Genomic DNA, 102032 nt, shown 5'->3' on the forward strand with positions numbered 1-102032 from the left:
TATCTCTGAATCTGTCTTGACAATCCAGCTTAGCAGGCACAGACACACGAAGGCGCTCCGGATTCTGTAGGAAAGAAACATGGCTACAACCCTCCAAACCTTGTTAAATACCACCAGCTCATAAGCGGCACGCCCCCCGCCCCGACTTTTAATTGATTCTAGCTAACAACAATTAATAAGCTTTGTGGATAAAACGCAAACCCTACTAGTTTGCAAAAAGAGTGATGATATTCTAATTTGTCACTTTATTAGCCATTGCGAGAATCGAGATGCATAATTAAAGACAAACATGTGGAGAAGCTGTTCCCGCCTAAACGGACTTCAGACTTTAAAACTGACTTAGAAACGCCCAGACACCACTTTATGTCGGTCGGTTTTCAGAAACCAAATAAATGTTATTTTGAGTATTCGAATTTAAAAATGCCCTTCCAGGGCAAAATTAAAATAATGGGTCTAGCACGTTGCTTCTTCCGTCTACGGCGAGTTTAGCATTTAGGCACCAACCCCATGGAAGAGAAACTGCACATTGTCACTCAGTAGTGACATCCGCCTGTGACCCAGGAGTGCAGTTTGTCACTGAAGTGGCTGGAATCATGACAGTTAACTCTCGAGCGGGAAGAGACTTATGTTCTAGTTTGTGGATTCTTTAGAATATAATATTTATAGATAAAGAGTGTATATATACACATATATACATATGTACGTATATATATATATACACACACACATACGTATATATATAGTGACTCTTCATTTCCCATCTATTCCCTGCCAGTTGGCTGAAAAGCTAATCTTAGCACTCTTAACAAGAGGTTAAGAAAGCAGGGAATTTTTTTTTTTTAAGGAAATATATCAACTGATAGTGTGTCTGTTGTTTGATGGCTTTAAAAATGTGGACTTTCCTTACAGAAGAAATCCGAATACTATTCTGCAGGTACCTCTACACCCAGGAGGTGGATTTATCCCCGCCCCTCTCCCCAGAGGGTCGGCTGGACTCGGTGCCTCATGAAGAAGGGAAAATGGGAGTGGACAGGGCTGGCAGACGCCCCCTGCCCTGGGCGACTGAGGCGAACATTCCTGGCGACCGTGGGTACCAGGTCCCCGCGATAGGACGTGACAAAAGCCCGCGTTGGGCTACGGCATTTCTCCCAAAAGCCCATGAGCCCAGTCTAATCACAACCACCCCACCAGCCTCAGCACTGGGAACGGTCGGGCCGCAGGAACAAGGCGAGACTGAGAAACCGTCGCAAGTCGCAGGAGACCGCAAGGTCCGCTCTCCGCGACGTGGCCTCCCGGGCGGGACCCCGGACGGGAAACGCGCGTTAGTGGGAAACTGGCCAACCCCGGGTCAAGTCTGAGGTCAAGGTCAGGGCACGGCGCCCAGGCGAGCTCCCGAGGCCTGGCAAGCGCAGCACAGAAACGGAGATTAACCACCTCGGGGCACCTGAAAACGGGTGAGCGGCGGACGCGATGGCTCTGTGCTGTCTTTGCCATTGTCTGGGCACCCCAAGTCTTCCAAACTTAGAAATAAAGTGTATTTTTTAAAACTAGTAAGTACTGGTGTCTGGGCTCCCCGAGTCTTCCAGAATTAGAAATACAGTGTATTTTTTAAAACTAGTAAGTACCGGCTATGCCGGGCGTCCTCGAGGATGACACCTCGTCGGTGAAGGACACGTCATCGGTTACATCACGTTTTCCGACACTTGCGCAGCGGCCCCGTGAAGCCGGCAAGACGGGAGTCTGCGTCTCACGTCGGGGCGAGGAGCGGGGGGCTCGGGAGTGTCGCCCTGCGCCAGGCCGCGCCGCGCCCCCGGCCTCCCGCCCCGTCCTCGCCCCCCATCCTGCTGCTCCCCGCCCTGCTGCTCCCCGCCCTGCAATCCCGGTGCGGGGGATTATGTGGGCGGTGAGCCACGCGAGGTTGCTGGATTTGATGCCCCCGTCATCCCGACCCCTCCGCGCGAGGCTTTCGGCGTGGGAAATAATAACGAATGCCGTAAGAAAGAAAAAAAAAATGGAAACGGGAAAGAATAAGTCAGAGTTCCAGTATTTACTCCCAGCCGTCACCGTGAAGTCACCGCGTTCCCGCTGCCAAGAAAAAGTCCCTCGCACCCTTGAAGGCTGAGCTCGCGGACCGCCCTGTGAGCCCCGCTCCCCCCGGCTCCCTTCCCCCCCCCCACCCAGCCCTCCGCCCATGTGGAGCCTCTGCCGCTCCCCTCTGCGCTAAAGCAGCGATTTCCACTGTTCTTTGGGCGGCTTTGTTTTGGGGGGGCATAAATATGAGAAATACGCATTCGTCGTTCTTCTGTGTATAAAATGATCTCCCTTCTCTCCTTTTCTTACAATCTCTTTTTCTACCCAAATTGAGTCCTCAAACATACCCTTTTTTTTTTTTCCTGGCCAAATGGCTCAACGTGGGTGGCCATGCTCAATGAAGCTAAAAGTCCCAAACTCAAACATCTACAGAGACTGGTGAAGGAGCAGAAACGATCCGGCAAAGTCGGCCCAAGTCCAGAAAAGTCGAGTGGCCTTGTGTGTCTCTTCTTTCTTTACTTTCGATAGACCCACAGCACCCGGTAATTTTCTAACATAAGAAAAATGGGGCCTGGCAGTGAACGGTAACTGACATTCGGCCTCGGTGTTTGAGGAGGAATGACGGGGATGACCAAAGTCCTGGTCCGGTTAGGCGGCCAGAACTAGTTGGCTGCTTCCGATCATCGTTGCCTCGTGGGAGTTCGAGGACAGCACGGCTGGACAGCCTTTTCCTCTTTTCCTGTGAAGCTGGAACGTTGAATTGTTATAGGAAACCGGTTTTTAAACTCGGGCTTGCATTTGTGAAAATCCCGTGCCGAATGAGGGAGATGTAAGTGGCCCCGTCTGGCCCACGTACGCCAACCGCGGACTCTGTCTGAATAATGTGTCAAGACTGGTATCAAAATAAAACGCCGCACTGAGAGATTTTGAGAAAAGATTTATGCAGGACCAACCTGAGGCTGATCTCTAATTCCACCGCCAAAAGGCCTTCTTTTGAATTAAAAAGGTGTTCTCTATTCAAAACGCAAATATCCCTCAGGAAACGCACATTAAGTTGTTACTGAAGTATTTAGTGCGCATAATAACATTAGATTCTTTTAAACTATTGAACAGATAAGACGTGAAGATAAGAAGAAACTGAACGGAGAATATAAAATCAGAGGGGCCAGCCGCCCAGCTAAGAAAGGGCTCAACACTGTATGTTGGGGTCTGAAACTAAACTTCTACCTCGTGATTTGACTTCGATCAGTCGTCAGCCTTGACTTACATGCTGGCTCCAGGAAGGAATCACTGTTCTTTCCATAAATCTTAAAACAAACCAACAGAATGCAGACTTCCTCACTTTTGATGGAATGTGTGATCTTTGATTCGTTCAGGTGTGAGGGAGGGGCCCGGGGCACGTGGGGATGAAGTTCATATATGAAGCTCATGCAAAAGCGCACCGTACGGATCCCATCCGACAGTGAGATGCGGTATCCGGTTCCTCCTCAGACCGTCATGGAGGCCCAGTTGAAACGCATCGGTGTGAGGGCACTGTTAGCCCACGAGCGTTTCAGCAGGCACGGCCGGACTCTCCTGAGAAGCCCTCAGCTCTGTAGGTGCAGCCAGACCTTGGGGCATTTAATTTCTTCCTAAAAGGACGAAAAGAGAATTCCCAAACCAGAAATGGAGACTTGAGCAGCTTAGGGAGTGTGATCTCGGCCATGGTTTTGCCCGTGGTGAGATTTGTGAGTGGATATGACGGCGTCATTTCCTCCCCCAGAAATATTGTCCCGTGTTCTCCCTCCTTTCCCTCACCCACTGTAGGAGAGGAGGACAAACAATAATTTTCCTTCTACCCTTCTAAGTTCTTCCGGATGGTCTAATAATCCAATTGACGTGAGACAGATTAACAGGAAAAAAAAATAACCGAGCTAATTATGGGGGTTCTGTAAGAAACGGGACCCAGGTCCAGCTGAGACTGACATGCCAACTTGAGCTGAGAGACGGAGATTATGGTTCGGGCAGGAGGGCAATGCACAAGGAGACGGCATGTCTGCTGGGCCGTGCTGGGACGCAGAGAGGACTTTGATCCAAGGGGCCTTGTCGTGCTCCTGCTTGTCTGTCACACCAGTTCATACGAAACTGTGGTTACCTGTGATGCTCGGCCCCTTCCCGGAACAGGGTCTCTGGCAGTTAGGGGGCAGGTCAAAGCTTCTTCCTGTGTCTGTCGTTTCTTAAAAATAATCAGCTTAGAATAATCAATATCCCAAAAGAGGGTGGCAAGCTCTGCTCCCATCACTAGCCACATCTCTGCTGGACATCTGACTGCTCGAAAGGAATTTCGAGTCACTTTTATTTGGGTAGACTTAAGGAATGACCGAGGTGACATTTGAGCCTCTCTGAAGGGTCTTCCGTAATTCTCAGGGCACCTCGAGGTATTCAGACATTAACGTCCTTGGAATGTCCTTCTGTCCTGAATTTCCTTTGTGGAACTCCAGTCTGCCGGCGAGACAAGGGTAATCACAGTGCTGGGGACTCTCATAGCAAAGACTTTTGGAGCCGAACGAGGAGGGAGCTGACAACATTACAGCATCTTAGGAAAAGAATTACGTCACTAGAAAAAAATGTTTAAGTTTATGTACTCTTTGAATTACATGATCTGGATATTTCTCTCAAGAGAGTGTTTTTTTTAGTATTGACAGAGATTAGTTTCAACTCTGCGGCCCTTCCTCACCAATGTAGCAAGCACGATCCTAACTTCCTTAGACCACCTCTGACAAGAACACCATTTAGTTAACCGTCTGATGGTTTTATTTTTCAAGTTGAATTATATATAGCACCATCATTTAAAATCATTCTTTCTTTGCCCAGTGTTATGTTTGTGATGTTAGTCTGCGTGGTTGTGAATGTCCTGTTCGTCACTGTATATATACACAATTGCTTATGTATACAAAATGAAAATTTACATAAAACACATAAAATGTGTTCATATTAATATTCTGTTATTAATTTCATTGACTATTTCTACTCTATCTTGCTTCTAAAATACATTTAATGCAGTGTTTTTACCCATTTAATAATCAAAGCTCCATATAGTACAAGACATTCAAAATATCATATAAATATACATAACCATTTGAAATACAGCATTTTAAAAGTAGAAGTAATGTAATAGTTTTATTTATCATCACAATTTGAATATTATCTAAGGAACTGGGGGGGGAGTACTTTCTCTGAATTAAACATAAAAGCTTTTCCAAGATATACTGTTCACACCTACTGGGAACAATTGGAAATGTTAGGCTCAATAATGGGCATTAATTTTCTGTCCAATATGTGCGTTTTATTCTCTTCTCTCTGGTAGGGAACGACCTTATTTTTAAATCATTAATGTTATTGTTTATAAGGAGTTATAGCCAGTTAACTAGGAATGCTTTCGTTACGTTTGAACTATCTCTTAGCTTTTGAAGGATATCATAATTTCAACAAATAACTAAGCTTGCTTTCTATTTTTTAAGAAAATTACCCTGTAAATTCATATGTATTTCTTCAGAAATCATGGCTTCAGAAGTCACATTGACACGTGGCATTAAAATGAACTCAGTGGCATTTTTATGGCATTTTCATTTTTTTCCTTTGAGAAAGAAGTGGTGTCAGCAACATTACGGTTTACAAACATCCTACATCGCGTTATCAAGTTAAAAGGGAATGAGGAAATCGACTCCTGACCTTCAAAGAAATTCTCAACTTAAAAATCCATCATCATAAACTTGCGATGGCAAAACACGTAGACATATACTTCAGAAGAAATTTTTAATGTGATGTCGACTTCCTATCGGAGGCGGGTGGTTTGTAAACCCTTCACTGTTAATAATGGAAGCGAAATAATGTTACCTTCCCTTTCCTCTGAAAACTGGGGAACACTCTTCAGAGACAGGACTCTGAGGAGCAGGCGTGGCGTTACGCAGGAGCGAGAGAGGCTTTCTCCCGATCGGCTCACACGTTTTGTAAGTCCGAGGTCCCAAACAGAGAACGAGTCTGGTTTGGGGCCCTTGCCAGGGGTGACAGGATCTGAGTACTTTTTATTTGCCACATTTCTGTTAATTAGGTTCCGGCATCATCTTATCATCATTTGATTAAAGAGCTTCCCTTTAAAAAACAAACACCTGTCTTCTCTACTCGGCGAGCATCGGAGGACATGGTTTTTTGCTCTTTCAGACATAGGGAGCCGGGCTGGGCATGGCCCGTATTTTATCGGGCCTCTCACACCAAGGTGCTGGTGCCCCGAAAAGGTTGCTGTTCACCTGTGGTCACTTTTCGCCGAGCTTTTCTCTCTGTTCTTCTCCCTCTGGTACAAAGTGCCAGCTCGTTTCGGTCGCTCTGTTCCTTGGTTCGATTTCTTGTCGAGAATGAACCACGTTATCTCTGACAACAGGCAGCTCTTCGGACAGACTGGCCAAACACTGCAAACAAATGACCCCACGGGGGGGCTATTCCTTGTGAGGGTCGTGATCGTTCACGGTCATATGCCAATGGCTGGAGAGCAGTTCGCGCCTCGCTGACCAGTTACTGTCCACAGCTTCGCTGTCAGATCTCCTAGGATGGAGTCTCACCTGACTTCAGTGAAACTTGCTGTTTCTCCGCATTTACTGCTTTAAGCTAATAAAAATATTATGTAATAAAAATATTATGTGACATTAATATTTAAAATTAAAATCAATGATTATTCTGGCATAGTGGCAGAATCCTGCTGCTGAATGCCGCTGAATTTCTCATTAATATTAATTGGTAGTTTGTGGAGAAATGGTTTAATGACTGAGCTACACACGTATAATTCAAATATTGATTAACTGAGCCATAAATCTGTGATCATGAAAGAGTTGCTTTTAACTGTCTGCGTTCAACTTTATGGTCTTTCTTAGCATTTTCAAAATGCATCATATTTCAGTAATAGTATGCAATGTGCTTTTCTAGTAGGTTGGGTATGAGCAAATATTTTCCAATTTTTGAACAGCATATATTTGTTTTAAGTTGCCAAGAATGACATAAACTTTTCCAGTGAGATCTTTACCAAAAGGCACGATAACCCTGATATCAATATTATCATCATTAACTGTGATTTACTGTGTATATTTTAAGAACCTGGGAGCGAACTAAGAATCCGATTTTCTCTAGTAGAAGAAAATGATGCAGTAGATCCCAAATTAGTGTGATAATTAAATCTGAATTGTTTTTCTACATCATGGTAATTAACTTCTTCTGTGTTTAAACTATAAACACATATGTCATGTTTTAGCATTAGATGAACATTCGCCCACAGAACAGTAATTAAAGATCCACCATCCTAACTGGATGCGTTTGTAAATCCCAAAAAGAAAAATCGATTTTTATAAAAGAACATTTCATTTATTTGTTCATTAGCAAATATTTATTGACTGTGTAGGGCATGATACTAACTCCTGCTGAGGGGTAACATGTTCTTTAACTTCAGGGTATCTTACTAGAAGCTGGGAAATTGATAAGGTATGTACGCAGTAATCATGTCTAAATTCCACTTTTTATGGATTTTCCCACAAACTCTCTAGGTTTGTGAGAACCAGAGGGAGAGAGAGAAAATGTAAAACTCCCGCAGCGATGAAGCTGCTCTTCGGGCCTGTCGTACGTGGCTGCGCCGTCACTCAAAAACGCACGTGCCGAAGCTGAAACAGGAGAAGGCAAACTTTCGCGAACGTCAGAATCTTCGCGAGGACGGTTAGAACTCAGGCGGCGGGGCCTCGCGCTCCGGGTTTCTGATTCGGCGGGTCTAGGGCGGGGCCTGGAGAGTCACTGTTCTGGCAAGTTCCCAAGTGATGCCGATGTTCCCGATCCCGGAACCATACTCTACAAAAACCCTGGATCAGACACTCCCCAAACTGGTTAGCAGTAAAAATTACATACGGGGGATTCTCTTCCTTCCGTTTCAAACTTTTGCTTCCCTTCCTCCCTCTCTCTCTCCCTCTGTCCCTTCTTCCCGCCCTCCATTTCTCCTTCCCTTCCTCCCTCCCTTCCTCCTCCTCATTCGTAAGCGACTGAGCTGTCTATGCAAAGGATTAAAAATCAACACTTCTTAAAAGCTGTAATTTGCAGACCCAACAACGCCTCTTCCTAAGGTGTTTGTAGTCGACTCACAGAAGAGATCATAAACACATGGACGTAATTATTACTCATTCACGTGCCGAAGAGAACTTGTAAGTCCTGTGACCCTTTGTTCAGAAGAGATCAAAAGGAACCACACCCAAACGGAAGGGGGGTTCATGAAGGAGGAAGCTGATAGGTGAAGATACAGCGGCGAAGTGTGGGGAGCGCTCCAGGCAGAAGGGGTGGTAAAAGGCGTCGTCGGGGCGAAAAGCGCTAGCCGTGTTTAGAGACAAGGGGTTAACGCGCTTGGAGCGCAGCATAGGATGAACATAATGCCGCAGCGACGCTGAAAATGCAGGGACCCGTTCTCAGATGGTTTGTGGTCAAAAATCTCTTGAGAGTGTTTTTTTATTTTATTTTATTTTTTTGCCTTGAAAGCCCTTAAACTAGGTATTGAAATAGAGTGAACTTGAAACAAAAACAGCAGCTTTAGTTGCTGTATCACAAAGTATTAACAAAAGTTTTTTAAGAAAAGGAACGTGCACAGATACCATAAATATTAATACATATAAACTATATGAAAATAAAATAAGCAGTTATAATATTTATAAATCCTACGCATATGTAAGTAAACATGTATAATGTTAATGATAAAAAGAGCTAAAAAGTTATGTGAAACATTAATAAACAAAATCATTCAAACTATTTTTATTTTGTCTTGATTCCAACCTTTTACATTTTTAGGCCTGTTTAAGAATGTATCCAACATATTAGTAGAGTCATAAATATAAATATATATTTATAAATATGCACAGTATGTTCTCAAAATGTTTTACCTTAGAGGGAGTGATAGCTTTTAAAAGTTTGAGGACTACCAATTCACATTTTGGAATAATGATTCACTGAGGGTTTTGATCCAGGAAGAGACACATCAGTACATCGGGATATATCAAGAATGGTACTGAAGAAAAAAATGGTACCGATATGCTATAAAAGAGACTATTCCATAATGAACTATAAAACAGAAAGCAGGGAGACGGCAAACGAATTGTCAAGATAATTCAGGGGCCGAACAAGGAAGGCCGACGGAGAGAGGGAGGAGGAGCCGGATGTGGTGGACGCGGCAGAGGGAAGATCCACGCAACCTCAATACGTGATTCCGTGATTCGTTTCTAGAGAAAATGAGCAGCGATGAACCCGTGGCAACGATCGGGTTTTCCCCTGGGTAACTGAGTAAAGACGGAAATGCCTTAGAAGTGGAAACGCTGTGTTCCACGTTTGGTTCTGAATAGAATGTATTTCCTGCAAACTGGGGCATGGTTTGTTCAAATAAATCAATCAATTCGTTATTCATATTAATGTTTAATTTATTGAATAAATGCTTATTCAACTCCCGCCACATTTCGGAAACTCTGTAAGGTACCAAATATTCCAAACGATGCATACTTTTCAGGTGGTTGCACATGTTCGAATTTCCCGTTTGCTTTTCATCTATTTTCTGCAGTTGTGACCACCTAGATTTGCCCTTCGCATTCTAAATTGGTACAAAAGTATTGATTCCAAGGATATGATTTTATCATTATTTTCTCTGTGTTTACTTTTACATCTTTCTGGAGTTGTCATTTATCATCCCTTTACTTAAAAAAAAAAAAAAAATTCAGGCTCTGAATAGAGAGTCTGGACAAGGACCTGGAACCTAGTAGCAATTTCCAGAATAATTCTACCCAAGCTTCTTATCTAGAAAGGGGGCTTTTCGACTTCTCCCCTTTTCTTGCAAACAGTTTCATCTGGCTCCTTCTCAGCCATTTTATTTTACTTATAAATTTTACTTTCAATTTTATTTATAATTTTTGACACAACTCTTACTATATAACTCCCTCATAAATATAATTGCCGATTTTGGGTACATGACATTTTGTACCCACTCCACCTCCCATCTACCTCCCAGCCCACCCACTTGCAATTAATCTCTGTTGTTTCTCAAAGAGAAGTCATAGCAACAAGACAGTCCCTTCCACCCCCGCCCCACATGCGGAGGATGTAACTAACCTCTCGACTACCTGGGTGGATTTTGCCCCTTTCCCGTATAGAGTCTACTTCCTAATCTGTCTCGTGGACCACAGATTGATCATTATGTTGAACACAATTACCTCCCCGGTGTTGTGTGCTGTCAGGTTGGGACTATAAATCGTAAGGTCCTGACCATTGGGTGGGCAGGCTGCCGAAGTGGACTCGCTTCAGGCCTTTGAATGTTGAGCAAGGGGCAGGTAGAAGAACTAGCAGGCGAGCCCTACAAACCACCAGGTGATTCCGGCTACTGAGACTCGCTGTTGCTGCTGGTTCCCAGATGAGTCTTCAGCCTGCCCTTCGGTCCTTTGAGCTGTTTTCACGCCCTCGCAATAAACCACCTGTTACTTTGCAGCCCCCAAACTGGCAAAGGACCCAGGCAGCCAAAGGGAGGCTCTACAGATGACAAAAAGGCTGAGCTTAGTGGAGAAAGGGCAAGAGGCTTCACCCATGCTGCAGTCAGGTCAGCCACCCTGTTATCTGTTCTGTAGGATTCATCTGAAGAACATTTGAAATCATTTCATTGCTAAAAAGGTTTGACATCATTACATCCGTGATTGCTAAGGTTTCAGAATACTAAGGACAAACCGAAGAATGAGAACTATCGCGAAAACAAAACAAAACAGAAACAAAAACAAAAACAAAAACAAACATCCGGACAAAAAGAAAATGAGAAACTTGAGGCAGCTTTCAAAGTCCTGAGGCATCAGAGAGGAGAGAGACATCACATATTCCTCAAGGCAAGAAGCCTCGACGCCTAAAATTAAGGACTAAGCAGTAAAGGCAAATAATAGGAGGTTCAAGGAAAGGGCTCAGGGGGTGTGATGAGGAGAGATGGGAAGCACAGGATCATTACTTCAAAATAAGGGGGAAAACGGTACGCGTGACCAGGACTTCTGCAGAGACATCGATTTAACTGAAAATGAAAGCCAAAAATTGCACACTTGATTTCTCAGCTCTTCTGGACACTAGAGCATGGATGTGCTAAGCAGACACGCAAACAAAGAAACATGATCCAGGGCCACAAAGAGACTGGCCCGGTGGGGAATTTTTTCCTAGAGGTGGTGTTCGTGGCGCGTTAATTTCCAGGGGCAGCAGTGCCGACGTGTAGCATCAGACCCTTCATGTGCCCGCGACCTCGAACAGCGTCCTCTAGACCCAGGACAATTGTGCCCCTCACGGACATTTGGCAGTGTCTGGAAACTTTTTTTGATTGTCCCAGCTGAAGAGGGTGTTATTGGCATTTAGTGGGATGCTGCTAAACACTCTATAATCACACAGGACAGCCCGCAGGACACAAAAATTATCCAGTCCAAAACGTCAATGCAGTTGGCCCTTGAACAACCTCGATTTGGACTGTACAGATCCACTTAAACTCGGATATTTTTCAATAAATACCCGGACCATTTTCAATGTGTGGTTGGGAGGTTTTGGGTTCGGAGGGCGACTGTATGCATTGATCTATGCCATTTTGTACAGGGATTTCGGTATCCAAGGGGGACAACTTAAGTTTGGGGAGAGTCAAAAGTTACAGTTAGATTTTTGACTGGGGTGGGGGTGAGGTGTTCAAGGGCCAACTGTAGTCCCCTTGAGATATCCTGGCTTAGAATGCTTAAATAGTATTGGAATCGAATATTCTTTTAAAAGTTAAACAAAACTCAGTTGTGAAGTCATCTCTTCCTGTGCCTGTTTCAATGTTGGATTTTTAATCACTTTTACGGGCTTTTCATTGGTAGCTGATGAAGCAAATCCTGACATGATTTTTTTCTGCGTATAAAATCATATCATGCGGCTTCTGCAAGCTCACTGAGTTCCACGCTCTCCTGTCCTTTCAGAAGTTTTGATAAAAATAAGTGAATCAAAGGTTATTAATTATAAATTATATAACTCTTTGTAGATTATTCTGGATTTCTAGAAATACAATCATGCCGCCTACAAACGTTTTTTTTTTGTTCTCGCCAGTCTTTATGATTTTATTTCTTTTTCTTGATGTGTTTATTATTCTGCCTAGAACCTCCAGTGCAATGTCGAGTAGGAGTAGTAATATTCTGCTTTACTTCTGATCTCAGAAAAATTTTTTAAAAATATTTCATCAAGTGTGATGTTTGCTGTTGTTTTTTTTGTATACATTCTTACTCCAATTAAGGAATTTTCTTTATATTCTAGTTTGTTTCACTATGAATGGATGTTTGACTTTTCTGCATCTATTAAAAGTTCATATATGGAAGAGAAAATAGTCTTTTCAACAAATGAAGTTTGATCCCTAGCTAACACTGTGTACGAATATTAACTCAAAGTGGACCTTGGACCTAAGTAGGAATGCTAAAGCTATAAAACTCTTAGAAGGAAACAGAGGAATAAATCTTTGTGATCACGGGTTAGGCAATGATTTCTTAAACACCAAAATCACAAACCATAAAAGAGAAGCGTGGGAATTTGGACTTCATCAAATCAAAATCATTTGTGCTTCAGAGAACGCCATAAAGAAAATGAAGAGACAAACTACGAATTAAAGGAAGATATTTTCTATAAGTTATCTTATAAAGAATTAGTATCCAGAATATATAAAGAATTCTTATGACCTACTGTCGTTATTAACTAGGAAATGCAAAATAGAATCACAATGAGATACCACTGCATATTGAGTAGGATGGCGAGGACAAAAAAAAAAAAAAAAAAAAAAGAAGACATACAATAGCAACTGTTGACCAGGATATGGAGAAATTGGGAGTCTCAGACACTGCTGGTGGGGCAGCCGGTCTGGAAGACTGTTTGGCAGTTCCTCAAAATGTGAAACATACAGTTAGTTACCAAATGACTCAGCCATCTACTCCTAGGTACCTTCCTAAGAAATGTGAAAATATACATCCACCCAAAAACTCTCATACAAATGTTCATGACACTATTCATAATGGCTAAAAATGGAAACAATTCAAATATGCATCACCTGCTGAATGGATAAAATGTGGTTGGTATTATTATTGTTGTTGTTGTTGTTGTTGTTATTCAGCAATAAAAAGGGATGAAGTACTGAAACATGCTACCAAATGTATTAACTATCCAAACAACATGTTAAATGAAAGAAGACAAATGCAAAAAGCCAAAAACTGCAGACATGATTCCCTTAATATGAAGTGTTCAAGATCAGCAAATCGGTAGAGACGGGAAGTAAATATGTGGTTACTTAGGGAGGTGCAGAGGGGAAAACGAGGAATGATTACTAACTGGTACAAATTTTCTTTTTAGAATGATGAAAATGTCCTAAAATTAGATTATAGTAATGTTCGCGCAACTCTGCAAATAAACTGAAAGTCATTGTATGTTACACTTTAAATAAGTGACGTTTGCAGCCTGTACATTATATACCAATGTTTTTTTTAAAAAACTAACATAAATTAGTATTTTTGTCACTTAAACAGTATCTGTTTACCTGCCACCTCACTTTTTAAAATACAGCTTTGAGATATAATTCGAATAACATACAATTCACCCATTTAACGTGTACAGTTCAGAGGTTTTTAGCATATTCGGAGTTGTGCAGCCATCACGACAATCTAGATTTGGGATATTTCGTCATCCCCAACAAGCCTGTGCCTGTGAGCTGACCCTCTCCGTGCTCTCTTCCCAGTAACCCCTCCGCCCCACATCACTCATCTTTCTACTTCTATAGATTTACCTATTCTGGAGATTTCAATTTATTTCAATTGTATATTTTTAAGCTCCATAAGACATTATATTATTGTTTATAAGGTTGAGATTGATTTATATATACAACGTGCATAACTGATATTTTAATTTGGGCACAGTGAATTCAAATCATATATTAAAGAGAAATGGTATCTTTACAATACCGAGTTTTTCTGTTGAAGATTGTAACATATCTTTTCACTTACTTAAGTTTTTATGTTTCCGCAGTAGCACTTTAAAGTTTCATCTAGGTTCTGTGTACTTTTTATTGGGGGGGGGAGGGTTGGCCTTTGCTTTTTCTTATTGCCGGTCAAGCCTTCTCTTCTTCATTTACTGAAATACAGATGAGTGATTTTGTCAGAGCTTTCTTTATAGAATATACATGAAACTAGGCAAATTAAAGACAAAAGTTAAATGATTCGTGTTTCAGAAAAATACTTCACAAGATGTTCAGAGAGTTTATTCTGACCTAAATTTTAGGGGTGTGTGTGTGTGTGTGTGTGTGTGTGTGTGTGTGTGTGTGTGTGTTTTGACTCAAATTTTAAAAAACAAGGAAAGAATGGGGAAAAAAGAATATTTGTCATCTGGACTTTCCTGGGAAGGTATTTCTCATAGTATCCTTTCTCCTTACTCTACAGCTACTCTGGCTTTGGTCATTTTGTGGGACAGCCAAGTTCCTGCTTGTCTTTGGGCCTTTCCATTCACACCTTCCGCTCCGTGGACATGATTTCACCCCATGTGTCAGATTCTCCTTCAAGTCTCAGCTTAATGTCAACCCCTATCCAGACCTTCCTGGGTGACGCGGATCCCGTCTCCATTATTCTGTCACTTCGTTTCCTTCTGAGCACTCAGCACAGTCTAATGACATTTATTGACTCCTTGGTCTCAGACGCTCCAGTGCCTCCAGAGTATCCAGCCCTTAAAATGCCTTAAAAAAAAAAAAATCAGAAAAAGCGAATTTAATTTGAATTAACTTTGGCTGAACGTGTATGCCAGGCACAGTCGCTGTATGTTTTGCTAATGGTTAGGCTTTCATAGTAGGTTCACGATTCCGACATCCTTTTGATCCCTTAGAGCCGAACCTCAAATTCTAAATCTGACTGGATTTCAGACACGTCCGTCTCCTCCTCTTGCCCCGCCTCCCGCCAGCGCCCCGCCCGCCGGCTGAGCGGCGTCATCCCGGCCGAGGGCGCATGCGCGACACACGGCGCACGCGCAGTGCTCGCGCTGCGGGGCAGACGCGGCTGCAGCGGCGCTGCGGGAGGGTCGGTGTCGCTATGGCGGAGGCCAGCGGGGAAGTGGCCGCGGTGCCCGCGTCCGGGGCCGCCAGCGGTCTCAGCAATGGGGCGGGCGGCCCCCCGCCGCAGACCAGCAACCCGCTGTCGCGGAAGCTGCATAAGATTCTGGAGACGCGGCTGGACAATGACAAGGTGACCGGGGCCGCGCCGGGGGCGGCGTCCGTCCGGCACCCGGCCCTGCATCCGTCACCGCCGCGGCAGAGGGGACCCCGCACCGCGGGCAGGGCGAGGGGGAGAGGCGGGAGGTTTAAAATGGTTCCGGGGAGACTGGGCCCGGAGGCGCACGGCGGGGACCCTGTACCCCGGAGGCGTTCGGGGTCCGAGCGGGCGCGGGGCGCAGAGAGCGCAGGGCAGGACGAGGCCCGTCGCCGAGAGCCGGTGGCCACCCACGGGCTCGGGGGCCGGGAGCGGGGCCAGGCGTCCTTGGGCACGTCCACTGACAGGCGGAAGTGATATTTTATGTCATGTAACGCGAAAGGACCTGCTCATGGCCCAGATGGAACGGTGTCTACTCGATTTTGCTGTTAGCTAAGCCCTGCCTGTAATCCGTGGGCTCCGGCGGTATCTCTACAAGATAAACCGCCCTCATCCTCACCCAAGTACCTTTTGAAACTTAGGGTGGACTTGCCAGCCCCTGCCATAGCTGGTTATCTCCTGTATCACCGAGTCGCTAGGAAGACTGGTCTTGTCTGTGTTCACAAAGAAAGATGGGTGTGTGGAAGCGAGAGCTTTATGGATAAATTTGTAGGTAACTGGAAATAAGCTGTTGATAAGATTTTGTGTGTAAAAAATAATATAATGAGTAAGAAGTCCTGTCTCTGGGCCTACCGCTTATTAAATATAACCACCGAATTGGTGCGTGACAATTTGAGTGTATCCTGTCACTTCTCCAAGCTACGTTTCATCATTTCTAAACTGCGAATTCTGCAGGTCACTTTCTCAGGATTGTTGGTTCACCTGGTTCGCTGAGAGCATCCAGGTGAAGTGCTGAGACAAGTACCACGCACTTAATGTTTCTTATTAAAGATTACATTTATCATACAATTTATTATGTATTTAAAGTGTCTCATATTGACATTTAGAAAATAGCATGATCTCTTTTTAGCTATGAGAAAAATAAAGCATGGAGAGAGTGTAATTAAGTAATGTCCAATAACTAGTAATTGGTGGACTTGTAATTCACCCCAAGTCTGTGTGATTACTGACTACTTCTTTGATCCAGGCCCTAGGACATTTCAAGACTAGTGAAAAGAAATAGAAAGAAGTAGCTTTATTTTATGGTGGGTTTTTTTTTTCCTGGTACAATAAATATTTGTAGTTGTAAAATAGTGTTGCTCTCTAACAATTAAATTGAATTTAGATAGCTCTACTATTTGTCACCCCAGCCAATTTGAAAATAACATTGTAACCAAAACATAGAAGGGTTGGGGTGTTAGAATATAGAGTATGTTAGTGCAGGTCTAGGAATGTATATCGATAGGCTTTAGGGTTCTGTTGTATCGTGGGCTCGGTCCTCTGCCTCTCTCCTCTATCCATGTTCTCTTTGTAGGACAATTCTCTTACGTAATCTCATGGTTTTAAATAGCAAACGCGTTATTATTCTCACATTAGTAACCCTGTTCCTGACATCTCCACTGAGCTCCAGATTTGCACAATCAATTGTCTATGTGGCACCTCGGAGAGGATACCTGATACCATCTTAAAAACTTAACATGCTAGAACTCTGTTTCTCCAAACTGGCTCTCCCCCCATTGTTAGTAAAGAATGCCACCATTTACCCACTCAGTCAGAAAGCGTGTAAGTAATTTGTTATTCTTGTAAATTTTTTTCACTCCCACGTCCAATCCATTAGCAAATCTTACATGCTGTACCTTGGAAAACAAAGTTTTGAAACATCACCTTTTCATCCCACGGGCAGCGCTTCCATCGCGGTCCAAGCTGCCATCAGGCCTTGCTGGGGTTACCTGATTTCTTTTTTGCCCCTGTCTGCCATACGTTCTTCTCACAAAGTTGGAGTACACTTTTAAACACGTGAGGCATGTTATATTACTCCTCCGCTTAGGACCTCCAGTAGTTTCCTAGAGCGCTAGTCACACTGGCGTTTCTGCAGCGTTAGGGTCTGGTACTCCTTTCCTTTGCCCGTGGAAGGCGGTGCCCTCCGGTGCCACTTTGCCACCCCCCGGGCCTGCGCTCAGGAGTCACCGCAGAGAGGCTTTCCTCTCCAGGTTCCTTAAACTCTGCTCCCATTTGCTCAGTTCTGAGTCTGCAGGCAGCCAGAGGTACGTACTTGTTTTATAAAGCCTTCCAAAGAAAGACTCACATAAGTACATAAAGAATTTCCACCTTTTTAAAATGGATATACCATAATTTCTTTAACCAGTCCCCTTTAGATGGATGTTAAAATTATTTCCAGTCCTTGCAATTCCAAACAGCTGTGCAGTGAATAACCTTGTATACGTGCCACAATACAAAAATCAGTATAGCCTTATTGTGCTTTAGAAAGAAGCTTACTGGTCAGCAATGTGAAAGTCATTCAGTATTTTATGGGTTGTTTAATGCAAGCAAAGTATTTGAAAGCGATTTCATTAAATTTTGGCTTGAGATTAGGAAAACATTTGAAAACCAGTCCCGGTAATTCTCTTTTATCGATTGTGCAGGAGATGTTGGAAGCTCTCAAGGCACTTTCAACCTTTTTTGTTGAAAACAGTTTGCGGACTCGAAGAAATTTACGTGGAGATATCGAACGCAGAAGTTTGTCCATCAATGAAGAATTCGTAAGCATTTTCAAGGAAGTGAAGGAAGTACGTAAACCCCAACAATTTTCATAAAAAAGTAAAATAAGAACGATCAGGAGTTGATGATTGTTGAAACCGAATGATATGTACACAGGCATTCATATTAGCTCAACTTTTGGATATTTTTGAAACATTTCCACAATAAAAAGTATTTTAAGAGTTTGACATACTCTAGTTGTATTTCACAATTTATTATTTAATTGGGGGGCAATGGAAGGAAGACAGTTTAAGTTCAAACAAGACTACAAACAATGGCAAGGCCCTTGAACTACAATTTAGCAAAGCTCTGCTTTTAAGTCATTTATTAAAAGACCATAATTTCTATTATTTTACAAGTCAAACCCATTCAGTATATTATGTTAACTAAAGTAAATATTAGAAATAGTTATTGACCTAGCTGGCTGATAATAGTGCTGTTGTTATTAGATTATACGGTAAGATTTAAGGGAACAGTGAGATGAGTTTGCTTGTGTATCTGCTATTGCCAATAGTAATATTTTGAAATCGTGCTGCTTTTACTGTTTATTCAAAGCAGTTTAGTACTTAGTTTAGTAATATGAATTACATACTATTTATAGTCAAATATAGAGAGTAACATTTGAAATAGCTGGCTCTATGATTTTATAATTCAAAATACTTAATAGAGAGAAGGGGAAAATATTAGTTCTAGAAGTAGGATTTATGGTCGTATCCTTATGAGTGATTTCCTAGCTCTGGTTCATCCTCATGTTTTGTTTACAGCCCTGCTTGGCTGCTTTCCTGTGCCCCCTGATTGGCCCATCCCTTCACAAAATGGTCCGGGTTCTATCTGAAGGTCTGGGCATTGGGTTGAAAGGGTTACAGTAAGACCCCGCTGACACTTCCCTTCCCAGCATATCTTTCTGTTATATGGCACTGGGTTGAATTAGGCAAAAGAAATAACAGGGCAGTATGAAGCTAAATGTGATTTCGAGACCTGACGTCGTATTTCCATTAAGAGATTGAGTCACTCAAATCCATAGGATGTTTTTGTAAAGAGAGTAGAACCTGGAAACCCTGTAACGAGTGTTTTGTTTGTTTGTTTGTTTGTTTCATGAAATAGAGAACAGTTGACCTGAACTAAAGTAGTAGCTGTTTGGGTAGTAAAAAGGAAATAAATAAGACATATACATTAGGGTTATAAATGATAGGACATAGTGACCAGTTAGATTCATGTATATTTGGGAGGGGGCTGGAGGTAGAAATACATATAGAGAGAATGTTACTGAGAAAATTACCAGATTTGCGGCATGATCTGATAAGTGATGACTTTCAGAAAAGGAGGAGGCACTACCGTTTGTGGGGTTTTCAAATTTGATTGTTTTTATTAATTAAAAGTTACAAATACTTCCTCGTGGAAAAGTTAGATAATAAGGTCAGAAACAGAACAGTGTACTTACGGTCCTGTCCCCCAGAAATAACTATTGGCAGCAGTTTATTGTATGGCCTTCCCTGTGTTCTTCGGCACATACTTAGGTATTTTTCTAAAAAATGAGAAGGTTTATGCATTTTATGACACTTTTTTTTTACCTTCTATGGGCAGTAAATACACACACACAATGTTAACGTACACACAGATTTCCATTGCATTGTTGGAAATGTTTCATATTTTCAGTTTGTTTTAGACAACCCTGTTGATCATCCTCTTAGGTGGACTGTTTGAACTTACCTGATTGACTCCTTAGGATAAATTCTTAGTGTTAGAATTCTTGACTAAAGAGGCATTAAAATATTTAAAGCACTTGCTGTTTTTCTATTTTCATGATCTCTACAAGGAACATACTAATTTTTTTTACATTTTTTCTAACACCAGATGTTATTCTTTTTAATCACTTCCAATCTTAAATATGGAATTTTTTGTCATCTCTTGGCAAAAAAAAATTCATGGGTTGAATTAAGGATTTGGCTAAGAGAAGAGAAATTTCTTTACAATATGTTTAGTGGTATTATTTTTCTCCTTAGGAGCTTGAGAGCATAAATGAAGATGTTCAGACAATGAGCAACTGTTGTCAGGATATGACAAGTCGCCTACAGGTACTGCACCGTGGCTGGGTTCGAGCATAGTTGCTGGTACAGGGTGAGCGTTCCCACGCTGTTAGATAGGTTTACAGCATTTGTGCACATCTGCTCGTCATGCCCTGTAGGAAGTTTGAATGTAAAAACGCTTTTTTTAAAACTAAATGCGTTCATGTTTCTTTGGGTGATGTTTTATTAATGTTGTTCCGTTAACTCCAGAAGCTTTTATATTTTGATCTAGCTGGTACAGCGTTAACTGTAGAATTTTGATAAACCTTTCAGTCCTTTAATATCCCATAAGTCCAGCAGAAATGAATTCCTTAGTAGCAAGCCTTAGGAGTAAATTCAAAGTAAAGCTGTTACTCAGCTTAAATATGATTCATGCTTAGCCTAAAAAAAAAATGAAGAAAATAAATATGATTTTACTCAGTCTTTTTACTAAAGCAGTCTGTTTTCTAAAGCTCTAGTTTGGCTGTAGAGGTGGCGTTTACCCTAATTACCGGCTGTCGTGTAATTCTAGAGTCATGCATAGAAGCGGTTTCTCCTAAGAGTTAGTCATCATCCTGTCTACTGCCTTCATATTTTTACCGCTAAGATCCTCTTAGACCTATTGACAGCTACAGCGGTTCTAGAAAGAATCAATAATCTATGCATATTCCACAAAATAATGGTAGATACTTGGGTATTCTGTCTGCAGAACTAGTGAATTCCCTATTTCTAAAATTTTAGCTTTCCTAGTCTTGTCCGAATGTTTATATTCTTACTAATATATCAAATATTATTGGCATATTTATTTTCCAGTCTTTAGATCCTTGTTAATTATACAAAACTTGATGATGTAAACTTTGCTAATTATTATTGCCCTGTCACATTTTTTTTACATGCTATTTTTGTTGCTTAGTGTTTGATTTTGTTTGATAATTTTCTTTAACTTTTTTAAAATCTCCTTTTCTCATCTTTGGCTTCCATGGTTTAATGCCTTTTCTCAAACTATACAAGGTTTTCTATGTCAGACTCTCGTATTCGTTTCGTAATGTTTTACATATCGTGTTAGATTACCCAGTTTCGTCTGTTCTCAGTGCAATGCCTCTTATTTTCTATTTCTTATCCGTAATTATAGTTTGTTCTTTTTATCATACCTGTTTTTAAGTGTCAGAGATCAAAGTGGTTTTGCTCCATGTATTTCCAAAACAGTTTATTTTAAATCACGGCGTCGTCTGTCTCGTCCCTTGTATTTTCTTTGCGCCCCAGTTCCTTTTTTCCCCTATAATGGCGTAAACTTTTTTTTACATCAACTTTTTTTGAGGCATAATTTATATGTAGTAATACTGTATCTATTGGAAGCATACAAATCAATGCATTTTATAGTTTTATACACCTACGAAACGACCATCGTTAGTCAAGGCGTAGAACATTTTCTTCACTTGCAAAAGATTCCCTCCTGGCCTTTCGTAGTGAATGTTTAAGCGTGTTCGATACCACCTATGTCGCAGGTGTGCAGTTCTATGATGCGCCATCTGCACTGCATCGCGTGCTCACCACCGAAGCGAAGTAATTCAGACGGACAAGGACAAGAACCATGCGTGTCACTCGTGTGTGGGATGCGGTCATGTTTGATTCTGAGCTTCCTGGGGACTAGATCCACGGTTTCGAATGTTGTTATTCACCCATCGGCACCAACTAATTTACTTGGCTACAGTGTCGTTGGAATCTTAATAGTGCTCGCTCACACTGTCGATTCATTCGTAAAGAAAAGTTTTTCTTGGTGCCCCCCCTTTCATTATTGGATATTAAAGGACTAATTTAATTAGTTGATATTTTCTAAAATGCTTTGGATTTGGGACATTTTAGAAGTTATTATTCCGAGATTCATTTCAGATTTAAAATAACTTTTTATATGCTATGGTTTTCCTTTAATAAATTGCATTTAGAGTCACATGTTTATTTAATGAGAAATAACCATTCTTAACATTTAAGACTGGAAACTTTTAGGATAATAATCTTTACAAGTATTATTAAACAATTTTTAAATGAAGAGTAAGAAAATATGCAAAAATCCTTATTATGTAACATTGTACGTGATTGTCTTATTTGGCAATTAATAGATGATGTCATCTGTGGGATATGCCCTGAATTTAATAATGATCGAGGCTAAAAAGAAGCTAGTAAGCATTTATGATATCGCTTTTGTGAAGTACTCTTTTACAGGTATTTCTAAAATGTAAATATGTTTTAGAATTGAGATAGCACTGTATTTTTAATAAATTGTAAGAGGCAAGATAAAGGGTGGAGGTGGATCTTTAAAGCAAAATGACATTAGGAAGGATAAGCATTTGAGGAAGCTACTGGATTTAAGGGGTAATGAATTTGGAAGCTCACGGGGAGCCATGTTCCGCTCCGTTCCTTAGAAGCTCCGGCCCTGAGTTACCTGGGCTCAGGTCCGGCCGCGGGCATGGACGGCCTTGGCTGCGGGTCACAGGCGGGGGCGGGGCTCTGTCGCCCACAGGACGCGTGCGAGCGGTAGGGCGGTTTTCCCGCGGCCTGCGCTTCGCAGCAGGGTTGGGCCTCAGGAGCCCAGGACGCGCGGCCCGGGCCGGGGCCGCGGGTCGGGGCCTAACGCAGCTCCGGAAACGCGGGCTCGGGGACCCGGCGCGGCGCGGTGCGGCACGGCTGCAGCGTGGCGGCAGCCAGGATCCTCGGTGTCTCCTCCCGGCCCCCGTTGAGCAGACGGACCGCCCGCTTCGCGTTCTCGTCTGCTGCGCGCTGTCCGCTGCTGGCTGCCGTGTCCGTCATTCTGCCTCCCTTAGTGCCCCTCAGCCCGCGGGCCCCGTGTCTCCAGCAGCCTCACGGCCACCTGCTGCTCCCCTGCTGCCACGCGTTCGGGTCTTGAGAGAATCTGACCCACTAAACTCGTCTCTGTTTCGGTCCCTTTTCTACGTGTCTGCCTGGTCGTGGATGGGGCGCTCTCAGTTCTGGTTTGACGCCCGATGCGCGCAGTTCCGGCCGCGGGGAGGAGGGTCAGGAGCAGCCCGTGCGCCTAGGCAGGGCGGCCCCCAAGCGTCACCAAAGCCCTGCGGGGCGGGCCGCCTGCGTGACCTGACTGCACCACGGGCACCTGTGGCGAGCGCCGCGGCCCATTTCGCGGGCTCGTGCCCCGCAGCGTGTGCGCCCTGAGGTCGTGGCCATCGTCCTCCGCCTCCGCGCAGTGCTTCGCGGAGCGTCAGCTGCGTGGCATCCTGGTGCCTTCTCTGTCCCGGGAGCCCTAGCACTGTGCGCGCGGCGAGAGCTCCGGACGCCTTCCTCTTGGTAGAGGTGACGTGTGAGCCTCGAAGCATTATTTCAGTTACTGTTTGGGCACTTGATAAACTTCCGAGTTCTGGAGTGTGACCTCATTTGCAATAAGTCTGAACTCCAGTTAGTGGTAGTATGAGCTTTTTGAAGTATAATAGAATTGAAATGTCCTGATAGTAGATATGTTTATAATTTTAGGCAGCAAAGGAACAGACTCAAGATTTAATAGTAAAAACAACCAAGCTTCAAGCTGAAAGGTAAGTTTTTTGTTTTATCTGCTACCCTCTTCAGTAATTTGGAGATTAAATGGAAAGAAAATTATGGATAACACCAAATCAAAGTTGAAATAATAGAAAGCATGATTCAAAATTATTGTTGATTGCTTGCTATGGAATTAAAAATGATCACTTTTTAAAATGTAGGTGCTTTTTATATTTCTAGTCATTTTTCCACAATCGTAGTACTTTACAAATAAGTGTAAGAACATTTGTTGACTGAATAAATACATGAATGAAGGTGGCTACAGTATAGATTCATGTGTCGTAGAGTGTCTTACGGTCTCTTATAATTTGTTGTTGGTTTGTCTCTCTTTTCCTACGAAACTGAGCTCCTTGAGAACAGTGACAGTTTCTCATTCTCCGTATGTCTCTGGGCCTAACACATCGTAAATTGCACTAAAAATTGCTGAGTGCCTGTGGACCGCACCTCTCCTAATATCAGGAAAGGACACGGACTACAAACTGGAAAATAAGCCTTGCGTGGAGCTCGTAGCGTGGGATGCTGATTAACGTCCGCAGGGGGCAGTGTGTGTCGGAACATTGTGCTTCGATTCGCGTCTCCTCAAAGCTACTTACTCAGTTACGTTCACTGCTTTCGTAAGCCTGTGAAAGCGTTTTGGCCTGGCATGCTTTTGGGAAGTGCAAAATTTGTGACATTTTGGTATCCCAAGAGTAACAGATATGCTGTGCCAAGGGGACATTTGTGTGACTGTAGCTCAGTAAAATTCCATAGCGGAAATCCTGATGGCAGATTTTTGGAGCTGGCCGAGAGTTTGTTTTGTATTTTTCCATTTTTAAATAGTACCTTTCCTTTTTACAAGGAATTTTGTTAAACATGTAATTAACTTTAAAAATAGAATTCTGTGGGCTTATTTGGATAACATTCTCATTCGGACAGATGTATAAATGCCATGAATGTTGTTCCAGCGGAGTGTGGAGGTTGGTCACTGTGACAGTCGATGATCTAATAGGTAAAGTCCGACACAGAATTGTCTTCACAGAACTGCAGCTTAACAGTTCCCTGCATATATATGTAGCTGACAGTCAGATGTGCTTCACTGACGATTAGGAAAGGCTATGTCCACACAAGCATACTTCCGTATTTTTAATACTATTAAAATTACTGTTCATTATATATTTTATTAGCACTTGTAAAGGCCCACCGCCAGATTTTTCTGGATTCAGAAAATTAGTCTCTGGTGAATGTTTCTGTTTATTTTTGAGATAATGTGTTAAAGCGGAAAGAATGTGGGCTTTGAAGACACCTGAATTCTAACCCAAATCTTGGGTAAGAGCTCATTAGATTTCTAATTCTATTCGTTAACCTCCCACAGCCTCGCTTTCCACATCTGGTGAAAGGGAACGACACCCGTGTCCCCGGGCCGCCGTGACAGCTCGGTGGCTGCGCCGGCGCTGACCGCCGCCTGCCCTGTGGCGCGGGCCATCGCCCCGTCCTCCTCCCCTGTTGTCGCGCATAGAGCCGCGTAGCCCGTCCTGCCTCTGCGCCGACTGGCAGCCGGCGGCGCGGGCCGCTTCCTGCCTAACCGCAGCGGCTCTCCTGAGCTGTTACTCTCATTCCGTTTCTGTCTGTCTTACCATTTTATTATTTAATGGTTTTAAATTGTTATTTGTTGTGAACTACTTTAATGCAGGTTTTGAATCTGAGAGCACAAAAATATGGCACTGTGGAATTTGCACAAACACGTGTGAAAGTGTATCACGGAAGCGTAGGTGCGGGCGGGGAGCGTCAGGCCCGGTTTCTTTGTCGCCGTCTCATCCACGTGTATACAATTTAGAGAAGAAAATTGGAATGAGATCTAATTTCCACCCGACACAGCTGCTCTTAACATTTTGGTGTATTTCTTCCTAGAGCGAGTAACATGTTCGAAGTCATATTTCGCTTTATTTACTTACTATTCTGTGTGTATTTTCCTAAGTCTTCTATTTAGAAAAACTTTTTATAATGGTGACATTATAGTTTGTCTTTTGAACAAACCAATGTCTGTTTAAGCATTCTTGAATTATTGAATATTCGTATTCTTTCCATTACTAAAATTAATGATCTGATAAATGTTTTTAAGTCATTATGTACATTTTGGATTATTTCCTTAAGATATAGAATATATTCTTGAATTATAATTAATGAATCACATGGTAGAAACTTAAGAAAATATATTCTGATGTCTGTTGCCTAAATGTGTCTCCAAAAGGGTTATACAGCATCAGCAATATATGAAAATGTCTCTTATTTAAATCCTTGTCAGCAGTAGGTACATTGTCGTTAAAAACTTTGCCAATTTCATAGGTAAAAAATAGTATCACACTTTTTCTTACATTTCATCAAATATTGGTGAGTCAGCACTTTTTTCATTTGGTTTTGCCATTTATATTTCTTCACTTAAATTTTGATTATATCTTATGCCCATTTTTTTCTGTTAGCTTTTTTCTTATTATTTTGAAATTATTTAGTGGAGGTGAGCCTAGAAGGTAGAGTTAAAATATGACAGAGGTATACTTTCAGGGACGAAAAAGAAGCATCACAAGATTTATACATCATGTCCTGGGATAGTTTGAAGGAATTATTATTAAGATTACGTGGTCAGTTCATTTTAAGTATTCAGGCAGTATGTGAACACGTGCCCTGAAGAACCCATGCCTGGGTGTGTGTAGTGGTTTTTAAAACGAGTGCCCCCAGGGTTGCTCTAATATTTTTCTACAACGCCTGTTTTGTACCTTTAAAATACCTTATAGTACATATAGAAATATCTACTACTTTTATTTACTGCAGTTATTTCACAAAATATTTTTGCCGTATTTATATATTATATAACATAATATATATGGTGATTACATGAACACATCTCAAATAATCTAGAAATTATTTATAATAACCATTTATGCTTTGTCTTAACATTTATTTCACATGTTTTTCTTTAGCTATTTCAAATCCCTCAAAAGATACCATACAACTGTGATGGAAGACAAGGGCAGGGTCTCCGTCATAAGTGCTTTTTGTCGCACCCGGGCCTAGGGCCCTGACGCCTTAGAGGTCCCCACTAATGTCATGTGATTGCACAGATACTCCCAGACCAGACCATCGGGCCATGCAGCTGTAACGTTCTGCCGGAACGGTGGTGAACTGCTACCTGGGAAGAGTATATACGGTTAAACTAAGGAGTAACATGAGTTTTAGAATATGTTAGAATTTATTCCGTCACTACGTTAAGTTGTCATCTTGAGGTACTAAACCCTTGCTTTAGCAGTGTGGCCATTGGTAAACATATTTTTGGACCAAATATTTTGAATATTTAGAGCCTATGGTTCAAAGTTTTTAGTTCATGAATCAGTCTTAGATAGCCATGTTAATTGGAATGAATTTTAATGATAAAGGATTGTGATCAAAATGTGTAAAACAAAATGGAGCTATAAAGAGATTCATTTTCCTTGGTGCTGAGTGAAGACTCTAAAGATCCAGAAGAAGCTCCAAAAGATTTTAGCTGAAACAGTTAATTTGTATCACCTCAGAATTTTATGAAGTTTTATAATGACTTTGAATGATATCCTCTATATGATGATTGGAGCTTTATCCAAGAGCGTAAAACACAACCTGTTAGGTAAATTTTTATAATCAGTCATAAGATGATTGAGGACATAACACCATTTAAATCTGTGTGGGTTTAATTAGGTGTTTTGCATTTTCATTCTAGGTGAACAGATGTTACTGCCACCTGGAGGACTTCTCCTTTTAACTTTTTATATCATTCATTCAGCAGGAGCGTTTGACTCTGAATTTAAAACCTCACAACCCGGATACAAACAAAACAAAGACAGTGGATGCATTGCATTTGTCTGCACAAAGAGTGTTCGCGTTTGTCTTTGTTTACTCTTTAAATAGTGTTGGGTTGTAGAATGTTACTGCCCTGTGACTACTGGTGAAACACAACCTCATTTATCTATCTCCACACCTCAGCTCTGGAAGCCGGGAGTCGCAGGTTCTGCACAGGCGGCTTGCGTCCCTGACTGGCCGTGAGCTGGTGGCCCCACTCAGGCCATCAGGACTTTGCAGGCCACGTTCCAGGCTGGAGCGGGCCCGTCCCTCATCACTGCAACTCGTCTAAATAGGCTGCATTCAGATCATTTAACTCTAAAACTTTTTTCTTACCATAATATGCAGAAAAAGCAGAGGAGACAGACGTGGAGAAGTGACTTTATAGATTTGTGAGGCATTAGTAAATGAGTTATTCTCTCACTAGCCTAACGTTAAAAAAAGTAGGTCTGATTTTGGGGTGTTGTGTGCTTCGTGTGAAAAATTCAAAGGCTTAGGATTTGTTAGTGACTGAGAAGGAAATAGTTGAAAGTGGGCATATTTCTGTTCTGTAAGATAACATGATTACTCTTACAGGGTGAACTATTTAAGGACCTGCAAGTGGCTGAGAACTCGTAGTGACTGTGAACTTCTTTCCTTTCCCTAACGATTCCCTCCGCTCCCTGTGTTCAGGGAGCACCCGAGGCGGACCACGCCAGGCAGCCTTGCCTGCTGCGTGCCTGAGCTTCCGGTGCTCCAGGCAGAGATGAGACTTCGAGACCCTTTCACACCTTTAATTTACAGCTATGCCAATGCCTGGCGTTCTTGAATTTTGTCACTTGTTTTTCTTGCAGTCAGAGATTGGAAATACGAGCGCAGGTTGCCGACGCGTTCCTGTCCAAGTTCCAGCTGACGTCTGAAGAAATGAGTCTCCTCCGGGGCACGAGAGAAGGGCCTGTGACCGAGGTGCCTTGCTTTCGCTGCGATCGTTTAAAGCGTAGCAGTTACACACGTTATAGACGCATTTTTTTTAAGGCTTTATTTTTCCATTTAAATTCGGGAATTAAGATGCATATTTTAAATTCTTATTTCATCAAAACAATACATGTATATTTTTTCAGAAGAGTAAAGGCTTATAAGGAAGAACTACATTACACCTCTATCTCAAGTCCTTTGTCAACCATTTCTAACCTCGTTAATTGCTTGTTTTATAAATTAGCCTGGATCTACAGTTAAACAGAATATGCTTTAATTATCTAACTAGCTATCTGCCGTTGCCTCGCTGTCGTGAAGTAGGAGCTATGGTCCTTCCCCCGGACCCCTTTCCTTCACGCCTCACAGTGTAACGTCGGGGCGGAGCAGAACCAGCCACCAGCGTGGGAGGGAGGCACGTGTCCTGCAGGAGTCTGGGGACGTCACTGGCGTTTGCTGCCCGCCTAGCTGGAGGGGCTTTGCACATCCCAGATGTTTGACCTCTCCCCTCTCCTCCACTTGGCAGGCATAGTAAACGGTATCCGAGGAGGGTGATATTTTTTTTTTTTAATTTCGTTCATCAAAGAAAAATAACACATCATTGTTTTCATAGTTAGAACACCATTTGGTTATCTGGAAACCAAGACTGCAGTATATTTTTCTAAAGGAAAAAAATCTTGGGGTTCAGCCTGCATCAGCTCCCGTATACTTAATGAGCATCTTCTGTGCGTCAGCTGTGCGGTCTGCTCATCGACGGGGGCGAGAACAGGCAGATAAAAGATGCGTGGAGCGTCGTCCTCAGTGATGAGGGCGCCACGCATGTCCACGCCCTGAGCCGCGTGGCGCGCGGCCCCTGCACGGTCGTCTTTGGGCCGCCGCCCCTTTCTCAGAGGCCAGGCTCCCTGGGGCCAGCGCTTCGTGTGCCCGCCGCTCGCGTGCACTGGGCGTGTGGCGCGCACACGGCTGACACGCACGTTTCAGTGTGGAAACTTTGTTACGCTTCACATACAAACGTAGAGAAGGCTGCGATCAGTGTAGGGAGATTGAGAGCAGGTGAAAATGTGATTTTCCTTTGCGGTGACACTTCAGTGTAATGTAACTTTACCCCAAAACATGGAAATTTTATAGCTGCATTTTTAATTTTAAAGGATTTTTTCAAGGCATTGGGAAGAGTGAAGCAGATTCACAATGACGTCAAAGTTCTCTTGCGGACGAATCAGCAGACAGCGGGGTGAGTCGCCTTTCCAATTCATAGCAGCGTTGCCTCTTTAAGTTCCCAAAATTTAAAAAACAGTCTAGCTTCTTTTTGAAACTGCTTGACATTTTGTGAAACAGAAGTTTAATCTTTATCTTTGGATAAGGAGGGAATTATATCCTGATGTGTAAAACAGCAATTGGATAACTAAGTGACATTTGTTTAATCATAAAAAATTGAAAAATCAGTCCATAAAATGATAAAAAGTTAACATGCCGTAGCTAACATCCTATAATTAAATAAAATAATTAGGTGCTTAGATGTAGCTGTTGACTGAAAGTTTAAATTATAATAAATCTTTGTTTCTAGTTTAGAAATTATGGAGCAGATGGCCTTGCTTCAAGAAACAGCTTACGAAGGACTTTACCGATGGGCCCAAGGTGCGTGGTCTCGCGCGTGTGTCCGGGGCTGTGACTATCAGGGTTAGGGGTTTTTATTTCACGTGGTCCTATTCGACATATTCTTATTTTAGTTATCAAAAGTGTTTTTAAAAAGAAAATAGACTTTGCATTTGAACATATTCTTTGCGTTTGTATCATGAACATCTGCGATCAAACAGTATGTCGATTAAGGATGAGAATAAAAAAATAGAGTCAGTACTTCTAGATTATTTAATCTAGATTAGGTTATTTTAAAGTCGATTAGGCATCTCCCGTTATTTACATAACCGTGTTATAAATGAACTAGTTTTCTTGTGCCGCTGCGAGACGCTGCCACAAACTTAGCGGCCAGCGGCAGCACAGCTGCTCCCTGGCATCACACACCAGGTGCCTGGGGATCCCGGACAAGTTCGAAGCTCTGTGAATATAGCGGACGCTCATTGAGTGTTTAATGGTTAAGACTAGAATAATAACATAAAGAAAACTCAGTGTAGAGTTTTTAAAGTTTAGAATCTGAGCTTACCTGACTCTAACCAGGGCTATAATGTTAATTACTTTTCAGGGGAATGCAGAGCACTGACCCAGGAATCCTGTGACATTTCTCCGGTATTGACTCAGGCGATGGAAGCCCTGCAGGACAGACCTGTCTTATACAAGTTGGTGACGTTTTCCTAATTTTAAAAACCCTACATTTTCTGCAATGATTTACATTAACTCACAGTATTATCAAGTTCCTATACCATGGTTTGAGTGATGTGAATAACTTATTCTCACCTCATTACGTGTGCGTCAGCGCTGGCATCCGTGCGTTTGGGGTCACGTGCTCCCAAGAGCAGCCTGGCGGGGAACCGCGGTGGCCCGTGTCTGGACTACCTCTGATGTTAGGAGTTTTCCCCGACCTGTCATGACTGACTGCCTTGGAATTCTGAGTAAAACTCCTGTGGCAGGCCTGCCCTGGGGAATATGGAGATGGGAAAAAATTTTAAATGAGGATTCTATTAACAAGATTCAAGAAAAGGTCCACCGTTGACCTTGTAAGTCAGGCCAGCCCAGAGACGTGATGATGTCTTAGGGAAGAGCCTATGCATTAGCTTCTTTACAGGTTTTTATCATTCTGTGTTTTATTTTATTTCTCATATAAAATAGGAGGAAATGCTTTTTAATGCCTGGAACAGTATGAAAATTGGGGAGCTGTAGTTGGGGAGGCAGGAGACAGGGGCTTCTGCATGGCCTCACCCCTGCCCTGCGCCCGGCCTGTCCCACGCCACGCGGGCTTCCAGAGGCGCCCTCGCTCCGCTCTCTGCCTGGGCCGCAGGCAGCCTGTCGTGAGCTTCTAGACCCCAGACAGCGGTGTGGAAGCCGCATCCCGGAGCTGGTGCCCTTGGAGCTGGTGGCCGAGCACCCCCCGTCATCAACAGAGTCTCCGGTGCTGGACACAGCAGCAGTCACACGTAGCCTCAGAGGCCACGTGGGAGGCACCGTGCGCCTCCAGCATTCCGCGGTAGGGGCAGGGTGGGCGTCAGGGGGAGCTGCCTCTGGGAAGGACGCGAAGTGAGTTCTGGAGGGTTAACAGGCGTTTTCCGAGGAGAAGGGGCTGCGAGCACATCCCAGGCTGAGGGGCCCAGGCTGAGCATCCCAGGCTGAGGGGCAGGGCAGCTGCAAGCCGTGGTCCAGGAGGGACGTGTGCCTTGAGCAGCTAATTGCGACTCTGGCCCTGGCTGTGCCGTTTGTGGCAACCACCAGATGGCACTGTGTGAACTTTTTCAGTTGTGTGTAGTAATGGCTTTTCCGTATGTATCAGGTACAAGAAAATGTCAGATATTGAAGCCTTTGTAGAAAGTCAACATACTCAACTTTTGTTAGGTAGTATACAGCTGGGACGCTAATGCATCTTTCTGATAAACTCAGTATAGATTAAAAGAAATTTAAGTGAAAATGAAAAAATTGATGTCCTTAATAATATCAATTATTCAAAAATGTAGTAATACATGCAATACTGACTTTTTCATTCATCATGTATTTCTTGTTATATTAGGATTTTATGCTGTTTTATCTTTTCTACCAGAATTTTACTATAGTTAGATATAAAAAACAATCTAACATATGTTATACAGATTAGATTCCACTGTCAGGCTTGAGGATTGTCCCCATTTAAAATGCCAGCGGTTTCTAACATACAGGGTGGTCACAGCGAACAGTCCTGGAAACAGAAGGCACGTTGCTTCTGGTTACTGTGGTTAGTTGGGTCCTAAGAGTAAGCATCAGTTTTATATATTTAAAAAGTTAGAAGTTTGTGAATTTTGTGCCATGATAAGTAGTCATTGGATCAAAAGTCATTTCATAGAATTGGCAGTCATTTAAAAGAATGTGTTTTTTACACTCAACATTTTTAATTTAAGGGAAAAAATGGAAGTAAGCATTTTGGTTCTAATTTGTTTTTTAAAAGTAGAAAGTGAATGCAGGGCAGCCGTGCAGGTGAGCAGAGCTCGTGTTTTCGCCTTGCCATGTTGCTGGTGGGCCGCTGCAGGCAGTATGAAGACCGTTCCCATTCCCCTGAGAACACACAGAATTAGGAGCAGGTGACTGGCGAGCAGTCCTTTTAAACCAACGCAGGTTTTTTATTAAGTCAGTAGCATTTATTAAAGGAAGCAGTATAGCCTAGGAAATTCTTTGGAAACTTTTGAGAAGTTTTATAGGTAATGAAATAATTCTTAATATCTATTAGAATATTGTTTAGGGAGTTAAAAGTTAATGGGTGTAGAATCTGCTGACATTGGGCTGTTAAATTATATTTTGTTGTCCTGTGTACTTTTTTAAAAGAGAGCTTTGGGTTGGGCGAGGGGTGTGAGGGATGGCAGCCTTGATGGGGCTCGTGTTGATTTTAATCACAGAAGTGGGTGCTGCGGACCCCTCGAACCACTCTGCAGCTTCACCCCAAGTTGTCTGACCCCCGGTTCAAAGCTTCCCAACTCCAAAAATTCTCCCACCTTAGAAAGCCTCCCCCCCCTTTCGACCACAGCTGATGGCACGTAATGCATGTAAAAGGAATGTATTTGCTCTGTATGCGTAGGTGGTCAGTAAATTTAAGAAACAGATGTGTCTAATATTGGAGTCAAAATAAGCTTTTAAATATGGATAGTATGTTTGGGACAAATTTCGGTGGTAAATTGTGATCGTATGTGTAGAGGACAGGTTTCCAGTGTAGAAGGGAAGTCCTCATGTTTTGGATCACAGTGGTCCTCAGCCTGTTGGGCCTGGGACCTGGGGCCTGGCGTGAGCCGAGACGTCGGGCCTGACCCTGCTGGGCCCCGACGCCCGCCTCGCCTTCTGCTCTGACCAAATCCACTGCTTTATTTTTTTAATTCTTTTTATTGCCACTGCCCCTGTGATTGAGCCCAGATCCCAGCGTTCTTTCTTATGAGCAGTGAAAATAAGTACGTTTAGGTTGATGTTTCATTGTGATCTTATTCATTAGCATTTCTGGTTGTCGTTTGAAAACGGTGTTGCTTGAGAGAGTTGTGTCAAGACGCGTCCGCCGTCTGGCTGGCCGCGGAAGTCGCAGGGCTGGCCGGGTGCCCGGTCAGGAGGCGGCGCGACACCCCGCCCACGGCGCGTGTCTGGCAGGTACACCCTGGACGAGTTCGGGACGGCCCGGCGGAGCACGGTGGTGCGCGGCTTCATCGATGCGCTCACGCGCGGCGGCCCCGGCGGCACGGGCGCGCCCAGGCCCATCGAGATGCACTCGCACGACCCGCTGAGGTACGGCGGGGCCCGGCGCCGGGCACGGGACGCTCCCTGGAAGGGGCTCTACTGACGCTCAGTTTTCCATCAGATACGTGGGCGACATGTTGGCGTGGCTCCATCAGGCGACGGCTTCTGAGAAGGAGCACCTGGAGGCTCTGCTGAAGCAGGTGACCGCGCAAGGTGGGTGTCCGGCTGGCGTGTGGCGCCTGAGCCGGGGACTGACGCCCGCACCGTGCTCTCCGCAGAGACGGGCTTGTCACCTCCGAGGTGCAGGGCAGCCAGGAAGGCCCCCTCTCCGAGCCCCCCGTCCTGCTGCTGATGCACTGTGTCCTCGTCACCTTCATCCTGTCACACAGCTGCTCACACCGTTCCCCTGGGCCCCGCGACCGTCCGCGTCCAGCCTGGGCGCCTTCGCCTTCAGGGCACGTCTGGGCGCCTTGGCCCGCGCTGTCTCAGGCCACCCCGGCCTCAGCACTCGAAGGGCAAAGGCCGTGTCATCGTCACGTAATGTGTGCAGAAACAGGCCGAGTGACTTAAGGTCGTTAAGCCGCAGATTCCCCCACTCCTGCTCCCCAAGCCCCTTTTTCATTCTCATGTGACTTTATAAAGCGTTTTGAATAATTACCCATGCACTGAATGTACTTTGGCCTTAATCGCAAGGAAGAAAAGAGACTTTATGAGTCACCGGTGTCTCTTGCTGCCAAGATTCCGAGTCTCCTTTGCTGTGACTGCGTTAAGACCAGAGTTGTGGAAGGGGCTAGTGGGGAGTCGACGGGAAGCGGGGAGCAGCGCCGAGGGCGGCGGCGCGTGGCCTGCAGGGGCGGCCGCCTCGCTTCCAACTCTGCTGTTGGAGCCGCGCAAAGTCGCACTTTTTAAAGTTCTTTTATCCTCATTACTCAGTTTCAGAGAGTATTTCTCAGAAGATGTTTCAGTAAAGTATATGAGAGACAGCTGGAAGACGAGGGAAGAAATTAGTTTGAACTTAGGTGGAATTGGTTATTCCGTGGGAATGCCTCAATTTCCCCAAGCCTCATTTTCACCGTCTGGTTATAAGCAGTAAATGTCAAGTACCCGGTACCAAACTTGATACGTAGTCAGCATGTAGGAAATGTCTGTTTTCCTTTAGATTCCAAGGTGTGGTATCCATCTTTATACCCTTGGCTTACCTGTTCACCATCACTGCCTAGAATAAGATGTAGAACAAATGCTACATCTTTACATCACTTTCTTCGATTATTAATATGTTTTAGTCTTTTTTTTTTTGCTGTGACTCATATATTTCCTTTTTTTTTTTTTTACCAAAAAATAACATTCATTTTATAAATCAGCAGTCCAATGAAATAACAGGACTCTAGACTCAGATATTAACATAGATAAAAGATGTCAAAAATAAAATTTTATTAAGGTTATTTTAAAATTTATTAGCGCTATTTCTCATATGTATTACTGTGTGTTAGTTTTTTGAAGGTATGTGAAGCAAAGTGTAATATGGGAAAAAATTTTTCAGGTATGTTATAATTAATTGCAGGTGTTGAAGAAAATATTCAGGAAGTCGTCGGGCATATCACTGAGGGTGTGTGCAGGCCTCTGAAGGTAAAACCTTTTGTTTTTGTGTATGTTATGTAGTATCTGGTCAAATTACTACCTAATTATGAGTTTAAAGGCACTGATACCAGCTCGAATTAAAGTTGTAATGTTGTCATATTAAAACAGTAATGTTCCTACAGGATAAGAAGAGACTTATAAAATAATCATTGTCAGTTTTCTGAGAAAGAAAATTTGAAATATTCTCAGTTTGTATATATTGACTTATTTTTTACCTTTTATGTTCCTCATAGTAATTAGTTCATCGGTTGAGAAAAAGTGTATTGAATTGAAATAACTAATCTATGAATCCTTAACAGAGATTTGCTAAGAATATGTTCCATTTACTTTATTCCTTCAAGCATAGTAAATTTTTGTTGTAGCAACAAATAATGGTAAATCCAGCAGTAAAATAATGACGTGTGTGTGTCATTGTCTCTACTAGTTAGAACACAGGGACCAGAACTTGCAGTCAGACTCGTGTTAGAATCCCCACGCGGCCGCCTAACCGTGTTCACTTGTTCAGTTGCCTGACTCGGCCGTGCCTGGCTCTGCTCGCCCAGACCTGTGTGAGAAGCGACCCGCCGTCGGGGGCGGTCGGGCCTGGCCGAGCGACCGGGGCGGGCGGAGCGGGTCGGCCCTGCCGTCTGCTGGGCCTGCCGCGCGTCTTTATCGATGCGTCTACAATACTTTGTAATTGTTGGTTTACTTTTCCTTGTTGACCGACTTCAGTTTACTGTTTAGAAATTAAAATCCAGAAGTTACGATTTATTCTTACTAAGAACTAAGTTCTAAAACTAATTTTTTGTCGTTGTCGTTTTTAAGATTTTCTGTAATGTTTTGTCCCAGGCAAGGAAACCTCAGACGACACACCTTGGGACTTTAGTTTTTGTTTTCTCTTCTTTTGTTTCTCCTTTGGCTGTTGGCTTTGGCTGAAAACGGTTGACCTCTCATATAGCCGTCCTAAGACAGTGTGCAAACCAACCAGTCTTGGCGTGTTACACACAGATCTCCTGGTTTGTCAGCCTTCCTCTGTTGCTTCCATTGACGCGGAAAGAAGGCCACGTTTTCTCAAAACCTTTGTGTGTGTGGAAAGAGGCGCAGGTGGTTTTCCTTTCCTCCTTCCGTCCTCTCTCCCTGCCCTCTTTTTCGTTCTTTCCCTCCCTCCCTCCCGTCCTTTCCCACGTTCTTTCTCAAGGGAGTCGGAATGAAGAGTATTTACCTGATGCTATTAAAGTTCAGAAAACATCACTTGTTAAATTACAGTATATAATTTTAAGTTCCTACTGAGGCCTTGGATTTAGAAAGAGATTATAATAGGACATTCCAATGCTGTCCGTCATCTATAATATTATGATAGTTTGCTGGACTAATACTTTATGCCAACAGGTGTATCAGTTTCATAAACGTTAATGTAAAGTTCAGTTAATTTCTATAAGAGATTTTCGTATGCTCATGTATGTACGTTTATAACATTTTAGCACATCACATTTGTTGGCGTTATGACACATTCTAAAATCTTAAGTACAGAGAAATTTCACCTTTTAAAAGCATTTATTAAACACCTGTTGTGTATGTACTGTTCTGCCAGATACCGCAGACGTGTAAAAGAAGCAGGAAACACACGTTTGTGTTTAGAATCTAGTTAGGAAACAAGGCACAATGTAAGCAGCAGCCTCAGAATGAATACAGTGTGTAAATCAGCAAATATCAGTGTGGTTTAGATTATGTTCATTAATCGGGGAATATAAAGTAAAAGAAAGGTCAGCAAGGGATTGAATTTAATTAGAAGAGATTCCTCTCAGTTAATCTTGAGCCAGATCAAGTTAATCTTGAACCCGATCTGATAATGTCCTGGGAATCTTATAATTAGACAAATCTGTTGGTCCTAGTTTAAGATTTGTCTGTTTTCCTATTCACTAATTAATGTAAAAAGTAACTGGGTTTAATAGTTTCAAGATAAAAACTCTTTTCTTTTCTTCTGAATGTTTGCTGAAAGTGCCGTATGTTTTCACTGAGAGTCTTTTTAGGAATGTAACAGTTGCTTTGCGATTCAGTGCTACGTTAAATTCTATTATACACTGGTGGAAAACAACTTATTGTATTATTTCTGGTAGCAACCATGTTGAGCCAAATTCTGTGGGTAATGGATCATTTTTTGTAGAGTATGTATATCTGTGTTAAAACATTTCTGTTATTTTACCACCCCTCAATGGTTTAATATTCAGAAATTTAGAAGGAATTTTGTAATCTCTACAGTAATGAAATTTTACCATTTTTAATGCTATTTATAACGTGATTAATGAAGAAAAGTTTTGCTTTTAAGAAACGTTTTATATGTTTCTCACATTTTTAATAGGTTCGAATTGAACAGGTAATAGTCGCCGAACCTGGGGCAGTTTTATTGTATAAAATTTCTAACCTCCTTAAATTTTACCATCATACGATCAGGTAAGTGGAACGGTTAAGTATACTTGTCAAATCCTATGTAATATCTCGTTTCAGTTAAAACACAGAGATTTTTTTGTCACTATTTGGGTCAGTCCTCTAAAATTTTAGGTAGAAATTTATCACTTACCATGATTCAAAAGCAATAAATTTCAGTCGTGCTGGCGTAGGCTTCCTAAGCTAAGAAGGTGATACATGCTTCAGAAACACAAGTGCTGGAAGCTGCCAACACACAGCTAAGGGCATATCCCGCGGCGGTAGCGCAGGACAACTTGAGATTTTATAAGTATGGAGTAAGGCCCGCGATGGTACCGCATGACGTTTGTTATCTGAAGATAATCTAACTCAGTTTCTGATGTAGAGGTGAAAAGAATAAAATCATTTTGATTCCAAACATCATAATAGGCTTTTTAGGCTTTGAGAATTACAGTTTTTAAAACATTTAAAATCACTTTCGGTATGTGAATTAGGAAAATAAAGTTTGGAATTGTTTTATACATGTTTGTCTTACATCCTGGCAAAAATGGGAAATCTCATTGGTTGGGTCCAAGAAATGTTCTTGTAATAGCATGTTGAGAATTATAGAAAGTGCTAATAATCATTTCAAAATATCAGATTTTTCATAATCTAAATATGCTGCTATTTAGGTAGCTGTATAAAAAACTTCAAAAACTTTATAAGTGTGTTTATTGATATGGTACGAAAGTTTTAATTAAAAGAATAACTCAGTATTAATAAAATTTAAATGTTTTATCAATAGAGCTCTTGACGGAATGGCTTCCTTAAAATTAGATCTTGAATAAATAAGACGTGTGTTTATTGTAATAGAGGAAAAGCAGAAATACAGCTTGCATTTTATGAGTGTCTGTTCTCACCCATTGTTCTAAACGAGATTGTGAAGTGTCGAAAACATAGTAGTTTGTTTTCATTTGTTCATTACCTAACTCAAAAGGGAGAAAAACCTGTCATTTTTATATGAAACTAGAGGGATCATTTTTAATTCACATTTTATATTCTATATAAAGACTTTTATTTAAATCTAGATCTTTCTAAAGAATTGTACTCACCTAAAGAACTAAACTGTTTTAGCTTGTTTTGCGACCTAAAATGTCCTTTGCTTTTAGTGGCATTGTTGGAAATAATGCAGCTACATTGTTGACCACCATTGAAGAAATGCATTTGCTGAGCAAAAAAATATTCTTCAATAGCTTGAGTCTTCATGCAAGTAAATTAATGGACAAGGTATGTTCGAAAAATGTAGTTCTTGAACTATGTGAGTGCATCTTTCACGTTCAGAAATGTCGTTTCGCTGTTTTTACACTGGTGACGATCTTTTCCCATTTCGCACAGTGTCCTTTTGAGTTCTTCCTGTGGACGACAGAATTCATTTTGGGGTAGCGCTCTGCATCAAGGTGTGCAGTCTGCGATCTGGGAGCAGCCCGACAGCCAGGCATAACTGGGGACAGAACCTCAAGCCCGAGTCTGACGAACATTTTTCTATAACCAAAAATGTGTAACCAAGTCAAACTTACTATAAAGGTCAGGGCTAAAATGACATACAGATTAAAAATCTGGAACTCTTTCTTACTCAATGCATTTTCTAAATAGCTCACTTATATTTTTACTCCCTGATGGTCCAGCTATGTCCTAATGAAATTTATGCTCCTTTGAGCTAAATGCTATAATTAATTGTAAAAACAAACATGATAACAAACCTCCCCCCACTAAAACCAAATAAGAACAATGAAAACCCAGAAGTCCAGGGAGAGCTAATGTTTTTAATTGAGCAGCGTATTGTGGCTGGGCCCAGAGGGATGGGTGTGCGTGATCAAGTCCTTTATTTCTGTTTTATTATTAAAGATTCAAATTTTTAAAGGATGCATCATTATCACCATGCCACTGCTGCTGCTGCTTTTTAAAAATTTTCCTGCTATATCTAATAGCCTGGGTATGTTATGCACAGGTCTTATAGTGCGGAGCAGTCAGTAGCAACCCTGTCTCGAGTCCCTGGTCAGTTGTCATATTTTTAATCTCAAGAGAGGCCTTAATAGGACTTTGCTTTCTGACACCCACACATGACTCAGATTTATTGGAAAAGCACCATAAATTTGTGGAGCTGGGTTATGAATCTTGGGTTTTTTCCTGTTGTATGTATTTCTGTTTGCACCAGAAGTTTACTAACACTCAGTCAGTTCTGGTTATATATATATGTTTATATGAGATTTTACTTAGACACAATTTTTTAAAAATCATGCATGATACAGAGTTTGAACATGAACAGACCTCTATCCAGAATACACAGAGAACGCCTAAAACTCAACAGTAACAAAAACCTGATATCACTAATTGCTAGGAAAACATAAACCGGAACCACAATAAGATGCCCATTAGGCTGGCTACCAAAAAAAAAAAAAAAAAAAAAAAACCCACGAGAAAATAACAAATGTTGGCAAGGATGTGGCGAGATTAGAATCCGGTGCACCATGGGTGGAAATGTATAATAGCGGAGCTGCTGTGCAGAACAGTGTGGCAGTTCCTCAAAAAATAAAAGTAGGATTACCGTATGACCCAAAAATTCTCCTGGGCACATACCCAAAAGAATTGAAAACAGGGTCTCAAAGAGATAGTCACATAGCCATGGCCAGAGCAGTATTATTCACAATGGCTAAAATGTGGATGCAACCCAAGTGGCCATCCGCGGATGGGTGCATAAGGAAATTCTGACTGAGCTGTCACATGCAAGAGCCCTGAGGATATATTAAGTGAAATACGCCCGTCACGAAAGACACAGTGCCCGATTCCACCTGTGTGAGGTGCTCAGCATAGTGGAATGGCGGAGAGGGAAGGTGGAGAGCGGTTCCAGGCCCGGGAAGCGGGCGGGACGGGGCGTTCTTGTTTACCAGGTGGAGAGGTTCGGTTTCCAAGACAGAATTCCAGAGGTGGATGTGCGGTGGCTGCACAGCAGGACGATTCTATTTAGTGCCTTTGAACTGTACACTTAAAAGTGGTTAAGACGGTTAAATAAATAAATTTCTGGACTCCAGCTCACAAGGGTGTCCATAGGTACCCGTTACTTGAATGACTTCATTTGTTTCCCGGTGGCCCATTATTATCTCGCCGGTACTGTTAGGTCTCTTGTGCCCTTGTCACTCCGTCACGTGCTCCACAAGGCCGCCTGGCGCCCAGCAGCCCCCGCGTCCTCGGCCAGCCGCGCGCACTTTCCTTCCTCCGCTGCCTCCTCCGCCCTGCCGCGCTGCCCCCTGCGCGAGGGGCCGGCCTCGCTCACGTCGGTCCGGGCGCTGTAAAAGCCTTCGCTAGCGCTATGAGCAAAGTCTCATTTTTTTCATTTACATTTCAAAGCTTCTAATGAGAATTGACATTTGAAAATATATTGGCTGTTTGCGGATTTCTTTTTCATGTTCTTTGCCACTTTTTCTACTAGGTTGTATCTTTTTATTATCTGATATTCTTTAGGCATTAAGAATATTAACTCATACCACAGATATTGCCTCTAGGTCATCATTTGCCTTTTAAATTTGTGTAGTATTATTTTCCGACATATCAGCGCAGTGCCACTGATGTATTATAAACTTTTCTACATAAAAATTCGTAACATAAATCCTGGAATTTTAAAATTCCTACCCCTTTCTATCTACTCGATGCAAAACTGTGTCTGTTACTTGGACTTCTAAGTACCGGGTTTCGTTTCACTTACAAAATCTGACTCTGTTACTGTAAGTACTATGAAAAAATGTTTTTGAACAAATTGACAGGCCCTTCTCGGCCATAGTGGTGCCAGCCAATGGGGACGATGACTTGGCACTGGCATGCCGCAGTCGGTGGCAGGCACTGCGCAGTTTAGATGGCAGCCCATTGTCGGCAACCTCAGTCTGAGAGGTTCAGACTCGCACCAATTTTCGGACCCAGCTCTCCGCGTGGCCATAGGGCCGTTCCCCGTTTGTGAGCGGTGGCCCGTAGTCTCCCATCGCCGGGTGGGAAGTGCATCTAGGCCCCACCATCTGAATGAAGGTTCGGCCCAGGGGGTGGTTCTACAATCAGGGGAAGTGCTGGTCTCTGGATGGCTTTTTTTTAGGACTCGTAGGCCATTTCAAATCTTGGAAAATATAATTCTACAATTTAAAGACCACCAAGTTTCCTCACAATTTTTTTAATTTTAGAAGGACAAATTCTTCTAATTGTGATATATTAATTCTGAAATAATCTAACAAAACTTCTGCGTCACTTTCTGTGTTGACGAAATAAGCCATTGATGCCTTATTGGTTGTCTGATGTGTCAGGCAGCGCTTTACATCTTTTGTGTGTATTATTTTACTGTGAATCAGCATTTGTTTATGCGTTACAATATAGTGGAAACGTATCAGCAGTGGGTAAACCATATTTTATCTTAGGTTGAACTCCCGCCACCCGACCTTGGACCAAGCTCTGCATTAAATCAGACGCTCGCGCTGTTGCGTGAAGTGCTGGCATCGCACGATTCTTCAGTCGTACCATTAGATGCCCGTCAGGCGGATTTTGTGCAAGTACGTTGTAAATTTATTTTTAATCATTGCCTGTTGCTACTCTGTTATACATTATGTTGAAATTCTGGCATTTTATGACCCATATAGTTTGACTATTCCTCTCATTGATTTTTTCTTCAAATATTAAACCAGTTCTCTTTAAAAATATTCAATTATTCTCATTTTAAAAACTATTATGATTAATACTACTTAATCTTATGTGCGTCTGTAAGTTAGCCCCCTTCCAATTCGTTTGGCATTCATTCTCAGTTTCATGAACCCAGGCCTCTATCATTGATCGGGAAGTAAAAACTATTTTTCATTTACAGGTTTTATCGTGTGTCTTGGACCCTCTCCTCCAGATGTGCACTGTATCAGCCAGCAATTTAGGTACAGCTGACATGGCCACTTTCATGGTCAACTCACTGTATATGATGAAGACAACACTCGCTCTATTCGAGTTCACTGACAGGCGGCTGGAAATGCTACAGTTTCAGGTTCGTTTTGCCCTAAAATGGCTGCTCACTGCAATGGAATCTCTATTCTGTATGTGACCTCAGTTAACTGGCTTTGACCTGATTCCTCTAAATCCCTTGTTGTCTGATGGAAGGCCACACACGTGTACACACACGCCTGCATGCACGCACGTTCAGTATTCGCTTTTAGTTTGGAGAAGTCAGTACGCGATGGGTGAGACATGGCGGTCAGACCGTGGCATGAGGTGGTGGACGAAGCTTTTCCGATGGGTCTGAGTGGCTCGCTGTGGGCGCGGTCCCGGGCTCTGAACCGTGGGTGACGCGCCCGTTTCCAGCTGTGCGTCCAGGGCGGGGCGTTGCAGAGAGAGACGTGTCTTTACTGTGTATAAACCAGTGTTAGGCAGAACGTTGCAGTTTGTTATACTGGTCACTCTGGTCCTTAGACCAAATGCTGTCACTTAAGAGTTTGTAAAATGACTAAAAGAAACCTTTTATAACATTTACCAGATTCTTAAGTTCTGATTTTGAAATAGTGATTTTTTGGTAGATACAATTTTCTAAAAACTCTGATCTGTGTTATCACAAGTGTATGAACACTTGTAAAGTTTTTAGGTTTTTGAGAAGTGAGTTTGATCTAAATTTGTGGTATTTTCTAATTTCTAATTCCTTTTTTTTTAAGAAATATAATGAAGTATGATTAATTTTCCTTGCATTTTTATTTTATATAGAATTAATAAAATTTTTTAATTATTAGTTTTTACTGTATTTATCACTAATTCATCTCCAAATTCTGCCATTTTCCTAAATCTTTTCTCAAGCTATTCACCTATATCAGGTGTTCGTTAGTCTGTCTTAACACCAGTTCCCTGCGCTTCTGAAACCGTCCCTGGACTTTGCCCTTGAAGGTGGCGGCCCCACTGTGCTGTGAGAGCTTCCTGCGTGTGCGTGTGCTGTGCGGCCGACAGGCTGCTGGCCAGTGCCCGTCGATGGGCAGCCAGTCTGTGTGAGAGGACTCTGCCAGTTCAGGGACACGGACGTGGCGGGCACGGCTTACTCGGCCCTAGCGTGACAGTCGCCCTTGCTGAGTAGACAGACGATCCTTGATTGTCAGTCCTTTCCTGTAGTCCTGCCATGCTGCCTCCACTCGCACGGAGCTGCTTGCAGGGTTTGAGTGGCGCGCAGGCCGGCCTGCTGCCCGCCCGTCTGTGCTCAGCTGGCCTGTCCCCCAGGAAGCGTGTGCGGATTTGCCTTTGAGTTCATACATTTCCGCAGGACATTCTTTGGTACGTCTCTATTCACACCGTTTCCATCGTGGACTTTTCAGAGCCATTTCTGTGTGAAGATTCCAACCTTTCTTTTGATCAATAAATTTTTGTTTTCTTTAACTAGTACTTCTCCAGTGTTACTTCTCATATTCCGAAGCTCCTGTCCTTAGTTGGCTTTGTCTCCTGAATCCGCCTTCTGATTTCTTTTTAAATCTCTCCCCTTCAGTCTTGTTCTCTGATGTTCGTCCTGTGTTACTTTTCTCCCTTTTTTCCCCGGTGCCGATTTGGTTCTTACCCATAACCCTCTCGTTGTGCGTCTGCGTTTGCGCACTCGTCCTTCCCCGGTTCCCAGTAGGTCTAGTCAGGCAGGACTAATCGCACGTTCTTGGGCCTCCACTCTGTCTTTGAGTAGTGTCGCCTCAGGGCCAGGCACCTGTTCTCATTCAGGGGGGTTTCCGCTCAGCCCGCCCCCTCCTGTGTGTCGGCTGTGAGCGTTTTAGGAGGAGGGCTCAGTGATCGGTGTCGCCTGGACAGGACAAGCGGTCAGATGGCACCAGCAGTGTCTCGTGCACGGTGCCGTCCCCAACAAACTGGGGGGGACCTCCGGATGCTCAGTGGGGCTGCAGCGGACCCCTTCCGCAGGGAGCACGCGACCCCCAGGCAGCCCCTTCGTGGCGCCCTTCTCCCGCAGCGTGGGGTGGCTTCCCCAGCCAAGGCCGGCTCGCCGCCGGGACGCACACTCAGGCCGTTTCCGCCAACCGGGCCTCCGGCGGTTCCTGGGCCCGAAAGCTTCCACCAACCCTCCCCGGGTCGTCAGCTCTGCCCTGCTTGTCGCACACCCGCTTTTCTGCGGGAGGACGCAGCGCGCCTGCCCCGGCGGGATGCCCACGACAGCACACGGCGGGCTGGTCGGCCCCGCGAGCCGGGAGGGCGAGCAGCCGGGAGGCCAGGGGCTTCTGAGTGCTCTGCTTCCCACCGTCGTTGTTTCCTAGTGTTTTCGTTTGTGTTTTGCTTATTACCAGCTTTCAAACGCACTGAGGGGCAGCTCACGGTGTTTGACCAGCGGCTGGTCCTGGAGTCTTTCGGTAAAGAGAGGCTTTCTCGCCCGTCTGTGCAAGGACCTCCTCGGTCGGGGACGGAGGCGCCCCTGCTTGGACGCAGTCCTGTGCGGCCCGGCCCCGGGGCCGCTGTCAGGAGCGCGCCGTGACGACGGGCGAAGAGCCCAGAGCCGGAGAGCCCACGGCTGCTTGCGTCCGCCTTCGCCTCTTACAAACCACCTTCCTGCTCTGCTTCGTTGTAGATCGAAGCACATTTGGACACGCTGATAAATGAGCAAGCTTCTTACGTGCTGACCAGAGCAGGCTTGAGCTCTATCTACAACACCATACAGCAACACAAACCTGAACAGGTAAGCCGAACAGGTGAGCACGTGGGTGTTCCCGATTAGCGTGTGGGCTCTGGGGCTGGACGCTGGTGACTCAGCTCTGCCACTTAACAGCTGTTTTTCACTGGAAAAGTGACTTTCCTCAGAGATTGGAGGTTATGTAGGTGGATCATAGGGTTATTCCAAGATTTAGTGAGATAATGCCTGTCGTCCTTAGATGAGCACCTGACGTACAGTAGAGTGCCCCAGAATAGGAAGATTTTTTTTTTTTACTACAGTTTAGATTAAAAGTAATGAAAATATACAAAACTTAGTGTTATATATAAAGGATATTCATCCTGAAAAACTTTCAAGTCCTGTTTTACTATCAGTTGATTAAATGCGTGTATTACTGTGTAAATGGCAGTCACCCCCTTTTTAATTCAGCGAATCGTGGTGTTACTTTGGAAAGGTAAATACCTCTGGGCCAGCGCATAGCCTGGTTGAGGACGGAACCCCAGCAGAAACAGACGTGGAGGGGCAGCACCCCTAGAAAACCACGCGCGTGGCCCTCTCCAGAAAGCAACGAGCGCGCTCAGATGACGTTAACGTGAAGAACGTCTCGTAGCCTGGAACTCTTAAGTGAAGTTCTTAAAACTCACAAGTTCTAAAGTTTTTCTTTTGGTGAAGTAGCAAGCATATTTCTACAGGAGGAACCAGTTTTGTATTTTTATACTATCTAGAACAGTCAGGGTTTAAACTCTTAAGACATCCATGTCTCACGGCCGTTTCAAGGGCCTTGGTGCTGTTTTTCCCTCGATTGTGAGTAAATCTGAAATGTCCTTATATTTCCATTGTTAATAAATGTGTGTGTGTTTCTCACTCTCTCCAGTATTATCGAGTGCCTTGCCGCTATTTATACAAAAATGAACAAATCATGACCCCTGCTCTAATTGCAGTTGAAGAGATGGCACTTGAATTCTCTGGAAATAAGCTAAATTAACCAATTCAGGCAATCCACTAAGGGACTGTCATTCACGAATGAACTGGAACTCACGGCACCTTTTTTACATCTTGGTTTTGCCTTTTCCGTTTGTTTTTTTAGGGTGCTCTGGCTAATTTGCCCAACTTAGATTCCGTGGCACTGAAGGCTGCAATGGTAAGCGCATAGGAAAGCATTCCACTATGCATTTCCCGCGTGTGGAACGTTATTCTTAATTTTTTCCCGTGCGATCGTTTTGTCCTGGGTGGTGTTTATCTCGTGATGTGCCGCATTCACTTTGGGGCCAGCGCTGATCACGCGTGCACCCCTTCACTAAGGAGGCCTGACCAAGACAGGCATTAGTAGTGAGAGTCCACCTCGCCCTCGTAGCCTCGTACTTCCTGTGTAGGGTTGCTTCATTTTCAGAGTTTCACTCCTACCTGGGGGAGAAACCGGAGTGGCAGACACAGCTGTTAGGCCACATCCGTCAGCGGTCCTCAGCTTATGGGTCTGGACTGCGCCCGAGGCGACGTCTGGGATTGGATCCCAGTCTTGATGCCTTGCTCTTGAGTGTCGCACCGAACCTCCATGTCATCCCCTTCTCGTGTAGTGACGACTTGCCTGCGCCCCTGTCCGCGCGAGCTCCGTGTGTGCACTCGGCAGGTGTGCGTGCCCGTCAGCTGGATGGCACGCGCGTGCCCCTCAGGGATGGTCCCCTTTGGAAGCTTCGTGACGATGACACTGGTAGTGGCGGTGATGCCAGCGGTACGAAATGACAGCTGGAATGACAGCCGGCAACGAGTACGGCGCATGCCGAGTGTCGTGCGTTAATTACTTAACCCTTCCAAGATCCCCGTTCAGCCCAGGACTTCGCTCTTAAGTACTGTGCTATACGCCTGTTCTGGGGGGTCTCGGCACGCGCGCTCACTACCACAGCGGTTCAGCTTCAGTAAGTAGTTCTCTTAGATGCCTTTTTCGTCTGTCACCTTACAGAGCTAAATTTAACTGAAAATAAAAGGGACAGGCCCAGGAGACCTACGAAATACACAGGGTGTGTAGCTGACAATGCTGATGTTAGACAAGGTAGATTTTAAAAACACTAAATAGGATAAACAAGGAACATTGTGTCATGATGAAAGATAACGTGCGTAGAGGTAACTTCTATATACCAAACAACAGTAAAAACTTGGGAATGCAAAGATTTGATCCTGAAAAATGCAAATAAAAATCAATGAAAATGAATAAGTTGTAGATTTATGAAAAAAAGGTGTTTCTTAGAAAGTTAAATACACAGGCACCATACTACCTAATAATTCCACTTTAAGGCACTTATCCCCCAGAATGAGGACATGTCTGCACCAGGATCAGCGACCCGAAGTTTCACTCAGTGGATGCGTTTCCTCCCTCTGTTCCCCTTCTCCCTGAGACATCTCCAGGCCACGATGTCAGCCCACAAATGTATTTAAATCTTTTTATAAATTCTCATTTGCCTTAAGTTTTAAAAACAATTAATTGAATATCTTGTGCCTCTCTAAAGAAACAGTCTTGATCGAGTTTTGAACGTGACCCATCGTTTTAGTATAACTTTTCCTCCACCTGGATACTTCAGAGACGCTTCATTCAGCTCAGCACCTGTGCCGCTGACGCCTCCTCATTGCCCCCAACCCGCTCCCGCCCCCAGGCCCCGCGAGTGTCCTGAACTCGCAGTGGCCGTAGCGTCCTGCCCGGCCGCTGTCTCAGCAGTGCGGACCAAGCGTCTGCGGTTCCCTAGGCATCGCGCGAGGAGCTGAGATGAAAGCAGACGTGGCCTAGTAAGGGCCGCAGCTCGCGCACGCCTAAGTGACCGTCCGAAGAGTGCAGTCGTGAACCGTAGTGCCGGGAATGAAATCACACAGACCCGAAGCCCGGGAGTCGGTCCCCCCATCCTGTCGCTAGCCAAGTGCTGACGTTTTCCCTCTTTCTCTCCAATGTCTCCTCTTCTGTCCACTGTGCTGCCCTTGGCGTCCGCGAAGCTGCAGAAGCTGCCTCTTTGCTGTCATTACCATCACCGCCCCGCCTTCCATCCTTGCTGTAGCCAGATTTAGCTTCTTAAAATTTAAATCAGGTTATTTCCTCCTTCAGTGGTTTCCAGTAAGAATTAAAATTCTTAAAAAGCTTACAAGTTCTACACTATTAGCCATTCTGTCTTCGCGCCTCCATCCCTGCTGCCCCGCGGCCTGAACCCCCACTGCACACTCACGCGCCCAGTGTGTGTACCTCAGGGTCTCCCTTCAGATGCCCTTCCCTCGTAGATGCTCTTGCCAGGCACGCAGATGGGTCCGTCCTCCTGATTTATGCTTTTATAATTCCTTGGTTGTTTCTTCATAGCATTTAACACAGTTCATAAATATCTATTTATTTACATTATTATTTGCTACCCCTCGTGAGGCCATAGCTCTGCAATGCTAGGGACTGCCCCCCTTTGCTCACAGTTATGTTTACATTACCCGATGTAGTACCCTGCTAATAGTAGGTGCTCGGTAAGCATTAGTCGAATGAAGAGATGAATGAGTAATGAACAAATTCCGTCGATTTAAGGAAGTAAGGCAGACCTGCAATCTGACGACGTTTTGTAAATTACTCAAAAGCTTGGTGTGAGGAAGATTAGGGTGAATGGCTTAGATTTGGAACTTTCAAAGTAGATGTTGCTGATTCTCACTAAAATTGGCACTTGTAGGGCGTTTAGGTAAAATGTTTAAGAAATAACTCCTTTTGATCACAAAGAAGTCTTTTTGGAAAATGAGGTTTTGCCTAAGAGTCAGTCCTTAAAACACATGGTCACGTTTGAGATACTAGTCAGCAAATAAACACTCTTTGTGTTTTACATTCTCTGTGCATTTAGGTTCAGTTCGATCGCTATCTGTCAGCCCCAGACAAGCTGTTGATGCCACAGCTGGACGTCCTTCTAAGTGCCACTGTGAAGTAAGTATATTTTAGTCGCGGTTAGTCGGTAAAGAATCACATATTTTTAAATACCAACCACATTTCTTTGAAAAAAAAAGTGTTCAGGAGAAGATTCACCATTGAAGATCCATGGTTCTCAGCCTTGTTTTCTGCAGCGTCTCTGAGAGGTCTGACCTCACCCTGTTTGTGATTATTCCACGCCTGTGTGCAGCTCCAAAAACTCTAGTGAATGAATTTTTTAATTAACATGAATATAATTAGAGCTATATAGCCACAACGCCAAATTTCCCGTATTAACGAACGTGCCAGAATGACATGGAGTATCAATAACACTCCTCGCGCAGTGCACATGAGCTACTTTATAGACTGTTTTGGACCTTTTTTTTTTTTTTTCCTGTGTCCTCCAGGTAAGAGTTCATTAGGGCCTGAACCAAGGTGGTGGACCACGACGATGCCATTGACAGAAGTAGGAAACAGCAAGAAAAGTAGTTTGGGGAGGAAAGCCGGAAGACACATTTTTAATTTAGTTATTGTGAAAGTCGGGGGGAAAGCGTGTATGTCGCGAAGTACGGTGACTGTACATAGCAGTCGCCGGGCAGTGACAAAGTGTGAGAACGCGGAGAGTCGGTGCGGACCGGACGAGCCCCGCGCTGTTTTCTGGTTAGATACGTTTTTTAAAGCACTAGTTTCAGTTCACGGAAACCTGTTTCTCTTATCATTTTAAGTGCGCGGAGAAATGCGCATTCGTGAAAATGCCGTGATTCGCCGTAGGCAGTGTCACGTCGCTTGAGCCGGGCAGGACAGACCGGGCGACGAGAGGTCTGGGAGGCGAGGCCACCAGTGGAGGCGCCGCAGGCAGACCTCGGCGGGGCTGCGGGCTCGTTCTGGCCAGCCCAGGGAAGCGAGTCGTCGTCCTTTTTTCTGGCGCTGGGTCTTGCCTCCAGGTGGTAAAAAATGCATCATCTGCAGCGCAGCGCAGCATGATACAGCGCGCGTGCCCGGGCGGGTGGAAGGGCCGGGTCAGTGATTCCGAGGTGGAAGCGCTAAGGACTCAACTCAGGCCCAGTCTCTCGCGCGCGAAGGCGCCTTTCATCACAGGACCGGCCGCTAGTGTTTCCCTTCCTAACATCTCGTTCTCTTACTCTGCTCTATTATAATTTTGAAATTGCCCTTTTTTAAACAACCCCAGATTTTTTCCTATATCAAACAATGTATGTTTTCCTTCCGCCTAATTTAATTAAAATTCAATATTTACCCAATAGCCAGTGAAGTCGAGCATCGGTTCACATGTCTGTTGGCCATTCGTATGTCTTCCTGGGAGAAGTGTCTGTTTAAGTCCTCTGCCCTTTTTCAGTCTGGATTCATTTTGTTCTTATTGTTGAGTCGTGTGAGTTCTCTACGTATTTTGGATGTTAGCCCCTTACTGGAGGCGTTGTTCGCCAGGGTCTCCTCCCATGTGGAAGGCTGTCCCTTTGTGTTATTGGTCCCTTCCGTCTGTCATCAGTCGTGTGCGCAGCAGTGCACCGAAGGCGGGGCCCCGCTTCTGCGCCACACGTCAGGCAGCGTCCTCGCCCAGATCCAGCAGCGAACAGAGCACAACCTACATACTAGCGGGCGCGACTTAATGAGCAAATGATAAACAAAGAGCTTCGTCCCGAGACCGGGATAAGTAACTCGTGTAGCATTACTGTAATTTTTTAATAGCATCTGAGATGATCATGCAAATGAAACGCATTGGTTCGAAAATGGAGCCCTCCACAGTTCCCGGTGTTCTCAGAGAGCCTCTTCCCGTTTTGCTTGTCCGCAGAGAGCAGATCATAAGGCAGTCCACAGAGCTGGTCTGCAGAGCCTACAGCGAAGTGCACGCCGCGGTCATGAATCCCGCCAACGAGTACAAAGAGCCGGAGAGCATCCTGCGCCGGCCGCCGCAGCAGGTGCGGGCGCTCCTCTCCTGACCGCGCCGCCGACGCCGCGGCCGCAAGGTTTCCAGTGTGTCCGTTCGTCTTCGCTCCGAAGTTTGATGGTTACAGTTTTCTTTGCGTCATGCGAGCAGAAGTCCCAGTAATTGCTTCGCTTCGGTCTCGGTGATGTGGAAATAATGTGTCAACCGGCGGTAGCGTCGCTCTGTATCTGCTCGCGGGGGACGGGGTCTGTCCTCTGCTGGCCACCTGCCAGCCCTGCAGTCTCCTCTGTCCTGGAATGTCAGTGTCCAAGAGATGCAAGGGCTTGTCTTCACAAGATTAGTTTTAAATTAACTGCATAAAAAATTAAACTTAGGAATTAGTCTGAGGATGTGACCTAATAAACGTCTCTCTTCCTACAGATTCGTTTGCTTTCTCATTAGTTATTAATGCGAGCAGCTGGCCTTGAACTGAGGAGCAGAAACTTAGATCATTAAAAAAGGGGGGGAAGTAGTAACTGGAGCGGGGTGGACCCCGCTCTGCGCCCGGGCCACATCCGTGGTGAGGTTCAGCCCCCGGGGCGGGTGCGGGGTGAGTGGGCCCCTGCGCTGCACGCGAGGCCGGACGTTAGAGGTCGGTGTTTGTCCTACAGGCTGGGACCTCAGTTCAACCAGGGACGTTTATCTGTTGTTCAAACCAAAGAGAGCACGACCCTCTCACCCACGACGGCCACAGCGGAGCAGCGGTCGCCAGGTGGCAATGCTCGGCGTCCGTCTCCGGGGCGGCCCTGACGAAGAATGGTCTGGGCTCTGACCTTAGAACTTTATCTGTAATTTTCAAAATCACTGTTTTTAAAAAAATAAATCTCCGTGTGTTTCCTATGATTTTGTTGGTGAGATTTTTGAGGATATCATACTAGCAAAATATCTTAATTTCTGGGAAATCTATAAAAAGAAGTCCCTAAAATATAAATGAGAAAAATGAGGCATAAGGAAAATTGTCTAGGTTCAGATATTTTGAAAAGTAGTAAGATGAAATTAATTTTTATATAACAAATATATAGTATTTACAGAACATAGCTTGTTCATTTATCTGAAATTTATGTGTATACATTAATATGATTATAAGATTGTCTTTTGGTATAAGTCTGTGTTAGTCTTTCTCAGTTTGTATATATAAAGGATTTACATATGATGTATATCAAGAGCTTAAATTTTAATAATTTATTTCTGTGAGAAAAGATTGCTACCTTATCATTAGTGAATTTGCTTTCTAGGGAAAAAAATGTATTTGGCTTTTTACTTCGTTTTCTCAAATAAAATGTTAAACTATTTCTAGAGCAGTAATAATGGCAGTATTTTTATACGTCTCATCGAAGTGCTTTTAGAAAATGTACCGTGAGCAAAGGAAGCACCGTGCAGGCCCCGACGGAGAACACCGTGGGAAGACGGGCGAGCAGGCCGAGGCGGGGGAGCCTGAGGACCGAGCCGAAATGAAAGATCGTGTTAATCCGTCAGCGAGCGTAACACTTGTCTTGGCCACGGACTTCAGAGTTTGCATGCTGAACTGTCCCGATGCGGCGTAAGTACAACCTTAGGTGATGCGTGCCAGCCTTTCCTTCAGGGAGGAAAGGCAGAGACCTCTAGTCGCGGTTTTCCATATTGTTTCCTCTGGGCCGTTACTTGCACAGGTGAATGTGACCTGAGAAGAATCACACACGTGGGTCGATTGACTTGTACGTTCGTGGTCACACTCTCACATGGCTCTCACTATCGCTTTGTAGTTCTCCCCTGTCCCCCGGTGAACTCGCCTTCCCACCCATTCTTCATGCCCTTTACAATGCACTGAGGAAACGGAAGCTGTTAGATGCACGTCCTTCATCTTCTCCAGCTTCTCCATCTTTCCTTTTGGGGACAATGTCCCTCCACGGTGAAGCCTGTTTCCTTCCTTCGTCCTCCGGATGCCATTCTCTCGCCTTCTCAGAGGCTTTTCTCTCCTCGTTTTGCTTCATCAGAGACCCGAGGCCTCCCTCCAGGGTTATTCTCAACAGCGCACACGATGCTCTAGTGTCGGACATTTCTAAAAACACTGTACCTCCCAGATCCTGATAACTGCGTTTCTCTGCTGGCTTTTATGCTTGCTTACCCACGGCCGTCGTGCCTTTGGCGTGCCCCAGCATGGCGTCAGCCCCTCACCACCACGCACACCTGGGCTAACCCCGCCGAGATCGCCAGAGCGTCGTGTGTCGTCAGATCAAGAGGATTCTTCTCTGTTAACCTTATTGAACTCTCAGCAGCATTCTAGAAACTTCTGCCTGAAACTCTCTTTTCCAAGTTTCCATGACACCACTTTCTGCTAGTTTTCCTTCCATTTCACTGGCCACAGACATTTTTGACTCCTTTCCTGGTTTTTTGACTTCTATTTATAAATTTTTAAAGTCAGCGTACTCTAGGGCTTGGTCCTAGAGTCTCTTTTACTCTCTCAGGGGTTGTCACCTAGGTATAACCTTTCCTGACTGCTATGAGCTCATTTGTCCTTAGATACGTCCGTTTAATGGAATACTCTACTTAAAAAGGATGGTTTCCAAATATGTCATGCTGAACAACATCATCAAAATCACAGTAACACAATATAATTTCACTTACAGAACCGTAAAGTAAAAGTTAAAATTATTCCTGAATACACGTGTTATAAAGATATGAGGAACATTTGGGACATGATTAACACAGTTCGGGGTTGTCTCTGGGGAGGGACACAGGATCTATTGCAGTTGCTAATTTTCTCCTCTTACGCTGATTCGTTGGTATGTGATTGTTCATTTCATTATTCTTTGAAGTTTATGTTAGATGAACTCACGTGTATATGTCACGATTAAAAAAAGTTTTAAAAATTTGCTTGAATTTAATAGATGTTAGCCAGCTTTTTCATTACTCTTATTACTAATCACATTTATTAAGTATCCACTAGGGGCCACACTCTATGATAATCACCAAAGTTTTAAAAGATCACGGCCCTAAATGAATGTTAAAGGGAGTTCTCGGGGCTAAAGGATATTAGATGGTAACTGCAACCAGCAAAACAAAGAATAGCAAGGTAATAGAAGAATTGGGCAACGTTACAAACCAGTTAGAATTAATAGATTTCTAATTAACAGACCACGCCACGAACCACGGCAGAGCACGTGTTCCTTCAGGTGTACGTGCTTACACAGGCTCCAGGACAGACCACGTTAGGCCACATTACAGGTCTCGATAAAATTAAAAAGATTAAAATTACACAATGTTCTTCAGCCACAGTGACATGAAATTAGAGATGAATAAAAGGAAAACTTGAGAATGAATATGTGAAGACTGAATAGCATGCTCTTTAATAGCTAGTGGGTCAAAGAAGAAATCGCAAAGGAAATTAGAGAAAACGTGAATGAAAGTTTAGTATGAAACAGCATACCATAGGTTCTTATAGGATGCAGCCAAAACAGTGCTCTAAGAGAAATTTATAGCCTACACTAAAGAAGAAATAACCCAATCTTACACTCTAAAAAACAAGAAAGAGAAGGGCAAAATAAATCAAGAAGGAAGTAAAGATTATAACATGTGCAGGAAATATAAAACAGAAAAATTCCAGTTTTATTTCAGTGAATGATCGTGCCGACCATTCTGTAACACGTGGAGATGTGTGTGAACATGGATGTAAAGATGTTTCAAAAAATTTTTTACGCAGCCCATTGAGAAGAGTGTTATTTCTGAGAGTGCTAACCACATTATGCATACAGACGAGTGTCTAAAGACACGTATACGATACTTCTAGCAGGGTCCCCTGCTCAGTCATGTTGAGAATAATGTTATTTCAGTTACTGGGTGTGCTGACCATTGAGTTTTACATGTGGAAATGTGTTTAAATATATGTGTAAAAATATAGAATAGGAAAGCTGGTCCTTTGAAAAGATAAAAAAAAATTGACTAACCTTTAATTAGAATGACCAAGAAAAAAATTCAAATTACTAAAATCAGGTATGAAAGAATGGACATTACCACTGACCTTACAGAACTTAAAAGAATAACAACTATGAATAATTATATGTCAACAATTAGATAATGCAGATGAAATGGGCACATACCTATAAAGACCCAAACTATCTAAACTGACTCAAGAAAAAATAGAAACTAAATAGACCTGTAGCAAAGATTGAGTCAGTAATCAGAAACACTCAGGGTTGCAGAACCCACACCTGCAGGCCTGGGCGCCAAACCAAAACAATCCAAGGACACTCTGTCCCTTATGAAGTGATAGAAGTCGCCTTGGCCCTGAAGGCCCCAGCCTGGATGAGGGTGCCCGCCAGGCACCCTCGGGTGGAGGTGTGGGACCAGAAGCCCCGCAGGAACAGGTGGCAGGCGGACAGCAAGCTCTGGAGCACGTTTCATGCAGTCCTCCCGAGCCCCAGGGGAGGCCCCGGTGTGGCTCTCGCATCCTGTCCTGTGGGGAACCCACCTAGCCTGCCGTCTGGCTGCAGTACTGAGCCCCACGCCTCCACCCACTGGACTTCACACGACTCGCCCTGATCATACAGGTTCTCCAGGCCCCGACTCTCCCATCCTGCTTCTCTTGGCCATCACGGGACGCGGGACATGGTACAGTCCTAGGACACCGACTCCAGCTACTTCAGGAGGCTCCTGCAGGGCCGTTGCCATCCACAAGGGGGTTTCTAATCTAACTTCCATCTATTAATATTTACATCACTATTAAAATTGTTTGTCATCATGGTCACTATTTAGGTTACTGCTTAGGAATTCTACTTGTGGTTTTAAAACATAGAGGAGGCTTCTAGGAGAAAGGCGCCTGATTTTCCAGTGATTAGAAGGTTCCAGGCAGATGCACGCCGCCTGACCCTAGGCTGCCTCTGGCTGCCCGCTGGTCTTCGCATGCAGGAGCCTGCCTCCCCGGCCCGTCTCCGCCAGTCAGTCCGCGGCTCTCTCCTCCCCCCAGCCTGCGGCTCACTCGTTCCTCTGGGCTGCCTCACTCCAGGATTCTTGCTTCTTCCGCACTGGCTTCCCACCCCTCCCCCCCTCCCCCGCCCCGTCCACTCTCCTCACAGCCCAAGGCTGGACCCACCTCCCCTGGGCAACATGAATGGTCATCCTGCCAACAGCTGGCCCCGATTCCCTTCTCCAAAGCCAGGCTCGGGTCCCCGCTGTCCCGCCCCCTTCCCTCCACACCCTTCACATGAGGTCCGGCCCCAGGTCCCCTTGTAAGGCCAGCACCCCTCTTTCCTGTCCTCCCTTCTCATTTCCCGCCCTTTGCCGACTCTCCCCCATCTGCCCAGGTCAAAGCCCCCAACGCCTGCCACAGGGCCCTGCCCCTCCTGTTTCAGGTCACCTCCCACGGCTTGGCCCCTCCAAAGCTTTGGCCCCACCTGTAGGTCAGTGGCACCCGTCCCTGGTCCCGGGTCGCACAAGTGGCCTTTAGTGCTTCACCTTCCCCCTTTCTGACCCTTTGGCAGCCTCAGTGCGTTGTGCATGGGCCGCGTTTGCTGCTTCAAGTTCCGGTTCCCAGCGCCAATCAATCACCCCTTTAATAGCTGGAGGGCAGACCCGCTGAGCCCAAGCCCCGCCCACCGGAACGCCCACCCTCCCGGCGCCCCGCCCACCGCGGCCAGCGCGCACCACAAACGTGGGAAAGACGAACGCCACTCCTCCCATCTCCCCAACGCACTCCCTTTTAATATTTACATGTCGCTGAATCGATTCACAAGTATCCCACTAGTAAACATCACATGTCCCTTCAACCACTGACCGTCCCCACACAGCCCCCTGGCAGGTCCCCAGACCCAGCCATCAACCCGATGATCTCCGGTAACCTCGCCGTGCACTGCCGCCGCTCGAAGCGCAGGACTCTCGAGTCCACGCTGAAGGCCACACACACCTCACGAGGGCCGCCCCTCCCCCTGCCCGGACGCGTGCCGGCTCGGAGCGGGCAGGCGCGCGTGCGACTTTACCCGAGCACGTCCAGAGGCCTCCACCCCTTCTTCTTCCTCTTGGCAGCCTTGGCTCTCCCTCCGAGGCAGGGGACGGTGTGTCTGGCGCCCGGAGGGGCCATGTCCCCGGCTGCATCGCCGAGCAGCTGGGTTTCCCGTTCCGGATGATTCTTGGTGACCCCGCCGCTGAACTTGGACGCATGAATCACGACTGCGTCCGCGGGCAGGGCTCGTTCGACCCTCCTGAGGTTGAACTGAGGCGCGGGTCGCGACTGTTCCTGCAGCAGTCTCCACTGCTCCCAGGTCACCTGTGCGCCCGACGGCCCTCGCTCGGGCTCCTCCGCCTCAGGGCGCCTGACTTCGGAGCGCGTCTCCGGCTCCCGCGTGCCTGCGCGCTCAGCCCCGTGACACCTCTGCCCCTCACCTGCCGACACGCTCCCGCTGTCTCTTTGCAATTCCCTCTTCTGGGTGTAAAAGAGGACGTAAGCGTCCTGGCTCAGGGCAGAGGAGACGTCACAGGCGGTCACCCTAGCGTCATCCATTTTGAACCACTGGCCGTTCCCAGCCTTGATGTAACAGAAGTAATGTCCACTGTGACAAGTCCACCCGGCGTGGACCAGCACGGCATAGAGCTCGTACTCGAGGGGCCCTGCGTCCTGCTGGGACAGGTACTGTCGCATGTCCAGGTGCTCAGGATATTGCACTTCCTTGGCCAACTTGCTGCCTGTGAAATCCGAGAACCGTTTCAAGACCAGGATGAGGACCTCGGAGGGCGTGTGCAGAGTCAGCGTCTTGGAAGCAGGCACCTTCTCGAGGCAAACGCTGCAATGATACGAGTTGTCACCATCCAGCTTCTCGGGCTTCACCAGCAGTTCCAAAGCCTGGGTCACGCTCTGCACCGCCTGGATGTCCAGGGTAATGTCCAGGTAAGGGTCCAGAGTGTCGGAGACGCCGTGGCAGCGAAGGCACTTGACCTGGGACCTCCAGTACCCGCCGAAGGTTCGGCGGATCGGGGTGCTGTCGCCGCCGCCGCGCCCGCCCCGCCGCGCGGGCTCGCGCAGGCAGGCCTGGTGCATGGCGTCCACGGTGAACATGAGGAACTCGTGGGCGTCCTCCTGCTTGTGTGCGTGGAAGCCGGCGATCAGCCCCGTGGCGGGCTGGATGACCTCTCCGTGGCGCCAGCGCGCCCGGGCCACGTGCGCCCGCATGGCGCACAGGACGCACGACGCCGGCCTCGGACAGGCCTCGGCGTGCCGGCGCGACAGCAGGCGGCGCGCCAGCGGCATGGTGTACGTCAGGCACTGCAGCGCCGCGTTCGCGTAGCAGGTGTTCCCCAGGTTGCGGAGCCCCGCACCCACCGCCGGGGGCGCGCGCCGCGCCCCGAGCCCCGCGGCATCGCCCGCCCCGGGCCAGGCGGAGCCGAATGTCGGCGCGTCATTGAGCTGAGGGCCATCCTCCCAGCGGAGGGCGGCAGCCTCCATGTCTGTGGCGACAGCCTTCAGGAGACGGCTCGTCCGAAAGCTCCGGTCGCAGCACGAAGCTTCCAGGGCAGAGACCAGCTCCGAATGCCGGGGTCGGCCGCTCGTCAGCGCTTTTATAGTCCACTCCTGCCACGTGACCCTCACCTCGGCCCACCCACCAATCAACTCCCGGGGCCTGATTGGACGACGGGTTAGGGTGTGGTCACCGATTCCCCAGAGGGGCTGATTGACGCCTCTCACTGATGTGTATTTCTGGAATACCTGGATCTTGTTTGTTAGGATGGTGCGAGTTGGGATGATGGGGACATACATGTGTCTTAGCTTTTCCAAAAGGGAGACCCCGAACGACACTAGGAGGCATGGGGTACGCGTGTGTTTACAAACCCTTCCAGGCATGCTTCAGGGGTAACGTCCCAAGGTGCTACATTTGCGCTTGGTGTATCTGCTCAGGCTGCCATGACAAAATCCCACAGACGGGGGTGCTGAGAACACAGACACTTACTTATCTTCTCACTGCTCAGAGCTGCGAGTCTGAGAGGAAGGCATCATTCCTGGTGAGAAGGGTCTCCCTGTCTTGCACGGGACTGCCTGCCGTCCGTGTCCTCACATGACCTCTTCTCAGTGCTTCCCAAGGGAATGAGAGAAAGTGCTCTCGCGTCTCCCCCTGCGTGGACCCTCGTTGATTAGATTAAGACTTTATTTTTTTTATGACTTTATTCAATCTAAATACTTCTGAAGAGGTTCCACTGCCAAATACAGTCAGGCTGGGAGTTAAAACTTTAGCATATAAATTCGAGGAGAATACAATTGCATTTGTAACACAATTGTTTAAAAAAAAAAAAAAAAAAAAAGACTGCTGTCACTTAGGCCCCAAATGAAAAACAAACATTTCAGAATTTTCTCTATTTCCCTAATTTCCACTGAACTCTTTCTTGATAGACTTCCTTGAATGTTTCCAAATAAAAAAGAAATAGTTTATGAATGTCAAATTTGCTTTCAGAGCAATGTCCAGTGATTCAAGGAGGGTGGGGCATTTAATTCTCCACCACGGATAATAACCTTCAAAAAGTAAGCTCAGATGTCACATAGGCAGAACTGCTACCCACAGGCCAGAATTTACGTAGGACTGCAATTCAGAGACAACAACAAAACTTACTCTCCAATGCATTTGTTTCTAAACTGCAGGTACCCCTCTATTTTGATTCGTATATATAATGACCATGAAAGTAGTTAGAAATATGTTTGTTTACCTAGGTTTGGGTCTAGAAATTATTAACAATATAAATCTTGTGGCTGGTTTCACATTTCTTTGGAAAACCTTTTTCTTTTTTTCCTTAAGATTCTATTCCAATATATTCATATCCAAAATCCAGTGTCCTATTTTGCCAAATTTTAAATGCTACCTTTGTGAAATTGTGCAGCAAGGTAGTTTTAGATTCTCTTGTGTGTGTTTCTTTTGTGGGTGAGCCATTTATACACAGGTTAACGGATATCCAACAGAGGAATGCACCATATTTAACCTGTGGTTTTAACATGTATGAATCTATTGACCAAGTTTCAGAACAAGCAGTCTCTGCAGAAATACTTTTTGTAATAATCTTTAATTTTTCAATTACAGTTGAATTCAATATTACATTGTTTCGGGTGTATAACATAGTGCTTAGACATTTATATAACTCACAAAATGATCACCCCAATAAGTCTAGTGCCCATCTGACTTCACACATAGTTGTTACAATATTATTGACAATACCCCATGGTATATCTTAAATCCTGTGACTGTTTTTATAACTGGCAATTTGCATATCTTAATCTCGTTACCTTTTCACCCAACCCCCAACCTCCCTCCTATCTGGCAATCATTAATGTGCACTCTATAACTGAGTTTGTTTCTGTTTTGTTTGTTCATTTATCGTGTGTTTTAGATTCCACCTGTAAGTGAAATCAGACGGCATTTGTCTTTCTGCCTGACTTACTCCGCTCAGCACAATACCCTGTATAGGTCCATTCATATTGTTGCAGATGGCGAGATTTCATTTTTTTCATATGGCTGATAATATTCCACTGTCTATATGTACCCCCTCTTTATCCATCCATTCCTTTATCCATTCCTCTATCGATGGATACTTAGGTTGCTTTTGTATCTTGGCCATCGTAAACAATGCCGTAATGAAACAGGGTACATATATCTTTTCTATCTTTTCTAATTAGTGTTTCGAGTGTCTTCAGATAAATACCCAGAAGTGTAATTGCTGGGTCCTTCTCTGTCTCTTGTTATAGTATTTATCTTAAAGACTATTTTGTATGGGAGAGAAAAAAAAAAGTATTGCTACCCCTGCTTTTTTTGTTTCCTTTTGTGCAGAAATATTTTTGAATGGATGAGAGAATTATTTCATACTCGATATGCGATTATTATTCCCCAGTAGAAAATGATTAGCATTGGCAGCATGGTAAAATTTGCCACGAATGGAAGTTATCTCTAAAAGTACATGAAGCTTAGGAATGAAAGACGCCAGTCTGCTTCTCCACTCTGCTGAGCGGAGGCCAGCAAGCACGTCAGCCCCGGACTTCACCTTCATCACTGGCTTCGCTTCCGGGCAGTTTCAGACGTACCCCACCTGCAAGATAAGTAAAAACTGCATCGAGAGAGTGTTGAATAGTTGTGGGTTGCATAAGGGGTTCAACGCGTCTAACCCATTGTCGATGGGTTGAACCCTCAAAGAGTTAAGCCCTAGCCCTAACTCCAGGTACCTGTGAATGTGAACTTATTTGGAAATAGGATATTTGCAGATATAAGTAACTGAAGAATCTTAAGGTAAGATCATCCTGAATTTAGGGTGAACCTAAAGACAGTTATAAGAGAAAAGAGAGGAAGATTTGAGTCACAGGGATTCAGGCCTTCTGAAGTCAGAAGTGGAGACTGGACTTCACTGCCCAAAGCCAAGGAATGCTGGAAGCTACCAGAAGCTGGAGGAGGCAAGTGGAGGTTCTCCCCTAGAGCTGTCAGAGGGAACGTAGTCCTGCAGGTGCCTCAATTTTGGACTTCTGGCCTCTGGACTGCGAGGAAATAAATTTCTCTTAAGCCACCGGGTTGGTGATAATTTGATAGGGCAACCTTAGGAAATCAGAAAGATGTCCGAGTTAAGATGTCCTGGGTGATCCCTTTCTAATTTTCAAAACGATTTATTCAAATGAAATCAGTTTTATCGTTGATTTCATCAGAATCTTAGGTAAGAAGCAAATAATATATACAAGCATGAACCATAAAGAGAAAAAGCCACAGTAAATCCAATAAACATAGATCATTCTGTAGAAATTTTGGTATCCAACATTCTGCTCCTGTATTTACATCTGCAGACACACACACACACACACACACACACACACACACACACACACACACACACACACACATTTTGATTTGCATTATATGGCAGCATCCAGAGCATTATTGCAGCCAGCACCTCCTGGCGGACGGCTTGCCATCCCTCCGTTCTACCCAGAGCTGTGTGATTCCAGACACCTGCGTCTGCATTCGGGAAGGTTGCGCAAGGAAGTCGTGCATGGCGCTTCTGGACCAGCAGGGGGCGTCACGGGCCTGCAGAAGCGTCTCACAGACTTTTTAGGGGACTTAGAAAATTCTTCAAATGCTCAGATTCGCAAGTCTCCATCTCCACGCCTTGAATGCAGCATGAGCATTTCTTGGATCGATGAGGAGACAATAAATATTTCGAGAGCCTAGGGTGGGCCTAGGACAACCATGTTGTGCCTCGGTTTTTGGCCGTGGTGGATCCCAGGCTTTGGGCTACGGAAAGCGCAGAGGATGCTCGGGCAGCGCGAAACGTGTTTTCCAGCCTTCGCAAGATGGGAAGCGTAGTTCCGAGGCCCCCAAGTGCAGTTAGACATGATTTGGGGGTTCTAATGAGCCACGGGGACCTCCCTGGCTGTTCCGGGTCTGCACACCATGGTACCGACCCCTGGAGGGTACTCGCTCATTTTTCTATAGGCTCAGCCAACCTAAGGACATTCTCCGGCGGGCTTCCTGCCCGCATGGCTGGGTACGTGCATGTCTCGGGAGGGACAATGTGCATTGCAAGATGCTAGTTGCCGAGTGGAGACGAAGCAGAGAAAGGGAGAAATGCAGCCTCGGGCCACAGGGCGCAGCGGGCGGTGGTACTGAGTCTTTTGGAGAAAGCCTCAGCAACAGGTTCCCACATGAGCTGCTATGAGGCTTCCCTGGGCGACACGGCAAACACTCCAGCCCTTGTTTCCTCCAAGAAGACCAGGGATTGAAAGGGGGACCAGGACACCAAGGGCCGACATAGAGCCAGAGGGACAGAGCCACGCCCCAAAGGGCAACGATGTTGCGTTAGTTTCCTCAGCTCACGGTGACCCTTATGACTAGATCCCTTCTCTTTGGGTCCCCTGAGCGTTGTCAGGCCTCTCTCGCCGGTATCTTAGAATCCCTGACTCTTGGAGAACGTACGCAGGGGAGTTTGGAGACCAAGAATGATTAGGAAAACCCCCCACTTTCCGTTACCCGGACCCTATTCCGTTTCAGCGATGAAGCAGAGATGGTTCCAGACACCCGGACGGCCTCTGGCTATGTCTCAAATAAGTCAGCTTTTCCTTGACCTCGTATGTGGCTCTCACAGCCAGCAGAGGCCACTCGGGGGTCCTGTGGCTACGGTTCTCTCCATTGCTGGCTTCTCAGGCCGTGGAGACTGCGGACCATGTCCTGCGTGGGGATTCTCTCAAGCTCTCTCGTTCTCTAAACTTACCAAGGCTTATGTGCCTTTGTTTTCTTACCTGGTGACACTTGGTTCAAAATGAATGAAATCACAAAGGAGAACAAAAATAGTTATCTTAGGAGATAGTATCCATAGCAACAGACGGAAGAGATCTTCATTTGAATAAGCAGGTCAGGGGGCCAGTGGAATGTTTTTGCTTGGGCAACGAGGACATTTAAATACCTCGTGAAAGTTATCCAGGGACAGAGGCGTCCCATATGAGCAGAATGGCCTTCAAGGGAGGATGGAGAGTCCTTGTGATTTTGGACACTCAGTTCTCCAGAATGACGCAGGTGGGCAGTTTAGAAAGAGAATCATTGTCAACTGGAACATAAGCTACCAATATATTGGTGATAAAATGGACCTTTCAGTTTTGGTTAAAGTCAGTAAGACTAGGTCGATGAGCCAATTAGTTTAAGCGGTGGCAGAACGTTTTGTCTGTTCACAATGATTTTTGTCTCCAGTCGAAATCAATCACCCCTCCCCCCCACACACACACTCCTATTCTGCATCCTATAGGCCTCCGATCGGGCTGTAAAACGCGCCATGATGTGCGTCGGTTTGCAGGGCGTACATCTCTCTTCCCCACGGGTCCTTGAGTTGAGTAAGAAGGTGAGCAGCTCCTTCGTTTCCTCTGAACATCCCCTTTTCAAACGGACCAGAGCAGGGCGGTGAAATGCCACTGGACCCCAGAGGCGCCAGTGCTGGCTTGGCGCCCTCAGTGTCTTCCTCTGCGACTCAGGGGGTGTGTGGAACACAGAGCGACCGGCCATCCCTGCATGTCAGGTGCCCTTCTGTCCAGTGATCGATAGTTCTCAAACGTGACTCTTGGGGAGACTCGATTGGATAAGTTGTAATCATTCAGATTCTTGGTTTAAGAGGTTTCAACATGAAAGAAGAATGGAACTCAGAAATATTCTAGGTGAATATCATCAATTCAGTTTTGGAAACACTGAGCTCAGTTATCTCCAAAGCTGCTTTGAGCTCTGATATTTTTAGTGTTCAAGTGTTCTTATAAGTCTCAGTATGAATCTTATACTTAGTTTTGTAGTTGAACAAACGGCATGGTCTGTGGGGGGGGGGGGGCGTATGTATGTGTACGCGCATGCGCACACGTGAACATAAAAAGGTCGCGCTGTTTCTTATTCCTTGCAATGTCCAGTCCCGAAATCATAAGTAAACCTTCAGGGATTGGCCATGAGAACTAAGTAGCTTCACAGAGCTGCCCACAGCTGAGGACCTGAACCCGAACTAAGCTTGCGGGGAGAAAGGGCAAAAAGATTCACAATACGATTCGCAGGTGCTAATGAAGAACTCATGTCGATGGACGTAATGAGGGAATTGTGTGATTGACGAGGGAAAGTAAGCTTTCCCGAGAAAACCGTTTTTAACCTGAGTGTCTGAGGAAATGAAAACAACATTTACTAAGGTCTAGAATATTAAATGGAAGATCAGTCTGAGAAAGAGAGCGATACAGTTGCAAAAAAGGCAAGTTACTCTCGAAGCGTCTTTTGGAAATCCGTTTAGGGAAGACCAGTAGCCTAACGAGCTTCAGCGAGACGTCAGAGTGGGAAATACTGGGCGGGATTATCGGACCCGCTCCACGCGGGTACAGAGAAATCGCACGAGGTACTTGAAACAGACGGGGTTTAATGCAAGGAACTGTTTATACAGGTTCTGGAAGGTCGAAAGGGCACAGAGGTTAACGACCAGCAGACAGAGTCACCACCTCTGGGCCCAGAGACGCAAAAGGTGAGGAGGGGTCGGGCCGGTGCTCAGAATGTTGCAGCGAATGAAATGCAGCTGGAGGCTGGACGCGTGCGTGTGGGACACGGGACGCTGGGGCCCCGGCCTCGGAGCTGGGTGCACCGTGTGCATGATGCTTAACTGGTCAGAAGGACCGGGGCTCCGACGAATGGGGTGCAGGCGGCCTGCGGCCGGAGTTCGGCCTTCTGAGGATGAGGCGTGGCCGAGAGAGTGGGGTGCGCAGCCGCAGCCCTGCGGGTCCCCGTCCTGCTGAGGGGGCGGGGCCTGGGGGACCCTCGGGGGTCTGCCGCAGGAGCTGCCGCCCGGGCCAACCCCGCCCCACACCCCCCCCCCCCGGCCCCCGCTGGCGCACGGCCGGCCGGAAGCCGACGCGGGAAGAGCGGCCCCCTCTCCGCGCCTTCGCGCCGCACCTCCGGCCAGTGCCCGGCCTCGAGGGCAGCGACAGGGAGCTGGCGGACCAGGGCGTCTGGCCAACGCGGTGTGCAGGCTCTCTGCACATGGTCGCGGCGTGGAGCACAGAAAAGCCAGAAAATCACTAGTCATGTCACCCGGCGGGAGCTGAGACCCCCCCCCCCGGGGTGGGTGGCGCCGTCCAGAGATAACGTGCCATGAGAAGGCGGATGGTGGGTGCCACCCCGGCAAAGGGGACACGCGGGAGACAGTGAAGGCGCGGGGGAGAAGCGGCCGGAAGAACCGGGGCCCTCCCGCGAAGGAGGAGGCGTGCAGAAGGGGGAGGCGGCCCGCGTCCTGCCGTGCCCCAGGCCAGGCCGGGCCAGGCCAGGCGGGCGAGGACGCCCGCGGGTCGCCGCGCTGGTCCCGGGACCGTTATCGAGCGGCAGGGGCTGCGGCGCCTCTAGGAGGTCACCGGTCCCTTTACTACGACAAGGTCCAGTAGCACGATGAAGGCCGGAGGCGTTGCTATAGGTCAGGAAGCAAAGGGGCAGGACAAACAGTGCGGACGGAAACTGGACGTGACAGCTCCAGTCGTTTGACAATGAAAGACAGGAAGGAAGGAAAAAGGCAGGGAACAAGCTGAAACACATGTAGATTCCCCAAGGCAGCTCGTTTTACCTGAGGCCGCTGATAAGAAACTTCTGGAAAAGGCACCTCGGAGAGTCCCGTGATCGCAGCCGAGGCCCATCCCGCCCCCCCCCCACCTCGGTTTGCCTCTTGCATAATTTTCAGAACCAAAAAATCGAGCAACACAAAGAGACACAGCAACGTCAGAGCATCTTTAAAAAATGTGTTTTTTTAGTTTCTTATTTTAACAGCTTTTACAAATTGCCTTGTTCAGGAAATTGTGTGCGTGTGTGTTTCTCTCTTACCTAACAAGAAGCAAGCTTAACTGAATAGGTAAGGAAATTCTCTGGAGCAGAGTTGAGGGTTTTTTTTTTTTCCCTCTTCTGTTCTGGAAGGGTGTGTTACAAACCTTCTACAGTGAGAACGGCCTATAAAATAGAGGTCGCTCTGCCCGGAAGCTGGGAGTCTAACTCGAGGGAAGCCAGGGCAAACACAAGCCTCGGTTTGCCGTCACTATTACTCCAAGGGACCGAGCAATCACAGGGTCACGAGAGGGACTTTGGAACGTGTCCAGGTCTCTTTGCGGCTGCTGAAAGGTGGTCCATCTTTGAGATGGCCTTTGTTGTACTGTTTACATCCAGCTCACTTTTTTACGGACATGCTAAGAACGGAGAATTTTGGTGTAACTAAACCAGTAACTATGGGATATTCCCAAGGCTGGATGCCTCTTCTGTGAGGAGGGGGTGGATTCCATCATCTCGAGGGACCTTGGACCCGACAGGCTACGAGCTGACAAATTCTTAGGGTAGGTGGCCGGAACTTTGACACGGGCCAGTTCCTCTGTGGAATTTGATGCGATCAATCAGATAGGAAACAGAGGACGTTCTAGATAATTCTTGCTAATTGAGGGAGGAGGGGGATGCGTGCCAGCGGCACTGCTGAGGCGGTCAGCGTCTAGCGGGCCCTGTGTCCTCTGTACCCTAGAATCAACTCGCGTTACAGAATCCTGGAAGAGAAGGCCAAGACCACGCATCTGTTTGAGCGTGTCACAGTCCAACCTTTCCCACCTACTTGCTTAACCTGTTAATTCACTAACTCACTCTATCAGTCGATAAGATGGTGAACAGACCCTGTACCGGGAGCCGCCCCATTTGGGGATCAGAGAGGGGAGACCCGAGAGGCTCGGTGCGGCGAGGTCGCAGCCGCCGGGCCATCTTCACCTCTTTCATTTCCGTAGCCGCCGCGTCGCGTTTAATTGTTTCTCCTCCTTTTGCAGCAGAATGGCGTCGTTTCGGCTCGACAGCCCCCAATCTTATCTTCGAAGGAAAGGCAATCGGCTTCGCAGCGACCTCGCATCTTCGCACAGAGTATCTGCCGGTGAAATGCTCCCCCGGCTGAGTGAAGAAAACAATTAGTCTGCAGTTGCTCGCTCATTAGTTACGGGAAGACAAGACCGCATCGCCCAGGCCCGATGCAGAGCTCCTCCCTACCGCGGCCCCTGCAGAGGGAGTGTGCGCCTGGAGATCAGAAGCAAAAGCCAGATGTCACCTGCACAGCTGCATCCGAGCCGAGACCCCAGCACCGCCTGTGGGTGCAGTTGTCCTTTTTTTTTGATACTCACTTGAAACAAACTAACAAACAAACAAAGAAGAGGAGTTTCCTCCGTCAGCATCATTTCTGCAATACAAGAAACAGAATGTTTCTTCCTGGGAGTGAGACAATACACTTTCCGATTCCAATAGACAATCCTTTCCAATAAATGATTTTTTCGTCTCTCTAAATTAAGAGTCCCCGGCATGTCACGCAAGATAAAGACAGTAGTGTTCACGTGGCAGGCAGATGAACGGTGGACAGTGTGCGCTGTCATATGGTTGTGAAGTTTCACGGTTTTCATGACAAAGATAAAAGGAATGTGGCACCAGCCTGCTCCGCAAAGACTGTCAAAGGAATAACGTCTCCAGCTCTGGCGAGAGACTGGAGTGGCATAAGCAACCTGTGTCATTTAGAACAAAGAGGAGAAGCTGAAAAGAGTAACAGTATTTCAGTAGGGGAGTGCCTGGGAAACAATGGTGACCTGTGTTCTCAGGAGAAACAGGAAAAAAAAAAAACTGGCGGTTTCTCTCAAGAGGAGTAGTGTTTATTCTTAGGGAAAAAAAACTTTGGGGGGAAAAGAGTGTTTATTGGCTGTCATAGATATGAGATATTACCATGTTTAAGAGCTATTAGGCTTGTTAATGTCCAAATTAGGGCTCAGATCAAGGGAAAGAAATTGTAAGGACTGTGATTTCTGTTCAGAGTGAGGGGACTGTTCTTGAACAGTCCAAAGTAGAACCCCAGATATGGTGAGTTACAGATCCCTGAAATGTATCAGCCATCTGGACAATCAACTCACACAGAATAGGTACAGGTGTTGGATATGCATCAAATGTCAAATTGGGGCAGATAATAAGAACAATAATGACAAGAACAGTGATAACGAATCTATAAAGAGTTAACTCTGCCGGAGCACAGGGCGTGTGCCTGGCACTGTTTCTGCAGTTCGTGTAAACAGGTCGCCAAACTGTCCCCAAGCGGTTATTTTCCTTGCTGGCCTTTAGTAATAGAAACCCTGAGTTAAAGCCGGACACACAGATACTTAGCTAAAAGGCATCGGTTCCTGGCTCTCGGTTTCTGTACAGCACCGTGAATGTAGAAATAAAAAGATGTGAGATGCTCCCACCCAACCGAGTCCACTTATTTATTTTTGGATTTCGACGTGAGAAAGAAATTATCTGTTTTTTTCAGTCACCCTATTTTAAAGTTTCTTTATTAAAACAAGCGAGCCTCTACTATAATTCATATAACAAGTGTATTAGTCTTTGAAATAATTTTATTATTAGCAGCATTTATGGAGAGGAAGCTGAAGCCCCGAGTTCGTACTGTTGATAAGGATTGGAACTGAGATCCAGTCTCAGATACTCTGGCACAATAGTCCGTGGTTGTTACCTCTTGTATGGACCATTAAAATCACTTCCATCCCTGAGAGTCTCTGTGGTCCTACTTCGTGCCCACACTGCGCTTACTGTTGGCATTTGATGTGTCCGAGCTGAGTCAGGGGAGTGTCGATGAGAAGGGATGGAGAGGACAGATTAAAATTTGTTTCCCCAGCCTGGATGCACTGTCTGGCCAACAAGGAAGGAGACTGGGGCAGAGGCTCAGTACCGACGCCGCGAGCCAGACCTCGGAACGCGCAGGCATTCTTCTGGGCTCTGGTCTTCGCTCCTGGTCTCGGCTGTTTTCAAGACTGTGATGCAAACGCCACTGCCCAGAACGCCTTTCCTGACCCCCCGGGGAGAAGCAGGCTTCCGTGTCCCTGGCTTCTCTCCATACTCCGTATCTTTTATAGCACTTACGAGAACTGCTTCTGTGCTGGAGTAGTAATTCATGCATCTTCCTGTCTCATCCATTCACTTGATACTTTTAAAACTTTATCGAATGCCTATTTACTATCGCAGGCAAACTATTTTTGACCAATACAGAAACATCAGACCAATAAACTTCAAGAAAATTAAGGGCACAGGCCGTGCCCTAATTATATTTTTCCTTCCGCTTTAACTATCTTCGTTACAGTGCCCACAATGATTTCTCATAAGTGTAGGGCACACATTCGGTATCTATTGGTTCGTTAGGCCTACTGAGGCTGGATTATGCAATAAATAAATGTAGAAATGCAGGGACCGTGAAGAAAAATGGACAGGTGCTTCGTGATGCATGGACGGCCCCACGCGGAGAGGTTTTATGACAGAAATGAAGGACAGTCGGGGAGGGGAAGAGAGGAAAGTTTCTTAAAAATAGAGTCTTGGCCACCTTGAGCAAATAGAGACCACTTGCAAGGATTCAAGGACTTAACAGCAAACTAATCAAGATGTTAGTGGTTTAAATAATGTAACTTCCCATCTGTACGTGAGAGCTAAAAAGAAAGTCGGAAATAACCTAAGGTTAGGAGACTTGGACAAACTCGTGAGACAGGAACAAAGAGACTGCTAAGAAGCAGTTAGCCCCTGTTTAGCTCCACTGAGGCTACAAAGGCTGTACTTTTCTCAATTCACAAGTGTATTTGGAGTTTGAGCTCAGGGAGAGAGTTTAGCGACTGGCTCATTCTGAGACCTTTTTAGAACATTTTTAGCATTTTTCTAAAAGCCGAGCTTTTGTCTCAAAAGACAGACCCTGAGCAGACTGCCATCCTTACATCTACGAGGATTTCCCTCTTACCTGAGAAAATCCGAGCAAGAAGAACGAAGGCGGCAAAAACGAAGGGGAAGATTCGCATGGCTCCGGGTGTCCAGGGAGAAGGCGGAGCAGTAGCTGGAACCTGGCTGTTTTATCAGGAAAGTCGATTAAAACAAGGTCTATGGCTCTGAAGGGCAAGTCAACTTTGGTTTACAATGTTTATTAAGAACAAATGATTCTCCACGCTCCATTAAATGACGTGTGGGCAGATGAATCAGATTCTACCCAAGTAACGTCTATGGGAAAGTAGGGCAGAGAACGCCGTCTTCCTGCGCGAACACCCTGGTCCACGTCTCTGCCTAGATGTCTCCCATCGCAAGTACCATAAGGGCTCCACCATTACTTTTCTTATCTATCATTTTATGTGCAACTTACCTGCTTATGAAATTCACTCAGCGGTTGTGACTTTGTGCCTGGAAGAATTGCTTTTTAAAAATTGGCCAGTGCAGGGCATTTTGCCTGCATGCACCCCTCTCGTACCGCAGAAGAGCGATCCTGCCCCTGCCCCACAGGGGACAGATATAGCAGTGCGGTTGCCCAGGGGCCGTATGATGCACACGCTTCAGCAGGGACAAAAGAGCATCCTTTGGGCTTGAAACAGGAAGATATTCCCATCCAAGGTGATCGTCCTGGTACCAGCCCCAAACCCATTCTTATGCAGCTGAGTAGAGGTGACTGCCCTGCCCAGTTAAATGATATAAGAAAATGTGATTAACATTTAATACATAATATGCCTAAACATCCAACCACTTTCATAAAATGGACCGATTCATTCAGAAGTTCAACTTACCCAAATTGACTGAAGAAATAGCAGAAAATTTGACTGTCTCTATATCTCTCAAAGGAATTGAATTTTTAATTAGACAAATTATGTCTTCTGTGTGAGCTATAGAAAGATGACAAGAACATCTTCTGACCAAACATACAGCATAATTCAGGCTTGTTGTTAGGTGCATATATGTTTATAATGATTATGTCTTCTTGATGGACTGACTCTTTAATCATTATAAAAAGTTTCTGTTTCTGGTAATAATTTTGTCTTAAAGAATGTTTTGATTGCTATTAATATTGTCACCAAATCTAAAGTGTATCTCTTATATGCAGCATATAGTTGAATTTTTTAAAATCCATCTGACAGTCTCTAAATGGAATGTTTAATTGATTTTTGTTTAATGTCATAATTGCTATAGTAAGATTTATATCTGCCATTTTGTTATTTATCTTCGAAATGCTACATCTTTTTTGTTCCTCTATTTCTCCCTTACTGACTTCATTCATGTTAAATAAGATGTTGTCTGACATACGATTTTAACTCCCTTGTTATTTATTTTGCTATAAATTTTTGAGCAATTTTATAAATAACTTGGGGATTTACAATTAATTATAAACAAACTATGTAGTTTGGGTCCATACTAACTTAATTTCAATAGTTGACAGAAACTTTGCTCAATATCAGCAATCCCCGACCTTTGTGACTCCAAGGACCAGTGTTCCTCTGAGAATCTAGTGCCCGAGGACCTGAGGCGGAGCTGAGGCGGTGATGCCCACACTGGGGAGCAGCTGCGAATACAGACGAAGCTTCGCTCTCTCGCCCACCACTCACCTCCTGCTGTGCGGCCCGTTCCTCACAGGCCACGGACCGGTATTGGCCTGGGGCCTGGGGCTTAGGGACCCCTGTTCTATATAACCTCATTTTTCTACCCCTTCATTTGCACTGATAAAAATAAGTCGAAGAATTCTGAAGACTGAGAGAGGTTCTCTCGTCTCAGCTTTGAAGGAGAAAGCTGCCACTTTATGAGAAAGGCCACGGGGCAGAGACAGCGAGGCAGGTTCTTCTTGCTCAGGTCAGCTGCCGGCTAGCGCCTGCAAGAAGGCAGCCGCCTCGGACCTACGGCTGCAAGGGACTGAATTCTCCAGTGGCCACGGGGGTTTGGAAGATGACCTCTTGCTTCGGGTGGGATCAAGGTCCCGGTAAACACTGTGAGTTTGGTCTGGCGAAACTCTCAGCAGAGACTCCAGCTGCACCACGCCCAGGCCTCTGACCTGCAGAAGCGGGAGGTGTGTGCACTGCTTTAAGTCACTGAGCTTGTGGTACTTTGTTGCACAGTGAAAGAAATAAATGCAACAGCGTTCCAAGGCAAACGCACCCCTTTGGGGGAGCACATTTTCCTGCGCTTTCGAGTCTCCTGTGATGGCATCGCTCGGTTTCCTGAGCGGTTACTATTCTGTCTGGTTGACCTGTTACGAATTTGCCTCGATTCCTCCCCTCCCAGGGCTACACCCTAAAACCGCTTGCCAGCGGGTTCCTGTGTCTAATGGGCCACATTTGCGGGCTTGTCCCTTTAGGATGACTTCAGCCCAGCGAGCTTGCATCGCATTTACTCGGTCCATGGGAAGCCCGCCTCTTCTCGTCCTGCCTGAGAGCGTAAGTACAGCTGCCCCCCGAGTACAGCTGCCCCCCGACGACTTTTCCTTGCTCTGCCATCGTGTGCAATGCCAGCCAGCGCCCTGTGCCCATACATCCTTCCTGGCGTGACCGAGCATGAGCACCAGCGGACGGCAGGTCGAGCTCTCTTATGGAGCCCGTCGCGTAAGGACTGGTGGGAAATTGATGTTTTTTTTTATTCTCTCCCCCCTGGAGAAGCAAGGGAAGTCACAATCGCGGTGTGCCAGCGCGTTTTCCAGAGAAACCCCGTGCCCTGCCTTCTCTAGCTTCCCGTTAGTGCCTCCAGTGCGTACGAGGCTAAGTGTTCCAGGTCGCATTTTGAGGTCAAGCTCTCCGCTGGTCCCTCCTTTGTGACCCAGCACCTCAGCTGGGAATGCGGGAGTCGATGACGTGCGATGAATGTTGAGCCCTCTACCGTGTGGGAATTCCGCCCAACCCCATCAGCCCTGCGGTATGGGCATTTCCCTTCCCTTCGCGTCATCGTGAGGGAGCTTGGGAGGAAGACCCAGAGCTAAGGAGGGGTAAGAGGCGGTCGGCAGAGGAAGCCCATAGCTACGATTTTCAGATTAATGAAGCTGAAGTCATACCAAACAGGAGCATCATGTGGACCAAGCAGTGTGAAGATGCTTCTGGAGAAATCCGTCTACACCAGCGCCTCCTTTTCCTTGTTGTTTCTCTCTGACCCGCCCGCCCCTTGGGAAGGTCCGAGGTCTCTGTAAGTTACTCTACAGAAATGTACCTTAGAAAGTCACCCTGACACCCGACAGGGATGAATTCTCAAGTCACAGGAGGTTGGTATGGGTTCGAGATTTTATTATTCTATGGGAAGAACTGGGTGTCTCGGGGAGGAAGGGGGAATTGGATGGGAAAGTTCTGGAAGGAAGCCGAGTGTAGAGGAGAGGAGAAAGCAAGAGGAAGAGAGAAGGGGAATGTTTGTGGACAGGTGAGCGTCTGTGAGACGTGCCCTCCACGGCCGTGAGCAAGCCCACTGGCTCCGGATGCTGTGCAAGGCGATTCGCAAGATGATATTAGCAGGGCACAGCCACCGGCGGGCACACACCACCCCGCGACCCGGACAGGCGCACGAAGCCTTCCGTACAAGAGACATTCGTTTCAGCTTTTGCACTCAAGCAGGGTGGAATTGGAAATGAGTAGGGATCCTCCTGGGTTCCGGATCCTCCGTAAGCCGTGGACTTGACCCTCGCCATAACAATCTGGGAGGAGGAGCTTCCGTCAGCGTCCGATTTCTCAGCTCTCCCTTCCCACCGCCCTGGTCTAATTCCTGTGAAAATGACGGAAACACTCTAGAATTCAAAAGGGCCACGTCTCATATGTCCTTTGGAGAGTGATCGGGCGAATGTAAATAACTCTGACCGTCAGACCCCCTAAAGGCTGCATCGGCCAGGCTTCAGGCATGAGAACTGTCCCCACGCCAGGCAGTCCAACAGAGAGAACTTTACACGAACACCCGGTGAGACCGCGTTCAAAGCGATGAGCGTGCGAAGTGGAGGCGACGAGGCAGCCCTCACCTCAGCCGCGGCGGCCCCCCTCTGTCCTGCGGGCGGAGGGACAGGCTGTGGGACCGCCACGTGGGAAGTGGGGACGGAGAAGCAGGGGCTTTGCTATGGGCGGGGGGAGGGAGCCACTGCTGGGCGGAGAGTGAGTGAAAAACCCGCCTCCCGGCCCTCCTGACCTCCTCCTCCCCGGAAACCAGCCGGAGCCCAGGAGCTCGGAGGGCGGCGCTGGCAGAGGAGAGCGTCGATTACGCAGCACAGAGCGGGGAAGGGGCAGGAGACGGAGCTCGGCGCAAAGGGACAAGGGAGCCGAGGGGCCGCGCAAACGCGGAGCCTCGAGGACTCACTGTCACACGTCACGACGGGTGGCCGAGTGCTGCTCACAGGACCGGTGATTTTGACCTTTGCTATGTGAAGCCCCACTTTTTTATGTCCTAAGCATAACCGCTCACGTCCATCCTACGCTGAATATGTTAAATTATCCCCCACCACGTTCACTCGCGGGCAAGAGGAGAGAGGAAGGCGGTGCGCGGCACTGGCTGAGGAGATGCGAGCTGCTCTCGAACCACCCCGCGAGTCCTAGAACCCAGGGACGCCGCCGCAGCGGCCGAGCGAGACGTGGTGCGGCTGAAAGGAGCTTACTGTATTCCGCAGTCATAACTCCGCGGACGCCGACGTGGAGGCCGTTTCCGTGCACCTATTTCGTGAGGGTCGGGACGCAGAGATGGACACACAACGCGACAGTGGCGTGCGCACCCTTTATTGGTTCCCAGCAACGACCTCGAGGGAAGAACAAGCTCTCGAGGTCCCGATTTCTTCAAAGATAAATGGGGATCATCAAATACACCTCGCATGAGGATCTTGAGTCAGGCGAGGAAAGTGCAGGGACAAATCGAACCGACTATTCGGCACTCGGCAAACCCACAGCGATGGTGTCTGACTGACCTCGAGGATCCACTCATTTCTTCGAGCTATTAGGGACGCGCGCCTGCCTGGCTTTTTCAGAGATTATCTTAAATACGCGAAGAAACAAAAGAGGAGAGGGAATGAGGAGGCTCCTGAAACTCACCGCGGGGCTCGGCCGGGCCGCGTGGCGTTTCTCGACCCCCTTGGAACGCGGGGTTCCGCTCCAGCGCCCGGGGGAGGGCCGGGCCGCGCGCTCAGATCCTCCGCCGGCAGCACACGAAGTTGGGCTTGCAGCTCCCGGCCATGGTCTCCGTCTCCCAGCAGGTGCGCCTGCACCTGCCCCGGCCCAGCCTGCAGGTGTCGCAGGTAGCGAACTCACCTGCGTGGGGTGGGGGGTGGGCGAGAAGAGCTGCTGACGCGCCTCCCCCAGGACCCTCCGGGAGTGGGGGCGAGGTCAGAGGCCACGGAAAGGGGAGGGTGTGTGTTTCTGATTCTAAAGATTAGTTTCGAGAACCAGTCCAGATTTTTTCCAACAGCCCAGCTTCTTTCCAAAATGGGGTGGAAAATGGCATTTTTTTAAAAAGCCAGAGGGAGGCGTCTCCTCGTGTTTATGAACTTGCCTGGGTGAGAAAGGGACCACAGGTGTCGTGTGTCTTGCAGAACTGTGACGACACACACCTGAGACTGCCCGTGCGGCCGCCAGACGGGGCGCACGCCCGAGTCCGCCCGTGCGGCCGCCAGACGGTCAGGGGAGGGGCAGCTCGTGACTTGGGAAGACCCTTGCGGGAGGCGTTAGAAGACTTGGGTTCGGCTCCTGTCTGGGTCTGGTGGTGGCCACGTGTCAGCGAGAAACTGCTAACGCCGGCTTTCTCAGCCCTCACGTGGACGTGCGACACACAGTGGTCTACGTTTTTCGTTTTTTTAGTGGCAAACTGGAATAATTGATGTGAGACTATTATGCCAAACGCAATTTACTCAATGAGCTACTTTTGTTGTTACTTTAAGCGGAAGCGTTTTTACACGACCACAGAGAATTTTTCAGGATAACTTCCGTGGACCAGGTTTGTGGGCCAGGCGGGCAGCACCTTGGCCATCCAAGAAACCGTTATTCCCTGGTCCGCTTCTCCAGGGACAGCATTTACACCGTAACCCCTTCCTCTCTTTCCTGTTAACCACCCTTCTCCAGACAGGGCTTCAGGACAACCCGGAACCCTCCAGGATCACGTCCTGCTGCAGACGCTGCCCATGCTCCCAGGGCTCGTCGTTCCGTCCTCCGGGGTGACATCGGTCTTCACGTTCTCCGTGTCCCCTGCCTCGCCACCTGTTCCTCACGCCCAGATGGTGCTCAGTGACGTGCCCCGCTGGAGCCAGGTCATTCCTGGGCTTACGTCTGATTGCCCTGGCGCTGGGTCTCCCGAGGCGGCCCACATAGCTTCTGAATACCAACCCAAGAACAGCGCGTGATGGTCACGCCGGGTGTGGCTCGCATCGTGCTGGGACTTGCTGTGGCCGTCGGGGACTGCCTCGTTTGTCCGTTTGCTTCCGTGAAGTCCACCGTGAGAGTCAAATCCACTCCCCCGGCCTTTGCTGCCACCAGCCCAGGCTTACGTCACCTTCCTCTTCCCCCTGGTGCTGAGCCTGATGATAAGAACTCTGATGGTGACTGTTACTCTAACCTACTTTGACCGGAAGTGGAGGAAGACGAAACCGGAGCTCGGCTGAGGACACCTTCCCGCCAGCAGCGGACGACATCGAAGGCTTCCTCACTACGTCCATGAACCAAGAAGCCACGTCCTCCTTCTCCACCCCGTCGGTTTGACCCCTACAGCACAGTTTCGTGGCTCCAAGGCCCCTCCGCTCACCTGCTAAACCCCACGCTCAACTCCGCGTTCCCCCCCAGCTCCTAATTTCATTATTTTCTACTCCTGAGTCCCGTCTCCTTCCTGCCCCGGGGTCTCCTGTGCTAGCATCCGCCCCCTCCTCCCAGCTTCTGGACGCTCCGCCTCTCTTCGTCCGGATTTGCGTCCGCTGCGCCTTGGCGCCTCGGCCTGTCCTACATCCTGAGCCTCTCGTGACCGAGGCATGAAGGGACCAGCATTCCAGCCTGAGAGCCGGCTGAGACACGGAATGACGCGAGACCTCGTCTTCGGGACGCGAGGGGCTACGTCTAGCTGCCTCTTTGCGGCAGAACGAGGGCACCCATTCCCCCACCCCCCACCCCGACAACCCTCTCCAGACGCGCCGGCTCTTCCGCAAGGCGTACGCGCACCCGCGCCCCTGGGGCGGGCGTCGCGATCACTGCCCACGGCGTCCGCACGTCCCAGGCCGTCTGCGGTCGGACCGTCCGTGCTGAGCGGCTCGCTCAGCGTGAGGCCTTTGCCGGCCACTGGGCCCTCTGGCTGAGGATCGCAGAATTAAAACGTGCGACTCTGGCGTCCTGAGCTGGAAGCCTAGCTTGCTGCTTACTATTTGTGACCCTCCCTCCCCCCAGCAAAATTATTTAATACCCCTTCTATGACTCTTCCTCGTTTTCTGTGAAGTGGTGGCGATGCTAGTACCTACCTCCTAGGGATAGTCCGAGGATTAAACGACACAATCCACACAATGTTGTTGGCAGGCCACCCGGCGCGGAGTAAGCACGCGATGACTAGCAGCAACCTAGATCATTCTCGTTCTGAAATTCCCTCTAAACGCTTAAAGTTTGTTCGCAGTTACCCAAGAGTATTTCTTTCTGGTCTGTTTCCAAGAGGCTGATGACTCCACAGAAAAAAGGGAAGGGAGCCATTCCTTACGAACAGCTAGCTCTTCTGCAGCGGGAATGTGTGTTCAGAGACATCCTCACTCCTTTATCTGATCCTCCCTGGCGCGACGGGCCACATCCCTAACCCACTTTACTGGATTTAGCAGCAGAGCCTGCAAGAGAGGAATACGCCTGTTCTCGGAACAGTGCTGTTTGGCTGGGGTGAGCTTGACCCTGTGACCTTGGCTTAGTGAGAACCGTGAGCTAAGGAGAAGAGCCGCCAAACCCAAGTCCCTATGCCCGAAATTCCAGTCCAGGAACAGAGAGGTTGCTCCGGGAAGCGGAAAATCTGCGCATGGTGCTGGGAACAGGAGGAAGAGAAGACGGGCGTTTAGTGGGACTTCAGGCAGGTCTGCGTCCGCGGCCATCTGCACCGCCTCCTCGTCTCCAGACGCGCGAGAGGGACAGGCTGAGCTCCTAAGAGCAACACCCAACGCGAGGGGTCTAACTTACCTCCTGGGAAGGGCTCGGAGTGCTCTAGTCCCGCCTGGCACCCTACATTCAAAACAAAGTTTGGAAATTAAAACCAATGCAGGAAATGGCACTGTGTACAACGATACGCCCACCCATCTGTCAGGGACGGCCATCGCAGGGGGTGCGGCTTTATTTTATTTCTGAAGCCTAACCATCCCGGAAGAGTTTTATTTGTTTGTTTGTTTGAAGAAGAACAGTGTTTGCTTTTAGAAAATACCACCACGGATTTAAGAAATTCCCATAAGAAGCACAGTGGGGAGCCGACCAGTCCTCTCGATTTTAGGGTGCCGCATGAAAAATCCTCCAATGTTATGCTCTGCCCCATCAAAATCTCTCCCCCCTGCCCCATTCTCTCTTACCTGATGGAAATTGAGCCAAAATGAAGAAAAAAATAAAGACGAAACACAACTTCTTCCCGCCTGGGGCCATCTCTGAGGAAGGGCTCCAGGACGGAGCTTCGGGGCGTCTTTGAGAGGACGGAGGCTCCCTTATATTTGAAAGTAACGTGATGTGCTCTTGGTCGGTGAGGTGAATCAACGCGGAAAGCACATTTACACGCTCCGTTTCTCCGGATCAAGGACGAATGCGATGGGCTGCAGCCCTTGGCCCCCCACGAAGCCTCGGAGTTTGGGGGTCCGACAGGGGGTCTGGAAGGAACACCAGGCCGGGGGTCAGAAGGCCGGGGGCCGCGCGCGGCGGTGACACACCACCCAGGAGGCGGGCGTACGCTCCTCCGCCCACCGCTCCTGGCTCCGGGGTCCTCGCCGGTCACACGGGCACCAGCGACAGTGACCCTGCCAGCCCCTCGAGGTCGCTCTGCAGGGCGAGCGCAGCGTGTGTCGAACATGCGCGCGCTCAGGGGGGGGCCTGGCGGGAGGGCGGCTCCTGCCTGCGGGACGGAGGGGGGTCAGCGGTGGCTCGGCCGCGTCAGCTCCGCGTCCCGACCCGCCACAGCGTCGCCCCGGGGGGCACGGTCGGGACCACCACGCCCTTTTAATTCGTTAGGAAGACGGACGTCGAAAGTAATGTCCACGTCACTGCCCCACGCCCCCGAGCAGGCCCCGCCCTGCTGCCTCAGCTTCTGCGATGCTCTGGGCTCCATTTGGGGGACGAAAAGTCGGATGGTTTACAAACGCGGACTGTGACTGGACGGATCGGTTTATCAAGCGAACGGCCGTGAGCGGCTTGCTCACCTGCGTGAGCATGGCAACCCTTGTCCTCCAGGTGAGGATGGGATCGGTCCGTCGTTAGGCACTGCCCGCGACAGCGGATTCGCCCAGACGGCGTGTGCGAAGCGCTCGTCCGAGGGCCTGGCCACTGGGACTGTGCTCACGCCCGTCCGCCCAGCTCGGGCCCGGCCTCCCCGTGAGCTCACAGCGAGCCCTTCCCAGCCGAGGACACACCGTCCACCTCGCAGACCATTCCGCTCTAGGGTCCCCAGTTACCAAGCGCGGCGTTGAGCCCAGTGCCTTCCAGAGTTTGGGCATTTTTAACGACCAGGACCCTCCGGCTTAGGGGCCTAGCGACAGTGTGGTCACACAGCCCTGGCCCGCCCCGCCTTGGGGCCGAATGCTCTGTTGCTGCATTGAAATTCCCAACAGTTTCCCTGGCCACGTGCTCTGTAGTGCAGTCTGGTGGGGTGAGGCGCCCCCCACGGCTTGGTGCTCGGCTCCCACGTGTCCCCACCCCCCTTCCCTCGCGGGGTTCAGGCTCCGAGTGGAGCTCGCCCGGCTGCCTCCCTACCCCTCCTCACCCCCGCCCCCTGCCCCCTGCAACCCCTCCACCTCCACCCACGCCTGAGCCCTGGGCCTCAGGGCCAGCCCTGCCCTGATCACCCTCCTGGGGCTGGCCGCACCTCAGCCCGGTTCAGGTCCTACTGCGTCCCGCCCGGAGGCTGGGATGGCCTTGGGAGCCACCCAGTCACCATGATGGGGCCGTGGGCCCCTGGGAGGGAGACGTGACCGCCTTGTCCGTCTGGGGCAAGTCCAGGGTGGCAGGCAGGAGGGGACAATCCGGTAGGCCGTGGCACGAGCCTGTGGTCAGAGTAGCAAAGCAAGGGGACCTGTGAAGGTCCACGGCTGTCCGGTGAGTGCCCTGGTGCCGGGGGAGTCCAGCCTCAAACAGCAAGGAAAAAACGCGATGCCAGACGGCGAGAACCGGGAGGAAGGAAAGAGCTTCGCATTCCGGGGCTTTAATGGCACCTTTTTCCTGCGTCTTGAGTGTGGGTCTGTGCGTCTTCCTTCTGCATCGGGCCCAGCAAATTAAGTGGCTGTCCCTCACTTGGGGTGAGCTTCCCGCCTCAGCGAAACAAGACGACCCCGGAAACTGCCGCGACGGGGAGGCCGGTCGCCCACGTGCCCCACGGGAGTCGCGAGGCCTCCTCCTCCCCCCGTCGCTGGGCCACGCGGCATCGGGCCCCCCGGCGACTGCTGCTGGAGCTCGGAGCCCCCGGCCCCACGCCCAGTCGCACCCCCGCGACGTGGCGCCCACTCTCTGCTAACCACAGATAGAGCGAGCCGCGGCGCCGCGAAGGACCCCAAGTTGCCGCCGCCCTCTGAACTGTCACCCAGCTCCTGCCGGCTGCTGAGTGGCATCACCTAAGCGCATGATCCCCTCCGATGGCCCTCCCTGGGAGTTTCCGGACAGTGGCCTCAGGCCACTGTGTCCAGAAGGTGTGTCCTCCTAGGAGGGACGTCCTCGTTCACGTGACCGGGTGCAGACGACACCCGGTCATGCTGGTGCTGTGTTCCTGCCTCCTCCCTCCCTGATCAGCCCCAAACCCAGGCACTCGCCACACTCCTGCCGGGAGAAGCCGCCCAGTGAGACGCACCTGCCCTCTCCTCGTGGGGTGTGAGCGAGCGGGAAGAGGCTTAGGACGCCGCTCGGACGAAGCTCTGCGCGCTGCGGTCTGAGCCTCCCCAACGCCCCAAATCTCATCTCGCAGTCCTAACTCTCGAGGCGAGGGGCTGAGGAGGTGGGGCCTCCGGGGGAGTGACCGGGTCGTGGCTGGAGTTAGTGATAAAAGAGACCCAGAGCCATCGCTGCCCCCTCCTGCCGTGTGAGGACACAGGGAGATGTCACCAGATGCAGCCTGAAAGGGGGTCCTCGCCAGGACCCCTACGTGCTGCCCCTCGATCTCGCACGCCCAGCCTCCAAAGCTGCGGAAATAAGTGTTTGTTGTTTACAAGCCGCCCAGTCTCTGACACGTCGGTACAGCAGCCGGACCAGACCGAGACGCTGCGCACCCCAGGTGTGGACGAGAAGCCACAAAACCCCAGCGTGACCTGGAATCCGTCAACACACGTCTGTTCCCGATGGCTCAGCTACGACTCTCCTACGTTTGCACCTGCCGCCGACAAAGACCCACTTTGTCGAAGCAGAGGAAAATGAGATCATAAATAAGGCACCTAAAGCCAGGTGCGACTTATCTAGAAGTTTGCCTCATCTTGTACATTTAAATCTTTTTGAGTGAGGTTGGGGAGGAAATAGGGAAAATTTGTATTTTTGATCTATCGTCCTTAACCGGATTATTCATAATTTATAGTCAACATGCACCAAAAAATACTAACAAAAATATCATAGCGACCGAGACCAAGGATAGACGGGACACCTCCCAGCAGAGTTTTTAAATAAAATCTGCAGTTTGGAACAATATTAGATTGACTGAAAAGTTGCAGAGGTCGTACCGAGTTCTCACCTAATCTCTCCCGCCCCGCCCCCTGATGTAACGTCTATGCTAATAATTAGTAATGGCGAGAACTGCAGTACCGGACCTTATGTAAGATTTCTAAGGATTATACACATATCGAACAATGAAAATCCTGAACGCGTGCGCGCGCACACACACACACACGCGCGCGCGCGTGCGCGAAATCTCAATCGGATACCCGGGAAGCTCACACCTAGCCGGGCAGGTGTACATGTAAAGTGAGCAGCATACGGCGAGAGCCGCGTGTTTTAATAGCGACACATGGGCTCAGCCAAGCCGTCTGCCACGCGTGTGCGACCCACGGACACGGGAGCCGGGCTTCGGGCCCCGCCTGGCCGGCCGCCTCTGGCTGCCTCCCCGCGGGGGCGCCCCGAGGTCATACTCTCAGTCTTGTTTTTCACGGGACCGCACCGAAGCCGTCGCGGAACGCAGACGTCAGACAGCCGGGTTCCGAACCTTTTCTCCTCGCCGACTCACACGTCTACGCTTTGTCGTCGGGGCCCAACCTACTCCACCACCCCCTAAGTCCCCGTTTTCGTTCTTCGGAGCTTTCCAGAATCAAAAGGACGCCGAGGTGCCGGCTGACACCCACGGAGGTACGTGGGCGCCACCCAGCACGCCCCGCTGGCCACGATGGGACGTGGCCCGGACAGACGCATAAATGTGGGTGCGCGCGGCTCTCCCTCACGGATGCTGGGCTGATCGCGCGAGACCCTGCGAACCATGAGGACGGTCCTCTTTCTCTTTGCTGTTCTCCTCTTTCTGGCCCCAGGTAAAATGAGCACCTTTCCAGGCAGGGTACCAGTGGCGGCAGCCCAGAGAGGGTGCGCCTCAGGGAGGGCCTGGGCATCATCACCTGTAGAACCCAAGGGCCTCCGGGCTCGGTGGCCCCACAGGGGGCCACTCGCTAGAGGGGGCTACTTCCCGCTAGTGCCTCCTTTGTAAACCCTTTGCATTTTCCACAGTTATCTAGGATGGCGTGCCACAGGTGTAGAGAAATCCGGGTAATGCCGGGAAAAGTGCTTTTTGATCCTTAGTCTCATGCTCATCAACGAAAAGGAAAAAAAAAAATGAAGAGAGAAATTAAAAGTGAGGTAGCCATCTGCGGATCGTTTACAAAATAGCCGTGATAGAGATTAAGGCAGGTGAGGAAGAGAGGGGGAAGGGAAGAGAGGAACCGGGCCGAGAGACGCCGCACCCCGGCCGGCCGCGGCGTTGGGCGGGACAGCGAAGCGTGAGCCGCCACTTCCTGGTCACATGCTGCAAAGCCGGAGGCTGAGACGGAAACCTCACCAGGAGATGCGTCCGGGTGTCCGACCCCAGCGCCCGGCCTCTCTCCAAATGGGTGATATTTGGGGCGACTCCTTTGGGTGGGGAGGCCCGTTTTATAGGCCCTGTTTGCAGACGCGGAAGTGGAGGCCTGGCCGGGCTCCGCGGATGCTCAGGGTCATACGCACGAGCAGCCGGGATGCCAGGATGCGAGCCCAACGCCGTCCGGCCGCAGGGCGAGCACGCCTCCCGCCCGGGCAGAGCCCCCGCCCCTCCAAGGCTCCGGGTGGATCCTCCCCAAAATTAAAAGCCAAGACAAGACTCACCCCCAGGTCCTAGAGAGCAGAAGAAAGGGCTTTCCAGAATCCACGACGAGTCTAAATCTGGGCCAGGTCCCAGTGACAGCCACTGTGCGGCGGTCAGCATTTCCGCACCTCCGGCGTGGCTGCGGCCACCTCCGGTCCGTTTGCAACAAGCCCGTGTGAGCGGACTCTGTGTCGGGGAGGCGGGGCTCGGGACGCACGGTGAGCCGTGCATGCCCCCGGCCTCCGAGCGCGCACTGGGGACTGACCAAGGTGTCTTTCTCAGGCCACTCACACTCACTGTGTAATTAGTCGACACAGTTATCGGTCAGGGATAACTTACTCCTCAAGGGGCCGCATGCGCGTGGGGCTCACGCACTGACGCGGGCACCTGCACTGGCCCCCGGAAGCCTCCTGGGCACAGGCGCCCTTTGTTGCCAGAGGCGCGGGCGCGTGGTCAGAGAGAGAGCCCCAGCGTCGGGAGGGCAGAGCGGGCGCTGACCGAGCGTGGAACCGCGGGGCCATTCGTCCTTTGTGAACTTACGTGCCGATGGGAGAAGCGACGCGTGTGCTCGCTGGCACCGAGCCACCCGGTCCTAGTGTCACCCGCGTGCCAGTGCGGCAGCTCGTACGGGGACCTCAATTGCGATCGGTGGACATGCGACTGACTCCTTGATTACTTACACCCAAATTAGGCCATTCTAACATGTCCACTCCGATGGGTCGTCTGTCCTTGGCCTCAAGCTGGCTGCTCTTATGGTCGCTGTCGATAGGGTCCTCAGGCCAGCGCAGAACCACAGACCCGCCCGAGGGGAGAGGAAAAGGCCAGCCTAAGAGCCTCCGCCTCCCGCCCTTGACCGCAGCTGACGGAATGTGGCGGTCAAAGCAAATCGGGTCTTTTGAAGCAGGCTCTTTGCTTCTCACCATTAAATTTTTTTCTCTGTATACATTTATTCCTTTCTACCCCAGTCTTGGGCCATGTCCCCAATGCGAGGCTTTGCTGCGCCTGCCTTTGAGAATGCGTCAAGAGAGTTACTGAATATGAAAGTGTTTATAGGAACAAGTTGGCAACGGCCCCAACAGATTCTGATAAAAGAACAGTAGCTTCGGTTTCTCAAAGCTCCCCCCACCCCGACACACACACACACACACACACACACGCGTGCACACACACCCTGGGGCAAATCCAACCTGCCCCTCATGGTCTGGTGACTCAGGTAGAAGCCATCGTCCCTGCCAGTCACCTACGGGCAGGAGTGGGCACTGTGCCCGCTCATTAGAACCCTCGCTAACTCGCTCCTCTACTGAGCCTGATGGCCAGACAGACGTATCTGAGACAAAAATTAACCCAGACGGCTCCTTCCCTGTTGTAGCCGTGAGTGCATTTTTAAAGGACAAATGCTCCAGACTTAAAGGGAAATGCATGAATTATTGTCAGAAAAACGAAGAACTGGTTGCTCTCTGCCTGAAGTTTCTGCGATGCTGCCGGATTATCCAGCCGTGCATGGACAGAGAAGTGAACGCGACTGGCCCTGAAGACTGGGTTCCCCCGCCTCCTCACTCTGGCCTCTTTCCTAAGACTCATCAATAAAAGCAAATGACCGACTTTTATCAGTTTGTCAAGTGCTTCGCTTAGAAAGAGTAGCTAACCTGGATGGGCCCTCCCTCCTGGATTATTTTCCTGTGTTATAACTAGTATTTTTTTTCAGCAAGGGAATTGTCCCAAAGTCGTCTGATATTTCTTTTAAAAGGGGACGCCGAGAGACTATAAATCAACAAATGACTAGCTTGTCCTCAGGCAGTGAGCCCCAACTAACCTGTTGAAATAGGTGGTACTAGATAGAGGGAAAGAGAGGGGAATGAATGTATATTAAGATGGATGGTTATGTTAATAACGAATGGACAGAGAGATAACATACTTACCAAAACCCTCATGCCGCACACCCGTCTGAATGATCGCAACTCCGTGCCTTTAACTGGAGACAGTTAAATGCTTCCTATGCATTTGTATCCATAAGACTGTATTGAAATTTGCCAGTGGGCAGAGCGGTCATAAATGTCTGGCTCCAGTGACCTGAATCCTGGACCAAGACTAACTAACTCTCTACTATTGTCCTAGGAATGGCCAACTACCAAATTACCTGGTCACTCTAAGCTCTCACATTACCTAGTTCAAGTAAGGATTCCCTAAGCTTAGGATCCAGCCTTGGCTCCCTGCTGGGTCAGAAATCTCTCCTGACCTCCCTTTTAATTCCTCAAGGTCAAGGTACTTACTCCTGTTGGAATCAATGACCCTTTTTATAACATGTTTCTGTTTCAGGATAATTGTAGAGTCACACATGGTTATAAAAGTAATGTAGAGACATCTTCTGTACCTTTTAGCCATTTTCCCCAATAGCCACAGAGACCCCCCTGGTCACTGCAGAGACCCCTCCCCCCTCCCGCCTCCACCAGGGTCATCTAAATGGAATCGCACAGCGTGCAATGTTTGGGGTCGGCTTTTTACTCGGCGTAATTGGAGATGTTTTAAGGCTGTTGCACGTTATCAGTGAGTCTTGCCTTTTTATTGCTGAGTAGTCTCGCGATACGGACGGGCCACAGGGTGTGGAGCCGTCCGCCACGGAAGGACACCTGCATCGTTTCCGATTGGATGCTCTTACAGATGCTGTTGTAGAGACTTAGGTTTGTAGGTTTCTGAGCGAACATAAGTTTTCATTACTCTCAGATGAATGTCCTGGCGTGCACCTGCTGCGTCCTACGTTAGCCGAAAGTCTAGTTTTTATGAGAGAAAGCCAGACTGGCTTTCCCATTCACATTGTCACCAGCAGTGCAGCAGTGTAAGAGTGAGCGAGCTTACCCACATTTCAGCTGGTAGTGACTAAAATTGTTGTCATTTTTTTTTTTTTTTTTTTTGGTCAGCCTGGTAAGTGCGGCTTGACAGCTCACCGTGGCTTTAATTTGCACTCCTCTACAAGCTAATGATGTTTTTCACGTCATTCTCTAAAAGAAGGAGGCAAGGATCCTTGGAGAAATGGCTAATTCTAGGGCTGGAGCTGTAAATAGACCAGATAACTCCAGAGAAACTTGTCATGCCAGAACATACAAACGTACTCAAAACAAACAAGCAAACAAAAAATGACAGGGATGTGTCAAGGGAACAGAAAAGCCAACCGAAGGAGCTCCCCGCGACCAAAGCGGGATTAATGTGGCCAAAAACATAAAGCAGCGCTGGGTTATAGCCCGAAGTATAAAGGCAATAGCCGGGCCGTGATTCCATGTTGATAGAAACAAGAGAGCACATGAGTACATGCACACACATGCACATACATGCAGCACATTTGCATACACACATGCATGCATGCACACCCATGCACACATGCATATGCATGCATGCACACGTGCATGCGCACACGCACACATATACATATGTGCACCCACACGTGCATGCATGTGCACATGCACGCCTCCATGCATGCACATCTACACACATGTGTGCGTGCACATGCTCGCACATACATGCGCGAACACCTACAGACATATGTGCGTGCACATATGAACACATACATGCATGAACACCTACAGGCATGTGTGCATGCACACATGAACACATACATGCACACATACACACATACATGCCTGCATGCATATACGAAGGGAGAAGAGACAGTTCTCCCATGCAGAATAATTGCACATTATTTACGCAGATACTCTCGCCTCGAAGAGCCGAGCACAGTGCCGCACCCCTTAGGTGTGGCCCGTGCAGAGTGTGCTCCTTCCAAAGAGGACATGTGGGAGCGAGGAGAAAGAGCGACGTCCCGGCTTCCTGACGGGCCTCTGAGATGATGACAGCTCTGGCCCGCGGGGCGGCCGTGCCCATCACTTCCGCCCAAGTGGCCTCCGCCGACCCCGCGGGAGGGAGCCACTGCCTCTGGGTGCGGGTGAAAGTCTTGACCCTTGACTAGGCCCCCTCTGATACCGCTGCTGCCGGGGGCCGGGGAGGAGCCCCATGGCTACAAGAGGTGGGGGATGGGGGCTGGGGAGAAGCCTTTGTTAAAATTCAAGCACACCAGAATTCTGCTAAAAATGCAGTCATCCATTCCTGCCTGATTTTCCCCTCTGAGGTAGAATGCAGGACTGGATAGATGGATAGATGATAGATTAGATAGACAGACAGATGGACATACAGACAGACACACGTAGCTCACAATCTCGCACGTGGTGTGTAATTCCCTTTATAGGTTGTTAGAGTGGATTTGCTAATACCGTGTTGAGGATGTTTACATCTGCGTTCACGAGAAATGTGGGTCTCGTTGGGGGAATATAATTAAAAACACAATCTTCTCCCAACCCGCACGCCATCTCCACAAAGGCAGTAGAGAACGCAAACACTCGCATTATGGAATAAACGTTAAAGCAGAACGTGACGCCCGGCCCAGAAGACCCAGGAAGCAACGGCCAAGGCACAGAGGAACCGCGGCCTCGGAGTGACCAGAGCGGAGGCAGCCTGTTACGTACACGATCAACAGCAGCTGTCCTCGAAAAAACAGGACTGAGCGGCACTGTCTGTCACGCACAGCCAGCCTGACTCTATCTGAAATTGGCGGCGCCCTCCGCGTTAGCTGATGGGCCTTACTCAGAAGGAGAACAGACCTCTCGTGTCTGTCCGACCGGAGGCAGTTTTGCGAGCCGGAGCGAGGCCGCCGCGGAGGTTGCGCCTCTCCGCTGTCACGGACGCCGGGTGACGGGCGCTCAGAGGGACGGCTGCCCGGCCTTGAGCAAGGCATTCCCCGGTCTCGGAGCTGGCACAAGTCCTAGCCAGCCTTCAAAAGAACTTCTACACGTTTAGAGAGAGGAGAACAACTCGTGATCCGTCTCCTAAAGTGGATGCTCCAAGGGAAACGGAGAGAAAGGTTTCTTCCCGTGTTTCCGACAGGGAGCGTTAGGCCTCTCGTTTTCCCGTCCGCGTTGGCGCGGAGTCTGCGTGGCGCGCCTTGTCTTCGACGGTGATGCTCAGCCTCATAGGACGGCCCAGGCAGTCGTCCCTCTGCTCCCGTTTTCTGGAAGAGATCGGGCAGAATTGGCATCATTTCTTCTTCAATCTGAGTTAGAATTCGCCAGGCAACCCATCTGAGTCTGGCGCTTTCTCTTTGAGAAGGTTATTCATTAGTGATTCAATTTCTACAATGTAAGCCTATTCAGAATCTTTATTTCTCCTGGTGCGAGTTTTGGTAGTTTGCATTGTTCAAGAAATTGGTTTATTTCATCGAAGTCATCAAGTTTGTAGTCATCAGATTGTTCATAATACTTCTTTATCATCCTTTGAACGTTCGTGGGGCCGGGAGTGGTAATGAACAACCTAAGCCTAATTGTTAAGACCACGCGTATTAAGTGGAGTGAGTGGAATAACAGCTTTATAAATGGACTTTTTTGACACTAATTATGTTTTATAACTGCCTAAAAGCAGTTTCCAAAATATTTTGGTAACTTGAACCCATAAAGTTATGCTGTTACATAACATAACAGACATTCATTGTATATCGAGATCATTGCTAAATGAGACAAACTATTTAAACAGTCATTGAGAAGCACAAGGTCAAGCCTCCATGCTTCGGCCCCCTTTTTTATGCAGAGAGAATGTGTTTGAGTCTGCTGGCAACCATGTCCCTTCACCACGCTGAAAAATTATACAGGCAGCTTTAGTTTTACTCTGAGTCTTCTCTAAAAATGTTTGCAATCAGCCACGTGCCTAAACGCTTTGGGATGGTGTTTGCTTGAATAAGTCGGAGACCATCTCACTGGACTGAGGTAGGATTTTAAGAACTCTAGCGGAGAAGCTGACGGCTTAACACACTGCTAACCCAAGATCAAGGAGATCAAGACTTAATCACGTGGGACTAAGTGAACTGCTAAAGGATGATTGTAATCTTTACGGTTATTGTTTTAAAACTCTGCTGGTTCTTTGAAGTTCTGTTTTTCTGATTATTAAAAAAAAAAAAAAAAACTTCCCCTTTTTTCTTAAATCATCTTACACCCTGATGCTTCCAGAATTAGGAAACCGTTATTTATTCTTATTTTTATGGCAATGTAAAGATTTGCTTAAGTTCGATCAGAACATCTCCTCCTAATAATAGGACACATTGGCAACACTGGTTTTATTATCACTGCTTTGACTGGAATGTCACGTTTGAGATGATGTGCATAGAATCTAGCTAAGGGAGTAAGCTGGTTTTATGGAGCCAACGCACATAAAGCTCTCTTGGAAAAACCAGCCTGGTACCCGGCTTACAGTCTTCCCAGCCCAACAGGTGAGGAATGATGGTTACTGGCAGGCCCAGAAATTCGAGGATGTTTTGGGGGAACCTTGAAAATTCTCTATAGTCAATAGTCAATTTCGGTCATTCCTCACACACACACACACACACACACACTCGAAAAAACGAAAAAAAAATTCCTGCTGCCAATGCCTTGCCTCTTATCCTCGGGCACAACTAATCACAAGGATTCACTCTGTCATTTAGCGAGAGGAGACCTTGACGCAGGCAGGATCTGCGGCTATGGGACGGCCCGCTGCCGGAGGCACTGCAGAAGAGGGGACTTCAAAATCGGAACGTGCCCTAATGCTTCTTTATGCTGTTTGAAAAAACGGAATGCCACCTCGGAGATGTCCATGAATACTGAAGCCCACTGGCACCTGGTCACTAGCCACTGGGCCTCCAAGCCCCGCCTTACGACAGGGACATCCCCGGGGACAGCCACCGACTCGACGATTAAACAAGGGTTTACCGGGCCTTCACTCGAGGCAGAGGCCGGGCGGCCGAGCGTGGCAGACACGCGGCCTCGGCCTTCCGGGCCCACGCCGGCCTCCTCCGGCTGTGCGAAGGGAGGGCAGCGGTGTGAGAGCACATCTACTCCGCCACGAGCCTAAGTGGACGTCGCTTCTCTTCTGACCTGAATGTTATCAATGGATCCTGATAACCTTGGGTTTCTTTTCTGATCGGAAGTTCTGCCAGCAGTTACTTATGTCTTTTGTTCATTAAAATGGAAAATAAATCAATATTAAGTGCAATTTTTTTTGGGGGGAGGGGGCGTCCATGCATTGTAATTCCAGACATAGACTTCTGGGGAGAAACAAGCAAAGGACAATGATGTGAGATGAGAGGGTGAGCCACGCGGGGGTCTGCGAGGGCGGCAGCCAGCAGGTGGCAGCAGAGGGCAGCCTGGGCAGTGCTGGGCGGATGCTTCTAGACTCTCCTGAAAACTGGGAAGAACAGGGCAGTGGCTTTCCCGCCCGAACTGCACCTCTGGGTGACCAAATGACTCACGACAAATAGCATCTCTCTGCGACAGCGGCCCAGCTAATAAATGAAGTAAGAATAATAGAATGAGAATATCACTCTTTTCCAAACACGTGGGGGAATAAAGCTCTAGCCAATGGACGTTGATAGCCACTACGATAAACGAGAATGACCGCCGGATAGTACGCACCTCCTAGTAGGTTCCCCGAATGCCACCTACGAGCTGTTGAGCTGCCCTGTGCCCTTTTGGCCAAATACAGTAGCACGAGGGAGCTTCACTTACCCCCAACGTGCGGTTAATTTCGTCTCCTCCCTTGATGAGCCGCCCCTCCCAGATCATTTCCAAGAATACTCAAGATGCCGTAGCACATCCTCGGGAAATACTTTGGAATATATAACAGAGAAAAGGACTCTTTTTAAAAATACAATCGCCGCACTATTTCCACAGCTGGAGGAAATCGTCACCGATGCTTTGACATAACTGAACAGCCGGTCGGTGTTTGAAGGGCCCTAACTCCTCATAAGGGCTTTTGTCGGACTAGGGTTCTTGGAGTTAAGATCCCAAAAGGTCCACATGCTGCTTTTGGCTGTTCGTGTTCACCGTTTCCTATATGAGTGGTGTTGGATGTTTGCTATCCGTCTAGTCAATGCTGTGCCGAAAATCCTGTGTGAACCTGAGCAGGTGTCCAGAGCTTACCGCAGCCGCCCAGGGGAAAGCACCTGTCAATCAGACCCCAGGGACTCCCGACGCGGGACGCAGACTACGGCCGGAGGACGGAGTGGCCCCACATCTAAGCTGTCTTCGCACTGCGCTGGTCCCCTCCTCATTACACTACACTTGGCATTCGACAAGGGGCTTCGCGTCCGTGATCTTGTCTGACCCCCACACTGAGCTTCTGAATTAGCCTCGTTCAGTGGCGTCATCCTGATCTGTCAGGTGTGGGAGCAAAGGTTTTCCTCACGTCGGGCAGGAGGGCAGGGGGACCAGGCATAAGGCCACAGCCCAGGACAAATCGGAAGTGGCACATGTCATGCTAGAACCCCAGCATCGCCACCTCGCAGACAACCCCAGGGAGGCGCGTACCTCGATTCCCCCATCTGCTCTGCGGCCATTCAAACAACACCGACGACCACGGAACCAGCCTCAGGCCCCATCCTACCATCATTTCTCTGTCTGTATGTTCAATGAGATGTGTTTGCCCACAGATGTTTTGTCCCGAAAACAGCGGAGAAAAGCGAGGGACTTCTCCAGACATCCACTGACGCCACCGGACATACTGGTCGGGGCGATGATCGTAAGCAGAGAGAAACACCGTCTCGTCAGCAGAGAGAAATTGGCGTGGCCTCCCCTCCTGGTTCGCCCCAGGGAACTCTGGGTTTTGCTGCCGGTGCTGGGGCCTCCCCCTGCCTCTCTGCGGAGGTGCTGAACTAACTCTAAGGTGGCATCACTCACATGGTCACATGAACGACGGCTGCTCTAAGTAGTGAAGGGAACTACGAAGTTGACACTATTTTAATTTCATGGATTAACAGCAAAAGAACAAAGGCGGGTGGTTCGATTTCATCGTTTCCAGGACGAGCAAGAAACGCTTGGCACGCCGCATACGCGCTCGGAAGCTCTGTAAGGTTGCCGCTTTTCTTCTTTCTCTGGAGGACGGATGCGGATCCGAAGACGAAGTTCGAAACGAAGGCCGATAATCGTTCGAAATTAACCCAGTGAAAATCAACAGAGAGAAAATTTGAGTTTGGACTCATTTTTCGCTTTATAATTTATACGTTTTGTATTATGTGAAGTTGAGAAGGAGGAGGAGGAGGAAGGGAGGGAGGGAGGGAGAGAGAGAGAGAGAGAAGAAGAAGAAGGAAGAAGAGGAGGAGGAGGAGGAGGAGGAGAGAGGGAGGGAGAGAGGGAGGGAAAGAGGGAGAGGCATCTGGGTGAGCAGATCTGGCACCCAGGTCCTTACTGCAAGAAAGAAACACACCGGGGTAAGATTCTCAGCCGGGCCCGTCCTCCTTCTTGCCCCCCGGGGGCATCCATTAACCCCTGAACGCGATGAGCGCGAGTCAGCGGGATGCGCAGTACCGAGCATCGCGGGCCAAACAGCCTCCGTCATTTTACTTCCTCCCATCCACTTGGTTCAAGTGAATCCAGACCTCGCACACTCAGCATCCTAAGGCAAAAGAATATTATTTATTAGCTGCATGGACGAAATTTTAAAAAGAGGTAGAACAAATGACTAGAACATGCTATAATGGGTTCTGCCACCCTCCCTGTAAAGCTGGATGTGACTTTTGTAATTTTCCTGGAATGCGGGATGCCTTTAGAACAACTTCACCGACCTCTGTCTATCAAAGACCAGAATCGGCTTTTCAACGGACCCTCCTTTCCAAGGTGGTTCTTTTCAGAAGTATTGGGGAAGGCGGATTTTATCTTAAGAGCCACACAGAAGAGGTGAGATATAACCACTTTGGGCTCAATCTTTTCATCTAATTAGATCAAATGATTTTAGTGCATTAAAATAATCCTTTAGCTGAGGGGTGGTTATTAAAATACGGTGTTTTTATTCATAATTCATCATGTTTAACATCTGTAGGAATAAGTTACCTACATAGGCTAAAATTTGTATCTTTTATAAAAGATCCCAATTCCACGGTTAAATAAATATAAACAGCTGTAAGCAATAGCTTCTGGACTAGACTATAAAAGAACAAAGAGCGTGTAGGAGAGGGAACTAGAGAGAACTTCACTTAGGGTCGAGGTAACGGCAGCGCTCTGTCTCTCTCCTTGGCCATCAGCCTTCTTCCGTGGCCCTGTCGTCGGAGTCTGGTGGCCTCGGTGATCAATGTCCCTTATCACGCGCCATGTGCCTCCCGTCTCCGCCAGTGACCCCAGCGTCCTCCTTGAATTGGGAACTTTCCTAATGCCTGGACACGAGAGGATGGGTGTGATGCTAAGGCTCTCTCTGACTGGCACGTCCAGGCCCCCGGCGTGGACTCTGCCGTGAGACGCAGGGCGCGGCGGCTGCCGCGGGCGGCGCTGGCACACCTGGCACACCTGCGCGCGGCGGCTCGCGGCCCCGCCCCCCTCCCCCGCACCGCGTTTCCCTGACGCCCACGCCTCCGCGGTGCTTGCTGCTTCGTGGTCCGTCCGCTTGCACCTGTCTCCAGGGAGAGCCCAAGTCTTTTCTTTTCCACGATAAGACGTTATCTCCACAAGAAGACATTTTCTCTGGCCCACAGTGTGCGCGCAAATGAGACGCGTGGGATAAGCGCTTCCCTTTCCGAGCTGCTGATGCTCTCGGGTGTCTTAGGGCTTCGTGCTCTTAAACCAGAGCCCGCGCCTCTGGGGTCGAGTCCGGAGCAAGCCGCCCGGGCCCTGCGTGCGTGCCTGAGACCATGCGACAAAACCAAGCCTCGTGCCTGCTGAGAAGAAGCCGAGGAAGGACAAGGGGAAGAAGAGCCTTTTGCTTAGTTATTACCAGAAGAGAAAATTTAGACTCTTCGGAATTTTTTAAGCAGAATTGAATTGTACCGAATGGCATCGATAGTCAGGTGTCTGGGGGAGAGGACGCTAGTAGGGGGGAGATGAAGAAGGGTCAGAGAATTAGCATCGAAAGGTGCGAAGGGCGGAGGGTGAGAAGAGATGCCAACGAGTGGAGGGGGAGCCACGGAGGGACCGCGAGAGGAAAGCGGGGTGCGGGAGGCTCAGGAGAGCTCCGAGCGGCCGGGGTCGCATGGGAAATGTTTTGTTTTCCTGCGTGGAGTTTTTACACGAAGATAAGTACGTTCAGAAGATGGGATGGAAGCGATATGACAGCTTTATTTATGTCACCATTTTAGCGAATGTCAGCGCTTTCATGAGAAGCGCTCGAGGAGACTGGACACTTTGCGTTAGTGACTTTTATTCTGCCTCTCTCTCTCTCTCTCTCTCTCCCCTCTCTCTCTCTCTCTCTCCTCCTCTCTCCTCCCCCCCCTGCTCCTTTCCTGTCCTTTCTTACTCACCGAGCCCACCTGAGGCACTCAGGCATAAACAGCCACTTCCTGAGGAAAATGGCTTCATGTTTGTCCCACTAGCAGGGGGACAGCAGTGTGTCTACAATTGTCCTCTTGTGGCCGGGAAATTATTATTCTGGAATGTGGCCCTTCCTGTGTCCCCGGCCCACCCCCCAGCTCAGCTATAAAGGAGGCCCAGCTGCCTGCGCCCACACTGGGACCCGGCTCGCAGTCCCCTGGGCTACATGGAGCCGTTCCTCCCGCCTCTCGCCCTTCTGCTTGTGGCCCTGCTGTCTCCAGGTAAATCAGAGCCGTGCCCTGGGCACGGGGGGGCCAGGGTCTCCCTGCAGTGGCCACTTCCACTGGGATGGGGGCCCGGGCCGGGCAGTGAGACCCTAAGCCTGCGAGCACAATTCCCCGTGGGTTCGGGGGCAGGACTTTCTCGGCCGGGTATCTGAATGGCACCGAATACGCCGATGGCGCTGGCCTCCCAGGGACGGGGGCGTCAGGAAGGACCTTAAATTTTAGGAAGTCTTGACAACCATGTTGGTGACGGCCTGGGGAGTGTGAGCGTGCAGCTCGGCTCCCGGGGGTTCTCAGACCTCACGCCCACCCTGCCCGCCCAACTCTCCCGCACGCTCTTCCTCTCTCTCTCTCTCTCTCTCTCACACACACACACACACACACACACACACACACGTGCACACATCCAGCACACTCCACCCCATCCTCCGCTTTCTCTTTTTCAAACCACTTTATCGAGGTCCGATGTTAGACGAAGAGCTGCTTGTCACTCACGTGCATGATGGGATGAGTTTGGACATGCGCAGACCCCACGGCAAGGACTAGACATGCTCGGCAACGCCCCGCCCCAAGTTCCCTCGTGGCTCTGTGTGTTTTAGCTTCTTCGTGATAAGACCACTTAGCGTAAGACCTGCCCCTTAACAAGCGTTGGGGTGCACAGCGCTGTATGCTGAACCAGTCAAACGACGGGGCTGAAACTCGGTGCCCACCGACCCGCGCTCCCCACGCCCTCCCGCCCTGCACGTCACCCCCACCCCGCGCGAGCACCCCCTCCGCGCTGGTCCGCTGGGCGGACAGCCCTGAAAACCCCCCGCCGTGTATCTGCTCTCAAACAGGGTTATCCAGGGCCGGCCATGCGGACCACGAAGCCACCGAGCGTCCCGGGACCCCTGGACAAGGCGTGAACGCGTCTCATCCATTAGGCTACCAAGTGGGAAGGTACCTCTTAGCACGCACTCCCCCTTACCAGGGTAGGTACGAGCACCTGCGACCAGCTCGCCCACGCGAAAGCGCGTAGCGAAGGGACGGGCGGGGGGTGCGCGTGCAGGCGGAGGCGAGGCCGGTGCAGGCGGAGGCGAGGCCCGTGCAGGCGGAGGCGAGGCCCGTGCAGGCGGAGGCGAGGCCGGGCGGTGGTTGAGAGCGAGGGCGGCCTGCACGTCACGAAGCTTCTACGCGGAGGGCTCGCGCTGCCCTATCCGTGGAGAAGGACCAGGGGGTCTCACTGCTTCCCGTGGGGCCAACCAGGCAGGTCTCACGACACCTGGGAGGCACATGTACCGACGCCCCTCTCCTAACTTCTGACTTCAGCCCGACCTGACAGCCGGAGGACATGATGTCAAGTCAGCCGGCCCCCTCCCGCCAGCGAGGAGCCCCTGCTCGTGGCTCCCCGGGCCTTGGGGCACACTCATTCTGCAGAAACTGAATGACTAGGTGCCAAGTGCCAGGTGAAAAATGAGTGCTCAGGAGTGCCGCCTCGGAGGGGTGGCTGAGGAGATACCCTGATGTCAGGCTATTGCGATGAGGAGCAGTGTGGGAATGACAAGGGACAAACAGCCCAACCCGCAAGCTGTCTGGGGCCAGTGTCAAACCCATAAGGACCAAAGGAGACAGGACTTTCCTTGACGTCCTTAATCCCAAACTCATCCCCACCCCTAACAGGGGAAACGAGGCTGGAAGCTCAGTGCCAGAAAAAGGAGAAAATTCTCTCTGTGAATTGCTTTTTATTTTTTTCTGAATTGAGAGAAGAGTCACGTTATTTCCTGCGTTGGCGTAGTACCTCTGCCTACGTCTGCAAGCATTCATCCCGCAGAAGCACAGTGTAAAAATGAACGACTAAGAAAATAAATTCCCGAAACACGTACCCAGCCGTGAAGAGTGTATCGACCTGGCGTTGACTCGTCTTGCCCACGTTTCCCAGCATTATCTGTCACCTCTGTGCCACCCAGGCCGTGTCGTGAGTCCTGGGACACAGTCTGCTCTCTCCTTTCTTCACACAACTATGTGGACCGTGCCCAACCCTTGATCAGGACCCACCGAGACGCTACATCGAGCGTCCATTCAAATCCGTGACTCTTTTGGGTTGTTCTGTGTCCCCAGATTACGCCGTGCCGACCCCACTATGGACCGATTACGTTGAATTTAAATATTTGTTTACGTGTCTGTTTCCCCGCTAGACTCTGAGTCCCCCATCCGGAGAACAGCCCCCCCCCGCCCCAAACTCGGTCACAGCAGGTTAAAATGCCCCACGAGGGGGGTAACAAGTCTTCTCACCTAACACCGCAGGGTCAGCTGGGCCTGCTCGCTGGTGCCACCCTCGGGGTCCCGCCTCGCTCACGGGGAGGGTGCGCCCCACTTCCTCAGAGCCCCACGGCCCCTCAGCTCTGTGCACACGGCCGCCCGCGCCCCTTCCCAGCCCGCCGCAGAGTGTCCTGATCCTCCCCGGACCGCACGGTGTCGCGCGTGTGTTGTGACCCACCCCTCGCCGTCACCCCTCCCTGTGGCCTGGGAGGTGACAGTCCGTTTTCCAGGGACGGCGAAGGGCACTTATAGGCCTGCATCAAGGACCTGACTTCTAAAGCATCACACCACTCGCGTGACAATCCGAGCGGGGCGCGCACAAAAGAAATCCATTTCCCACCCGTTGCCGTCCTTCCCGTTTCCCTTCGGGCTCCCATGACCCCTGCTTGGATCTTAAGACGCTCTTCAGGGGCTAACGTTGACTGTTTCTTTGTACAGAACCTGAATCAGATTTCAAAGTTGTCAACTGCAAGAAAAGCAAAGGCCAGTGTCAACAATACTGCAATTATATGGAAGTCCCCCTGGGCTACTGCTTTAAAAAATCCAAGATGTGCTGTCTACCTCAGAACTGAGCCGCCGACAGACGCCGACGCTTTGTCACCTGCCTGTCCTCCTGGGCCGTGTCGCTAATTCAGAGGCAGGTGTTTTGGAGAAGGGGCCGAGAGGAGAGGGGCTGAGGCACTGTCGTCTCTAAACTCATCACTGTAGCAAAGCAAAGACAGAAACAGGCTGTCCGTCACCTTGTAGGCCTGTCTCGGAGAAAGCAACTCGGCTCGAGATGTGCAAACCCTTCACCACCGCCCAGTTTTTGCTGGTAGATGTGGACGTAATAAACTTTCACAGGAAAGCACTCAAGCGATTTGTCCTTTTATTTTAAAAATAATTTTTGAGTAGCCACTTTTGTTCCAGGCGCCGAGACAGGTAAGGAATTGGAAGCATAAATAGGTGCGGAGAAAAACACTGAATACGTAAAAGCGATAAAATGCTGCACTTTCTCTCCGGTGGCCTCTCCAAGGCGACGCGTGGGGGAGTTTCATGTAGGATGCCTGGGGAAATGTGGGCAGAGTTGTGGAGGACGAGTGGGAGTCTTTTAAGGAAAGGAAGAGGCAGAGATCTCCGGGTGGAGGGTACAGTGCGTAGAAAGGCGTGGAGACGCGAAGGAACCGCTCACTAAGGAAACGCTAAAGAGAGGGGCTGATTACAAGTGTCAGGCGGGGCTGGGGTCGGAACCGAGCGGGACGTGGTCGAAGAAGCGCGTTATGCTGGAGACCTTGGACCGCCAAACGGGAGAAGGTCCTCGTGGATGACGGCGTCCTGTTCAGAATGTCCGTCCTAACGAGAAGGTGGGTGGCAGAGAGGAAATGAGGAGACCGGGGGCTGGGACACCAGGTGAGGGATGACGGCCTCGGGTGAAGTCCAGGGCGCCCGCTCTGTGGTTAAATGCAGGCCGCCGCCATGAGCAGGGCACGGCTGGGGCTGGGGGCGGGGGTGGGGTGCCAAGAGCCTGGCCTTACAGGTTTGGTGGCCAAGAAGAAGGAAGGGCGTGGGGCGGGACGGAACTGTGTCAACCGAGGCAGCAGGCTCGGGGAGAGGGGAGCGGGAGGACCACGGGGAGGAGCGGGAGGATCACGGGGGGAGCGGGAGGACCACGGGGGGAGCGGGAGGACCACGGGGAGGAGCAGGAGGACCACGGGGGGAGCGGGAGGACCACCGAGGGGAGCGGGCCGGCTCTGGACGTGTGGAATTTGAAGGCCTGAGGCGTTTGCCCCCGTCCGGTGGGGCAGGGACAGACTTACACGGAGAGAGGAAGGGGCGAGACGGAGAAGAGGCAGAGCCGTGCACCTGCGGGTGAGACCCAAGCCGTGGAAAAGCCTTGTCACCTGTCTCCCAAGGACAGGTTCCTGGGGGAGCAGGGCGCAGCAGTGAGGGACGCGCACGTGTAACGAGGCCCGGGCGCAAGGAGGCACGGAGGGCGATGAAGAGGGACCTGGAAGCGGGGGAAGGAGAAAGCTCGGTGGGAGGGAAGGCCGTCCCGGCCAGAGAGGGGCGCCCGGGGCAGCGTGAAGAGAGACTAGGAAGGGGTCGGCACGGGAGGAGATCGGGAAGGGACATAAGCCAGCGGGCAGAGCGGCTGCGTCTTGGAGGCAGGAGTTAGAGGAGGTCTCGCTGAGAAAACAGATTTTGAGTAGAGACCCGAAGGAGGTGAGGGGCGAGTCGTCTGTGTCGGGGTCTGGCCGCGGCGGGCATGCCAGGCAGAGGCCGTGACAGACGCCGGCGCCCAGGGCAGCTCACGCCGGCGTCCCCGAGGGGCAGCCTGGGGGGCCGGCGGGGCCGCAGCCGCGGGCGCCGAGGCGCAGGGCCAGCAGAGGCGTCCTGTGCCGGCCTTCAGCTGCACCGAGGAGGTCAGGAACTTCGCAGGGGACAGAACCGCCTGGGCAGTAAGGCCATGAAACGTGAAAGTGTGTGTCACCCGCAGAGATTTGGGAACCTACTTTGAGATTCCTAGGAAACACATGAAAACTGACCCTCCCCCCGCCCCACCCCCACCCCCATTCTGTGCTCATTTTGCAGTTCGCTGGGGGACAGGCCAGTTCTGAGCCGGCGACCCAATTAGTGACGCTGTGGTGCACACAGGACCCTGAGCGAGGACGAGGCTCTGTGGACGCCAGCTGGACCCGGTGGGACGAGAGCCAGCAGGCTGCTGTAGGTCATTGCACAGCCGGCGGCGACATGCCCGACTGGCTTGCTTGCTGCTTGGCACGCCCACCGTCCTCACCCGCCATCCTGCCCTCCCACGGCACCCACAGACGCCTCTGGGGGCTTTGATCTCTCAGCTCATCCACCTGCCAGAGTCCCTGTGTCATCAGAAAGTCTATATTTCCCCCTCAGGGCCTAAGGTCGTCTACAGCGGGGGTGGGGCGGGCAGGCCAGTCGGTCACGACCCCGTCTGGCTTCCTGTGACTTTCATAATGGCCACACCTGAGCCTGGCTTCCGTCCACGCCTGTGGTGCTCGCCACAGCCCTGCAGGCCGGGCTGGTTCTCCACCGGCTTCGCCTTCCTCCCGGGTCCCAGGATGTGACCTTTCAGGGCCCAGGCACCCCTGAGCAATAAGAACGAACCGAAAATGAGCCTGTGTGAGTGAAGAGAGACTGCGCTCGCTAACACACCGGCGGCCTCTTCTCGACAGACCAAAACGATGCCTGGAGTCGGACGAGCATCGTTAGGACGGCGGGGATGGGCCCGGGTCCGGGCCGTGGGGACAGGCCATCTCACCGCGCTGGGAGGCAGCGGGTGCTTCTCCCAGAGGGGTCTCATGGGCTGGGCCTAAAGGCACGTGGGGGAGCACGTGACCCGTCGCTCACACTTCCCGGGGACGAGGAATGCCGCCCGAGCACCTGTCCCCTCTCTCCCGTCTTCTTCTCTGCCCTGGGAGAAGCCACCTAGAGGATTCTCGTCACCCCCCCGCCCCCATCCGTCTCTCCAAGGAGCCCGTAATGGGCCGGTGATAACTCCCATGTCGCTGTAGGACAGATGGGAGGTAGAGTTAAGCCGAGGTCAGGTGGGACCGGGCCGCACACCCAGGACCCTGCCCCGGTTCCGTCCAGCCCAGAAGGCTCGAGGGCGGCCTCTTTTGTCTTACTGGCCCTCGGTGTTTCTGGAACACACGCCTGTGTCTCAGCGTGGCTCCCGGCAGCAGCTCAGACACGGGCCCCGGGCGGTGGTGGGGGAGGGGAAGCAGCGCCCAGCAATCCCCGGAGAGGCGTGTCGCCCTCACAGGGGGCCACGGACGTGAGCGTGCGGAGTCGCACTGACTGGGAATGCCCACCGGACACGTGGGTTCTCGTCCCAACCCCGATGCCAAGCCCCGAGCAGCACAATGGGCGAAAAGGTCCTTCTGAGCCCAACTCCCCGTGCCCGTCACCGAGCTGCGTTTGTACGAACGCGGAATTCACCCTGGGAAGCGCGGGGCATGCCCACGCGTGGGGAAGACAGGCGCCCCGGCAGATGGGGGGCTGTGATCTCGGGGCCTGGGCGCCCTCCCCCCGTGACGAGAGGTGTCGCGCCTGGAAGGGAAAGAAGGCCCAGGAGACACATGAGACAAGAACTCGGTGTAGGGCCCTGGGAACGTGACAAACGATTGTCCCCAACCTTCTCCCCGCCCAGCCAGGGAGGTCTGGTGAGGGACTGTGAGCCTGTGGGTGGGCGTGA

At 48.6% G+C, this 102032-nt stretch overlaps 6 protein-coding genes across 10 annotated transcripts; 3 read left to right on the plus strand and 3 right to left on the minus strand.

Moving 5' to 3' along the window:
- Positions 1–15119: 15119 nt before the first annotated feature.
- Positions 15120–54123, plus strand: COG6 (component of oligomeric golgi complex 6). 5 transcript variants are annotated; one of them, XM_036228949.1, is made up of 19 exons: positions 15120–15314; positions 17840–17983; positions 19958–20029; positions 23501–23559; positions 28240–28351; positions 29506–29588; positions 29922–29992; positions 30555–30648; positions 33617–33751; positions 33825–33916; positions 35265–35329; positions 37680–37771; positions 38893–39010; positions 42178–42309; positions 42618–42785; positions 45330–45437; positions 46498–46551; positions 49256–49335; positions 52597–54123. In XM_036228949.1, exons 1-19 carry the CDS (start codon positions 15162–15164, stop codon positions 52712–52714), a joined length of 1950 nt encoding a protein of 649 aa, XP_036084842.1. In that variant the 5' UTR covers positions 15120–15161; the 3' UTR covers positions 52715–54123. The 5 variants fall into 5 exon arrangements, 4 of the variants coding, with proteins under 4 accessions (XP_036084842.1, XP_015999325.1, XP_036084843.1 ...); XM_016143839.2 differs by lacking the exon at positions 52597–54123 and adding an exon at positions 51125–52103; XM_036228950.1 differs by lacking the exon at positions 52597–54123 and adding an exon at positions 49725–51118.
- Positions 54124–56996: 2873 nt separating this feature from the next.
- On the minus strand, positions 56997–65726 carry LOC118609319 (ubiquitin carboxyl-terminal hydrolase 17-like protein 6). Its single transcript, XM_036228328.1, has 4 exons — positions 65552–65726; positions 62843–62906; positions 57211–58575; positions 56997–57120 (listed from the first exon to the last, which is right to left on the minus strand). The coding sequence occupies exons 1-4, from the start codon at positions 65724–65726 to the stop codon at positions 56997–56999; spliced, it is 1728 nt and encodes a 575-aa protein (XP_036084221.1).
- A 1751-nt stretch (positions 65727–67477) lies between these two features.
- Positions 67478–70856, minus strand: LOC107510365 (beta-defensin 107A-like). Its single transcript, XM_016143793.2, has 3 exons — positions 70840–70856; positions 70499–70602; positions 67478–67641 (listed from the first exon to the last, which is right to left on the minus strand). Exons 1-3 carry the CDS (start codon positions 70854–70856, stop codon positions 67499–67501), a joined length of 264 nt encoding a protein of 87 aa, XP_015999279.2. The 3' UTR covers positions 67478–67498.
- A 4780-nt stretch (positions 70857–75636) lies between these two features.
- On the minus strand, positions 75637–84119 carry LOC107510368 (beta-defensin 105-like). The gene is made up of 4 exons (XM_016143797.2): positions 83961–84119; positions 79016–79303; positions 78636–78677; positions 75637–75761 (listed from the first exon to the last, which is right to left on the minus strand). The coding sequence occupies exons 2-4, from the start codon at positions 79083–79085 to the stop codon at positions 75637–75639; spliced, it is 237 nt and encodes a 78-aa protein (XP_015999283.1). The 5' UTR covers positions 79086–79303; positions 83961–84119.
- On the plus strand, positions 83089–85527 carry LOC107510364 (beta-defensin 106A-like). The gene is made up of 2 exons (XM_016143792.2): positions 83089–83137; positions 85310–85527. The coding sequence occupies exons 1-2, from the start codon at positions 83089–83091 to the stop codon at positions 85525–85527; spliced, it is 267 nt and encodes an 88-aa protein (XP_015999278.1).
- Positions 85528–95449: 9922 nt separating this feature from the next.
- Positions 95450–98672, plus strand: LOC107510367 (sperm-associated antigen 11B). Its single transcript, XM_016143795.2, has 3 exons — positions 95450–95521; positions 96361–96495; positions 98261–98672. The coding sequence occupies exons 1-3, from the start codon at positions 95467–95469 to the stop codon at positions 98392–98394; spliced, it is 324 nt and encodes a 107-aa protein (XP_015999281.2). The 5' UTR covers positions 95450–95466; the 3' UTR covers positions 98395–98672.
- Positions 98673–102032: the final 3360 nt, after the last annotated feature.

The sequence above is a fragment of the Rousettus aegyptiacus genome, unplaced genomic scaffold, assembly GCF_014176215.1.
Source record: "Rousettus aegyptiacus isolate mRouAeg1 unplaced genomic scaffold, mRouAeg1.p scaffold_m13_p_11, whole genome shotgun sequence".
Classification (NCBI taxonomy): domain Eukaryota; kingdom Metazoa; phylum Chordata; class Mammalia; order Chiroptera; family Pteropodidae; genus Rousettus; species Rousettus aegyptiacus.

Coding starts and splice junctions, on each gene's coding strand:
- LOC107510364 (XM_016143792.2), top strand. CDS start 83,089: ATGAGGACGGTCCTCTTTCTCTTTGCTGTTCTCCTCTTTCTGGCCCCA. Junction 83,138..85,309: donor TCTCCTCTTTCTGGCCCCAG/GTAAAATGAGCA, acceptor TCCCTGTTGTAG/CCGTGAGTGCATTTTTAAAG.
- LOC107510365 (XM_016143793.2), bottom strand. Junction 67,642..70,498: donor TCTTGCTCGGATTTTCTCAG/GTAAGAGGGAAA, acceptor TTCTTCACTCAG/CCGGGGGAGCATTTCACCGG.
- LOC107510367 (XM_016143795.2), top strand. CDS start 95,467: ATGGAGCCGTTCCTCCCGCCTCTCGCCCTTCTGCTTGTGGCCCTGCTG. Junction 95,522..96,360: donor TGTGGCCCTGCTGTCTCCAG/GTAAATCAGAGC, acceptor GCTCTCAAACAG/GGTTATCCAGGGCCGGCCAT. Junction 96,496..98,260: donor ACGCACTCCCCCTTACCAGG/GTAGGTACGAGC, acceptor TTCTTTGTACAG/AACCTGAATCAGATTTCAAA.
- COG6 (XM_016143839.2), top strand. CDS start 15,162: ATGGCGGAGGCCAGCGGGGAAGTGGCCGCGGTGCCCGCGTCCGGGGCC. Junction 20,030..23,500: donor ATATGACAAGTCGCCTACAG/GTACTGCACCGT, acceptor TTATAATTTTAG/GCAGCAAAGGAACAGACTCA. Junction 35,330..37,679: donor GTGTGTGCAGGCCTCTGAAG/GTAAAACCTTTT, acceptor CATTTTTAATAG/GTTCGAATTGAACAGGTAAT.
- LOC107510368 (XM_016143797.2), bottom strand. CDS start 79,085: ATGGCCCCAGGCGGGAAGAAGTTGTGTTTCGTCTTTATTTTTTTCTTC. Junction 78,678..79,015: donor TTTGGCTCAATTTCCATCAG/GTAAGAGAGAAT, acceptor TTTTGAATGTAG/GGTGCCAGGCGGGACTAGAG. Junction 75,762..78,635: donor CTCCGAGCCCTTCCCAGGAG/GTAAGTTAGACC, acceptor CACCCCACGCAG/GTGAGTTCGCTACCTGCGAC.
- LOC118609319 (XM_036228328.1), bottom strand. CDS start 65,726: ATGTGCAGAGAGCCTGCACACCGCGTTGGCCAGACGCCCTGGTCCGCC. Junction 62,907..65,551: donor GCGGGGGCCGGGGGGGGGGG/GTGTGGGGCGGG, acceptor CGTGTCGCCCAG/GGAAGCCTCATAGCAGCTCA. Junction 57,121..57,210: donor AGGCCTCTGGACGTGCTCGG/GTAAAGTCGCAC, acceptor TGTGGCCTTCAG/CGTGGACTCGAGAGTCCTGC.